Below are 143,015 nucleotides of genomic sequence, written 5' to 3'. Positions count from 1 at the left end.
TGCTCCGGCTGCCAGAGGGGATTTACGACGACAGAGAAAGAGAAAGAAAGGCTAACACTGTTTCTTCTGCGTTTTGTCACCGAGAGGAGTTGGCTGTCATCCCCTTGTCCTCGCGCAGACTCAGAAACTGAACAGAGGCTAGTTATCTCGATAAAGTAGTGGATTCAAAGCTTTTTACCCCCTTTTTTTTTTTGTACGACTGGATCTGTGTCTTTATAACAGCTGAGGCCATCTGCAACAAGTAAACCTTAAGATTTTTGCTTGGAGTATCGATTGCGTACTCAGGTTTAAGAAATCAGTCCTTGTTTTGTTGAAGTTTCCGTCGTAGTTTCCGTTGGAAGAATCCATGGCACTTATTTTAATTGTAATTTCATCTGCTGATTATTAATTTGTGCATTAAAACCTGCTGAAGACAAAGAGCAGCAGTAATCACATGTCTAAATCTCAAAGCAGGAGAAAGGACGTCTTTGAATAGATTCAGAGTAGTTGCTGATCATTTCTTCTGATGCTCGACTAATGAATACTTTATTAATTAATCATTTCAGATCCATTTATCTCAGCTCATCCATAACATTTGTAAAAGGAAGCTGTTTCTGCTGGGTTTCTTTGCGGCCAGTTTGACAGATTATCGGTCTGTCCTCTCAAAAACTGCTTCCTCTCTTCTCCAGATAACTGCAGCTCTCCTGCGGCCGCGGCTCCCGACGAAGGCCAGGATTCGGCAGCGGAGTCAGCAGCAGCAGCAGCGGCAGCAGCGACAGCAACAGCAGCGTCGGTCTTCTCCTCCGGGCGCAGGATCACCCGCAGCCAGCAGGGGGCGACAAACGCCACGGCCAAAAAGTACCCCCTCCGCCAGAGCAGGTCGTCCGGCTCGGACACCGAGGCTAACGGTACGAGTGCGTAGATTACACACACACACTGGGGACGGAGTGTTTGTTCGCGTCCCGCTCCTGAAGCAGATTAATTTGTCGTAAGAGGGCAGGGATGTGTTTGTGAACGAGGAGTGAGTAGAAAAGGTTGAAGCAACATCGGGGGGGGTGGTTCTGAGACGACAAAGAGGGTAAACAAACATCCTGATGAGTACGTCTGTAGGCTGTGGAGGCTGAGAGAGGAGGAGGACGTTCAGACGCTGTCATGTCTGTGATCACAACATGTTCCTGACTATAAAGAAGACTAATATGTCTCGGTGGATCTGCTGGACTCGTTTTATTACACACAGACCAGGAACTGTAGAGGATCACAATCCATGTCCGTTAAAGCAGAGAGAGGTTATTAGATGAAAAGATGTCGCTGTTAATGAAATGTTTTCAATTACTTTATTTTAATTGACAGGACGCCGTCTTAGTCTGTGTCTCCTGGTCTGGGTTTATTTGTTTACTGAGTACAAAATAGAAAAGGTAAAGGCTTCCACTTTAAGTTGTTGCCTGTTATTCCACCAAGAAATCACGTTTCAAGTGTCTCTGTCCTAAAGTACGGTTAGTTAGAGCTGTGTTAAATTAAATTAGCTCTCTGTTTAGCAGCGTTTAATCCGTTTAGATAAATATCTGAGGTTATTATTAAGGTCGGGCGGCACGGCGGCGAGGTGGTTAGCACTGATGCCTCACAGCGAGAAGGTCCCGGGTTCGAATCCATGTGTGTGGAGTTTGCATGTTCTCCCTGTGTCTGCGTGGGTTCTCTCCAGGTTCTCCAGCTTCCTCCCACCGTCCAACTGGCTGTAGGTGTGAGTGTGAATGGTCGTCTGTCTCTCTCTGTGTTAGCCCTGAGATAGACTGCCGACCTGTCCAGGGTGTACCCCGCCTTTCGTGTACCCCGCGACCCTTAATAGGAACAGGCGGTTAGAGAAGATGAGTGAAAGAAGGTTTCTTTGAGAAGCTACAATCGTCGACGTCAGATTTGTTGACGATCTAGTGAAAGGCCCACTGCAGTGTCTCCTCACGTCGTCTGTGTCTGGACCAAAAAGTCGACGACTGGACCCTTTGGCGGGCCGAAGAAACTGAACTCAAATCATTTCTCTTACCAACACGCCCCCCGCTGCTGATTAGGTTCATTCAGTCAGATTAAAAAGTCCAACCAGTGGCCGTGGTGCACGAGAAACAGAAAACAGCTGACCATTGGCGGGACGTGGGTCCAGAGTTTTATTTTAATCGCAATATTTGTAATAGCTTCTCATACTTTTACAAGCCTTCGTTTTTACTTCCTTTCTGCCCGGTTTCTTGTTAAAGTTAATCTTTGTCAACACATAAAACATTTCAGCCGTGTTTTTCAGCCGACGCCGTTTGTTGGCTTTAAACTGACATCTTGAATGTCCCAGCGTGACTGGAAAAATGGAAACGAAGCTGAGATACGTCCTGCCAGGGTCTGTGAGCCGACACGCTGCTCCTCTGCTCCAGTGACATTACTCTTTACTATTGGATTTCTCTGCTGGCAGTCGCTGCTGGAGGCTGTTAGCACACATCTATATGGGCACATACGCAGCCTGCAGAGACCCCCTTTAAAGTTGATTTGTGGCAGGAGACGGCTACGTAGATGCTTTTATCACACAAATATCGGTAGAACATTTGTTTCTCTAATTGTGTTTCTCGTCCCGTTTGACTCACCAGACATAAAGCGGGGGGCGGATCGGGACGAGACCCCTCCTCGCACCCCGACAGGAAACGCCCCGTCCTCAGAGTCCGACATCGAGGTCTCCAGCCCGAACAACGACCACGTGTCGTCGAGCAACGACATCGTAGTGTCGCAGGAGGAGGACGAGAGACTGGCCAAGGAGCTCTCGCTCAAAGAAGCCGCGGCCCACGACCTCTCCCACCGGCCCAAGCGACGCCGCTTCCACGAGAGCTACAACTTCAACATGAAGTGTCCCACGCCCGGCTGCAACTCGCTGGGTGAGGGCGCAGACATTTTAAACCGTGGACCAAGTTTTGTTTGTGTACTTCATCTTCCGCTTCCTGCTTTCTCCTCTCAGGTCATCTAACAGGCAGACATGAGAGACATTTCTCCATATCAGGATGCCCCCTCTACCACAACCTCTCTGCCGATGAATGCAAGGTACACACAGAAACATAAAAATAAGTCGACAGGGATTCCCTCTAAAGAGTGAGCGTGAAACCTTGTTGATTTAAAACAATAAAACATGTAAAATATGCCAAAACATGAAAGACAAACACACACAGGCATCCACATTCTACGGTTCTTGAACAATCACTAAAGGAATATGAATTAATTAGGCTTTAGCAGCATTTAATACATTCACATCTGTCAGATAGAAGCTATTTTTCTAGCGTCCAGTGGGTGAAGCTGAAGGAAGCCGGGCAGACAGAAATTGAAATTGTCAAGCCGCGAAGCCTCCAGGAACAGCGGGGATGGCTGCTGCGATGTTCCCGCTGCGGGCCGGGCTGTTGTTGAGTCGTTGGTGGCAGACGGTGTTGATGTTTCGTTTCAGGGCAAGGCATCGACGCGCGACAAACAGGCCGAGGAAAGGACGCTGTCGCACCGCCAGGACGAGAACAGGCACTCCACGAGAAGCCAGGTGACACGTTCGTAAAGCATACATGGTCATAGAAATCATTCACGGTAGCATCAGACACAACCTCGCACCTGAAACGGACAGATGTGTGTACGGTAGTTCTGTTTGTCAGCTGAAGTGAGTAAATCCAGGTGACGGCTGCGACCCTTGGACCGTGACTTTCCCTTGTGTATCTGTGTGTATGGGAGGGAATCCCCCTGACGTTGCTCTAAAAGCAGCAATGCCTCAGATCACGCTGGGATGTGAGAAGGGAAGTGGGGAAGGGCCGCTGTGGGTTGAGTCACAGTCGGCGTGTTATGCAACAAAGGCCGTGCTCATCAGCCGCCGGAGAAAATGTTGTGTCGTAGTAGAATAAAACTCTATAATGAATACCGAAAGATAAGCTCAGTGCATTTCTACCAATTCATAATATCAAGGTATTGGACTAGGCTGAGTATAGCAGTAGCAGGGATTCATTACTAAATTTGGAAGCAAACTAACCCCTTCATGCCTAGTGTCGTGAATTTGCGACGCACTGTTTCAAATAATTAATTTCTTTATATAATTGTAAAAAAATTAATTCAGGCGTTAAGGGGTTAAAAAACACAACTTGCTTGATTGAAGGTTTCAAAACAAGACAAAGCTGAAAGTGTTTTGTGACATTTCCCAGCTCCGGGCGTTATATTTTAAAATGTAACGGCTGTGAAGGCTGGTATTTAGGCGTGTATATTTATATAAATATATAAGTAAGATGAGAAAAACGTTGATGAATCTGCAGAGGAGGAAATTTAGTTTATTTAAGATCGGGGAGGGGGCCAAAAAAACTTGATTGGGACACACATAATTGATAACTGTCATCAGCATACAATAACATATATAAGTGGTCCAAGTATAGATCCCTGCGGGACGCCACTACAAGTGTTTAAAGCAATTGACTTGTGATTATGAGCTGTCACATGCTTTAAATTGTCCCCAAGCAGTGATCAAACATTAATATAATTTAGTACAACATTATTACTTAATATTTTTTATCTCTATCTTTGCCATTCTTTAGAATTAATGAGCTGAAAGGCTTATTACAGATCACAAACATCAGTGTTAAAGTTGTCTCCGTGCTCTCAGGCGCCTTCAGATCGTCAGCTGCGATACAAAGAGAAGGTGACGGAGCTGAGGAGGAAGAGGAACTCTGGCCTCAACAAGGAACAGAAGGACAAGTACATGGTACGTAGTAAATGTAGTAAATGTAGTGTCACATAAAAACGCGAGATGTTTTATTTTAAACGTCTCCGTCTCCCGCCAGGAGCACCGCGAAAGCCACGGGACGAGCCGGGAGCCGCTGCTGGAGAACATCACCAGCGACTACGACCTCGAGCTGTTCAGGAAAGCGCAGGCACGTGCATCGGACGACCTTGTAAGAGAGAAAACTCATCATCAACTCCCTCCCTTACTCGTTTACTTCCTCCCTTTCCTTTGTGTGCCCCCCCCCCCCCCCACGTCCCCCTTTTTCTGCCTTATTCTTGTCCTTCTCTGTTTCAGTCCGCAAAAACTCCTCTGCTGCCGCTGGAGGAGTCTGAGATATTTTTGGTAGTTTGGACACTCACTTCCTGTCATTCTGTGTTTTACGTCTGCTCTCTTACATTTGAAGACAGTTACAAAGATATTATAGGCGTAGGGTTTATATAAGTGGTCCGAGTACGGATCCCTGTGGGACGCCGTTACAAGCTTTAAAACAGTGGTAGTAGGTTTTTAGTTGTAAATATCATAAGAGCCTCACTGATAACATTTACACCCTAATATTTACGTGAAGTCTTCTCCTCGTAGTTCTTCATTCTGCATTTTCCTCCCCCATCATTTTATTGTGTGACTGGTTTCCCTCCACTGAGGTTTATTGAAGTCTGATCCTCTTCCCCGAATAATTTTAGTTTCTCCTCTCTCCCCTCTGCTTGCCTGCCCTCTCTTCTTGTCCTCTCTGCACCTCGTCTCCCTGTCCCCCCCCCCCCCCCCCCCCTCCTGTCCTTGGCCGAACAGGAGAAGCTCCGTCTGGCCGGCCAGGTGTCGGAGGGCAGCAACATGATCAAGACCATCGTGTTCGGACGCTACGAACTGGACACCTGGTACCACTCCCCGTACCCGGAGGAGTACGCCCGCCTGGGGAGGCTCTACATGTGCGAGTTCTGCCTAAAGTACATGAAGAGCCAGACCATTCTGCGCAGGCACATGGTAAGGCGTCTCCTGCGGACGCATGCTAGACTTTAATGAGAGAAAGTCAGAGTCCAGAATCTCTTTCTGAAGTGTAGTTCACAACATTTAGTGCGAAGGTTCTCCGTCGTTCAGATCCTGGTAGATCCAAACAAAAAAGCTGAAACAAGTAGGGGTTGTACAGACTAATCGTCTAGTCAGTTTGTTGATTTCACTGCGTCATATCAACTTGTCATTGATCACGTGACGTTAACAACATGGACGCCTCCTAGAAGACAGTTGAGGAGCCCAGTGGGTCGTTGCAGCAAACAAGCAGCGGTTCATCAAGTGTGTGGAAATGCTTCACTAAAGATGAAGCCCATGCTACCGTGACATGTCAGTCCTGAACAGAGGTTGCGCTAGACTTTTTCGTTGTCGGTCATTTTGACTGACAAGGTCACTTTAATTTTTTAAAATGACAATAAAGACATATTCGATAGCATTTCATTTTCATTAAAGTTTCATTAATTTTAAGTACTTTTTTCAGAACAGTATTGACTTTAAATGGTTAAAAAAAATAAAAGTTTCGGCTGCCGACACGTCTTGTCCATACTCGGAACGGGACTGCTAGCGTAAACAGCTCTTAGACGGTACCGTAGGGTTGAAGTGCTTCGGTCGGTGGTATGCAAATTCCCTTTTGGTAGCCGTTAGCTGCCTATAGTTAGCCGAGCTCTGACGTGTGCATCAGTGTAATCGGTGTACCAGGAAATCGTGCACCGACAAAAGTTCCGCGATGTTTGGAACGCAAACTGCGATGAGAGACAAGAGCCAATTAATAACGTCACTCGCCACCAAGTGGTCAGGGGTGTGAACTGCAATCTGTCAAAATGACGGATGGCCTTCAGATATTTCCGTCACATTTAAAAAAAATAAAAATAAATAACGGTCAATGACGGAAAATATTCGGTCCTGAAATACAACTAAAGTACTACTGCAATGCATCTGAAAAGGCTAACGCTAACGCTAACAGAGGAACGGTCCAGATCCTGTGGACAGCATTTAATTCACAACTTCACTAAACGTTTGTCCAACTATTTGTTGGCAAATTTCATCGTCAAAGTCATCAGACCTTTAGAGGTGATGCTAATATCTATGTCTCAGTATTTTGGTGAAGTGTTTGTTCCCTTACTCATCCAGTATCTCAGTAACTGGAAAAACAATACAGCACTAAAGAGGATTTATCGCTGCATCATATCAGTGATCTTGAAGCCTCAGAGTCAAAATGGACTGTGGCACAAAATGAGCCTCGGTTCAAACTGTGACGGTACTATCTCAACACCTAAGGCCATTCATGATTGTATTCCTAGACCATGCAGACTGCATTTAGACTGACCCTTTGCCCTTCTGGTGCAGTTTAGACTGAGAAACATCTTCTCCAGACTGGCTGCTCAGCTGAAATTCACCACTGATGTTAATTTACTCCACTCAATGTGGTTTAAAGCAGTTTTACAGAAAGAGTCAAAGACAATGATGCTGTTGGTCAGATCCAGTGTTCAGTAGCTTGGATCATCCCTGGGACTGAAAGTCAGGATGTCACTCCCTCTCCTTCTTTGGTTATGACCTTTCTTTTTGTCTGTTGTAGATTAATTCCATCTTGTCTCACGTGATACCCAAATCCTGATACTTAAAAATTGCCTGGATCTGCCCCGATACCAATCAAGACGTTGTTATTAATGTGCTGTACATACGTTTACTCCTGCTCTCCACTGATTTCCTCTCGTTTGTCTGTGCTGTCCCTTGTGAAGGCCAAGTGCGTGTGGAAGCACCCTCCAGGCGATGAGATCTACAGGAAGGGGAACATCTCTGTTTTTGAGGTCGATGGAAAGAAGAACAAGGTGAGAGATCAACGCACGTCTTTCCCTCACCTTCCCTCAGCAAGTCCAGTCAGTCGACGGACCTCGCGCAGGAACGTTTAAACGTATTATAAACCTTTTTTTATCTCAGACAGATTTGCTGTGCTCTTCCTGTCTTAGATTTACTGTCAAAACTTGTGTCTGCTGGCGAAACTCTTCCTGGACCACAAGACTCTGTATTACGACGTTGAACCGTTCCTCTTCTACGTCATGACCGAAGCCGACAACACGGGGTGCCACCTGGTCGGATACTTCTCCAAGGTAACTCCAGGGATAATTGCAGAGTGCTCTGGTGAAATCCCACGTCTGTGCAGCCGTTGTCTTCATGTGTTTATTCTCTCTTTGCAGGAGAAGAACTCCTTCCTGAACTACAACGTGTCCTGCATCCTCACCATGCCGCAGTACATGAGGCAGGGCTACGGCAAGATGCTCATAGACTTCAGTGAGTACAGACATCTCTCTGTGTGTTGTGGTCTCGTAAAGTAAACTACCAACGACGATGGCCAGGGAATAGAAAGCTCTACTTGATCTGTCCTTCCAGGTTACCTGCTGTCCAAGGTGGAGGAGAAGGTGGGTTCACCCGAGCGCCCCCTGTCTGACCTGGGACTCATCAGCTACAGAAGTTACTGGAAGGAGGTGCTGCTGCGCTACCTGAACAACTTTCAGGGCAAGGAGATCTCCATCAAAGGTCAGTGAACTCAACGGCATCCGTTACAACGTTAGAGAAAAGAGAGAGGACAAGACGTTCCCCGCTGTAACGTCAGGGAGGAATCTGAAAGCCACAAAATAGACTCTTGAAAGTGTATGTGTTTGTTTGAAGTGTGCAGTGAACGGTTCACAGAGCACTGAGGCCACACAGAGTCAGCGTTTAAAGTGATAAACGAAAGTGGACGCGCACAAGAAACCACCAGCAGTTTCTAGGAAAGTAGGTCATCCCAGAGACGTGAGGAAGCTCCTGCTGTCTGAGTGCATCGGTTTTATTTCTGCTGGTGGGATTTTATCCAGACAAAATAAATCAATGGTTATGTGATGAAAACAAACAAACAAAAAACAGTCCTTTGAGTGAAGTGCTGCAGTGTATCAGCCAGCTCACATGCTCACAGTGACAATATAAACAAGATTTTATGAGAATATCAAATTAATATTTTACCTAATAACAGTGGTAGATGTGAACGTCTGCAGTTGTTGAAACAAACCAACTAAACCACACTAAACTGGTGTCAGGGTAGCACCAAAGTCTGGAGGATCCGTCCTCTGGTGACCATGAATATGTTTGACAACTTTATTGGCAGTTCACCTTGTAGTTGTTGAGCTGCTTCGTTTAAAAGTAAAGTGGTGGATCAAACCCAGTAATGATTGATTGTCTAAACCAGAGGTCTTCAACAGGGGGTCCGCGGAGGTACTGCAGAGGGGTTGCAATTTTTTATTTTTTTTATTTTTCCATAAATTTGAATGTCTTTAAATACACATATACATAAGTAGGGGGTCCCCGCTCCATCTTTCCATCCTTGGCCAATTTCCTGATAATGTAATAAAAATTGCACTTAACTCGATCGAAAATGTAATAAAACCCAATAATGTAGTAACTTCACCAATAATGTAATAAAATATCCTGACTGATAATGTAATAACATTTTTCCCAATAATGTAATACCCTATTACATTATTGGGAATTTATTACATTATCAGGATTTTTTTTTTATTTTTTTTTTCAAAACTGATTATGTAATACTTGACAGATAATGTAATATATATGTCCATTTTCAGTCCAGAGTTCTGCATTTTGTGTTTTGAGAATCTAAGAATGTTATATACACCGGATTTGAAACAACACAAAGACTGTTGGGTTAAATTGCAGACCTTGAGTAGCATACAGCCATATGCACATGTGCAGATACGCAGGGACATGCAACTACATCCTGGTCTTACTGAGAGGGTGACGGACTTACCTCCCTGGGAGACCAGAATTCCAGCTCAGATAAGCTTCTGAGCAGCACTGGAGACCCCAGGTAACTCTTCCCTAAACGTACCTCTTCACAGATTTCCAACAAATCACTACCTCGTGAAAACAACCACAAACCAACAAAACATCTTTCAGTAACGCTTCATTTGAAGAGGGTATTCATAAGCATTCATAACACCTACATACACATTACATGACACCTGACATAAACATAGGCCTACATATCCACTCATGTCAAATTGACATCTTACTCTATGTCAAGTGACATAGTGGTCAGCTGACATACTGTCATACTTATAGTATATTATGAGATTTACTTATATTATTACATTTTCGATCGAGTTCAGTGCAATTTTTCTAAAATTTTCAGGCGTTATTACATTATCAGGAAATTATTACATTATAGTGTGCTACAACCCCTGGTCTAAAACAAAGACTAATCCCAACAGTACGTCGCCCAAAGGTTACCTGAGGAGAGCCTGAGGAGAAGCTCAGCGTGGCGGTTTCCGGCCGCCGCCATCTTGGCAGTTTACGATAACTCTTGACAAATATCCAAACAAACGTCCTGCCTCTTAACAGATATAGACTGTTGGGATTTTCAGTCATGTAAGGTTTCAGATAAGACACTGACCTGTAACTTTACAAAACCATAATATGCTGCGCACAGTTTATATTAATTGAAATAGATCTGGTTTACGTCAGTTCGTCCGTCCTTTTGTCGCTTTACGTAGTGTGACGAAAAGGATTGTTGTCGCTCTAAATAAATAAGTAATAAAAGCATCAAGGGTCACACAGCAACCATGACATTATTAACACTCTGTTCCCTCACATCAATATTTCCTTTTGAGCTTGTTTTTATTCCAAATGTCTGAATGTTATTTAGGTTTAGGAAGATGTCTTCAACGTCATCCGGTTCTTTATTCAGAATATATTCTCCCTCTGTGCGGCCGTGACTTGGCTGCTCTGTTTGTTATCTGTGACTGTAGACTTTAACAAACAAACAAACTGGGTTTTATCGTCATCCAGAAGTCTTTTCATCGGCTGTAAATAAAATGCTTTGTTAAAACACGACATGGAAAGACAGGAAAAGTCTTACTTTCTTGAGGTTTTAGCATTCTGATCCAGTAAAATCCAGTTTTTTGGAAATCACAATAACCACAACAGTGATGCGTCAACAAAATGTTCTTTTTATTATTATTATTATTTCCAAGTTTTAAAGACTAGCAGCTGGGCTCTAGGAAGAAAATGTCTGAATACATAAAAACTATTATATTTAAGCACTTTCACAGCACAGGAACTTTTTCATTGTTCCTGTAAAGGTACAGTCACAGTCTTTAAGTGATGTTGATATACCACTTGAAGGTATGGACTGTAGTTCTTAGAGGAACTTCCCTGTGGGTTCCCAGACCTGTTTGTACCCAAAGCACCGTCTGTGTTTAGTACTAGTCATCCTACGTCTGTGAAGGTTCTCCAGGTCATCTACAACCACAAACACCAAAGAAAGGCAACAGGACTTGTGGAGTTTCTTGAAGACGTTTCATTGAAGTAGCTTCTTAAAGGGGAACTACTGTTTTTTTCAACCTGGACCTTATTTCTGGCATAAAATACGATCGTTTACTCACCCATATAACCCATATTTGGTGTCATTTGGAGTCGTTTGGACGATGTTTAGATCCTCCTATATCCATATAGTGGGAGTGAATGGGGCACCGAAACGCAGCCTCTAAATAATGCATAATCTGACGCAAAACTCGTTCATTTCACCAATATTTTGTTATGGTACGCGAGTGCTATTCCCCGTTGAGTCCGGAGTTACCTGTTTACCTGAAAAATATTCAGCCATGTTGGAAAAAACTAGCAGTAGCATATTACAGGTAAACAAGCCAACCGTCGCTCAGAGATGACATCATCCAGGTCAGAGGTTAGTAGGTCAATCTACAGACCCCGGATGATGATAACAGGCAACTCTAGACTCAACGGAGAACAAAATATTGGTGAAATGAACGAGTTTAGCGCCAGATAACGCATTATTTAGAGGCTACATTTCGGTGCCCCAGTCACTCCCACTATATGGATATACCCGGCGCTCCACTGGATCTAAATATTTTCCGAACAACTCCAAATGACACCAAAGTTAAACGATCGTATTTTATGCCAGAAATAAGGTCCAGGTTGTAAAAAAAAGTCAGTTCCCCTTTAAGGACTGGAAATGAATGGTCAATAAAATACGGTTCCCTCAACACGACAGGTAAGTATCTAGTTGTTATTTGACACTAGTCATGTGAGTTTCTGAAGGTTAACACCCACAGATGTTCCTATTTAAACCACAACTCCCCATCAGTCGTTTAGAAATGAAGCTACGTGGATGAAAAGTCTTTAGGAAACTCTACAAGTCCAGTTGTCTTCCTTAAGTGTGATTCATCTTCAAACATTAGGATCCTAAGAAGACACTGCTGATGCCCTGACCCACGAGTCTAACTCTGGTTTCACTCTTCAGAGATCAGCCAAGAGACGGCTGTGAACCCGGTGGATATTGTCAGCACACTACAGTCCCTCCAGATGCTCAAATACTGGAAGGGAAAGCACCTGGTTTTAAAGCGACAGGTAGGAAGCACGGCCGTAGTTTTCTTTGTGCTGCTCTGTTCGTTTATAAGAGAATACTTTAGGTCATTACAACCCGTGTTCATTTCCTTCAGGATCTCATTGACGACTGGAAGGCCAAGGAGACCAAGCGTGGTAACGGCAAAACCATTGACCCCACAGCCTTAAAATGGACCCCGCCTAAAGGGACGTAGAGGAGCTTCCTTTTCACACACTGAACCCCAAAAAAACAAACACACCTAGACAGATCGTCCTTCGTACTCTGGCATGCTCACACACCCGGAGCCTAAACCCTCACAACTATAGCACAGTAACACTTAGAGAGTCCGCCGCTACTCTGGGTTCAAGCAGTCACTGTGTCCACCAGGCTTTTCAGAGGACAAATCTCTGTTTGGACGTTACACAAGATGACAAGAAAAAAATAGGAAAATGTGCATGAATGTGGACTTAAATCTGAAAGACTTATCAGAAATATATATATTTAAAAAGAAAACGTTATTGTATGTGGAAAAAAAAACATCTGTCGGACCAGGACGTATGAAAAGTAATGTGTGTGAATGATTAACAGATTAAAAAAGTATATGAATGCAGCTAAATATGAACTTAAATACTGTTGTGGTGAAGTGATAAGAACTCATTTGGTAAAATGAAATGCCAAAAGAACTTTTTAGGACGAAACATCTTTATCTTGCATAGTGTTTTCTTTTTTCCTCAGTGGCACTTTTAATTTAATTTTAACGTCACATGTCGTCGCTTCCATTTTGACCTTCCAGCCAATCACGTGGCCTTTTCTTAAGCTAGCAGCAGCTGCTACCATCGTTAGCCAGTTAGCGTCTCCAGAGGTACTCGATTTCATAATAACGAGTCGAGTTTGAATAGTTTGTTTGGTTATTTCATCAATGGTTGGTTCATTTATGCATTTTAAACATTTAACTTAACACGTGACGCCTTTATTTAATACTGAATCTCGCACAAAGTAGCTTAGTTAGATAACATGGGCTGCACAGAGGCCGGTGATGTCGGCCTACATGTGGTGGCTCGTTTCACCTCATTTGTTACCTAAAAAGTGAAAGTAATCGTCTGTCGTTAGCGCGCCTCCTCCCAGACACTCGCTCCCTAATCCAATCTGGGACAGCCCGAACCGAACGTCCGCTGCGTTTCATTCTGCTCTCCGGGCGGTCGACACAACGCAGGTCGGGCCTCGCGCCGACTCGCTTTAAACGGGTTTCGGCAGACACAGACCAGCTGGTTTTGATTAAACAGGACAGGGCCTTCTGGCACGCATTAAAGTTTCTAAGAAAAGGACGTGAGGTTACCGCCGGGGTCACATGACTCGTAGAGAGTTCCCTCACAAAGCTGATTGGATTATTCTCTGGGAGGTCCAATAAAACTCGGCGTAAATTACTGTCGTGTCAACGGTGTAAAGTCTGGAAGGGGTAATTTGTGGTGGCATGAGGAGTTGTCTGTTACTTTGTCTTCTTGTGTAAGAGCGAACAAATGACATCCGGACCAAACAGTGACTCTTTGAACCCAGAACCAATCAATAACCACCCAACACATCGTTTTGAGTATTTAGCAGCCGGTTAGCCAGGAAGCTATAGCTGCCACTGGCCTCGTTGTACTCTGTTACCTTTTTATCTCAGCTGTGCTACTTCACGATGTCTACAGTCTCATCTTTTAGGAGAGCGGGAGATTACAAACGTGTCGTTATTATTTAGTTCTCGATGATATTTCATACTTTTTCTACCTCTAAAGGTTTTACCACTGTATAAAAGCCACGGCCCATTTTAAGCTTTTCTTCTTTTTTTTTATGTGTGACGATATGTAATGTGTGTTTTTCCCCGGCGAGCGTTATCCTTTTTGTTTTTACTAGATTTTTTAAAAATATGCTATTTATATTCTTTTTTTAAAAAAATTTAAAAAAAATCAAACGATATATACGTTAACTGCGTAGAACGTAAAGGAACGTAGAGGAATGTCTGCTTCGTAGGACTGGCTTCCTTGTGGATATAAATATTTATCTGGATAAAACAAATTAATAATTGTATGTAGGTCTGAATGTGTGTAGAAGCTCTTTAAAGGTACAGGACGGAGAACCCACGGCATCTCCCCGCCACCGGAGACGATTACATTTTAGAAGTTTACTTCCTGTTATCAAAAGTGACACACAATCGAATCAGGACGTGTCTCTTTTGCACATTGTCACTTCTTGTTACCGCCGTCACTACTGCTGAGAGCAGTTAGAAAAATACAATGACAAACTTTTATTTAGTAAGCCTGACTGGCAGCCTTTATTATTATTATTATTTTCTGTTCTGAATAGCTCACTGTGATTGATTGATTGAAAACAGATATTTGAATCAACTTTTTTGTTGTTTTTACTCAGTTAATAAAAAATTGTAAAGAATAGTAAGATGTTTTGGTAAATATGTTGAGAACCTGACCAAGTCTTGATATTACTCTCATGTCTGTACCATTAAATATAGATGAACCCTCCTCTACGTCACAGATAGTTTTTGAAGCTCAGTGTCGTTGCCGTCTTGGCAACGCCAAAGTCACAACTAATTCAGAAATGGTCAAAGAGGTGAAGCGTAAACGGAGCTGAGACTTGACGCCTGATTGAAGCTTCATTTTGTAGTGATGTGATGTCTGTAACGGTTTTGAAGCCCCGTGTGGTGCCTCTGGACGTCGCCATCTTGGCTCTGTGCTAATTTAAAAAAATGTGTGGATCGTGAAAGTTTGCGTTCCAAACATCATGGAACTTTTGTCAGTGCACGATTTCCTGGTACACCGATTACACTGATGGACACGTCAGAGCTCAGCTAAACATAGACATACATATACAATATATATGTATGTCTATGTCTGTGCGGCTAACGGCAACCAAAATGGAACCAGGCTGTAAACATGTTTATTTCTACTGTAAAGTTGAGCCAGCCACAAGTGGGATTTTGAGAAACTGCAGTTTTCATAAGCAAAAGGAGGTTGTCGCTTGGTTTGTAGCTAACTGTGAAGCTACAGCCTGTTGCTGCTTAGCTTAGCTTAGCTTATCTTAGCTTAGCTTAGCTTTGCTTGAAGACTGGAAGCAGCAGTATAGTCTAGTATAACTAGAACAGTCCGGTGGATTTTATTAGCTTCGAACTAAGCCAAGCCAGCAGTTTCAATCCCAGCTAAGCTAAGCTAGCTGTTGCTTCATTTGCTTGCTTAAAATGGAACTCTAGCTTAGCTTAGCTTAGCTTAGCTTAGCTTAGCACAAAGACCAGAAGCAGCATAATAGTCTTGTATAACTAGAACAGTCCGGTGGATTTTATTAGCTTCGAACTAAGCCAAGCTAGCAGTTTCCATGTCAGCTAAGCTAAGCTAGCTGTTGCTTCATTTTCTTGCTTAAACTCAGATTGCGGTCGTGGTTTCGACATTGAAAGTCACTCACACAAAATACTTGCCGTTCAAGTGGTAACGTCAGCCGTAAGTCGTGACAACACCGCTGCCAGGCAACTGTCGTCACCATAAGCCACAGAGGCTAGCTGTTAGCACGCTAGCGACTGGGTGACTTTATGTAGTGAACAACAAGGGAGGAATATCAAGATTTTCCTCAGGCATGTAATGCGACTAAATCACGTTGGCAAACTCATCACATTTCGTGAAAATGTTTTCAGTTACGTGGGTAATGAGAACCACAAGACGGCTTCTCTTGCAAACGCGATAAACACAATGACATTTGAAGGCAGCCATATTTACTGTACAGACACGAGAGTAGTATTAAACTGCGTCATCAAACAAAATGAATTTAATTCCCAAAATGTTGAAGTGTTCCTTTAAACATACATAAGCTTAGACGGCAGTTGGCTGTGAAATTGGAGGTGTGTGGCCGCCGATGTCAGATTGAATCAACCATCGCGTTTGTTTTTTTGTTTTGTTTTTTTACGATCTTTTTCTTTGTTTTGTGTCTTTTGTGTCATTCTCAACCGCATAAACTATTTCTTCTGTGGTGTCCGAAATGTTGCCTTTAAGCTTCACATGGTTGAAGATGTTTTTATTTTTTAACTGTGACTTTTTCTTTCTACCAGGAATTTTCTGTTTTTCTTTTTATTAATCCTTTTTTTCCCACTGGGTTTTTCACGAGGGAGAAAAGACGAGTGACGGCACTGAATCAAATTCAACTCGAACAGGCCGTGGCTTTCAATGACGTACATTCATCATCATTTTAGCACCTGTTCTCAATAAATCTCTATAATGTGCTGCTGACTGAAATTACTCATGACTGTTTTATTTTTATTTTAATAACTCTGACGTGCACTGACAGGAGAGTGACTTTGAAAAGGTATAATTAAAAAAAAAAAAATCTCCATCCTTAAAAACACTCCTGACGATGAGCAGTTTTTGTTCTGAGTAACTTTAAATGATCAGTTTTGGTTTTAACGCCTCAGAATTAAAGATTATATAACCGTTATACATAAGCAGAGAACATTTTCTTAGCAGGAATTGAACCTGAATGCAACGTTTTTCCCTTCACCTGAAAACAAAAGCATCAGTTTTTGGCAAAAACTTTGAAATTAGAGAGTTATTATTAAATTAGAGCAACTGAACGAATCCAGAAGTCCTTAACAGTTTTTTTTTTTTTTTCACGTGGTTTAATTTCTTCCCGTTGTCTTGTTGTTTTTCTCTCTGTGCCAATGGCAGCTATAGACGGGCAACTTCAGAGCAACCTTTGTTAGTTACCAACACATCTGAATAGGATCACAGCTACTTGGGACAACACGTTCCCTCGTCCTCCATAAGTCGCTAGAGAGGTCGTCGTTGCGCCTCCGCCTCCGCCTCCGCCTTCATTTAACCACTCACACAAAGCAGCAACTCACAGAAGTAGCGTGGCATTCGTGGTGTAGCTCAGTTGTGCTTGTGTTGTAGTTGTTTCTGCCTCCAACTTCCCCTTCAATAAATGAAACAAATGGCCAGCGTCGTCTGATTGTGTTGTTTGTATGTCGTCTGTTTCCCCTGGCAACGACTGTTTGGACATAGCTAGTAAGGAACGTATGGACAAATGGCGAACAAGGGAGGTTGCTAGTTGAATATAATGCATCTAGTCATGTCAGACTATAAATAAATAGCAGACCAACAGTGTTACCATGAATTTTAGTTTAATTTAAAGTGGCTTGAACAGTAATTTTATAACATTATGCTATGTGACATTTTAAAGGGTCACTCCAACCGCTTCATTCATTTTATGATTTGTATCTTGGAGATGTGATGGCGAGAGGTCTCAGCGTTCGTTTTGAGATATTTACGAAAGAAAAAATTCTTTGCTACATTTTTCCCGAAGAGCGGTTTTGGCACCTTTGGACGTCGCCATCTTGGCAGTGCCTGACTCCGCCTATAGGTGGAGCCCGAGTGTGACGACACCCAACCGTCACTCAAAAGCGACCACACCCTCAATTATGCGTAAACTTAAACCATGATATAATTTATATGGAGTCGTTTAATGTACAATTATGAGGAAAACTGTTTTTGTACCAGGCTCTGAACTTAAAGTTGTGCATTTTAACATTGAAGTCTATGGGGATTGACTCACTTTTGGAGCCAGCCTCTAGTGGACATTAGTGGAACTGCGGTTTTTGGAACATTTGCCTTATATTCACTTTTCAACTAAAGGAGGTTGTCGTTTTGTTTGTACGTCAACTAAGAAGCTACAACCTGTAGCTTTTTTTTATCTTTTTATCTTAGCACAAAGACTGGAAAATGGTGAATTGGTGGTTGATTGTATTAGCTTCAAACGAAGCCAAGCTAGCAGTTTCAGTCTCAGCTAAGCTAACCGTTTGCGAGCTGTTGCTTCATTTGCACCAAAAGGAGCTTGTGATCATGTACACAAAATTCAAGTTGTAACATCAGTCGTAAGTCGTGACGACACCTCCGCTGGGCAACTGCTGACTCACTTTTGGAGCCAGCCTCTAGTGGCCGTTCTTGGAACTGCGGATTTTTTCATTTAGGTTGTACCCTGAAGAAATCTTTACCCCTGCCGCTTCTGCTGTGAAGAAAGAAATGACTTGGGCTGCTTGTAGAAGTGAAAAGAGGAACTTGAAGAGTAAATTATTTGTGATGCTGATGCAACTTTTCCGTCCGCAGAAAAGCAACAACACACGCTCGGCTAATGTCATGATCTTTAATAGATTTGGCATGAAATAAGCAAACTCTTTTAAAAGACATACAGTACGTGTACATCGATTTAAATGAGATTAAACATTACAGTTTCAACATTGAACGGAATAAATCAGTGATTTGCAGCAGCTTGCATTCGTTTCAGGTGATTGCAACAGGTGTTCGAGACCGCGTTTCTCGGCCGAGGCGCGGTCCCGCTCGGCGTCACGTTGGTCAACAACGAAGGACCGAGCGAGGGCTTGATAATTTTGAGGGGAGCTTCGATTATGTTCAGGTTTGTTTCAGGTTTCATCTTCAGTAAGAGTCAGACTTCCACTCGTCGTCTTCTACGTCTGGAAAACAAAAGGGGGAAAAATCGGATTAGTCGCCAGTTTAGTCTCTTTAGTCTTTATATTCTTTCCAAATAACTCAATAACAGCTGAAAAGAAACGCTCTTAAAAGATATCTAGTTCTTCCGGCTAAAAATTTAAATTTCCTCTGAGGACACTTGAGTTTGAATTACCTCCTCTTAAACTCCTTCTGCCCATGAGTCCGACAAACATCTCGCCTTTATTCCCTGGTAGGAATAAAACAGAGGCAGCTCTTTGTTACCGTTATCGCCCAGCCTGCTGCTTTTAATGTCTTTCCCTACGATGTGATTATACTCACTTTTCCTGCCCAGTCTCACAGGTTGAGACGCACCTGGAACGAAGACAGAAAGCTCAAATTAAAGCCATGCAACAAGGAGGAGGAGGTGTGACTGGAGGTGGGGAGGCGGGAATAAACAACAAAACCATAAAACAATAATGATCACAATAATGAAAACATCCATTTAAACCTTTTACACTACTATTATGCTTATTTGCTTGTGTACCCGAGCTTCTTCCCATCAGGCCGTGGAACTGCTGAGCTTTGGAGCGTTTGATGAGATCTGCGAGTCGGATGGTTATTCCTCTCTCTGGCGGGTAACCCTGCGCACACACAAACACAAACAGAGTAAGCTACACACATTCAACAACTGAATTTATTGGCTGATTCTGACGAGGAGCTGGAATATGGTCATTAAACATATCTTGTCTTTATTTTTGTTTTAAAACTGCTGTTGATCACTTAAATGTTACATTTTGTCTCAGGATCAGTAGAGTCTGTTGTGTTGCCCTGAACTTCTCCTACGAGGGATCAATAAAGTACTTGTCTTTTCTTTTCATTTCTTTTAATCAACCTTTTCTTTTCTTTTCATACATTTTTATTCATATTTTGTTCTTATCTTGTCTTATTAAACCTTTTCTTTTCTTACTTTTTCTTCTCTTTTTGATCTTATTTTACTTTATAGTTTTCTTTTCTTCTCTATTTTTTCATTAAACCATCTTTTATTTTTTCTCGCCTCAATGTTCTTTCACCTTATCTTCATTACGTTTCTTTTCTTACTTTTTCTTATCTTTTATATATACGTATATATCTTTTTTTTTTACCTTTTCTCATCACATTATCTCTCCTCCTCTTGTCTTCCCTTTTCTTTTTTTTCATTAAACCACATATTGTCTTTTCTTTTCTCATCTTATTTTATCTTAAACAGCTCTAATACGGTTTGACATATCAGTCTGAGATTGCCAAGACGAGACCTTTATTCTACATAAGAAATACTTGGATTTGAAATTGACACTATGATTTATTTATTTATTTATTAGCAACATTGCCAATCCCAAAACCTGCCATTCCCTACGCAAATTCTGGCGTCGAGTCGTTTTCCTGCGGTTAACCGCTTGCTCGTCGATTGTCCGACTAAAAAAAAACAGACCGATCATCGGAGCCTCTTTTAGCATCAAAAACGCACCACGGCTTTGACACCAAGCTTCTTTGTCTGCGAATAAATCACTGGACAACGAAACAAAACATTTCTTATTGACATATATCAAACTCGTGAAGGTGCCCACTCAGGTGGAAAGCAAAGAGATGCCACTTGACAGTTTTAGTGGGAGATAAGCGACGTTTTATAACCGATAAGGAACCGGTGGGGCTGTGGTTGTAATAATCTTTAATTTATCATGAAGTTTTAATTTTACTGATCGATGTTTTCGACGCGTCGTCGCTGTCCGCGGTGCTGGAATGAAACCGCTTCTCACAAGATTCAGATTAATTAAAAGCAAAAGTTGGAGGTTTTGTTGTCTCTGTATGAGTCAAACTAGATTTAAATTCAGACCAGATGGTGGAAAAGTGTCTCAGAGGAACGTTTTAGTCTATTTAGCCAAACGCTTTTTCATTAATACAAGAAAATTAAAGTCTATATGCGCCCCCTTTTTCTCTCGTGGCAGTAAACGCAGTCTGAAACACATCTCCAGTTTTACCTGCCAGTTCTCCACCGTCCACACCTCCTCGTCTGCGTCCTCGCCGGACAGCGGAGTCCCCAGCGCGTCGAAGACCTGGACGAACATCACCACCAACAACACAACTACAAACTTCAGAGCCTCCATGCTTGCTTCAACCTAAAAGTGCCAAGAACAAAAAACAAAACAAAAAACAAAACAAACAATAGTAGTCAAGAAGAACTCCTCTGATCTGGACGCATACAGGAGCCAACGAACTTCAACCTGCTCCAGAAAGAAAAGGCGTTCTGTTTTTTTTTTCTGTGCGTAAATCCCGAGTGGAGTGGAGGTCTCCGCTTTTGCGCTTATAAACCCCCGCTGCTCGCTCCTCCCCCTCCCTCCTCAGCCTCATATGTAAAAAAAATAAATAAATTTAAAAAAAATGTCTTTGTCTGACTCATATGCGCAGACAATGAGTAAACTTCACCTTATCTAAATACAACTCACCACCAACGTGTTTCTTTTTTTTTCTCTCTTTTTGCCTCACCGTGATTCATGAGAGTTTGAATTATCTGATGAATGAACCTCACAGGGGGAAAGAGGAAGAAGACGTGTTGCTTTATCTGTGCTTTATTTTACAGCTTGGAGACAATACGGTTATATTTTCAATCCCAGGCCTTCCCTCAAACCTGAAACCAGATCATTTTTTTTTAATCTGTCTTTATGGTTTCCGTCTCCTTCTAGAGGTGAAATTTGATTTGTGTGACTCTGGAGGGGGACGGCGATGAATGGTGAAGAATGTATGCTTCACCTCAGCAGCAACAGCTGACAAGAATCTTAGTTTAAAAGAAAAAAAAGGATATTCTAGGATTAAACTCCAGTTAGTTGAGCTGTGTAGGTAAATCGAGACAGCTGTTGTGACTCAAGACAAAATAAAAAGTCCTCAGAAATTAATTGGAGCTGTTCAGTTTTACCTCCTGTACCTCTGTCACCTCTGGGTGGGGAGTTGTCGATAGCGGTGATGTCGGTAATTTTTGTTTCTCTGTCTCTGCTTGTTACTGAAATACAAAGTCAATCTACAGTTTTGCTAATAAGCTTCACTATCAGTCAAGGCAGGAGTGTCAAACATACGGCCCGCAGTCCAAAACTGGCCTGCCAGAGGGTCCAATCTGGCCCATCTTCTCAATAACAGTAACTGCTGTTCTTAATTTGTCCACTAGGGGTCACACTGGTATAGAAAGAGTTGTTGTTTGGACGTAACGCAACAGCAGATGGCAACAATGTGCCGAAACTGCACAATTCTTCCTATAAATATTTCAGGTTGTTCATGAAATGTTTTGTAAAAGGATATTTAAGGTGAATATTTTCATCATGTGATTCTTTACGTCTTTGAAACAAAGGAAAAATTTGGAGTTGTCGTTATTTATAGGTTGTTCTGCTATTATGTTACTGGTTCGGCCCGATTGGCCCAGTATGAACGGAACAGCTCCCCCTGGTGGCCGGCTGCAGTATAAGTCATAAGCTCCGCCCCCTCCATGTTAGCGGATGGGACTTGGGCGTCACAATTAAACACTAAAATACACGTCAAATATTTTTTTTTTTTCAAGGATGGTTTCTGTTATTTTGGGTAGTTAATATAATGTTGATGAATGTTTGAGTGTCAAATTTTGGCATACGTTTTAGTTATTCGACGCTATAGAAACGAGGATGTGACATAACGGCGACTACCGGTAGCCATGCCAACCGCTCCGTAAAGCATCCCATGGGATCGTGAGAGTTGTAAAACCATTTTTGTATAATCCAACATTTCCTTGTAACTGGTGGAGGTAGAGCAGAGCGTAGTATTAATTAAACAAAAGCGAGAATGAGTCCGGAGGAAGGAAGTGTGGTCGGGTCACACTGATCACTCCAAAGTCTGGCTTCAAAGTCGCAAGATGGTACCGACCATATCCCTGTGGAAATTAGCGTCAGGTTGGCCAGGAGAGGAAGTAGGGATGCATAGTCCATATTTATATACAGTCTATGTTTTTAAAAATGTTCATGTCCTGGAAAATGTTTTTAAAAGTTCTTGATGACTCATCCTGCACTCAGGGGCGATTACCTATTTATTTTTTTTTTCTGCATCCAGTGAAACACTTTCTCGACAGGCGAAACTCCCGGCTTCCGGCTTCTTCAGCTCTCGGTTCAAACACATACAACCTCTTTCGGTAAAGAACAGCGTTGTGGTCGTCTCCTTTCTCAGTTTCAGCCTTGTCCGACTCATCTGTGGAGTCTGTTAGCGTGGGCGATGGCAGTGGAGAGAGTCTGTAACACGCAACACGCTCGGTCGAAACCTGAGAGCTAGCCAATCGGAGCAAAACTATGCTGTTTTTACAGGAAATAAGTTCTCGCTCTATTAGCTTTTATATAGGAACTTTAGTACTTTCACTTTCTTAAAATCGTGTAGTATCTTGTGTACCTGCGTTATTCAGGGTGATATTTTCACAAAAACTAAAAGCCTCTTCTCTGTCTCAGTGGCACAGTGCTCGTGTGGTTTTATTCTATTAATATGTTGCTCATCCTCACTGTTACTATTAAACCAGGAAGGGAGTGATTTTTGCCGCCACTACAAACTACAGCTTCTCGCCTCCACTCCGCCTCCGGTTTATCTTTCCGCGCAAACAGCCGTCCAGGGGATCGGCATCAACGCCTCTTAACCTTTATGAACACGAGGGAGATTTTCTCCAAAAACACTCGATTCCTCACTTTATATCCAAGATTGTGTACAAAGAGACTTGAACCTCACCACACGACCAAAAAACACTCTGCGCGCATGTGTTGGACGGATAATGACGGGCATCAAGTGTCCGTCGAGACAAGACATCTGCTGCATTTCTCCGAATAAGATTGTTCTCGATGCTTCACCGGTTGTTTGACTCCGTGTCATGAAACATGTCATACAGCGTTACGAGACAGCGGCGTGTGTCGGATACAGTACGTCCACTGTGAGAACTGTTAATTGCTGTGATTGTAAATCATCACTAAATATCTTCTAATGTCAAATTACAGACCTGAGGAGCAGCAAACACCCAGAACCTCATTATAATGTTTTATTCACGCATGCTCCAGTCCAGAGGGGGGTCACCAGATGACCCTCAATCAGTCGTCTTTGAACTCTTTCACAGATGACCCGCTGTAAATTTACAATAAATCACCGTATTGTAATGATAGTGGTTGAAGTTTTTCTCTCTGCTCTCTGTTTCTGGACGATTACAATCAGTCTCTTTTCAATCAGGACCTATTGAGGATAAAAGAGGGAGCATCAGTCCTCGTTTCTTACGCAAAGTGCAAGAAATGTACAAAAACTGTTCTATTGAAGCACATTAGGGCTCAACGGGAGTCCATAGCAGCTCATTAACCAGCTAACTGCTAACGTCAGCATGCTAACGTGCAGGAAGGAGGCTTTTCCTGTTTGTCTTGTCAGGTTAGCATGCTAGCATTTGCGAATTAGCAATAAACAGACATTGGTGCAATTAAAAATCACCTTCCTAGTATTGTGTAGGTCTCCCTTGTTGCCTCCAAAACAGTTGTGACTCATCAGAGAATGGACACAGGCCTTCTGAGGGTGTCCTGTTGTTAGTGGGGGGTCTTTGAGGGGAGGGGCCTCTGTGGATCATCCCACAGATACTTGATCAGTTTGGGATCTAGTGAAGTTGGAGGCCAGGTCAACACCTTGTAATGTTCTTCATGTTTTTTTGAGATGTTCCTAAACTGTTTTTGTGGCTGCATCCTGCTGGGGTTGGCTGCTGCCATCAAGGAGTGTCATTGCTATGGGGTTGGGGTGTCCAGTCTGGTCTAGGTGGGTGCTTCTGTCTGTACCCGGCTGGCCTTAGGCAGATGGGTCACTCCAAATGAGCTGGGTTCTGCTCAACTTTTCTTTCTGTTAAAAGGGAGTTTTTCCTTGCCACCGATGCCTTCAGGCTTGCTCTGGGGGTTTCAGGGCGGGTTTTTGTAAAGCATCTTGAGACGATTTGTATTGTTATTGACGCTATATAAATTGAATTGAATTGAATTGAATTAAGTAACATCCACACCAATGAATGCATGAAAGGTCCAAATGTTTCCCAGCAGAACACTGTGTTGTCACAAGATGGTCAATGTTATTCACTTCTCCTGTCAGTGGTCATAATGTTGTGGCTGTATATTTATAAGGTAGTCAATTTGTTCCATGGTCCGAGTGCAATCAGGCTGAGACTAACCCTTTGGTCCTGTTTTATTTTGCAATCATTTCTCTACTTCCTGTCTTTGTCTTTTCCCGCCCCTGTCATTACTCTCACCTTTTGTCTTTTCTCTTTGTGCTCATCCTCTCTTCAATTTCACCCGTGTCTCGTTAACCCGTCTCTGTTTTCTCCTTGGATCGGAATTGACCCTTTTTTTTTTTTGGTCGGATTCGTGTGTTTGGACATGTCCCTCGCTTACCTCCGCAGCACCTTTGTGTTATTAAGTCGTTAAATCTAGCCCCTACCTCCTCCTCGCTTCACATTGTGACACTCACCTATAAACGCTCCTGGTTCCACAACGATGACGCAGGTGTGAAGGCACCTTTAGCGTCCATATATAAGTGCATCAACTGATACCCACAGCTGTGTCTTTTCTTTTCTCTTTCGACATATTTCTGGCAGTGAAAGCTAAAATCTTTGGTTGTGATGTCAGGTCATGAGAATCACTTACTGCCTGTGAATGAGCAGGTGGTCGACAATCAGGGGGCTCCTGGGCTGCATATGCTTCTGACATTGTTCCGGTTAGCCAGACCGGAAAAAAAATGAACCGAGAGGCCGAGAGTGTCCCTGATTCCAGATTTCATCCGCTATATTGCTTCATCTTAAAGGAATGCAATTACTCACCTGAAGACTTGGACTTAGGTGGACTTTATTGATCCACAAGGACGGGAAAAACAACAGGACTGAAAAGAAATATAGGTGTAAGATAGTTACTGCTGTGGTTAGCCTAGCTTAGCTTAGGTTAGCTTAGCTTAGAAACAGAGGAAAGCCGCTATATCTTGTCTAAGTCCATATAAATCAACATTACCAGCAAATTTAAAGCTAATTAATTAATTAACTCTCTGATTTTTGGGATAAAACCAACGTGCATTGATGTTCTTTTTTTTTTTCGTGACACCTTTGCCCTCCTCGAACATGAAGGACCACATGTGCCGGTGTGACACCGGTTCCCTGAACCACATCACCAGGTCATTACCTCAGTTATGTTTAACCACTGTAGCATGATGGTGGGGAATCACATAACGGTTGAGATGATTGTTCATAATAAAAAAAGAAAGGAAAAAAAGTGACGTCAAGCAGCACCAGAGCTTGGTCTCATGTCTTTAAAGCTGTTTCACAGCATGGGGATGGGTTTTATTGTATTATCGCATGAAATTAAACTCATCAGAAAGCAGAGAAAGGTGATGAGAGGATTAGGATTTGAATTTTCCTTGTTGTTCGTTCTTTTATTCAGTCTGAGTTCTAAAGATCCTTGTCTCTGTGTCTTGTATAGTTTCATACATATTGTCATTAATACACTGCCTGGCCCCAAAATGAAAGTCACCACCTGGATTTAACTAAGCAAATAGGTAGGAGCCTCCTATTGGGTAATTACTGCATGGGTGATTATCTTTAAGATGACAACAAGTTATTTAACCCCAACTGATGCGATGAGTAGCTTCTCATTTAACAAACAACCATGTCTAAAGACACATCCTGTGGTCAAATCATTGGCATGTATCAAGCAGAGAAAACATCTAAGGGAGATTGGAGATTGGAGAACTGTCCAACACATTATTAAAAACTGGAAGGATAGTGGAGGTCTTCAAGAAGGATAGTTGATGGTAGTCAGCGATCACTTGGTGAACGTTTGGTGGAATCAACTCAAGGGATTGGGACTGAACAGCTGTGTAGCCTTAAGAAAACCACTAATCAGTGAGGCTAACTGGAAAAAAGGCTTCAATTTGCTAGGGAGCATAAAGATTGGACTCTGGAGCAATGGAAGAAGGTCATGTGGTCTGATGAGTCCAGATTTACCCTGTTCCAGAGTGATGGGGGCATCAGGGTAAGAAGAGAGGCAGATGAAGGGATGCACCCATCATGCCTAGTGTCTACTGTACAAGCCTGTGGGGGCAGTGCTATGATCTGGGGTTGCTGCAGTTGCTCAGGTCTAGGTTCAGCAACATTATGTGTCCAAGGAATGAGGTCAGCTGACTACCTGAATATACTGAATGACCAGGTTATTCCATCAATGGATCATATTCCAAGGTGACAATGTCAGGATTCATGGGGCTCAGATTGTGAAAGAGTGGTTCAGGGAGCATGAGACATTATTTTCACACATTGATTGGCCACCACAGAGTCCAGACCTTAACCCCATTGAGAATCTTTGGGATGTGTTGGAGAAGGCTTTGTGCAGTGGTCTGCTTAGGGAAGCTTCAGGAACTTTGTGGGTGTGGCTTACCAATCTCCCTTTAAGGGTGAGATCCTCACTTCCCAGACTGGAAAGTTCCTGTGGCAAAAAAAACACAGGAAGTCTGAAGTGCTCAAACGGCCAGTCTGTGGGTTGATCCAGAAGAAGACGAAGAATCATTGGCATCAGGAAGATCTACCGTAAAATCCTTTCTGAAGCTTTGAACTAGTTTAATCTTGGAAGTGGAAACTTTCTCTTCATCTTCATGTAAACACCAAAGTCAACCTTGTGTTTCTCTTTAACCAGCTCTCTTAGGAACCATTCCAATGATACTTAGTGGGCGTCAATATCTGCCAGAAAACCTGGCTCCTACTTTGAGCTTCAGTTCAGTTTAAGCAGCTGCTTGACAATAAGGACCTCAAAGGAGAACGTTGGGTTAAAGATGAGACCTTTACTGCTAGAGTCCATGTTTTAGTAATTTAAACACTGCTGCATTGAGTCCCAGCTAAGACACATGACTACTGCATGTATTGGCACGGCCTGGGGTGGGATAGGCTGCCTCCTCGATGATATGAGAGTCTTCACATCATCGAGCGCCCTCTGGGAGAGATTAATCTGGTCGGGATGAGCTGTGGATTTAGATTCATGGCGGGTTTTTTAATGTCTCGGGCTCAAGGTTTCACCGGCGGCATGCATGTATTAGCGTCCGACATTACCTGGGTTTGGATCAGCGGGGGTGACAGTCAAAGAGGCCTCCAGGGTCAATCCCGATAAGATGTTTGTCTTCAACTAGAAAGCATTTCGTACTTTCTTGTCGCTCTGTTTGACTTTTAAGGCGTCAGGTGGAGACGTCTCAGCTCTCAGCGCGTCCTTTTGTGTCCCTTTGCTTTTTACAGTTTGTGGGCAGAGATGAGGCTGAACTCGAGTCCAAGGGAGCGAAATAGGAGGCATCACTCTGGCTGCCACCAGTTTCTCCAGGGAGGTGTAGACGATCAACATGTTTTCTCTCTAATCCATTTAGGGTTAATTGCAAACTACTTCAACTGCTAAAGCTGTGTGGCTCTGGAGAAAACATTCTGCAAATACTAAAGAAAAAGAGTAATGTTAATTCCAAGTTTGACTGGAGGTGCTGGAATACAGGATTGTTTAAGCCGTTCATGTTGTTTTATTTGCAGCTCATGCCTTCTCCTTTGTTTTTTCTTTGTGCCCATCCCCCGCCTTATCTCAAATAACACCAAGCGACGTTGGCATAACAAAAGGAAAGGTAATTTTTGCACCTCGTAAATGAGCCGTGGCATGAGCTGTGTCAAAATTGGAAAGATCACCATGGTCCAGATTTATTTTTTTTAGGGCCGCTCGTCGTCACTGCAGAGCCAATCAGCTTTTATTTGCCTGATCCGTGAACCCAAACGAACAAGAGGTGAATGAGTCCGAACCGCCAAGACGTCAGCGCAGGCAATAACCGAGAACGAGAAGATGGAAGTGATGGAAGTGGCGCCGGTGATTTAGGATCGCTTCACACCGTGGGCCTACTTTGTGAATCAGGCTACGCTAAATGTGTGGGGGGAACACTTTGTTCTGTTGCACACCTCGTACTCCCTGGGTGTCTGAATATCTGAAGGAGATTAATGTCAAAATTAGTATTTGTACCTAAAATTGGGAAGACCCGAGTCTGAATACGAATGTATGATATATGTGTGTGGCCTCAACTTGTTCTATAACCTGAATACTGATTGATATTAGAGTGCTGAAGCAGCAGTAGCCTACGCTGGTGTCTTAGTACGAGGGTATACCGTGGCTTCCCTGCTTTTACCTTTGCAAATAACTTGATCTAAGTCCTCAACCTCTGAATTATAGACCAATGTCTTATGGGTGGTTTAGGCTTCTGCATCAATTAGACTCCGTAGCTGTGGCGACAGACCAGACCTTAACGCCATGGCCTGAAATGTAACTATGCACCACGGCGACACAGACCGCAAGAGCTGTGATTGGTCCGCTTGGTAGTAGCGTGTTTCAGCTTTAGTATTTCCGGCTGCATCTCCGTCTCCGCAATTTTCGATAAATAAAGATGGAACACTTCGAGGAAAGGTTAACTGAGGAGGTTTGGAGATACAAGCATTCGTACGACTCGTCTCTGGCGAAATTTCGGCTAAAGTTTCAGTCGCCATTGTTGAAAGTGAAGCAGGAAGTGGAAACAGAAATTAAAAAGAAACAGCGCCGACTAGCGTTTTGGTGGTGTTATTACAGACCGAGTCACACTGACGAGCGCACAAGTATAAATGGCTCGCACCAACGTAGGCTACGTAGAAGGCTATGGTGTCTAGTTATGCAGTACTTTAAATGAGCCTTTAGGCTGTGTTTTAAGTAACAGCAATTCTTTATGGGTTTATACATTGCCTTATGGATTGGGAAGTCCGGTAGTTTGGAGGAGTTTATTTAGGATTCAACCAACGCAGACAAGAAAAATGCCTCTACAACCAATTAGATAGTCCTCCAACCAATCAGAGCTACTTTGTTGTAAACAAATTCAACTCCACGATGCTCAGATGATGACTTTGTCTTTGGTACACTTCTGTCCATCTCTGCATGAATGATCTGACTGGCCCGGCAGAACTTTGTCGAGCATAATCAGTTCTCAACGCAGAGACTCCAGAAAAACTTTCTGCCACAAAAAAAACTGCAAGCAGGGGAAGCTGATACTGGCTTTTCGGGATTTGACAAAATTGGACCATTGTAGACAAGAAAATGGAGCATGGATGGAAAAACCACTAGATTTGGTACTAGTGTTTGTTTTTCTTTCCTGTCCTTTCTGGTCAGAAATACATACATATATATTAACGGGATGAACTGCAAAGCTGTTGGAGGCTTTAAAGGAGTACTACCGTTTTTTTCAACCTGGACCTTATTTCTGGCATAAAATACGATTGTTTACTCACCCATATAACTTTGGTGTGTGACTGGGAGTGACTGGGGCACCGAAACGCAGCCTCTAAATAACGTATTATCTGCCGCGAAACTCGTTCATTTCACCAATATTTTGTTATGATACGCTAGTGCTATTCCCCGTTAAGTCCAGAGTTACCTGTTATCTATTCGTGGACGTGCAGTGGTTTGTTGTTCTTTGGCCAGCTGTTCCTCTCTCTGCCTCCCCATCCTCCTTTCAACGAGCTCCTCATCCGTATACTCTGGCTGCACATCCGCGAATAGATAACAGGTAACTCCGGACGCAACGGGGAATAGCACTAGTGTATCATAACAAAATATTGGTGAAATGAACGAGTTTCGCGGCAGATGAGGCGTTATTTAGAGGCTGCGTTTCGGTGCCCCAGTCACTTCCGCTATATGGATATACGTGGATCTAAATATCTCCCAAACGACTCCAAATGACACTAAAGTTATATGGGTGAGTAAATGATCATATTTTATGCCAGAAATAAGATCCAGGTGGTAAAAAACGGCAGTAATTCCCCTTAAGGCAGCAAAAACAACTTCTTTTTTTTTTCTTAAAGCCCAGAAGCTCTTTCATACGGCATTAATTTGCTCCATATGTTACAGGTCTCCCGAGCAGCACCACCAAAGGTAATGAACACCAGTCGTAAACACAACTGGATGTTTCCCTCCCATGTTATAATGAGATTGCTCAATCATTCGCTGCAGAGATGTTGGCCTTGCTGGGGGCTCAGACAGACAAAGTTACGTCTGCGTGCACTGTGGACTCGTGTTGTTGTGGCCGTGTGTGCAAGTCTGCGTGTAAATTAGTGATGCATGTGTGCAGGATTTACACCCATGTGAGTCTGCACCAAAACAAGCATCAATCCTGACGAGACGCCGGCTTGGGAAATGCAGCCACTGCAGCTTAAGTCCACTAAAAAAATAAATAAATAAAAAAAATACGTTAAGATGTGGACCTGGATTCGTGTCAGAAGAGAAGATACATGTTGCTAATTTCCCCGTTATATCATGACTTGGAATCACTTCCACCAAACAAATGTTGCTTTGTTTTTGCTAATTGCCCTCAGTTCGATTTAGAGCGTCGTTTCTGAAGAAGGCAGGCAGAGGGAAAATTAACCTCTAATTACAGACATTTTTCTTTACAACTTCATGGAGCTTTACGCTTTAAATGATCTGCACGATGATTAACTTCTACGCTGCCAAACATTAAATAAATATTTGGACGTTTTATAGAGTTTTTAGGTACAGATGGACCAAACTGATATCTATTAGCTTGGGGAAGCTACTATTAGCCACTATTAGCTTGGGGAATAGGAAGCTAGAAAAACTTACAAAACCACCCTACCTCCCCTGAGTTATGCTGATTGAAAATATTTCTGTATTTTAGTGTTCGGGTTACCCCCTTGACTTCAGCCAATCAGAGATTAAGAGAGACACGAAAACAGACACACACCAAGGGCGTGACACCAGCAAACAGCGAACATTTGACATTTGTCTTGGCATGTCCGTTTGAGATCACGTTTGTTTGTGTGTACATTGAGAATTTGGCTGGTTTGTCGGATTCTTGCGACATTTCTTTCAAATTTATTTGCAATTTTTTTAGTAAATGCTTCAGATCGAGTCGAAGGACATGCTGTTAAAAGCAGCTTTGTGTTGGCGTTTGTGGCGTTGAAGAGTTCGAGGGCCATCGTTGAAAGGAATGTGTCATTCATGTCACTGATAAAAGCTTTGGTTGACGAGTCGTGTGCTCTGGGGTCATCGTCTTAATGCATGAATGGATGTGTCTGCACACTTCTGCATTTCAACATCCGTTGTGTTGTTAACAAAGCCACACATCCCCAGGCCGTGACATGTCTCACTGAGTAACTTCCCTTTGGCTTTCCATCACTTTCCAAACTTTTCTCCAGAAGCTTTCTGGTTTGTCTTTGTTGTTCTTTTTGTGTGTGTGTGTGCAACGTACTGGCCGAGCAGACAAACAGAAACAAACAGAAAGGTTGGGAAAGGAAAGGAAAGGAGGGGAGGAAACCAGAAGCATGAAGATAATTTCATATATACAGCACGTAGACATGATGCAAACATAATTACACGTGATAGATAAGATGGGCTGTTTTCTGGTCTTCAGCTAATAAAGTTTTAAGTAATAAATGTCAACTAATAAAAAACAAATGACGGCTGGATAGGCACTGCTCTTTCATGTGTGAATAAACATAACACAACCATGTGTGGTAAAACGGAAATGAAGCCATAAAGTTTCACATAAAGGTAGTGTAAAAATAAATCTGGTTCATGGAGATTATTGCAGATTTAATGCAGTTGTTTGTAGTTAAATTGTAGGAACACTGCTGCTAAGCAACTGTTGGCATCCAAAAGCCGTCAGCGCTAACGGTTAACGGGCTAGCTTGCCGCCACCTTGTGGAAGCGGGTTAGCTAACTTTAAAGTAAGGATGGAAACAGTAGCCCAGAGTACATCCGACATTTTTTAATATTTTTTTTTAAATTATATCCACAGCAATTTTTGTGTGATTAATCTATACCAAAAGAATGTCAAGAAAATGTCAACATTCAGGCTGCCCTACCTCGTTTTCAGTGCTTCGGCTAAGCTAGCGTCAGCTAAGCTAACTTCAGCAAAGCTAATTTCAGCAAAGCAAAATTAATACTGATAAATGGATACACTGCAGGGTTTTCAGTTCAACGTGTGCATACTGTTGACTGTTTGGTTAACATCACTCTCCACGCTGTCATTATAACTGATGTATTTGAAAATGGACTTAAGCTAAGCTACCTTAAACAAAGCTAACTCTGTACAAATGGCGACTGGTTCCAGCTACATCAGGGGTGTCAAACTGATCCGTGAAAGGGCTGCGGCTGCAGGTTTTCATTCCAACCATTCCAACCATGCAGTGGGTGTGGCTGGCAAGTTTTTGTTCGAATCAAGCAAGAGGACACCTGAAATGACTGCGTGAAGGCAGTTCAGTTGATTGATTGAACCAAGTCAGGTGTGCTGCTGCATGGTTGGAATGAAAACCTGCAGCCACAGCGGCCCTTTCATGGATCAGTTTGACACCTGTGAGCTACATATTTACCATGTTCGGTTTTCGGTTCAACACAAGCTTTGGTGAACATCGCTCTAGACACCGTCATTATTACTAGCACTGATACATTTGAAAATGAACTTAAGCTAAGCTAACAAGCTAAGCTAACTTAAGCTAAGCTAACTTAATACAAATGGTGACTTGTACAAGCTATCTATTTACACTGTAGTGTTTTCAGGTCAGCAAGCGCTTACTGACTGTTTAAGATCACTCTGTCATTTCTGCTACTACTGATAAATTTGGAAATGGACTTAAGCTAAGCTAACTTAAACCAAGCTAACAAATGGCGACTGGTTCCAGCTACACATTTACCAGCTTACTGACTGTTTGGTGAACATCGCTCTAGACACTATCATTATTACTACTACTGAGAGTTTTGAAAATGGACTTTAGCTAAGCTAGCTTAAACTAAGCTTACTCTATACAAATGGCAACTGGTTCCAACTACATATTGACTATTTGGCAAACAGCGCTCTGGACACCGTCATTATTACTAGCACTGATACATTTGAAAACGAACTTAAGCTAAGCTAACAAGCTAAGCTAACTTAAGCTAAGCTAACTTAATACAAATGGTGACTTGTACAAGCTATCTATTTACACTGTAGTGTTTTCAGGTCAGCAAGCGCTTACTGACTGTTTAAGATCACTCTGTCATTTCTGCTACTACTGATAAATTTGGAAATGGACTTAAACTAAGCTAACTTAAGGTAAGCTAACATAAGGTAAGCTAACATAAGGTAAGCTAACATAATATAAATGGTGGCTGGTTCTAGATACATATCAACCATGTGCACGTTGTCATTTTTACTACTATTCATACGTTTAAAAATGACCTCAACATTATCTGATTGATTTTATTTACCAGGTCACATTCATTCAACGACTTCTGGAGTGGGACGGAAGTGAAATCTATTTGAGAATTATCGGCCAAATTTAAAATGTACACAGCTGAATCAACACTGAAGAGAGGAGAGGTGAGTAAGTGATGAGGAGGTGATGGGAAGTACAACGTGAATACAATGTGTTGTGCAAACATCACGCGTTGCACAGACGCACACGTCCCCACACGCATGTCAGCAGCGTTAAAAACAAAAACAAAGTGGCCTTTAAATGATTTAAATGTTCCGGTGGAAGGAAGCAGAAGCTATGGACTTTTTATTGCTCATTTAAAAACTCATCGCATGTTAGTAATCTCTAGTACCAGAGCTAATGGGAGCAGTGGGTGGTGGATGTGTGAACAAATATTGTCGGTTACAGCAGAATTTACTGGCGTGTTGTAGGAGCATTAGTGGAGCGCCTCGGGTTTCATTTAGGCTTCTGGACACCTGACAAGTTCTATATTACGTCTTGGTTTGGCTCCGGCTTGTGTGTTTCCCTCTAAGTATATTATTCCTTAGATGATAATTGCTCAGAAGCTGAAGTGCTTTCGCTGTTGTGGCTGGAGCGGAGTGTAGATTCCAAAAACTAAGCAAAAACAAAAGCGCTAAAAGAGGATGAAAAGCTTTGTGGAGTTGGAACAATTCCATTATTACGTTGCTGCAGCTTTAATTTCTTAAATGTAGACGCAAGATCAAGATGTGATCTCAACTCTGTACGTATAAACAGAACACAGAGCACACCTATACTGTTTGTACTATTTGCTGTACATGTAGCATGCAGCAAGCTGACGGGCCATTAGCGTTTATTTTCTCATTTGTCTGCGTTTCGCTTTTGCATATACGAAGTTGATATTTGCTCAGCTGCATGAGAACAGTTGTTGACCTAATGACCAAGTGAGTCACTTACTGTTTATACACTATATGACGATGGACAGCGTGTGTGCGTGTTATTATATAACTTAAATATCTTTCATATCTTCAACTGTTTCTATGTGACAAAGCTACTAGATATTAAATTTCCCACGGGATAAATAAAGTATCTATCTATCTATCTATCTATCTATCTATCTATCCAAAGAAGACTTCATGTATTATTATTTAACACAGAAATGGACTAAGACTACACAGAATATGTAAAACATGAACGAAAACTGAGACTAATGATGTGTCCACACTCAGGTATACTTGATTGAAAAACGATGCACTCCAATATAATATAACAGTCTTGAACTAAATCCTATCTTCATGAAGGTTGCGATAATCAGCATGTCTTTAAAATAACTGAGAGAGCTGCTGATTCAACTGTGTTTTCATTTTGAAGGCCGTGGTTTGTAGAACTGTTGAACTACACGTTTCTATTGTTCCGACAACCACGTTTTAGTCTAAATAACAGATACGCCTTTTTTAATGTTTAGTAGATAGATAGATAGGACCAGAGTCCAGTTGTTTCCTCACAGGGAAGCGTTGTATAGTCGTATGTCCTGAGGGACAAATGACCTCCTCAGCTTGTCCGTGGAGCAGGAATATGGTGTTGTGTAGAGGGTGTTGGACATTGTTCATGATGGACCGGAGTTTGTTCAGTTTGTCCAGGCACGAGGTAGACTTGTAGTTCTCGAGACTGGTCTTGGTCTCGAGACCACTTTTTCGTGGTCTTGGTCTTGTCACGGCCTCGGCAGTCTTTGGTCTCGGTCTCGCAATGTCTCGGACTGGCCGAGCGGTCTCGAAGGGATTTGTAACCTATAATATCCAGGCAGGCACAGTTTTTTTTAATTTTTGTTTTATTATCATTATACGCCCCCTTCAAGGACCAATCACATGCATTTTGTGACACAGAAGGCGTTGGCGCTCGTCCTCTCACGCAAAATGTCGGCGAATTCGTCAGTCGTCAGGTTTGGTGTGTGTGTCTGTGTATTTAATTACAGTATTCTGCTTATAATGGCCTTGTTTGAATAAATATATGGCATCATTGGCCTTTGAATAATATTTGCATATCGTTGTGATTGATTAAGCATTAGGCCTATGCCATTTCAGTCATGCTGATATTATACAGTGTAATTTGGCTACTATAATAATAATTTCAAGTTGATAATTGTGTGTCTTTAATATTTAGAATTAACGTTTCATGTACAAATTTAAATCAGTAACATATTTCCAATTCATTAGACTTTTTTTGAGGTGCAGCGTGGTGTTGGAGGCTTGTTATTTTGTTAGATGACTTTAGGACTATAGTCATGTCAGTCCTTAACAGCACTCAAGAGTCAATCCTCAAATAGTGTAGAAATAGCAATTGCATATATCATGCAATTGCTACACATATTTGATTTTTAGCCAATTGATGAAAACATTTATAGTGAGTTCACACACAAGACATGCACTGTCTCTGTATTATTGTCCCTGTAGTTGAGATAATACAATCTCATATTTATACTAAGCAGCTGAACCCAGCATGGTGCTTAGGTTCTACAACTCATGCAAAATAGTTTTTTTTTTGGTCTCGGTCTCGAGCTGAACTAGTCTTGGTCTTGACTTGGTCTGTCTTGGTCTTGGTCTTGATACTCTCTGGTCTTGGTAGTGTCTTGGTCTCGGTTTAGGCGGTCTTGACTACAAGTCTAGCACGAGGTGTCCTTCTTCTTCTTAGTGCTGCCTCCACAGCATACCACAGCGTAGAAGAAGTCGCTGGCAACGATAGTCTGGTAGAACATGTCCAGCAGACATTAAACAACTTTAGCCTCTTGAGGAAATAGAGACGGCTCTGACCTATTTTGTTCACAGAGTCTATGTTAGCCGACCAGTCCAGTTTGTGATCCAGCCGTAGACCCAGGTACTTATAGGTGTGAACCCCCTCTACACACTCCCTGTTGATGGTTACGAGCTGCAGCACCGCAAACTACATCCTCCAAAATGATCACAGAGGTGAATTAGCACCTCAAATGGTATAAACCGAACATTATAACAGTCATGAAGGAGGATTCAGAGCAGGACTGTCACGTTAGAGTGCATTGAAATTCAGAGACATTATAACACTGGGTGGCTTCTTAAAGTCCTTGGAAGTGTCGGAATTAGTGTGGAGGCTGAATAACGTTGGAGAGAGGAAGAAGCCTTGACTTTCACCTTCACGTAAATCCACAGAGATGTAAAGTCAGTATTTTTGCTTTCAGACCTGCAAACTTCACTTTCATTAACCTCTTCTTGCTGCCAGGTAATCCACTGGCACCGGTGCCTTAAAATCTGTGTTTGCTGGCTGACTAGTTCACCTGCACCTTTTAGATCTTTGGACAACAGCAGCATCTGCTGGCGGAGAGCTCCTGTTACATCCTTTCTCCTTCGCAGCAGCTCTCACGCCTCACTGGGCTGTCCTCCAACCGTGGAGCAGACCGGTACGAGCGAGTCAATGTTAAGATGACACCTTCTAGCTCTAGATTAAATGCTGAACTACAGAATAAAATGCAAATGACATCCTGCATCCTCCAGTAGTAGCGCCTGACATGGTTTTAAATAAATCATTATGTCATTATATTTGATGACGGAGAAGCTCCTTTGAATTTTTAGGACAATATAACATCGGTATGTTTGTGTGCAGTTTTTAACAGAAGACACGAGCCAATGGGAAACCCTTTGTAAGCCAACATTTTATATTATTACACAGTTGATAAAGCCAATAGACAAATAAAACTAAATGAACAGGAACAGTTCAGTGTCTAGATTTATCTGCTTATTACATACGTGGCTTTTATAGAAAGGACCTGGTCTCAGAACAGAAATGGAACAAATTGAATCAATTGTTCCTCAGCCGAAGACCAGTCTGTCCACCAGACTCGAGGTGTCTCCTGCTGAGAGGATGTGGAAGAAAACACCACCTCGCTAAAGGAGATAACACCTACCGAATTGGTTGAATTAAGATAAAATAAACACCTTACCTTTATTGGTTTGCCCCTTTAACATTTCAGATAGAATTACCATAAAAACCTTGAAAGCTCCCTCGAAAGAAAGAAAAACAGAAACAATATAATAGATTGGTGATAGATGGGAATAGTAGAAACAATACTAAACAATAAAAGAAGTCCTTTGTATCAGGATCTGGCATGTCCGTACACGTAATGTAATATAAATGACATCAAAACACATCAGCCTGTATGAAACCACATCAGTCAGAATGACAGCCCTGTTCAGTTTGTGTGTGTCTGTGTGCGTCTGTTCTCAGCAGGCCGACTTTACTGTAATTAAACTGTATTTACATACACATAAAATGCCTCAAGATGTGTTGGCATGGAAGCGCTGCTAAAATATATAATATATAATATATAATATACAGAATAAAATGTTTTTGACTTTGGAAAAAAAGGAAAATAATCTGTTAACATTAATAATGGTGTCGTTCTGGTCAAGTGTCCAGCTAAGGGTTGGACAGCTCACTGCTAAAGCCTCATTACATTGCGTGTTATGACGAATATTTACATTTATTTATTAATTATACAGCTACAAAACTGATAAATCACATAACTTGACCGATCGGGTCCAAAGGTTTTCATATCACATCCCATGTGCTTTATGTGAAGCAGCTATAATTGGCATTTTAACAACAATGACGTATTAAATGAAAGCGTGAAAACAGAGTCAAGTGTTGTCTTCAGTAAAAATAAGGGCAACAACAGCAATGTTAAGTCATAACTGATAGAAGCAGTGTTAACAACTTATGTTTGCGTTGTTACTGGACTTAACCTAATAAGTTATATGGTACATATAGTGCATAATAATAATAGAAACATATAATAATGACATAAAAAGTGTTATATAAGTGTAAGTAATGCCAGTATGCAAGAGTTTTAACCTTTAGCTGTAAATAAAGAAAGAACCCTTTGTGACTTGAGCTAAAAAGTTGTTTTGAAGTTCAGTGTGATGTCTCTGGGCGCCGCCATCTTGGCTCCGCCCAACTCCCAGCTAATTTAAAACTGGCCGAATAGGTAGACGCTTGGCAACCACTCAAAGCCTTGATATGATTTAAATGGATGAATTACGTAAAAATTCAAGTCGTTAATGGAAAGATTAACCATAAAGACCAAGTACCAGGTGGTAAACGTGGTTATTTCTGCTGCAGAATCGAGGATTTTAACATGGAAGTCAATGGGGATTGACTCACATTTGGAGCCAACCTCCAGTGGCCATTAGAGGAACTGCGGTTTTTGGCACTTCGCGTTGACTTCCTTTTTCTGCCCTGCCGTTTGCTGCTTATTTCAGAATGAACAACACTAATGGCTTAATAGCTTAGCATTGTGGCCACTCAAGTGGAATACAGCCATTATTAATGCTATGGCAAATCAAAATTGCTGCTGTGCCTCAAAACCACAAATGAAGTCAATGCCACAGTAGTCAACTAATAATTCATATTGTTTTAAGATCTTTATATCAGTAATGTTGGTAACATACGCCCTTTTTTACAGTGTAATTAAAAAGACATTAAAGGGGAATTGCTGTTTTTTACAACCTGGACCTAACTTTGGTGTCATTTGGAGTCATTAGGACGATATTTAGATCCAGCATAGCGCTGCGTATATCCATATAGTGGGAGTGAATGGGGCACCGAAACACAGCCTCTAAATAACGCATTATCGGCCACGAAACTTGTTCATTTCACTAATATTTTGTTATGATATGCTAGTGCTATTCCCCGTTGAGTCCGGAGTTACCTCACTGGAGCTCCACTGGATCTAAATATCGTCTGAACGACTCCAAATGAAACCAAAGTTATATGGGTGAGTAAACAATCGTATTTTATGCCAGAAATAAGGTCCAGGTTGTAAAAAAACTGTAATTCCCCTTTAATTTTGCAGGTTTTTTTGCATGCGTCGTGTGCATCCATTTATGTGCATACACTGCTCGTCCTTACAAAGTAGTGGTGGAGTGTCGTGTCGTGAGCGTGCGCAGGCGGTAAGCCTGTGTGTGAGTGTGTTTGTGTACGAGGCTGTGCACGGCGTGTCTGTATCTGGCCGACATCAGGTTGTACATTAAAGGATTGATGGCGGCGCTGAGGTAGAAGAGGACGGAGGACACCAGGTTGAAATACTGAGACAGGTAGTATAAAAAGTACAAGTGTGTGTCAGGGTGCGAGAGTGTGTTGTTGAAGTCACCGTGTGCGTCGTCGTTGTACAGGTCGATGGGCGTTGTTTGACCAGGTGTGTCGTTTATGCTAGTCTTATTTGGCATATTGCGTGCCGTTGCGTTTGTGTCGTCGTGAGACTGGTGATTCGTGCTTTTGTTGTCTGCACCCAGATTGTGATTATTAATATTTGTGCTGTCATTATTGAGGTCAGAGAGCGTGTCCATGTCTAGGTGTGAGTAATTGTCCACATATGTTTCCTGGCTGTCAGTGCCGGTGCCCAGAGAAAGAGAGAATATCGTCCGACCAACGTGAAAAGGAAGCCAGCACAGGACAAACGCCAAGACTATCACTCCTGGAGGAGGTCGAGAGACAGAAAGAAGAGAGACATTAATACCTGAGGGTGGTTAAAGGACACGTGATTGTTGGGTGTTTTTAGAAGTGGAGACTATGAGATAATCATAGCCAACCTCCTACAGTAGATAGCAGATAGGAGTATCGGCATGGAAGTTATGAACTACTGTGGATGCTGGAGCAAACAACTAAATATATTTTAGCCACCAAAAACAAATCACCTTGCAGAGTAGGGAGCTATCAATCAAAAACGCTAAAGAAAGGCTTGTAAGGTTACTTGAAGACGTTTCATCCAAGTGGATTCTTCAATTGCTTCCAAGAAGCTACGTGGATGAGTGCCGAAGCGTCTTCAAGAAGCTGTACGAGTCTAGTTGCCTTTCTTTGGCGTTTTTCGATAATTCTTTTAATGTTTGGGAAGCTTAAATTTGCAAAAATTAAAATAAATTCAGCCGTACAAACAACAGCGAGGACGCCAACATCCGAGCAGCGAGTCTGATTTCGCAGCCATACTTCCAAACATGAATGCACAAACTGTGGCTCCAAATGGCGTCAAAATGGAGCCCAGTATACCCTCAGATCTTTGGCTTCACTTTGGCTATTAGGAGAAAATGGGGATGCATCATCCATATTTATATACAGTCTGGTATGGTATTTTATCATCAATAGACCATTGTGACATTGTTATATTTTGGAATTAGGTTTTTCAGGCGACATTTGTTGCCACATGGAACCAGAGTGTCTGTCTAGGAAGCTTCTGAGGTAAGGACCTAAGAGTGTGTTGATGCGCGTTTTTCCTCACCGAGCATTTTAACAGTGTGTCGGTGACTCTGGTCTCTGCGGCTGTTTTTCGGGCGGAGCCACAGCGTCCGTCCAATCAGGCTGTACACCAGTCCCAGGACGCAGAGGGGCACCAGAAAGTACAAGTTGGAGAGGATCATCATGGCCGACAACAGGCCGGACGTGACGGCGTAGTGCGTACACCGGCACTCTCTCCCGTCGATGTCACTTCCTCGTCCCTCATCTTCCTTCTTATTATTTTGCTGCTCTTCCTCAAATTCCAGATTTCCTCCTTCCACATCTGCTTGTTTTTCAATTTCACCTCCTTCTCCTTGTTTCCTTTCTTTTACATCTTCTGGTTTGCTCTCCTCTTTGTCATCGAACCATTTCAACTCCTCAACTCGTTCACCCAATCTGTTTGCCTCTTTTTCTCCCCACTGTATTCCCTCTAACTCTCCATCCATCGAGTCCACGTGTCCTCTTCCGCTTTCTCCTCCACCCATCATAAATCCACCCTGTTCTCTTTCCCCACCGGTAAACCCTCCATCCTCCCTCCATTGACTGAGCTCCTCTCCCCCAACCTCCTCCACTCCGACCATGGCCAACACTGGAGCGGCGCTGATGGCCGCACCCAGCCAGAGGCAGCCAATGACAGTCCGGGTTCTGCGCCGTGTGACCAGTGTCTTGGCTGTGATTGGCCAGCAGACAGCCACGTACCTCTCCAAGGAGAGGAAGGTAATGTGCAGGATGGTGCAGAAGGTGCAGCACTCCGAGAGGAACATGGTCAGCTTACAGGCTAGGTCCCCCAAAGGCCAGGGTCTGGGCCTCCAGAGCTGGGAGAAACAGAACAATCACATCTGATGACATTTTCAGTATTTATTTAAGTGAAGACATGGTCAAAGTGGAACAGGTGCAGAACTAATGTCTTTTCACTATTTTTGTTGATATGACAACCTTTGGATTTTGTCAAATAAATAAACCCTTCGGATAATTTGTTATGTGTTTCTCATCTGTGGAGATGTCTGTTTCTTGTATGTGGAGCTGCATGCCTTTGATTTGCGGAGTTGCATTTTTCTGATCTGTGGAATTATGTGTTTCTCATCTATGGAGATGCATACTTCTCATCTATGAAATCGCATGTCTTTCATCTTGGAGTTGATGTTTCTCATTTGTGGAGATGCCTGTTTCTCATCTGCAGAGTTGCCTGTTTCTCGTATATGAAGCTGCATGTCTCTAATCTTTGAAACTGCGTGTTTCTCATCTGTGGATCTGTGTGCTTATCACCTGCAGAGTTGCATGTTTCTGGTCTGGGGAGTTACATGTTTCTCATCTGTGGAGTTGCATGTTTCTCATCTGTGGAGATGCATACTTCTCATTTATAAAATTGCATGTCATCTGCAGAGTTGCCTGTTTCTCATATGTAGAGCTGCATGTCTCTGATCTTTGGAGTTGCGAGTTTCTCATCTGCAGAGTTGCATGTTTCTGGTCTGTGGAGATGCTTGTTTCTCGTATGTAGAGCTGCATGTCCCTGATCTTTGGAGTTGCGTGTTTCTCATCTGTGGAGTTGCATGTTTCTCATTTGCAGAGCTGCATGTTTCTCATCTGCAGAGTTGCCTGTTTTTCGTATGTGGAGCTGCATGCCTCTGATCTTTGGAATTGCGTGTTTCTTATCTGCTGAGTTGTATGTTTCTCATCTGTGGAGTTGCATGTTTCTGATCTTTGGTCCTGACCCAACCAATGTGCTTAGTCTTCAATTATTAGTTTCAATTAAGCTGCTATGCAGGACTTTGTCTGCTTATGACCCTTCATGCTAACCTACTCGATATGAAGAACTATCATCACTGACACAGTTTTTTCTTGTTTATTCTTACAACACTAAACCCACTAATACCTAAAATGCTGGCTCAATCTATTCTCAATCTATTCTCTAAGATCAGTCTCCCGGGTACGTCTGAAGACGATGTTGATGGGATTAACATGTGAGTCACACTGAATAACACCTGAGAAATAAAGAATAACAGATTTCAAACTAAGTCTTAACCATGAAATATTGTTTTTTATTTACCCACACTTACAGATATTGCCATTGTGCAATGATAGGATGATTTAAGATCGCTCTGGGTGGAACACAACCTTGAATTCAACAAAACTTAATCTAGAGGCAGGGATTCCACCCGAGGGGAAGGCAACAATAACTTGTTTAAACCACTACTAAGCGAACGCCGCTATTCGCAACAGGAAGCATCGCCGTTATTCCTGCTTCCTCGTTTGAATTAGTGATCTGCAATATCTGTGACTGTACCTTGAGCTAAACATTAGTATCATGATCTCATTGCCACACCATGCATGTACCTTGTACAGATCCAGAGGCAGCAGCAGGAGTATGAGCAGATCACTAACAGCCATGCTGCTCAGGTACAGGTAGGTAGAGCTTCTCATGTGTGGACGCAGCCAGACCACCAGGATCGTTAGTATATTTCCCAGGAGGCCAAACAGCATCAGTGGAATGTAAATCACCGTCACGCACACTAGAGAAAAAAAAAAAAAAAAACAGTTACGCATTTTTATCAGAACCTGTTTTTATTTATTTCAAAGGTGTACACTGAAAGAATCAGCCAGACAGGGGTCCGGCTAGCGGCAACACCAAAACCATAGCAGCTTTCCGACAGACGACCAGCGGCTTGGTCGTAATAAGTTAGATAGTTGAATAGTTTCCAGTGATAAATTAGAAGCATCCACACATGAAGCGTGGCAGACGCCATCTTGACTAAAGTTTTGCATCATTAACTCACTTCATTCATGACGTGAATGCAACATATGCGTGTTCAGATATTAAAGTTGCATCAATTTTGCTATCTAACTCTCTGCAAGAAGAATAAGCACATTACTCATTGCTGATTGAATGTCTCCATCAGTCAAAAGTTTTTTAATCCATGGAGTTTCCATTTTTCACAAAACTTGAGCAGCTTCAAATTTCCATTTCTGTGAATTATTATTATCTACCCACCTAATTCATTCAGTCCAAATATGGGTTCGTCCCAGCTGCAGTCCGGGTCAGAGCAGCCCTCCATGAAGCCTGACGCGAGGCCGCAGTTTGTCTCGTCGCAGCCACTGCCCATGTCTCCCAGCTCCACCGGATCCATGAAGACTCGGGATGGGGTCCGGCAGCAGAGGAGAGCAGCGCGTCCCCCCTTGTTACGGGGCGCAGAGGTGACGCACACTGATGGATTTCCTATGGCGCTCAATCGCGGCTGACACTGAAGGGAATGACCAGCTCAGACAAGAGCTGCCCGGTCAAGAAAAAAACAATAGCTCATGCAAAAATTACACAGTGTCCACTTCACATTGCACAGTTGTGACTACATGTATTCAGCATCAACATGTCTGTTTATTTAAGATTAAACTTAATTTATATCGAGTCCTTCTGCTTTAAGTCATTGCAAACCTTAATATAAATAGAAGAAACTAATCAATTATACATTTTGCAACATTAAATTAAGAGCTTATACTGTTTACTGTTACTGTGTTTAAAGCTAAAACAATTACACACACAAAATACATGTTACTTTACCTTAAAGTAATAATAGTCGCTGTCTTCGAAGCGCCTCGGTTTCTGTTGTATCTCTGCTGCAGGTTCTTGATCTTTAGCTGTGACTTGCTCCCCCCTTCGTCTCGCTCTCTCTCTCTCTCTCTCTTCTTACTCACCTCTCTCTCACACATCTCTTACCGTTCTATCTGTTTTTACTTCATGCTTCTTTAAATTCACCAATACACCAATGACTTTTTCCGCTTGCTTACAGGTGTACAAAAATGAAACAGATTCTTATATCCTGTTTTCAAATTTGGTTTCAAATAAAAAGTAAAGAGATGATTAATTGTGGAGACCTGGTTGTTAGCTTGCTAAACTGCTAGCCTCTGTAGTTTCTAGATGCCTACAGTTGCCTAGCAGCAGTGTTCTCACAACTTATGGTTGATGTTACGAAGAATTTTGTATAACTTCTCATGTCGCAACCACCATCCACCGGGTTTTATTCAAATGGAGTTTAAAGCCACCGAGGCTAATATTTCTGAATTTCCGAACTTGTAACTTTCTGAAAATTTCCATTGAGGGACTCAACAACCCCTATTTGAAGGCATATTTACATGGCTGCTGTAGCTAGCGAGCTAAACTAGCCTGGCATGTGCTAGCCTGTCACCATAGCTCCTTCTGATTGGTTTATTCCTCGCTGGCACCTCCTAGACCATTTTACTGAAAAGGTTACATTATGCCAGCTTGTACATCAAAAGCGTACCTACATCATTTCAAGTTTCGAAAGTTCTCCGAGTAAAAATAAACAACAACTTGCTAACAATGAAACTCTTAATTAGCGTAGCTTGCTCTGTTGCTAAAAGTGGTGTAGCTAGCAACAGGTAATATGAAAGATGCACTTAATTATTTATAAAAGACAACTGACAAAAGTCAATGTTCTTTTCATGTACCATATTAGGATGAGCATTGATTAATTCACCTACGTATAAACTGAATTTATATGTTATTCACTCACCTATAGCTTAAACAACTGCTTTACTTCAGTACATGTTTTTTATTTACCGTCTGCCATGTATGTATCGTGCATCACCTATAAGTATCATGATGGTGTCATTTGCTGCATGTACTGTACGAGCTACAGTAGGCCTACATTATGTGATTTTGTACGCCAGCAATTTTTATTATTTCAAGTTTTGAAAGATATCTTAGTGAAAAAAAAAAAAACTTGCTAATGATAAAACTCTTAATTAGCTTATTATGTTAGCTATGTTGCTAAAAGGACAATGAAATCACACTCATAAGTTTTTATCAATGGAGTCTGGTTCCTTTGAGGAGAGCACATCAATAAAACAACTCCAGTTGACCATATTAAAAGGCTCACAACAAGATAAAGCAATTATAAAATCCAAAATATAGTATACACTTGAACTGATATTGATTTATTATTAACTGTGCCCAGGGGTGTAGATCCGATGTCAGGATTGGGGGGGACACAAAAGTGATTTTTGTTTTTTGTCGGTATGCAACTCATACCATGGCACCATACCAATCATTTCTTTTTAGATGTGAATCTAAAATGTGAAGAATGTGAAGTCTGAAAATACATTTGTTCAATTTTGAATAATTTTTATTGGGGGGGACAATTCATGTTTTTCACAAATTGGGGGGGACATGTCCCCCCCATCCCCCCCGGGATCTGCACCCATGACTGTGCCCTTGTTTTAGTGGCAAATATACGCGGGAAACTTGTTTATATGGCCACATCTCTTTAAAGCTAATCGCCAACCGCACACAAGATGGCGCCGATGCGGACAAACTCGATAAAATCCAGCGAAGAAGAACCAGACCCGAATAAAACAAAACAAACGAAGAAGAAGAAGAAGAGCTTGCAGCTTCTCCGAGCGTTTGAAAATGGCTTTGAGAGCTGCATTGAGGAGCAAGTCCGCCTTTTCAGGTTTGACTTTGTCACTTTATGAGATATTGTGGAGACAGTTGTAATTGTTTGCATCGTTGTTGTTGCCTTGATTTCTTAAAAATAACACTTGCTCTCCGGCTGTTAGCTGTGTTAGCTGTGAGCTACAGAAACTGGAGCAAAGGTCGCAGGACACTGACGCACAAAATATACTTTTTTATTGGTTTTCTTATCGATAAATATTTAGTATATATGCCTACCTATCGTTTAAGTTTGTGTCAGCCTATGCAGTTATAATTGTACACATTAACACAACTTAATATGTTAATTTAGAGATAATTAATTTCATATAATAAAGCTTTAAACGCTTCTGTCAAACTGGAAAAATCACGTTTATCCATATTTTGGTGGACACGGTTTTCTGTTTCATAAGATTTTATGAAATCTGCAAACCTGCACATTAATTCTGAATTTTAATTTGAGGCATTACTAATATATGCCACAGTATGGCAGGAGTAGTTGTTCTTTTTCCTGCACCATCAACACACACAATTATATTACCTGGTGCTGTGGGTGTCATGACGTTGGGAAATGATGCCTATTTTGGAACAAGCTGTAAAGTTTCTTTAGCTCCCTAAAAGCAACCCGCAAGTTATTCATTCTTATTTTTTTATTATTATATCTTCCCCCAATTTTAGAAACCCGCTCAAAGGTCAGATTATGAATGAACCTTGAAATCTTTCATAACCACAGTAATGTCACTGCTGCGCTGTTTGCAGTAGATAAAGAAAAATATATGCTAGTAAAGGTAGATAAAGACACAAATCATTATTAAGGAAACACTAATTAAACTCCGCATGCTGTTTCGCACACAAACAGTAACATGAAGACAACTTTACCTAAACATGACGATGTGGTTTTTTATGTTGCCTCATCTTGGTAATTCTTAATTCCTGGAGAAGGACAAACCATTTTTAAAAGGCTGCTAATGAACAGGCATCACTTTCTCTGCTTTTTTCCCTTTTTAGATAAAGGTAAAGTGCTTTATTTGTCATTATACAATGAAATTACATGGTCGGATGGAGGGTTAGTCCTGAGCCGCTGTAACCAAGCGCACCACCACTGTGGGCCAACCTGACCCGGTGCCTAGCTGGAACCTTGAGATCGGATTATTCAAGATTGATATTAACACAGTGTCTAAATAAGCCCGCATTCTTCTAGCCTCATGAACACGAGCTGCCTACACAGCCGATGTCCTGTCCGAATGAGCATATGTGTCGTCCTTATCCACGCGTGTCCTCACGTTGTCTTTCAGGCCTTCTTTCCCAGCTGTCGTCCTGCAGCAGTCATGGCAGAGTGTGCATGTCTCCCGTCCTGGTTGCGCAGCGGAGGAACAACTCCACCTCGTCTAAGATCAAAGTGGATTTTGACCAAAGTACAGGTGAGTGTTGTCCCACAATCACCATCCTCACGACGGCTTTTCAGTTATAACAAGACATGATGGCTAAGAGGATATAAATGGGCCAATACTCATTAAATCTCTGAGTTCCATTACTTAGAATTTCAGGATTCAGACATTATTTGTGTTGAAACCATGACAATAATATGTATACGTCTAGGCAGACAGCTACCGATCGATCTGTGTCTCTTTAAAAATGAGCAGATGTTCAATTATGCAAAGGTTTAAGCCTTGATATAAGTTAGAGACCAAACCCATTTTTTTGTACCAGGCTGTAAATGTATTTTTTTCTGCTGGTTTTTGGTTTTTACTACTGTGTTCAGCTTAGAGATTGCCTTTTCTGTCTTTCTGTAGGCGTAGCAGTGATGCGCATGCAGAATCCTCCTGTCAACAGCCTCAGTTTAGATTTCCTCACCGACGTCTGCATCAGCTTGGAGAAGCTGGAGATGGATAAGAGCTGCCGAGGCCTGATCATCACCTCGGTACGGTGTAACCTTGTTGTATTAAAACCCTCATAGGTCTGTTCAGATTTCCACTCGAGTGATAATTTACTCTTGAATGCGTTTCTTCAATCCAGAGCCAGCCCAAAGTGTTCTCAGCCGGGCTGGACATCTTGGAAATGTACGGAAAGAGTCCTGAGAGCTGCGGGGAGTTCTGGAAAGCCGTACAGGAGATGTGGCTGAAGCTGTACAGCTCCAACATGGTCACTATCGCTGCGATCAATGTACGTATGTATGCCTCCGCTCTGTCCCCACGTCACACAGAAGGGCAGTACAGAGAACATCAATAAGCACTTGAAACCAAAGACGACGAGCTTCCGTCACCTTTACCTCTGCAGGGCTCCAGTCCTGCAGGCGGATGTCTCTTGTCCATGACGTGTGACTACAGGATAATGGCGGATAACCCTCGTTACAGCATCGGCCTTAATGAGACGCTGCTCGGCATTGTTGCACCTTTCTGGTAAGAAACGAGTTTTACAAAACCTGTGACAGTGGTCCTGTTTGGGTGCATTTTATTTGGACAATATTTCTTCAACCCTCATCATTCAGATTACAGATTCTAACTTCTCAATTTACATCTGATAAGGTATGTGTGTTTTACATACCACCAAAGCATGACAAAGATGAAGTCATGTTTTCAGCGTTGGTGTCCAAAGACATATTTTAATATCTGTGTTTAGCTAGTTTTCTTAATTTACTTTAGTAACACTGTTGCTGCCTTTAAATAGAACTTGGGAGCTCGTCCTTACAACGTGAAATGCGCAGCGTTCGATAGGCATCATCAGCCGTAGGTCACAAGAACACCACTGCTAGGGCAACCCTTGATGTTCAGAATCCACCGAGGCTAACAGCTAGCAAGCTTATGAAAGGATGAGGCTGTTATCTCCCTTTTCTTCAGACATATTTTAAAGTAATGAAGAAAACTTTATACGATCAAGTCATATAATGTCACCATTTACTTCCACCATTTCTGAAAACGTCGGCAAACACGCGATAACTTGAACAACTTGACGACGAAGGCGCAGTTCATATGCATTTGAACTCACCATATAAGGTATTTAACAGAAAAAAAATGTTTTCAAGCAATTTCCCTTGTGGATGATTAGTATGTCTAAGTTATACCAACCAGAAAGAATCAATCAGATCAAGTTTCTACTGGAAACTTGATAATTCGGAGCTACTATTTGGGGAACACTAGGGTCCAATGTTGTCTTTGCAGTAAACGATCGCTGCCGCCATCTGCAGGTTTAAGGACACTATGTTGAACACCGTGGGCCACCGGACCACAGAGATGGCCCTGCAGCTGGGACTCCTCTACAACCCTTCAGAGGCCCTGAAGATCGGACTGGTGGACCAGTTGGTCCCTGAAGACCAGGTCCTCACCACGGCCACACAGACCATGACCAAGTGGTTGGCTATTCCAGGTACGCGGAACATCATATAGTAGCTGAAAGTTTTCTCTTCCGCCTTTGGTGTCCTGCCTTGATCTTGACCCGGACATTGTCAGTCTTTAAGCCAATTCATGGTTCAGATGGTTCTACTTATGCTATAATTTATTGATTTGTATGTGTTGGTCGTAATACAGAAATATCTAGCCATAAAGATAAAGATAACCAGAGGAACAAGTAGCCCCTGGAAAACAACCTCTCCAGTCTAAACCTCTCTCTTCACTTTGCAGAACACGCCAGACAGATCACCAAGTCCATGATGAGGAAGCCAACCATCGACAAGCTAACGTCCAACAGGGAGGCCGACATCCAAAACTTTGTCAAATTCATCACCAAGGACTCCATTCAGAAGTCGCTGCGCATGTATCTGGAGATGCTTAAAAAGAGAAAGGCTTAGAGGAGAGACTGAAACGCGGACCAATCCAAACGTTGAATCTAGTCACGGTTGCTTAGCTATGGGTTAGACCATTTCTCTTTGGGGGGGAAAGGGAAATTGTTGTTGCAGAAAGGTCTTTCAAGTGCCTGCTTTTACTGTACTGTCAGGACTAATGTCTAACTAATGGAAGCCTTTTACCTTGAGCAGATTTATTAGATTTTTCTGTCTTTTCAGTTTGAAATTTCTGAATAAATGGTGTGATTTAAGTCTCATGGTTCTCCTTTGTTGTCACTTGTCATTTGCAGTGCTGTATCTCAGAGAGTTTAAAAACATCCTTACACTTCAGTACATTACAATAATGCACTGTGTGCTGTATAAACATGGAGGAACCTTCTATACGTCACTCTTAGGGTTCCTGAAGATCTTTGAAGCAGACACAGCTTCTGGGTTTCAGACCGGATGTTGTAAAGCGTCAAAGACAATTTGTATTGCTATTGACGCTATATAAATGAAATGAAAATTATATTGGATTGCGGTGGCTCTCGTCATCGCTATCTTGGCAGCGTCTGACTCCACCGAACTTCAAGCTGATCAACAATTGGATAAGGTTCAGAGAGATTTATTTCTGCTGTAAAGTTGGACCCTCCAGAGGGCAAGCGGTTACAGAAAATGAGTGGAAGTCAATGGGGTTTAAGTAGCTTTTACAGCCAGCTGGTGGCCTCTGGTGGCCATTTGAGGAACTGCAGTTTTTAGCACTTGATGCGTTGGCCTCATTTTTCAGCCCTGGAGATTAACACCTGACTAAAACATAATAGTGAGACTCTACTACTACCATCAGTGTCAAGTAGATCAAGAAAAGTTGAGTAGGGATGTCCTGATCGTTATCGAAGCTGATCCAATGCATTTTTAAAATGGCATCGGGTTTTGGGCAAGCTCAATTTTTGGCAGTTATTTATTTTAGGTCTGCTCTAAACGTCTTGTTCTTCTGTTTTACTGGCGGTTGGCTAGCATCAAACTTGCCAAAACCCTTGAAGGTTGTAGTAGGAGATCATCATTTAGTACTACCAACTTGATTCACCACAAAAAATAAATACATATTACGTGGAAAAACCCAATACGCTGCGCTTGCAGAGCAAAAAAACTTGACTGGCATGTCTCCAGTTTTGACATTATTGAAATACTTTGTTTTGTGATGAACAGAATGTGGAAACCCGACAACAGCACTGCGTCCTTTCAGAACCATTACCCCAGATAATCGTCACCATTGTGTGATTCTTCAACACAATTGCATGTTGGCTTGTTTGTTTTGTGCATCTCAACTTTCGTTTACTCCAAAAACAGACTCGACTCTCGCTTTTTTGCGATGATTTTGCAGATTTGTTTATTTTTAGTCTGCTGTTTTACATTTCCATGGTTGGAAAGGGTTCCTGGAGGTCCCGGAGGCTTGTGGGAGTCACGGTTCAGGCCACGAGCTTCACTTCCACAGGGAAATGGTCACTGACGTCCAATGCCTGGGAGAGACGGAGGAAACGTATGGAACAATGTGCTGATGTAGATTTCTACACAGATTTTTGGCGAATTCAGTAATGGTCAAAGGAAGACAGGTGTTAAAAGGTTTGTAACAAACGTTTGTTTTTACCTCACTGCTGCTCAGTTTCATTTCCGTCATGAAGTTGTAAACCTTAGCGCTGCCTTGCACCACGCCCTTCATCATGTCGGCCGTGACGACAATCCTGCACATTTTTACATGAGGTGAGTGGAACTGAGAGTCTGTGTATATATGGGTGTGTGTGTGTGTGTGTGTGTGTGTGTTTCCTCCAGTACCTGTCGTAAGGACAGAAGGTGGTGGACACGGTGGTGTCGACCGTGTCGGGGATCAGCCAGTAGAAGCTCTTGTCGGTGAAGAGGGGGATCTGCTGCCAGTCAGAGCCCTGAACGTAGTTACAGCCTGCGTTGAAGTCGCCCAGTAGCATGATGTTCTGCACAGAGACGAGGGTGATGGTTCGACCACTTTGTTACCTCATTCGATGTTCTAAACATTTTTCTTTAAATAGATTTCCTTCAACTAAATACCAGCTTTTGTATGAGCATATGTGTGTTTGGATTTTTAAAGACCAGAACCAGGAAAAAAGGATCACGTCGCTCTGGTTTTAGCTCCCGGTATGTTTTCGAATCAATCTTAAGATCTGTCCGTACCCCCTGCACATGCCTTCAGATACACCGATCAGCCACAACATTATGACCACTGACGGGTTAAGTAAATAACATTGACCATCTTGTGCCAATACAATGTTCCGCTGGGAAACCTTTGGACCTAGCATTCATTGGTGTGGATGTTACTTGGATGTTACTTACATGAAGAACAGCACAAGGTGTTGATCTGGCCTCCAAATTCACTAGATCTCAAAGTATCTGTGGGATGATCCCCAGAGGCCCCTCCCCTCAAAGGTCCCCCACTAACAACATTCTGTTTCCAGACACCACAGGACACCCTTAGAAGGCCCATGTCCATTCTCTGATGAGTCACAACTGTTTTGGAGGCACAAGGGAGACCTACACAATAGTAGTATAATAATGTCATAATGTTATGCCTGATCGGTGTATTTAATATTTACTGTGGTCTTACTATGTCTGTGACGATAAAGACTTTTCTATTCTGTTTCTGTCCTCGGGCAGAGGTCTACTCTCAGTTACAGGTCAGCTGTGGTCTCTTTTAAAACTCTACTTAAAACATTCGCACTTCACAGTGTTGGTTTGGTTGGATTATTAATATTACTACTATAATTATAATCATTATTCACGTTGGTGTTCCAGCGAGCGCGGACGTCAGCCACCACGTCAGAGAGAGCCCCCAGCTCCTCCACAGCGACGCTCGGAGAGGTGTGCTGGGGGATCAGAGTGAAGGTGCTCAAGGCTGGAAAACACACAGGAGAGAGGAGTGACTTCGCTATTCATCACGTAAGTTTAAAAATCTGAGTGACCCCTATAGTGGACACTGGTGACCCTACTACACCACGTGACCTTCACAGGTATTCTGAACAGGAACATCTACATCACCAGGACGTCCTGTGGCTCTTTCCTAACCCTTACCGGTGTATTTGGAGGAGAACATGACGACAAACGGTTCTCTGTTGAAGGTGTCGGTCCCGCACGACTCACAGCCGTCATCGTAGGTGTAGCTCTTAACCACAGACGCCATTTCCAGCCTGGAAAGGAAAACATAGTGAAGAACTTAAAGAGGAGCAGAGTTGGAAACTAAAAGAAAAGCTTCTTCATTTAGATTTATTGTCGTGAGGTTTTATATTAACAGGTGAGCTTTGTCTCTTACTGCTGCGCTATTGATAGATTTACTGGAGTATCATTATACCATTTATATGTGAGTGCCTGATTGTGGACATGGGCCTTCTGAGGGTGTCCTGTGGTGGCATTTGGATCCTATGAGTTGAGGGGAGGAGGCCAGGTCAACACCTTGTGCTGTTCTTCATGTTTTTTTGAGTTGTTCCTAAACTGGTTTTGTGGCTGCATCCTGCTGGGGATGGTTGCTACCATCAAGGAGTGTCATTGCAATGGGGTGGGGGTGCCTGGTCTGGTCTAGGTGGGTGCTACATGTCTAAGTAACATCCACATGAATGAATGTCAGGTCTAAAAGTTTCCCAGCAGAACAATGAATTGTCACAAAGACGGTCAATGTTATTCCTGTCTCCTGGATCATTGGACATTGATCCATATTATTGCCCCCTCGGCGTACGTACTTGTAGAGGAAGAGGTATTGCTCCTTGTAGGTGCTGCGACCAAGAGGCTCACTGACGATGTACCCGTACTGAGTAGGACCTCTGGAAAAAATACAAATGAAAAACAGAGTGTTTGTTTCCACATAAAAAAAAAAAAAAGGAAAAAATTCGCCACAGTTTTAGTTTTGAATTAAACTTTTGAGTCGGTCTAACTTGTTGACAAGGTCCACGAGTTTTTTGGTGGCGGACAGATCGGTGTCTCGGACTTCCTGGATCAGAATGATGTCGTAGCGTTGGATGATCTGCAAAACACACGCAGACATCGACAGTTAACAAAGGTTTACTGATCATACGAACAAAACACTTAAGGCCTAGTTGTGGATAAGAGGAAGAATGGATTAGTTGGTTGAGATAACAGAAGCTGAAAAGACACTGGCTCCTACAATGACGGTTCAAAGAGGGCCTCAAAATCCACAATCCGAAGTTGTGGTGCACTCATCACAATTATCACGTGCATAAAATATAAGAATGACTCATCTGTACACCCGTTTGTTACGTTTATTTTTAAACGAACAAAATATGTGAGAAAATACTTGATCCTAGAGGCTCGAACCGTGCTGATGATGTTCATCACAGTGGCGTCGGAGGCTTTCGTGTCCCCAAACGTCTTGATGTTGAACGCTCCCAGCAGCAGAGAGGATGACAGTTGCAGCAGGGTCAAAGTGAGACCCAGAGTACAAATCAGACGCATCCTGCACCGAAGGAGGTCACATGTTAAAGAGAGGCATCACGCAGACGTTGCAACAGTTTATCACAACTCGACCTTGGCTTTAGGAACTACAAACTCACCAGGTTGTTTCTTTGCTCCGTCATGTCGTCTCTGGCTAATTTAGAGGTTAACAAGGCCAAATTAAAGTATAACACAAATGAAGTCTGTGCCGATCGGTTTAATTAGTTACTGTATCCCAGGGGCCAGTACTGACCTTATACACAGTTATTATGTTAAACTGTATTATAACTAATATACAATAGTGTTTATACATGGATATGACATTAAATGTTGTAGATTATTGTAATTAGTTACGAATGTTTAAATAAGAAGGAGGAGAAGAAAAAGAAGAAGCCTGAAAGAGGAAACCAACAAGTTTTTACAACTCTATCGCCATCTCCATCTCTATCTATATCTCTATATTTGTCTCTGTCTCTATTCCTAGCTCTATCTATCTCTGTCTCTATCTATCTCTATCTTTGTCTCTTTCTCTGTCTCTGTCTCTATCTCTAGCTCTATGCCTAGCTCTATCTATCTTTCTCTTTAACCTTATCTTTATCTCTCTCTAGCTCTATCTCTGTCTCTGTCTCTGTCTCTATCTCTATCTCTATCTCTATGCCTAGCTCTATCTATCTTTCTCTTTAACCTTATCTTTATCTCTCTCTAGCTCTACCTCTGTCTCTATCTCTATCTCTATATCTATCTCTATACCTAGCTCTATCTATCTGTCTCTTTAACCTTATCTTTATCTCTCTCTAGCTCTATCTCTGTCTATTGCTATCTCTATCTCTAGCTCTATCTCTAGCTCTATCCCGAGCTCTATCTCTATCTCTAGCTTTATCTCTATCTCTATCTCTGTCTCTATCTCTATCTCTATCTATCGCTATCTCTTGCTCTATCGCTATCGCTATCGCTATCTCTTGCTCTCTCTCTATCTATCTATCTATCTATCTATCTATCTATCTATCTATCTCTATCTCTATCTCTATCTCTTTCTCTATATTTGTCTCTATCTCTTGCTCTCCCTATATCTATCTATCTCTATCTCTATTTCTTAAACTAAATTATTTCAGTTAGAAAAGTCAGTTCTGTGTTGTTGTCATGTGACCCTGATAGTCTCTCCTTACCTTAGATATACTGTGGGAGTGAGAACACCTGCCCCACTCCATGCTTGATAACACCATCCCTGTTCTTGGCTTCTCTTTTTCTTTCTTTTTCCCTTCTAACTTCACATCAAGAACATCCCATTTAAGTAATCTGGTGCTTTTTTTTTGCAGAGGCCTGACTCATATTGGATATCTGGGTAAAATATTCCTCCAGCAGGACTGTATTTATTACGCTGTTACCCTGGTTACATGGTCCTGTCGGCCGGCGCTGGTTCTCGGGGCAAAGGTAGGGGTAAAGGGAGGTGGCGTCCACCATGGATTACCGTTTTAGCCGTTACTATTCCCATGTAATCTTAAACAACAAACAGTTTTATTATCTTGTACTCAAAAGTTCATCTATATTAAAGTAACTCCGACAAAAAATCTAAGCTTCATTCTGCTCAGTTCAGTTGTTTCATACTAAAGAAGAAGTCAGAGGTGCATATCTACCTGCTTCTGTGTATCGGCGACGGGAAGACGAAGAAGAAGATCTGTTGAAAACCGAGCACAGAGGCTTCCTTGTATAAACCCCCAGAGGCTCCACTACAGCTCCTGGACAGAACCACTACTAGTGTCTCCTCTGAGGTTTATATTTACCTGGTGGTACATGTGACTCCATCAGGCTGGGGAGGAGTGAAGAGCGGAAGTGTGTTGTAGATAGATGAGGGGGGTGAACCAAGGTTTTTGGGGTCAATGATTAGTGGTTATGATGATTTCATTTAGAACCGGGGTGTCAAACATACGGGCTCGGGGGCCATAACCCCGGCCCAGCAGATGGTCCAGGGCGAAAATGACATAGAAGACTTTAACTGCAATTTTTCTAATAAAAGTAACTGCTGTTCCTAATTTGTCCATTAGTGGTCGCACTGTTTTAGTAAAGGCTCGTTTAAGGTACCGCGGGACGTCGTAACCTACCGTTGGAAAAATACAAGGTTAAACTGTAGCACGAGATATTCTCTCTTATCTTTAATTAAATAATATGGGAACGGTCCCACGGATAAGGCGCAGATGCACCCAGTCAAGAGCTCCTTTGTTTTTCCATTTGTTCTTTTGATTCAAGCCCCTCTTTAATCTGACTCATTTAAATACTCTAAGGTTCACATAAATATATACAGTTTTTGATGTAACATAAGAAAGGTGTTAATTATATTTATTAACTCAAAATAAATGAGTTTAGGCGTATTTTGGGACTGGCATGTGCGCATGCGCCTGAAAACCTGCGCAATCCCTACGCATTTTGCGCCCATCCCCCATCATTTTCCGCTGGTACTGATGTCAGCAACTTATCTAATCCCTACCAAAGTCACCTTTTTGGTAAGTATTATCCCTTTGTCAAATAACTTCTATCGCCAAAATACGTAAATCCAGCCGCGATAAGGTGAAGTGTGACGAATTTTGCCAAGGCTTGCACGCTAGCTAGGTACTCTCTTCCCTTCCGCTAACCACATGATTCAGGGTGGAGTGAGTTACGGTGGGTATTCTGACCTTGGCTACAGCAATAGGTCTTTTTTGTTCAGTTTTTCAATGTTTATGCAATGACTTTAATGACAAATGTAGACTATATGTCTGCAGGGAACCTTGATTTAGTGACTTTTCCGACCCTCTCAGCGACTTCATGTCTACAACAAAGTGAGGAGCTGCCCTCCAACTGTATTGAATTCTTCATCTTCCCTTCTCTACGTACTTTTTCCATCGTTTAACACTTGTTACACTCCATCATCCAGCTATGAGCGAGACATCACATCAACCTGATTCTCAAACTACTCTAAGACGCCGTGACAGTTGCTAAAGCATTAGCAAAAGAGTTTATCCAGACTGTAGACTGTAAAGACGGCTACATGACCTCAGTGTTGACTCGCACCTCATGGTGGAAAACAAAGATGTATTGCCTACTATTCTACAAAGCTGTAGCAAGGGCCGTGCCTGCATGCGTGCAAGCAGTAGTGGCTGAATCGATGGCTGTGCAGGCCTCGGCATCAGTTGTGCTCTTGGTGGGAAGGCTCATTCCGAGTCCTTCCCAGCTGCTGTAAAGATCGCTCAAAGGGCTACATGGATTGACCTGTCGCACTGTATGTGGGTACTTGGGTTGTCTGAGGGGACAGACTGAACTGATAACTCTTAGACACTGATTCGCCAGTGGCTGGGGGAAGTCTCGGCTACGAAGGGGGTTCACTTATGTAAAGTTGGAGAACCGTGTCAAACCCAGTGAAGAGTTAAAGATCCCAGTCACTTAGAGGAGAAAGTGGTCACAACAGAGTATTTCAGCAGAGGTACTTACCTGAGGAACTCCCCAACAAACAGGCACAGACCCATACAGGTCACTAGAACCAATAGCACCTCAACTACAGGAGCGAAAACTCAACCAATGACACTATATACAGCACAAGAAGCTGGTAAAACCAACTGCGTATCATGTTCCACTGCCAGACCACAATTAGGAACAATTCCATTTCGGCTAAACTCCTCCTCTGACGCTTCAGGATTGCAATGTGTCCTAAGCCTGTTTAGTAAAAGCACAACTCCTACAACTAATCAATGTGAATCTCTGAGTTTGTTGTTTCCCCCAGTCGAGGACTCCCTCCCACCAATGGCAACTGCCCTACCAGCTAATTACACCTGTTTTGTTCGATCAGGAAATGGCATGGACCCTCAAGTGGTGCTCCAATACTATCGATATTACCGCTGACAACGGCAGCTATTCCACCTCATGGTTTGTAAATCAAACTTCAAGCCTCTGGTGGCTGTGCGGAGACCGAAAGCTGAGATCTAAGCTGACTCTGGGGTGGTATGGTAGCTGTGCGATGGTACAGTTACTAGCTATACTCCATGACAGAAAACCACACAGGGCATACCACCGTTCGAAGAATGTACATTGATGCTACTGGTGTACCAAGAGGTGTTCCTGATGAGTTTAAGACACGTAATCAATTGACAGCAGGCTTTGAGTCGCTCCTTTTCTGGTGGTCTACAATAAACAAAACTGTTGATTGGATTAACTACTTGTATTATAACCAATAGAGATTTATAAATCACACAAGAGATGGTGTGAGAGGCATTGCTGAACAATTAGCTCCAACTTGTCAAAATAGATTGGTTTTGGACATGTTGCTCGCTGAAAGAGGAGGTTTACGTCGTATGTTCGGAATGTTCTGTTGTGCTTTTATTCCTAACAACACAGCTCCGGATGGATGGCTGACGGCTCTGTCTGAAGAATTGGCTTTGAATGCAACCCTAACCCTAACCCTAACCTTAACCCTAACCTTAACCATGTACCAGCAGATGGAGATGGATGATTACGACGTTGCTGAAGAAATCCAAGCCTAAGGACCCTGTACCTTAACGACACCGAAGTGAACTACGTAACAACAAAATTGTACGTGATGTTTTATCTGATATGTGTTTTTCTTTTCAGTGTTAACAGTTTAAACAAGAGTGAAATGTTGGAAAAATACAAGGTTAAACTGTAGCACATGATATTCTCTCTTATCTTTAATTAAATAGTAAGCGACAGGTCCAACAACCAGTGTACAGTTCCTTTGTTGTGAATTGTTGATTTCCCACAAGGCTGTAACCGTGTCTAGGGCAGGACCTAGGTTAAAGTCAATGTAATGACCCCTTGCTGCAAGTAAAACGTTTGAACGAGGTTCCGGCGACTATGACGTTCTTGATAAAGGAATTTCCGTAACACCTACGCATGTAACCTACGCCGGTGCAAGCCATTTATACTTGTGCATTCGTCAGACTTGCTCGCTCTGTAACGACGCCACCCAAACGCTAGTCGGCGCTGTGTCTTTTTTGTCAGTCGGGTTAATTTTTGTTTCTACTTCCTGCTTCACTTTCAACAATGCCGACTGAAACTTTCGCTGAAATTTCACCAAAATTTCGCAGAAGACGAGTCGTACAAATGTTCCTGTCTCCTCAGTTAACCTTTCCTCGATGTGTTCCATCTTTATTGATCCAAAACAATCAATTTAAAAATCATGGAGATGGAGAAGCAGCCGGGAATACTAAAGAGGAAACACGCTACTACCAAGCGGACCAATCACAGCTCTTGCACTCTGCATCGCCGCGGCTAGTAGTTACATTTCTGGGGAGGTGGCACTAGGGTCTGCGCCGTTGCCATAGCTACGGCGTCAAATTAACGCAGTAGTCTAAACCGCCCATAAGAGTTATGGACATAACACAACACTGAGACCCCAAACTAAGCAACAGACGGCACCAATGGGTCAAAATGTTACTTTTTTTCTTAAGAAATTTCAGGTTATTCATAAAATATTTTGTGAAACAATAGTTTATTAAATGTAAACATTGTCATAATGAACTCCTAAAACAAAGGGAAACATCTGGAGCTGTTGTTATTTTATAGATTATTATACTAGAATGCATTTGTTTTCACTAGCTAGTGTTTTGGTAAGTGTGTCAAATACGACACGTGCAATTTTGTGCAAAATAAAACTAATTTAAGTTCAGCGTTCATGCATTTGTTCTATACAGAAATGTCGTGTTTTAGAGTAGCTGGCGCCATCACGCAAATTGTGAGACACTTGCATTTTGATTTTTGCAACCACAACAACAACAACAATAGGCTGAACACCAGAACCTTCATGAAGATAAGATTTAGTGCAGGGCTGTTCTATCAGAATGCATTCATTTTCACTAGTGTACCTAATGAATTGACAATGTGTGCATATAAAAAAATACACAACCTGCATAATGTTTTACAGTGTATCACACTGATGTTGGATTTTTTTAATATATATAAATACTGTAATGATTTATGAAAAGCAATAATAAGAATTCAAACATTGATTCATTTAGCTGCTTATATCAAACGAGTCTCTTGATCTTGTGTGTCGATGACCAATAGAAGCTATTTGTAGTTCACCAGTGGCAATGGGAAGTCAACAGATGGAATAAATACACGATAAAGAGAGTTTATATAAGGACGTGTGTGATGGAAACTTTCTGCGCTCTGACATCTTTTTTTGTCTGTTTAATCAGTCAATTATCTTAAAAATTAAAAATAGAAAAATAATTTGCTAATTTTCTGGCATGCAAGAAATTTATTTCAGTGACTTGTGCCATAAATATAAACATTAAGTCTAAGAAACAAATGAAGAACAATATAATAATAATATATATATCAGAGTATGTCGAGATTTTTTTAAATGGAAATTGCATAACTTCTTGTAATATTCTAGTAGTAATATTAGTAAAATCTTGACTTTTTTGTCAGATGACCTTCAGTAGCAATTCACCTACACCGACAACATGTTCTGAACATTCATTGTATATAAAATATATATATATCTATATATGTAAAATAATTTTGGCAGAAGCTGGACATTACAATTACATTTAATTTAAACACTAAAAATGCAAATATTTTTACCATTTTTTTTCCATTATCTTTGCATTGCTAGAAGCTGTAGAGATATTTTTTAGTTATAGTGTTTACAAATATCTAGTACATTGAGCCACATTATTACTTTGAGCTAACTACTTAAATAATTTAACAGTCTCTTTCATCAGTTTTAGCTAATCCCAACATTTATAGTTTCCTTTTATTTATTTATGTAATAATTCTATTAAGATTTTAAGTTATTTTCCATTAAAACCCATTATAACCTAGTTGTAATTACCTGCTATGCCCGACTCGTCCTGTAGGTGGCGCCAAAGCCCACGTCGTGTTCGACAACCAAACCGCCGCGAAGAAAAAAAAAAAAAAAAAAAACGGCTCTGGCGTGTGACGTCATCCGTGTAGCCGCCACAAACAGGAAGAAAACATCCATCCAGCTGTTAGCAAAGCATTCAGCGCTCCGGCTAGCAACCTGTGTAGCGTTGACCCAGTAATGAAACGGCGCTGAGGGGTCGGGAAATTATCCGGTGCGTTGCCATGCTGTGTCCGGAGTAGTGACCGTATCGACTGATACCCGCGGAGCCGAATTCTGATCGACTTTCTTCCGGTCCGAGTGTTGATACAAGGTACGTTAGCTTAGCAACGCAGGGTTAGCTAAGGTTAGCTGAGGGCTAGCTGGCGTGTTTGTGAGCAGGCAGGTGCCGCTAAGCTATATAAGTGAGTTATAAGAGCGCGCTTCGGCGGTTTAATAAGTTTTAATCAGTTTTCTTTATTCATGTCTTAATATTTTTGATTATGTAAAACCGAAACGCGGTTAAATGTGAACATAGAAGAGCGGTGTTGGTGACATAAGTAGTAGCATGGTCCTGTCTGCTGTGTGTGTGACATGAGATGGATAGTTTAGTGAACTGTATTAGTATGTAATGCAAGTTATAGATTGAAGCCTTTGTCTTGTGTGATTATATATTTTCTAACTTGAAGATGAGACGATTAATCGAGGAAATATTCAACAGTTTATTGAGAAATGAAAGTGATTGCTAGTTTCAGACTTAATGGTTCATTCTGTTTCATTTCCACAACCTTCACATGTGTGACCTGGTGTATATGAGATATATGACTTATTATGTCCACGTTTGACCAGTTAATCGACTTTTTTTAAACTGAGTTGAGTTCAGTTTTTGCTTCAGACGTTAAGTTTTTATTTTAAAATTGTCATATTTTGAAAAAGTACATAGAGTACAGAGTCAGACGTGCCTCGGTGGTATTGATTGAACTGGATACACACACAGACATGCTGCGCTTACATGGACACCAGCATCATACTAATAATCAGAGTAGAAATGGCTCATTTGGCTCAATCAGACGGTGGAGAGGTGGTGTCAACCTTTGATAATCTGTTCAGTAGGAAAAATATCAGCTCCTTATAACCGTGTGCAAACACTTGATCTGATAATTTCTCGTAAACATCAGGTGACGAGTTTCCAGGAGGGACGGAGGCATGGATCGTAGCAAAACGACGAGTTGATTAAACTTTTAAAAAAAGATTAATAACGCAGGAATTGATTTGGAAAGCAAGAAGGTTCTGGGTGTGTGTGGTTTGCATGTTTTGCCCAATGACAGCTGGGGATAGGCTCCGGCCCCCGCGACCCCCCAGAGGACAAGAGGTTACAGAAAATTAATGAATGAATGAATGAATGAATGTTTAAAACGTGGCTCCGTCTTTCCTAAGAGGAACTTCTCCGACTCGTGTTAGATTTATTGCAGACTTGACGCTCCACGGTGACCAGAGCTGCTTCTCACATGTCAAAAAAAATAAAAATAAAATATGGTCCGTGTAAACAAATAAGATAAAACTTTATTGATCCCCAAGGAGAAAGTTTAGTTGTTGCAGCCGCAGCTATGGTACAAACAATATTTGCGATCGCTGTACCAAGCTTAACCTTCCTGTTGTTCCTATTGTCAAATTTGACAATTATTTCTGTGACAATAACTCCGTATCTCATAGTTTGATGTAAATGTGGTTCTACTGCCCATGGGTTAAGAAAAGAAGAGGATAATATATAGTAATTAGTTAAAAAGAAGCCGACTAAAAATGTGTAAAATTATCTTTTAAGCTTCGTAAATACTCAAACAGGGCGGCGCAGTGGTGTGGTGGTTAGCACCGATGCCTCACAGCAAGAAGGTTCTTGGTTCGAAGGTTCTTGGTTCTTGGTTCGAATCCTGTGTGGAGTTTGCTTGTTCTAAAGCAGTGCTTCTCAAACTTTTTCAGACCAAACGCCACCTAACCTGTAACACAAACACTCATGGACTAGGGCTGAACGATATATCGTTATCGTATCTATATCTGGATATGAACATTCAAGATACTAGTATCGAAAAAGCAACGATATAAACGATACAGACCAATGACAAACATATGAGGGCGGGAGTGAGGGCGACGGAGACTGAGACGCACACACACACTACACACACAGCGGGGAAATTAAAAAGAAAGAAAGTAAAGTGAGCGTGGAAGATAATGCGGCCGGTGGCGGTGCAGAATAGAGGGTGACAACTTTTCGGTATTCCCGCCGGAATCCCGCAGTACGGGAGTCAGTTTCACTGTTGGTAATGTGATAGGGACGGGATAGAGCAAATAATCAACGGGAGCGGGACGGAGCCGGAGGTTTAATTAAAAAGTGACGCTGCAATGCGGTGAGTGCGCCCAACTTTAGACAACAACATAGGGAGCGGGACGGGATTTGGGAGTCTTTCTGTCGGGATTTTGCGGGACAGGATTTTTTTGGGGGGCAGTCACGTGATCGGGATATGACGGGAGTATTTTTGTGGGCTTGGGATGGGAGCGACAATTGATTCCCGTGTTACTAGTGCAGAATCTGATTTGGTGCCAAAACATAAAGCATCTTCCGTTATTTGGAGGTATTTTGGATTTAAAAAGGATGATGTAAACCAGAGCGAGGTGTCGTGCTGGTTGTGCTTGGCGAAAATTGCGACGAAGCAAGACAGCACAAGAAACATGTTTCACCACATGAAACAACACCATCACGTGCTGCACGAAGAGTGTATTGCAATGAGAGAAACACCGGGGACTTCTCAGTAATCCCAAAAGAAGCCCAATCAAAGTTTGATTGCTGATGCGTTCAGTGGCGTTACACCGTATGAGTCGACGTCCACCAGACATAAACACATTACAGACGCTATAACACACCACATTGCAAAAGACATGGTACCCGTGTACACAGTCTCGAAAGAGGGCTTTTAAAAAAAATAAATGGTATCGATATCGAGATATGAAATTTTGTCCATATCGTTCAGCCGTATATCATAGTCTTTTTTTTTTTTTGCCATCTTAATGGGAAGAATGGGCCAAGAGTGAAGCAATGTCTGACTCCAACCTGGAGAGTTTCAGTCTCATGTCGTAGTCCGCGCTGATTCGGTTGCGCTGCTTTGTTTGCGAACAAGTGTGGAAAATCCAACTTCAACCGTTGTAGGTGGTTGGAAACGACAGGCATCAACGGTTTCAGAGCAGAGTCATCCAGATCAGGATGCTCAGGTTGGTATGTGTGGAGCCAAAAGTCAGTCAGACCTTTCTCCCTGAAAGTTGTCTTCAGTGTCCCATCTGATGCAGTGTCCACAAGGCTGTCAACCTCTCTTGGTGAAAGCTTGGAAGTGAATTGCTCGGTTTGTTTTGTCCCCAAATGGATTTCTGATCCAATCAAAGCTTGCTTCTAATTCTGGGAAATAAGAGCAAGTGTAGGTCTTGAAGATGTTGCTTGAAGGATGCAACTGTGCTCCCGTCCACGTCCTCTAAAGCAGCGATGAGAAAATCAGCAAGTGTTCCGGGAAACTGTCGAATTCTCTGCGATCGAGACGGCCACGCCACAGTTCAATCTTGAGGCTCGTGGCTTTAATTTGGTCCTGGACGCTGAAGACGGTGACGGTCTTCCCTTGCAGTCGCCACATTAAAAGTAATGAAAGCGCTGAAAAAGTCACGTATGCCAACTTTGCAAGCCAACGGGAGTCATGCGTTCTGCCGTACGGTCCATCACAATGGTGCAGAAACGACATTACCTCATCTCGCAGTTCAAATAGACGGGTGGGGACTTTTTCACGCGTCAACCAGCACAAGTTTTTGTGTGTTCACTTCCCATTTCTTCACACACAGCTTTAAAAAGACGTGTGTTGAGTGGTTTTCTCATCATTCTCATCCGGTACTAATTTAGGTACTGTACCATTTTTTTTTTTTTGGTGCCACTGTGTGAACACTCGCTAAGAGGCCTTTCTGTTTACCAGTCGTTGCAGCTGCACTGTCGGAGCAAATCCCGACACATATTGACCGGTCCAGGTTATTCTTTCACAATGAAGTCATTGAGTGAGCGAACAGTTGCTTCTCTTGTGGTGTTGGTCGGCAAAGAACGACAAAAGAGAAAGTCATCGTGCAACACACCGGCATAAATGTATCTCACAGCAGATTCGCCTCATTCCTCACGTCGATAGACTCATCCAACGGTAGTGGATGGCGTAAACGTGTCACCAACGGACCTTCGACGCTCCTAGGGCTGCGAGAACAAGAAAAAAAGGTTTGTTCTGGCCGGGACGTTTATACTTCACGAGAAACTCAAGTTCCGAACTCCGAGGAAGTCCTCATAGGCCCCTCCCCCTGCAGCATACGTCACACGTGCTAAGCATTGTGGGCATTTTTGTTATTATTATTTTTGGACGTCGGCTACCGTTTTGACTATCGCGTCCGTCGGATCATTAGCGGTGACACTGCGAATATTAGCATCTGGGAGCTCACCTTTCCGCCTTAACCACGCCCACTTCCAATTTCTGACCAATCACAGAATAGTTGTCGGACACTACGCAAGAAAAAAAAGCTCTGCCAGGTTGAAGTGTCAAGAACAAGCTGGAACTCCCAAACTAGGGCTGCAAGAACAAAATATACATAATTTTGTTCTTGCAGGCCGAGGAGCGAGAAGTTTGTTCTCGCTCCTCGGCCTGCAAGAACACAATTGTTCTTGCAGGCTGAGGAGCGAGAACAAACTTCTTGCAGCCTTTTTAGCACCCTTCATCCAACAAGATTTGAGCGACTGTATAATGTGTTTTTCCATCTGAATGATTCACACAAACGCACACTATTGTCATGTGTTTCCTTATTTCACTTCTCTGTTGGTCGTTGCAGGTGTGAATGAGTGACGTGGTGCCTCCCACAGCTCTCAGTGAAGTCCAGCTCCGCTTCCTCTGCCACGATGACATAGAGAATGTCAAGCTGCTCTGCGGCGATTGGTTCCCAATCGAGTAAGACGTCGTTTCAGTGTGTTTGCCGTTGGTTGGGACTGATTTTTCTGACTCTGACTCGTGAACTCTGACCCGTCTGACTGACTCCAGGTACCCAGACTCATGGTATCAAGACATCACCTCCAACAAGAAGTTCTTCTCCCTCGCGGCCACCTTCAGGGGAGGCATCGTGGGAATGATTGTGGCCGAGATCAAAGGCCGGACCAAAGTACACAAAGAGGTACGACTCTCTGATGTCGCACCCGGCGGAGATGCTGTCACCGGGCGCGTTGGAGGCAGCTGCCACTTGGAAATGTCATAAGTGGATCACTGACTGATGGTGGAGTCTGTTTTTAGTGTGCTAATTAGACAAACCAGATGCCCCTTGATGCTTGAGTCATTAGCCTGAAATGAGAAGTGAGGGATGACGGGGTGGTGAGAAAAAAAAAAACTGGTGGAAAGAAGAGCTGCTCTTTCATTTTGACGAGGAAAAATTAATGTTTAAATTAATTTAGAAGACAAGTTCTGAGTTTGGAAATGGTCTGAATGCATATATATCTAATTTTTCTTGTGTGAGAAAGAAATGTGCACTTAAAAAGATACTTGACCTCTCACTGTTGGTTATATGGAAAGTACTTTAACACAAGATTTGCATTTCAGGGCTGCATGTGCTTTGACTTCATTATGACGAGGCAAATCAGAGCGAGAGAAATCACTCCTGAGCCCTCAGAGAGTTTTTATTGCAGGATCTAAACCTGTGTTTCTTTTAGGATGGAGACATCCTGGCCTCCAGTTTTCCTGTGGACACACAGGTAGCATACATCCTGAGCCTGGGAGTGGTCAAGGAGTTCAGGAAACATGGCATAGGTAATTCCTGCCTTCTCCCCTCGTCTTTATCACACACGCACACAATCAGCAGCAGTTACGGCAAATCTTATCTGACTCATATCTCACAAATCGGCCTCCGTAAATCCACTTAGGAGCCGTGGAAAGAGATGCCCGTGATAACTGAGGGACTTGCCGAGCAACAAGTACATCAGTGCGTACGCTGGGCTCAATGTTAGAAGCTAATTAAGTGTCCTTTTAAAGTGGAAATATCCATCAGTGAGTCAGGTTGTGGCGGCAACACACTAAGCACGGTATTCCAGACGGCGTCGCTTTCCCTAGAAACGCTTTCCAGTTTTTCCCGTAGCATCCTGAGGATAAACGATCCCTCCAGCAGCTTCTGGGTCTGTTCTTTTGTCTGGTAAACCTTCACGTCTCATCCTCAGCTGACCTCCACATGCCTGGACAACCTTCTCACCCTGTCCTACTCCCTAAAGTCCTATTTTACCTGGGGACCTCTAGTAATTTGTAATAACTGTGGATGTCGTCTTATCAGCCATATCTGGAGTTTCATTTCCAATTTAATACCACAAAGTGACAATAGAGGCCCATTTATTTTGCTTTAACTGACCGTTATGAATTAAATATTGACAACGCAATGCAACAGCTACAGGACAGAGTCTTTCTGTCTGCTTTCTTGTCTACATTTAAGGCGAAAGGGATGAGTTCCTCTCCTCCACAACACCAACTCTCCGTTATTAATCCATTGTTGTTAATCGTTCTCGTCTCAAAGCATTCCTCCATTGTTTTCTGTCCCGTGTTGTTGCTAAGCTCAAGAGGAAAACCCGCTTGTTGTCGCCACTTAAAATACTGTCAGTGTGCCAAAAAATGTCCCGTCAACAACAGGAAGTACTCGCCGTCTAAGAATGACAACGGACAGGACTCCGTTATGGTTTCAGAAAGATGCATCCATGTAGATGAGCCTGGGACGTTTAGGTTAAATTTTTAATAGGTCAATATGCAAAGTCAGTTTAGTTTTTATATATAATTTTAGTCTTTGTAGTTCACAAATGGTAAAAAAAAATAAACCATACAGCTTTACTTTTCTTTCCAAACTAAAGGGAGTGCCATAAGGCGCCCTGAGCCCGTATCGAACCATGTCGTGTCCTCCTGTATCGTGTCGTATCCTCCTGTATCGTGTCGTGTCGCATCGCATCGTATCGTGTCGTATCGTATCGTATCGTATCGTATCGTATCGTATTGTATCGTATCGTATCGTATCGTATCGTATCGTATCAAACCATGTGGTATCCTCCTGTATCGTGTCGTATCCTCCTGTATCGCGTTGTATCGTATCGTATCGTATCGAATCGAACCATGTGGTATCCTCCTGTATCGTGTCGTATCCTCCTGTATCCGTCGTATCGTATCGTATCGTATCGAATCGAATCGAACCATGTGGTATCCTCCTGTATCATGTCGTATCGTATCGTATCGTATCGTATCGAATTGAACCATGTGGTATCCTCCTGTATCATGTCGTATCGTATCGTATCGTATCGTATCGTATCGTATCGAACCATGTGGTATCCTCCTGTATCGTGTCGTATCCTCCGGTATCGCATCGTGTCGTATCGTATCGTATCGTATCGAATCGATGTCGTATCCTCCTGTATCATGTCGTATCCTCCTGTATCGTATCGTATCGTATCGTATCGTATCAAACCATGTGGTATCCTCCTGTGTTGTATCGTATCGTGACGTGACGTGACGTATCGTGTCATGTCGTACCATGTCATATCAAAAACATCTGTAGTGATACCAAAAGGCTTTATTGCATATAACAAAACCGTCTTTCAAACTCGCTAAACTCAAGAGGAAAACCCGTTTGTTGTTGTCACTTCAAATACTGTCAGTGTGCCAAAAAATGTCCCGTCAACAACAGGATGTGACAACGGACAGAACTCAGTTGTGGTTTCAGAAAGATGCATCCATGCAGAAGAGCCTGGGACGTTTAAGTTCAATTTTAATAGGTTAATATGCAAAATCAATTTGGGATCACCCTTTTTAGTTCACAGATGGTAAAAATATAAACCATTTGGCTTTATTTGTCTTGCCAAACTAAAGGGAGTGCAGTGTTCATAACCTCATGGACACCAACGAGGAAACGCGACTCTTAAGTGTGTCCCTTTCGTCTCGTCCCTTCAGGCTCCCTACTGCTGGACAGTTTGAAGGAGCACATCTCCACGACGGCCCAGGACCACTGCAAGGCCATCTACCTGCACGTCCTCACCACTAACAACACTGCCATCCACTTCTACGAGAACAGGGACTTCAGGCAGCACCACTACCTGCCCTACTACTACTCCATACGGGGCGTCCTCAAAGACGGATTCACGTACGTGCTCTACATCAACGGGGGTCACCCGCCCTGGACGATATTATATCCTTTTGTGGAGGCAGGAAAAACATGTCGGTGTTTGTTTAGGAAACGCTCTCAGGCTGAAGAAATACACTGCCTGGCCAGAAAAAAAAAAAAAAAAGTCACCACCTGGATTTAACTAAGCAAATAGGTAGGAGCGTCCTATTACATACTTACTGCATGGGTGATTATGTTTCAGCTGACAACGAGTTATTTAACCCCAACTGATGCAATGAGTAGCTTCTCATTTCTTAAACAACCATGTCTAAAGACACATCCTGTGGTCATTGGCATGCATCAAGCAGAGAAAACATCTAAGGAGATTGAAGAAACTACTAAAACTGGGTTAAGAACTGTCCAACGCATTATTAAAAACTGGAAGGATAGTGGGGAACCATCAGGGTAAGAACATTTCTACACGTACAATGTGAAGGGAACTCAATGGATTGGGACTTAACAGCTGTGTAGCCTTAAGAAAACCACTAATCAGTGAGGATAACCGGGAAAAAAAAGGCTTCAATTTGCTAGGGAGCATAAAGATTGGACTCTGGAGCAATGGAAGAAGGTCATGTGGTCTGATGAGTCCAGATTTACCCTGTTCCAGAGTGATGGGGGCATCAGGGTAAGAAGAGAGGCAGATGAAGTGATGCACCCATCATGACTAGTGTCTACTGTACAAGCCTGTGGGGGCAGTGCTATGATCTGGGGTTGCTGCAGTTGCTCAGGTCTAGGTTCAGCAACATTATGTGTCCAAAGAATGAGGTCAGCTGACTACCTGAATATACTGAATGACCAGGTTATTCCATCAATGGATCATATTCCAAGATGACAATGTCAGGATTCATGGGGCTCAGATTGTGAAAGAGTGGTTCAGGGAGCATGAGACATCATTTTCACACATGGATTGGCCACCACAGAGTCCAGACCTTAACCCTCTTTTTTGGCCAGGCAGTGTGCATAATTAACCTTTCAACACCTGAGCCTCAAAATGCCCATCTGGAGTTTTCTTTTGCTAATTTCGACTATAAAAAAGGTCAGAAAGTTGTAATAACCTGCTCTAACTCACTCAGATGTGTCGGATCGATAACTGTTTTCCTTAACGTCCCGCCGCACTGACTACATCCAGCACATCGGTTCAACCCTGGCCAGCCTGAGCCCCTGCTCCATCCCTCAGAGGCTCTACCGTCAGGCCCAGTCGCTGCTGCGCTCTCTGCTCCCTTGGTCCAACATCGCCTCCAAGACCGGCATACAGTACAGCAGAACGATGTGACACAACACGGTGGGTGGAAGCTGTCGCGATAGAGACGTATTATTCTTCTTATTATAACATTCTCTTCCTTAATCTGTGTCTGACTGTTCTTTTGCTTTCCAGGCGTGCACCTGTACCGCCTCCCGTCAGTCTTCCCTCCCCTCGTACACACCGGGATGTACACGCACATCGCCGACCTCGTGCGGCTTTTCCGCGGCTCGTGTCTGAGACAGGACCCGGGTTCAAGCTGCGCCTGGACGTCACCCTCACTTAAAACGTTAACGCGCGCTCGGCACTGTTCACACACGATTTCGGGTTTTCAGGGTTGTTGCATTTCAACGTCAGTGGTTAGACTGAAAGAAGACGGTTTGACCTGGTTTAGTTTGTTTTTTTAAATCACCCAGTTCCTATAGTATCCCATAAATAAATAAATAAATATATATATATATCACACTACGTAATAGCTACTCTACGTGTTACCTGTGTTTTCCCAGTCATACCAAATCCGAACAGTGTTCAGATACGTTAACAGAGACACACAAACGGGAAGGTGGTAGTTTTGGTGTGAAAGGGGATTTAACAAACTGGGAACCGAGACTAAAGGTTGCCTCTCTTTCTTTCTTTCTTTCTCTCTCTCCCTTCATCCCGTCAACTACTGTCAGAGACTATGTACACTGTTTGTATATTATATATACTAAACTAATATATAAATTTCTCTCAATATGTATGTCTATTCTATGCTGTTTGTGGGCCTAGTTGGAACATCACCCCCCTTTTTTTTTTTTTTGAGCACGGGCTGAATCCGGGGTTTTGTAAAATAGACGCGAGAAGAACAGTTTTATTGGCATGTGAATGTAGCTAAGAGTTAGGAAGGTAGAGTAAAGCTGATTATACACAGGGAACCTATGTAGGTTTGTTAGCTTACTCGGCAGCAACCTTTGTTTGCGCGGCGTAACGCTACGAGCGACAGGGATTTTAAATAAATGCGTGGCCGTTTTTTTGGCTAGCTACCTCGCGTTAACATCCGTCCCGTGCGATCAGATTGCAAGTGACCAGCCTATCTCCAGATTTGAAATAAACACCGGCATCAGCCGCCGTCTCTAATGGATCTCTACCTACTGCTGTTTCAGAACCAAGAACAGCGCTGTTTTTGTTTTTGTGTGTGTGCTTCATGACCTTTACCTCCACAAAAATCAGATTGTAACTCCAACCCTGGAAGCTTCTGTATGCTACGTAATCTCCGGGATTGGGAGATTATTGGTCTTTATCCCTTATTTTCCGATACCCGTCAACATGATCATGATCACACCAGTAACTAACCGCTTGCTGATGTATTGTTTAATCACAGAATCACACTCGATGTACTCGTATTACATCATTTGTTAATGCTTGCTTAGATTTATTTACTACTTCGTTAGATAACAGGTACAAGGACAGAATATTTTACGATGGTTTTTATGTTTTAAGTGATCATTAATTGGGTTTTTTTCCTGAATGAGTGAGGCAAAACTCCGTAGACACAAGAGCACCCCTGTTGAGTTGGAGGTCTTTAATCCGGGACTCATTGTGCGTTCACGCTACCAAAGAAATGCCGACAATGCGACCCAGACCACGCACGTCCACATGTGGTCAGAGATCGGATCTCTCAAATGTGATCCCACCGGTCGTAGGTGTGTTCACACCTGTGCTTTAACCTGGTCACTTGTGATCGGATTCCCCAGGATGGATCGTAATACGAGGTCTGAACTGTCGCCGTGGAGGGGTTTCCGACGTGCTAGTTTAAGTCGTCATTCATCATCGTTGATAAAAAAGTAGAAGCTACCTGAACGACGAGTGTCGGCAGTCCGTTTATGGCTTCATATCACCAGCTTCCATTGAAGATCTGTTACTTGTTTTTGCTGCTCGTTTGAAGGCAGCATTATATTTTTAAAGAACAGTAAGCGGTGGGTAAACTTTTTGGTTCAAGGGCCACACGGGACAGTAGTAGAAAATATAAATTACAAGCAAGTTGAGACGATTGACTCGTCTCCTGAAATCATCTGCAGCACACGGTATTGCAGGAAAAAGGAAATTACTATAAACGCTCGACAGGCCAGATTAAACATCCCAATGGGCTGTATGTGGCCCGCGCACCGTAGTTTGCCCACCACCGGTTTGAAAGTCTAAAGGTCTTAACAAATGTTGCCTGTGTATAATTAGTTGAAGAGAGTTGCTTGGTTCCTTATTGTAGAGGTTTTAAATGGGTAACTGTCTGCGGCCCTGTTCGTCTGCTCTATGGCTGTAATATTGCTGCTAATGTAGAGACATGTCCATTTGTTTGTTCACACAAAAAAACAAAACAAAATGCAACAAAAAAAAAAATGCCCAGATTAGATTTTTTTTTTTTTTTTTACTTTGCCTGTAGAAGAGATAAGAAGATAGAAGAAGTTCCTGAACATCATCCACCATGTGTGCCTGCACCCAAGCAGGTGTGTGTGTGTCTGTGTTAGTGTTTATATATTCGGCCCCTGTGTGATTATATATGTACATATATAATCACACAGGGTCCGAAATTAGCACCTAGAAAGTGCCAAACGTTGGTGAGATCTGTCTGTGGTGGAAGACGAAGCGATGTTGATGGTAAAATTTTGTTCTGAGAGCAGCAATGTCATTTATGGGTTTTATTGGATTCTGTTGCACTTCAGAATGACTTTTCTTATCCGGTGTATTTTATAACACGGAGAAACGTTGACAAGAATGTGATGTGAAATGTTTCTCAATGTAAATTCACACTTTATCAACCCCGCCCCCCCCCCCCCCCCCTTTCCGGAAAGAAAATTACAGATATTGTATATGCAATAAATTGTTTCATTTGAGAGATTGTAAAGACTGAGACTGACTGCCCCCTGCTGTACGACTCTTTACGTTGTGTTAACATTTTCATTGTGATTGTCATAAACCTGAGCCTTGTTTTCATTCCCAATAAGCCATGGTCTCAACAGTTTGTGACTCAGTGTTTCACTTCTGTACATTTGTCAAGAATTGAGAGAGACATTAAAAAAAAAAAAACTGTCAAAATCGAAGTGGGTATTTTAGTCTTTTGAGTCGAGTGACAAAAATAAAAAATAAAAATACACATCCTACACACTCACAATGCAGGTAAATAATTATTTCACCTTTAGCACAAGCAACACTTTGGATTATCTGTGACCAAATGTCAGGAGACAAGTGGAACTATTTCATGCACTCCGTGTGACAAAAATATTGGATGAATTTAAACCACCTATAAAACTCAAAAAGCAGGAAGGCTCCAGTTCTGTATTTAGAGAACCAGGGACAAAGGCTACAGTCATGCTAGCGGCTCTGATGCTGGATGGAGCTTTGAGATTGATGCTAACGTCAGCATGCTAACATGGTAACAATGAATCTGCTGACGTGCTGATTTTTTTTTTTTTTTTTTTTTTTTTTTATAGCAACTCTTAGTGTGTTTTTGCAGAATAGTAATATTTGTTAATTAGCAAACAAACACAGCTGAGGACACGCAGGACTTATTCTTGGGCAAGTTAGAAACTTGACCAATTGGTTGCTCTCAGTGGGAAGTAAAGGGGACACAATTTCACGGCAGTTTGTTCTTACTATGAAAGACAAACATTCAGATAGAGAAGTCGTCTTATTATGATTCATCATCTGGGAACCATGAATCTCAATTTCATCATCTATCTGATCTTTTATTAATGGACCAGTTGACCTAGCATAATTAGATAGATAGATAGTTTCTTTATTAATCCCAAACTGGGAAATTTCTCTGTTGCAGCAGCAATGTACAGGCATTCAACCATACATAAATATAACAAAAGCTAAAATCAACAATAAAAATAAAATAAGTATACACAATATTAACAAGATTATAAGATAAGTGAATAAGTGAATATTAAAGGTGAATATTAAAAATTAGTACCTGCTAATGTGTTTAAAATCTACAAAATCTAAGTCTTTAACGTGATCGACAGCAAAATAGTAATATTATGCTTTTTTCCCGTGTTTAATCTGCTCAACCAATGCAGTGTTCATTTTCTTGCAAGTTAACAGAGATTACGGGGGATAAGGGGAACTACTGTTTTTTACAAACTGGACCTTATTTCTGACATAAAATACAATCGTTTATTCACCCATATAACTTTTGTGTAATTTGTAGTTGTTCGGGAGATATTTAGATCTGTGTATATCCATATAGTGGGAGTGAATGGGGCACCAAAAAGCAGCCTCTAAATAACACATTATCTGCCACGAAACTCGTTTATTTCAACAATATTTTGTTATCGTACGCTAGTGCTATTCCCCGTTGAGTCCGGAGTTACCTGTTATCATCATTTGCTACTGCTACGGTTCTTCCACAACCTCAGAATCGGACAAAATATTCAGCCATTTTATGCCAGAAATAAGGTCCAGGTTACAAAAAACAGTAGCTCCCATTTAAATCGATCAACTGCAATAACAGGAATGTTGTTAGCTTCATGCTAATGGAGCCTTTTTGTGTTCTGTGTTTGGTAACTTGCATATATTTAAAATTCTTATAGCTTTCTTTTATACATTCAACACATTAAAATGCATTAAAACGATTTAAAGCTGTGAATCCATCCTATTATTATTCTCCGTCATGGCAGCACTGCAGTGATGAATAAGTCTCCTCTCTTTTTTTATATATGAGGTGTATTTCTTGTCGTCTGAAGGCCAAACGAGAGGCAGTCACGTCTCAGGCTTGTGGAATTTAAACATAGTGTTCTCCCACTGTCTCATTCCTAAGGCAACGTCAGTATGCAAGCTCCTCTATTCCCTTTCATTATAACAATAGAGAACGATTAAAATAGAACATTAACCAGTAATTAACTGTAATAATACAGCAAAACATCACATTAGACACATTTAATTCATTCCGCGTTAAGCCAAAAACAGCTGCGGGATTCAGAAACAGCTGACAGAAAAGAAGTAGTTTAATAACAAGTGATGTTCCAACAGTTGAGGCAGTCTCCTGGTCAAAGTTGCTTCTTTTTTAAAGGCTGTAATATTCCAGTTAAACCCGTTCAACAGGTCATTTGAGTTTCACTTTTTTTTTTTAATGTTGATAATGTGTAGTTACAAGTCCAACACACATCACACACCAGTCAGGAGGAAAAACTCACACATTTTTGTTCAGTAAGCCTAAGTGCATCATATGAGTGTAGTGTTATTTTCTTATTCAGTCTGTTCTAAATACGCAAAAACTTTTAAAACACTATGTAAGCTTTTAAAATTTTGCTTTTGTACTTGTGATTCAGATTTAAATCATATATATATATATATTTTCTACTGTTTTTAATGTTTACTCTCCTTTCACTGTACATCTTGTGTTCGGCTGTTCTATAATATAAGACTGTTCTATTCTCATTCTTATAAAATTTTGCTTTTGTACTTCTGATTCAGATTTAAATGATATATATATATATATATTCTACTGTTTTTAATGTTTACTCTCACTGTACATCTTGTGTTCGGCAATGTCAATAAAGGCTATTCTATAATATTCTATTCTCATTCTTATAAAATTTTGCTTTTGTACTTCTGATTCAGATTTAAATGATATATATATATATATATATATATATATATATATATATATATATACTGTTTTTTAATGTTTACTCTCCTTTCACTGTACATCTTGTGTTCAGCAATGTCAATAAAGACTATTCTATAATATTCTATTCTCATTCTTATAAAATTTTGCTTTTGTACTTCTGATTCAGATTTAAATGATATATATATATTCATATTCTACTGTTTTTAATGTTTACTCTCCTTTCAATGTACATCTTGTGTTCGGCAATGTCAATAAAGACTATTCTATAATATTCTATTCTCATTCTTATAAAATTTTGCTGGTGCGCGTTGTGCCAAGAAAACACGGTACGCTGCGTGTTTGTTATCGCCACTACGGTAGCAGGCGACGTCACCGGACATACAGTCACGCCCACTTTAAGGGAAAAAAAAAAAAAAAAAAAGAGAGAGTGAAAGAAGAGTGAAGTATTTACGCTGCTGCTTGTTTTCCTGGAGACTCGACCCTTATCCCCGTTAATGCACGGCGGCGCTGGCAGACACGGCGAAATTAATTCAACTCCACTAAGGGTTTAATTTACTCCCCTTTTTTCGTTTTTAAAGGAGAGTCGTGAAGTTGGAGGAAAGAAGGTGAGTGATGCGCTCAAAACCGCCCAACAGGCGTTTGACTCCGTGAACGTCGCACGTCGCAATTTCCAGAAAAAAATATCAAAAAAATCAAAAAAACGTCAGTTCGCTTAAAAGTTGGTTTTAAGCGAACTGTGAAGTTTTTGTTGTTTAACATTAAATATGTGTAGTATTAATAAATATGTGTCGCGGTCGAAGTTGGTGACATAACAGCTGCTACTTTTAGTTTTTTTAAATAAATATACGTTGAATTGTTTAAAGTTTTTCGTTGCGTGGCGTGTTTTCCTGCCGTTTATTTCGTTTTTTTTTGTTTTTGTGGCGTAGGAAAACACAAACCCAGAGACACTGAGCTTTTCATTCAGAAAAGAGACATGAGCACTCTTTTCTTTCCTCCACACCCCTTCCTCTCCAGTAAAGTGCTGGAAGGTGATTTTCATGTGGGCGATTAAGAGCTTCTAGTTGTTGTCGGTTATCCACAACAACAACAGCAGCTCATTATGAGTGAATGATGAGTGCATTAACCTCCACAGGAGAAGCAGAGGCTTGTTTTTCCCCCCCATATCCAAGCTTGTTGTTGGGTGAAACAGGGAATGAGCGTGCTTGTTTTGCGTCCCACATTTTCTCATGAAGGTACCATCGACCTAAACAGTTTCAGTCAGGATGTGGCTAGTTTCTGCGCCACTTTCTACAGATCTGACAAAGCCACACGTACGGCCTTGCACGTTTGGGCTCGTTCAGAGGCGATTGTGCACAAACCCTCTTAGTGTTTTCACAGGGGGCTTTTGTTTCAGCAGGCCTAAATGGGTTTTTAATTGCTGGTTGCACTGTTTGCACTGGCTTGAACGAGGCATTGCATGCATTAAAGTGGACTTTGGTAACAGAAATCAAGTTTTTAATGCTCTTATCAACATGGACAAATAAAAAGCAAGTTTTTCCAAGTCCAGAATGTACTGTGTCTATGTTGCCAGCTATCCAGTGCAGGTATCCACTGTCAGCTGCGTGCTTGGCCATGCAACCACCCCCCTTTACAACAGCATTTCATCTTCATTGTATAATTTGTGTCTTAACATTTACCGCTTTACGATTCTTTATGGTCCTCCTGTGTAGTGTCTGCACTTCATCTCGACATCAAGGCATTTCCTCCTCTTCGTGCATCAGATTTATCACATTTCAGCCCGTTCGTGCAACATTACGCGGACTGGCATTACGTAACGACGCGCTCAAGGCCAAACCGTGAACTCTTGCTCTCCTAACGCCCGGTGTGTGCAGTTAACTGCGCCGGGGCAAATTTTACGACTGTGCGTCTTGTAAAGCCGGGAGACGGAGCTTGTTGTGAAGGCCTTGCATGTTGTTGTGCAATATGATACGCTGTAATAGTCCCCTGTGAGTGCTGGCTGCAGGCAATAAAGCAATGACAATGAGAGAGAAGGGGAGGGAGGAAGGGAGGGTAGATAAGTGATGAAGAGCTGCTGCGCTGAAAGGGAGTTTGAGCTTAAATGAGCAGCTAGACCAAATTGTTTAATTGCATGAAGGTAAATGAATACAGATGGAAAGCAAAGCAGCTTTACCGTAAGCGATTATTCAACGTCTCATTGCAAACCACCGCCATTCATCTTAAATCAGCTGGTGTGAAAGCCCTCCATCCTCTGGTTTTCATCAGTTTTTTAGACAGTGGCCGTGGGGATTTGCTCTCATTCAGCACCCACAGCGTTGGCGTTGATGCTGTCGCCATCCCAGCAAATTCCAAAGGCACTGAATGCAGTTGAGGTCAGGGCTTTGTGCGAGCCCATCCAAGTGCAAGTAGTTCCACACCAAATTTCATGCTGAAATAGGAACGGGTAAAGGACAAACTATTGCTTCAAAGTTTTATGGATGGATATTTGATGTATCTGACCCTAAAACAGGGTGGAGGTAGTCAGGGTGGGGTTAAGAAGTGTTCTTAGGAAGATTTTGTTACTGTGGTTGTTTCCACCTGATTCTGGGTAGCTAACTGCAGCTTTATATCCACAACCATCTACAGATCAGAAACATGTGGCTCCACAGTTCAGAAATGTGTAGCTTCATAGATCAGAAACATGCAGCTCTAAAGTTCAGAAACATGTCGCTCCACAGTTCAGTAATGTGTAGCTTCATAGATCAGAAACATGCAGCTCTAAAGTTCAGAAACATGTAGCTCCACAGTTCAGTAATGTGTAGCTTCATAGATCAGAAACATGCAGCTCTAAAGTTCAGAAATATGCAGCTCTGAGGTTCAGAAACATGTAGCTCCACAGTTCAGAAATGTGTAGCTTCATAGATCAGAAACATGCAGCTCTAAAGTTCAGAAACATGTAGCTCCACAGTTCAGTAATGCGTAGCTTCATAGATCAGAAACATGCAGCTCTAAAGTTCAGAAATATGCAGCTCTGAGGTTCAGAAACATGCAGCTCCACAGTTCAGAAATGTGTAACTTCATAGATCAGAAACATGCAGCTCTAAAGTTCAGAAACATGCAGCTCTTGAGGTTCAGAAACATGCAGCTCCACAGTTCAGAAATATGCAGCTCCACAGTTCAGAAATGTGTAACTTCATAGATCAGAAACATGCAGCTCTGAGGTTCAGAAACACGCTACTGCAACCACAAAATGTTCCATTTACATCAACGTACAACAGACGAAACATACGAAAATACTCTCTTTGGAGAAGCTGTGGCTGTAGTTATTGTTCAGTATTTGTTAAAATTACATAACCATAATCAGAAGAATATGTTGTTGTTGTTTTTTTACCAATATCTGCTTGATTCTGTAAATTATCCTTTGACTAAATATATCTCAGCTGTATTCATTACTGTGTATTAGTTCATTACTCCAACAATAGTTTGCAAAGACGATAAAATGAAAATGGCAGATTTTGTACGAACATATGGAGGTGAAGCAGAAATATACGGCAGTATTTATTTAAGTAAACTGTGTGCATGTGTGCATAAGCTAAATGCAGGTTTTTGTTCTCAGATATTTTTATCCCGCTGTTTGTCTTAAGGGCAAATTCCACGCAGCAAAGAAACGTGAGTGGAAAGGCTTCTGGAGACATACCTGCATTTATCACCACATCAGTGTAGGTTACACTTGGGAAAATACATGTGTGAAGACATAACAGCAACCAAGTTAGCACTTTGTTTAACTGGTATAATTATTCAGAATGTGCGTGTAAATTTAGACTCACTTTGCTTTGTAAATAGGCCTGAGCTACAACTGAAAGCATCAGTGGCTTTCATTGATGCTGTTTTTACCACGACTGTCTCGGTTAGCAGAGGTAGCCATCGTCACTGTGCATGCTCTGACCTTGGAAACATTCGAGACTAGTTCATATGGAGAAATTGGGTTTTAAAAAAAGGTCTGATTTCTCGCTTCTGTTTCAACCGAACCAGTGTATTACTCACATACAGTATGACAGCTCTGAAGAGTTGTTCTTTCTTTTCGTCCCAGCATTTGGGCTGATTATGCAGCGAGAAAACAGCCTCTGTGGTGACACAGCTCTTCTGGAGACGAGCTTTAGTTGGACTGCATGTAATTAATCTCTGATTATGGGACACGCAGCTTTAATTAATGACCTTTCCTTTGCATTTATGCTTTTATGAAACCATATTAGAAACCTTTTGGCTAAAGAATACAGTTTACAGTTTAACACACTTTACAAATTTTAAGAGTTTAGGGAACCAAGAAGCCAGAAATATGTATTTAAAGCATCAACAGAAGCTCAACACCAAGCAGTGACCAGCAGTGCCAGAGATTGCAATTTTTCTAATGGCCACTTGAGGCAGGCTCCAAAATCGAGTCTGTCCCCGTTAAAATAAATGTGTTTACAGTACTGCAAAAAAAACAACAACAATGTTTAAATTATATCAAGGCTTAAATTTATGGGTTATTATGCACTTTGAGTGACAGGTTGCTAGCTCTCTGCCTAGGTGTCAGTCACTAACACTACACCCAGTTATTAAGTTAACCAAGAGTTCAAAGGAGTCAAGAACTGTGAAGACGGTGACAGCCAAGAGTAAAACATTAATTAAATTGTCAAATAAGAAACAGAATTGTCAATTGAGATATTTGAAAATTAGCTGTTCCAAAAACATTTTTATAAAATTTTTATAAAATGTCCAACTGAATATTTTTGTGTTATCTGCACCGAACATCTCGAGATATCACAAAATTTGTTAAGAAATTGTCTTTATTCACACCTTGAGCCATGTAGCAGATTTTACAGGCTTTAACTAAAATAATGTTTCGCACTCATATGTATTAGAACAAGAATTTAAGTTAACGGAGGCGTCTTTAGGTTTGATTTATGTCCGGGGTAACCTCTCATTTTAAAGCAAAATTCCCCACTTGAAGCCCTGAGGTGTTTTTCTTTGTTTTTTTTGTTTTTTTTTCACCTCTAGCAGTGTCGTATTACACGATGGGAAAGTCTGACTGCTCTATAAACACAGCTAGGTGATGACAATGTACGCCCAAGACAGGACACACAAGATCAAACTGCACCGTTTGTATTATGGTATTTAGACCATACAACCTGCTCAAAGTGACAATCCCTTCATGAATTCTCGATCTGTTTGTGGAGGACAATCCATATAAACGGCGCCATGCATGTGAAGGCAATATCTTGTAAACTAAAGTCAAACAAATACACATAAAAGCATCTATCTGGACGAACTGAGATGTCGTACAGGTCCCAGTCCCATGGGAAGTGACCAATTAAAACATGGCTGAAGTCCAAACTGTCAACAGCAATTGATGTATGCTCCATTCAGAGAAAGCCGCATTGTTTGGCGGACCCTACAGTGTACGGCCTACAAAATCCCTTTTGTTTTCCATGGCCTGCTTTTTGTCTTACCCTGCCCGCTTTCCTTGTTCAAAGGGGTTTCAGTTACCCTCTCTGGCCGTATGGTCTCGGAACAGATAGAAGAATAAATATAAGAAATGCTAAACCATGCATTGGACCAACTGTGGACCCTTTGGCACCTCTTTGTCCTAGGAAGCTTCTTGAGGTCAAAGCTGTTGAGGTAACTAAGTGAGATTCCTTGATCAGTCCTCTAGGATCAGCTAGTTGGATTTATTTTGTTGCTCGCCGTGTACATCTTAATTTGCAAAAAAATACTGTTCTAAACTTAACCGTTAACCTAAAATAGTTTGAGGAATGCTGTGGGAGTTGAGTGGTTTATTTGGGAAATAAAATTTAACCACACACAGGTTTACCCAGGACAAAGCTGGGCTGCTCCCCTTTTTTTCCTGTCGTATCCAGGAAGTGGTGTTCATCAGGTTTTGACACCTTCAGGAAAAGACAGAATTTCCTGAACGTGGAAAGAAGAGAAGGAAGCTAAAGAATTGGAGGAGAGACCAGTGAGAACCCAACCCTGTGATATCCTGTGATGTTTTCCTGTTAACAAAAGTGAAAAAGATGTATTCATACGTTTGTCCTCGTTCATGGAGGCAGAGCACTCCCTGTGGCCAAAAGCTCTAGGGATTCATCCATCATCTTGTCGACCACAGAAAAACAGAAATGTCTGCGTAGCCACTATCAACTAATGGAGGCGCCGCCTGAAAAGGCGATCAACGCACGGAGGCACATCAACAATTTGTCTCCATATTCACAAAACAAAACCGTACAAAGACACAGAGACTAGATAAAAGGGTGCATTAGGACAGGAAGTGGTTGAAGCCTGTACAGATGCACACAAGTGTGCTGAGCTCCTTGTTTCTTTATCAAATTATTAATTATTTGTGCCTTGTTTCAAGCTAAGGAGTTTAATTTACATGGACACAAAGGTTAATAACAAAAGATATGGTAAAAGTAGTTTAATCAAAGGCAGCGCTTTGACTCCTTACCCACTCTTGGCTAGAAGATCCACTTTGAATAAATCATGAGTTCAAATGAATTATCTCTTTTGATTTTTATGAAGATTGAAATTAATTATTCTCAACAAGACATGTTGCCCCTAAGAACATTTTTAGAAAAAAAAAAAAAACATTATTTGGCGCTAGAGTGTGGAACTTCAGTCTTCCCCTTCTGGCAGCGATTGTCAAACACTGTCCCTTTTGCTGTGTGGAAAAACCACATCATTGCTGACGATCGCTATCTTTTTAGTCTGTAATGTTTCCTCTGAAGAGCAATTTTTATATTTCTTAGGAGCATCAAAACTCTTGAATGCAACTTGGGTTCGTCACGGGTTTTTCCGCTGTACGTTGGTGCAAAAACTAGACCCACAGATGCTCACTGACAACCCAACACCAGCAAACAGCCAGCTGTCGGCTTGGTGTCGTAGCCTTAAGACTATTGGCACTAACCCGTAAGAATAACAGTCATGGTAGGTTGAGACAAACAGTGGATATACATCATATATATTTAATGTGGAAAGATCTGGATCCAATTTCTCTGGAATTGTTGCGACACAAATGGACACGACACACCCTTTCGTCCAAGGCACGAAGCTGTTGATGCAAATCACAGTGTACATTCAACCCTCATGAATCTGTGCCTGTTTAAATTATGGGAGAAACTGCATTGACGCACATCAGGGGGTGAGTCATCAGACGCTAGGATCGGGACCATTTTTCTCTGTCACACTTCTCACGTTTGGCCTTGCATAAACACCCACACCGGCTGACATCCAAGCTGCACGGAGAGCCTAATTCAATATGGCTGTTTGTGTGTTTAAGGTTAATGCTTTCTGCATTCGCTCCCGTTGAAAGCAGATTCTGTCCTCCTTTGTGTCGGCGCATGCACGTCCTCAATAACCTGCCTGGAGCTGTTTACATCACTCCATTCATGTCAGTGGTTTAATAATGGAGACGCCACAGTGACTTGGCCGGCGTCAGCTGCAAAGGCTCTCGCCCTCTTGGTCCGAACAGGTTCATGTCAGCTTTGGGTGATTTTAACGATGTGGGACAGGTGCAAGGCTCGTGGAATACGTTCTTTGGCACTATTGTTATATGATGAAGAGTCCAGTGTTGCCTGATTGAGAAGCTGTTTAAATGGGCACTTACGCTGATTGGGCATAACATTATGACCACCTTCCTAATATTGTGTAGGTCTCCCTTGTTGCCTCCAGAACAGTTGTGACTCAACAGAGAATGGGCCTTCTGAGGGTTTCCTGTGGAAACAGAAATGTTGTTAGGGGAAAGGCCTCTGTGGATCATCCCACAGATACTTGATCAGTTTGGGATCTAGTGAATTTGGAGGCCAGGTCAACACCTTGAGCTGTTCTTCATGTTTTTTTTTTAGTTGTTCCTAAAGCTTTTTTGTGGTTGCATCCTGCTGGGGATGGCTGCTGCCGTCAAGGAGTGTCATTGCTATGGGGTGGGGGTGCCTGGTCTGGTCTAGGTGGGTGCTACATGTCTAAGTAACAACCACACCAATGAATGCCAGGTCCAAAAGTTTCCCAGCAGAACATTGAATTGTCACAAGATGGTCAATGTTGTTTACTTCTCCTGTGAGTGGTTTTAATGTTGTGGCTGATCGGTGTATGTGTTGTCGAAATGTACCTCCTCAAAGTTGGGAGGTTTGCAAGACTACTGTCAGAGTTAACTGTTTGTCCTTAAAAGTCATTCTGCCGTCAACGTCTTTTGCAACAGCCGCGACAGTGGAATCCAAACATCTCAACACATCTCGTTAACATTTTTTTTGATGACGAAATTTCATGCTGGCTTCAAGGCTAAACAAACAGATGAAAAAAGTCAGAGGCATGAGTTTTGATTTTGCAACTCGGTAGCATTTGAATATTCTCTGATATGTTAGGCAAAGAGACGTAGCGGTTTAATTGTCTAAGTGCAGCTTTTCAGCAGACCTAATGGTAATATCATTTAATTTGGAGCTGAGTAGCAATGATGGGTATATTTTGTGTCGTGTACAGTTCCTGCTAAATCTGTGTCGGGTCATGTTCAGCTTTCTTTCGTAACGTTGCCTTTGTGTCATTTCATCCTGGTTGACATTTCCTCTCCTTTCTTCCTTTCTCTTTCACCCTCCCGGAGTAAACGAGGGACTGAGTGAACCTGCGAGAGAGCTGCTGAGAGACAAATGATAGAAAGTAAAAAAAAAAAAGATGAGGGTAAAAAGAGACATGGGAGCATAGTAGACTCTGATTAACAGTGTCTCACGCAGTCGTTAGTCTTTTGCCACCTCTTCTTTTTTCTCACCCCTTTGCAGCAGACTTGGATCCGTCCTTTTACCACGTCTCGTCTTCTGGTTTTTGAGTCGGGGTTGGTGTGACCTGATATGGGTGGCTTGTTAAGCCTTAGCTACCATTACCGTCAGGTGATGGACATGCCTTGAACATTGTCTTTCCTTCTTCCCCGTGTACATTCCTGACATGCAGACCGACTAAAAGCCAAACTGATTACATTCAATGGCCACTTGAAGAGTTAAATTCAAAATCTGTCAATCTCTGAATTTTTATCTCGTGTTATGATCTGTGACTTTTCCTTCCTCGTCCAGCGGTAAGACTTAAGCCGGATGGGAGGTGACGGGACTTCCTTTTCACAGCTTGACCGGGACAGTTCTGCAGCAAAACTGTTGTTCTAGTGCGTCCTACACAATTTCTGTGATATTTAATCAAGTCAGTTTCTCGAAACAGGAATGATCTCTTACGAAATACGCTCAAAAATTTGCTTGAATAAACATAAACCTGATTATATTGCTGTATTTGAGCCTAATGAAATTCTATTTGTAGCGTACTTAGGTTGGCTCAGTAATTTAAGTGAATTCAACATAACTACTACAGGTTTTGTGCTACTAATTTACCACATTTGGGTCCAGCTAATTTTACAGCAGTACAATTACCCAGATGAATTGTTCTGACCGCCCATCCCTGACACCACTGTGTGAATGAGAGGGGTATTAGTGCGCTTTGTTTGCGCTGATGGGTGGATTTTGTCACGCTTTCAATCTATTCTTTTTAAGGCAGGCCCTAGGTAGAGCATAAACACTTTGTCTTTGTTCACTCTACCCAGTTCTTCTACTTTGAACCTAATTAAAACCTCAACAACAAATCCCTTGCAGCGGAAAGTCTCTCTGCAGATGCATTGCACAGGCGCTCGAGTGATTGGGACAGGAAATCAATAAGAGTAGCTGTATAGTAGCTATATATACTAGTTCATACGGAAATGTCTCTAAAATTGAGATCAATGATTGAGGTTGCCACACTGATACTCCAGTGAATTGCAGGTTATCCTGTCTGTGTAGAGGTTGTGGTCGTCCGGCGTAATGGCATGTGCACATGGTGTGTTTTTGTGTGTGGGTTTTGACCCACCGGACTGGTATTTGCTGTATCAGCAGGGTCTCCGGGTGTCATGGTGTCCAGGGAGCTATTATGGAAAATTCCAACGGACAGGGGTTTTATCCAGTGCTCTGTGTGTGAGAGAGAGATAATAACAAAGAGCATGGCTATTGTTTGTGCTTGGACGAGAGGTAAAGAGAAAGTCATTTATACAGAAAGACTCGAAATGAAAACATTGATTTGGTATTTGCCAGAGCCGCTTGAAATGACGTTTGCTGGGTTGCAAACTCGTCAAAGGTTGGTCGCAATCACTATTTTGAATTTTCAGTCGACCCTTTGTGCTTTTCAGTTTTGGATTAGGCATCTGGTTTTGCAATGAGTCCCAGGGAGCTTGAGGTATTGAGTTTTTTTGATCCGTGAAATCTAACATTAGCTAGCTTAACGCGCTACTCCACATCCCTCTTATGTAACTTTGCTAAACTCAGGGGCTCTAGGTGTTGTGAAGGCGTGAAGGTTCTCAGGCATTCAGGTTGTTGTGTATCCAAAACAAATTAATACAAAAAAATCTATGTAAAGCAAAAGCAACTGAACTTGTTTGGTTTTTAGCCCAAAAAAAAGCTAAAACAAGGGCAACTGGACTTGTAGAGTCTCTTGAAGACGTCTTGGCACTCGTCTAAGTAGCTTCTTCGGGTCTTCACGAAGTCCAGCTGCCTTTGTTTCAGACATGTTCTTCATTTTAGATTTTTTATTTTATTTTTTGGTTTTGCACACAACACTCAAGCTTGACTAGGCTGTGTTAACTCACCTGGAATTAGTTCCCCCACTAAATGGTGACCAGAAGGTCAGGGCTCTAGGACTTATTGGTTTACTGTTACTAAGGTTGTTGTTCAGTCATATTCCCACTGTAATATCTTTGCAACATGATCATACTGGCAAAGCTAATACTGTCATAACCACGACATATTTAAACAGTTGACCTTTGAGTTGGTTTTGAAATGTGAGGCTGAAGTCTTGTTGGCATACCCACCCTTAACGAGTTTGTATTCTTTACACAGCGTTATACAAGTGGTAAAACAACCCAAGCCTGACTTTATCCCACCCTTGTAAAGCTATTTGTCAGGTATCCAGCGTATCTTAAGAGCAGTTTCATAAAGGAAGTTAGTTGCTGTGAGGCTTTCTTGTCTCGTATGTGTGTTTGAACTGCGCTGAAATTCTGTGGAACTTCTCGAGTATCTCGCCAAAACCTAATACCGCTTAATCACACATTAGCCTATAAACGCAAACACAGTAATTACTTTTTGTGACACTGATCCTCTTTGAAAGCGGTACCTATTTATAAAGGCTGTCGTCAAGCCAAGACCTAAAGAGCTCTCTTGGGCATCCACTGCAAGGAAAAATCATACACAAGTGGCTTTGATTTTTAAACAAACCCCCTGAATTGGTTCAGGACAGGCCGCCCTGACCAATTAAGCCTGAGAGCAGAGCGTTTCAGTGCAAAAACAAATCTGCACGAACCCCACAAAATCATCTAGGACGTTGCACAACTTTAACCTGCAATGGAAGGCATGCCAGGAAAAAGCTGGCATTGTTTGCCGTCCAAGAAAAACTAATAGGAAAGAGGAGGCTTTTTGGAAACACTGGTCTGGACAAAGACGCACAGTAGTTGTTTGGCTACACTGAGAAAAGACAATTTTGTTTATTTTATTTTGTTATTTAGCAGCGTACAACCATTGATCCAACTATGAACGCCACATAATACCAAAGAGTGCTTGAACACAGTGTAACGCAGTCTGTGCCAAAGTTGAAAATTAACCAGAATTTGAGTGAACTAGAAAAGGGAAGTGATTTAGCATGAAAGACCAGTGTTTAAGACTACTAAGTCTACTAAGTTACTTCTACAGTACTAGCCTCTGATGCCAGTGGTGTACTTACTGGAGACTGAAGACTGGTGATTGAAAAATCAAAAATTTTAAGAGAAGATAAAATTGTTGTTCAGATATGTCAGGAAGAGCCAAAAAAAAAAATGTGGATGATTCCAGATGTTTTCTGTGAAGGTTCTCAGTCATCCAGGTCAAGGTTTATCCAAAAACACTAGAGAAAGGCAACTTGACCTGTAGAGTTTCTTGGTGACTGGTGGGGAATCGGGGGTTTAAATGGGGGCCTGTCGTTGGAGGACTTGTCCCCCAAAGGCAAAACCCAGGCAAAAACAGAGCAACACTCCCTGTCTTAAGCGTTTTTGGATAATCCATGTGCGTGGTCCAGACAAGAAACATCAAAGTTTCATTGCCAAAAGCCTTGTGGGGATGACTGAGTTTCCTTCTTATGTTTTTCCCTAGAAGGGAGTTACGCACCAGCTCTCACGTCAACAGAGCAATTGTGGTTTCAAGTCAGAGTTTGTTGGAAAATTGCGCCTACGTGTTCACTGTGTTTGTGGAAGCACGTAGTAGGTTTTTTTTGCTCTTTACAAACGTTATCGTGTCTGACCTTATTACAGTCCTCGTCTTATCTGTAACCCCTCATATATGTGCCACTTTATCTTTGTGTTTTGCTCATTTAATGACTCGCCGTTGACTCAAGCCGCCTTACTTAATATTGGCCCTTTTTTCTTACGTATTTAAAAGGATGGTATGGATTACTAGTTGTCTGTTCACCTAGATTAATCTGAAGCACATGAACTTGCAGATAGTGCTTTGCTCAATGGCACTTAACGGAGATGAAGGATCTGTCCTTTAACTTCTAAAAACTATGTATGGTTGTGTTATGCTGCATTGTTTCTGCAACCAGTTTAAGTACTTCCACAGATTTATGCAGTGAAAATTATTACTTTAATCGCATTGTTTATTACCAATCTTAATCTAAACTAGACTTTACCTACTTTATCTTCAGTTGCTGTTACTTACTTACTAATGTTGTTGCTACAGAAGCATTGTCTTGTCCAAAACACTGTGATCTTGACCGACCAGTATGTCCAGATCCAATCCATACTTCCCTTTATCTGTACTGTGTTTCCTGTGTCACAAAACCCCAAAGTAGAATATTTCCATTTACATCCTTTAGGTTAAGGGGGGGGGGTTCTTCATGGTATTGCATTGGTGTAAAGACAGATTGATAGTTGGGCATCGCTCCTACGCCATAGCACATGCTAAAATATAAGTGTGTCAGTGAGTAAAGGCTCGTAGAAACCCCTCAAACAAACAATTGTCCACGCAGCTGACCATTCGCTGAGTTTTAGTGGCGTAATTACAGATTACTGTGCGTATGGACGTCTTCGGGGATTGATTTCCGTGCTTGTCTTTAAAAACAACTCGGAGATACGAAGCCTAAATAATAACTAAACTCGATACTTGAGTGAGAAAGACTTCACGGCTTGGTCCAGAAGACGAATCACTTCCTTGTGACGTTGCGACAGCTGTTTGTGGTTCTGAAACAGCGGTAGCAATCCATTAAGAGACAGCAGCTGTTGATATATATATATTCCACTGCGCCTCAAATGATTTCGGCGTTTATTTGCATACAGTGTGAGAAACCGAGATTGGATCGACTTGGGGACGCATGTAGGGACGCATTTTAATAGCAGGTAGTTGGCGCGTGTGGTCATAAAACACGGTTCAGGAAGGATTGAATAGCCGTGTGCAGATTTTCTCGCCGGAGAGCAAAACATCCAACGCCACAGTGGTGGTTTAAAGCAGCGTGGAGTGAAAGAGTAAGACTTCACGGGCTAAATCTGTACTCTCCTTATCACGGTTTCAGAACACCTCTCGGGCATTATCTCTTGTTTATCTGCCGCTTTTCCGTCTGGTTGTAGAGGCCCTCTCTCCTTCCCTGCTGCTCTTCTCAACCTGCTATTTCATCCCCTCGCCTGTTAATGATTTGTTTGTTTTTACGCCGAGCTCTTCAGCTGTTTTAGCCGCATCACGAAATGACGGTTAATTTGCTGATTTTACATCTGCATTGTCTGGGAGGATTGCTGTTGCCTCTGTATATAAAAAAATACTGAAATATAAATATATGTGTGTTCGTGTGTGTGTGTTGTTGTTGGGTTATTAAGGGATGCTTGCTGTCCAGAGGGGCTGTTATTACATTACTCGATATATATTAAGTTAAGACGGATCAGACGCTCCCTCTGCTTTGTGCAGCAAAACTGTAAAGTGTATTCAGACCCCCTGCCGCCGTGGTCGTGACGCCGTTTGCAGATGGAGACCTGGGTATCTCCACGGTTCATGGTGCGAAAGGATTGGCGTTTCTCCATCGTTTGTAGTATTTCTGGTTCGTCTGCCAAACGCTCGTTCCGGCGAGAGATAGCAGTGGTTGCCTCTCCGCCCTTGAGAGGCGATTATTCGTCTTTTTTTTCCCCTTTTGTGAAAACCAGATTCCACAGAGCTGGATAATCCGCCAAAACAACCCCACAGCCCTGATCTGCCTTTACTCCAGTCTGTTCTCTTATCAGTTCATGACGCGGGAAGTTATGTAAGCGATTTTCCTATAGCTGCATCGCAAACTCGCTTCAGTTAGTTTCAACTTTAGCCTAAAATATTACCAGTCGCCATTGAAGCGCTTGTTGGCGCTGTTGTGTCGTCGTCCGTTTATGGTAGTGTGAACTCACCTTTAAACCTGGCGCTCTGATGATTTAACATACAAAGAGTATGTGTTGAGAGAAAGCTGTGAAGACTGGTGTATAATACGTGTTGACCTGAACTTTAAAGCAGCAGAAACTTTTACTGAAATATGAAAGTCTGCGTCGGCTTGTTAGCATGCTAACACTTGCCTCAAACTGCAGCTGAAGGCGATGGGACTGTTGCTCATTTTTAAGCGTTTAGTCATAGACCAAGGTGTGTGTTCACACGACAAGCAGCAAATGCCCAGTCATGATCGGTGATCTGGGGCCAAATCCAGGAATTGGTGCTGATGGATAAGTTCAAGTTTTGCCTAAAGCTACATTAACCCCTTAAAACCCCTTCTTTGCGCTGCCTGTTTTTGCACAAACCACTACCTCACCAACTCAAAATGTCTTTCTCAAAGGTTAAGCGATTATTTATTTGTGAAGTTTATCCCACCGTTCTCCACACTGTACATACAGAACGTCTTATACTTTCTAGCTATTTCTCCTCCCTATATTTTCTCAGAGTATGGTCATTCTTTTGTATATTTTTAAAATTTTTGTATTTGTGTTTTTTTTTGATAACCTTTTCCCTGTTCAAAGTCGTCGCTGTCTTTCTGTATATTTATATATATTTTTTTGCCAAATTCTGTGCTACTGGAACAAGGAAATTTCCCACACGTGGGATTAAATAAACGTCTTATGTCTTAAAACCAAATGTGTCGCCGGCAGCGCTAGGCTACTCTGGATTACCATAATTACGCTTGTGCCTCTCCTGGGACGTTGTTACACTCTTCAAACATGCAGTGAAATGTAAATAATAACTGCCAGATATTTAAAGTTATACAAGAAAGGGGCAAAAGGACGTTTTCTGACCTTTTCATTGTCAAAATAAGTAAAAAAAAGTCCAGGTGAAGGGGGTTAATTGATATTTTTGCATCCACGTGTGTCTCAAGAGTTGTTTGCGAACCGTCACCATCTTTGTTTGCCGTTTGTTAATGTATGTAAAGAGATTTCATTGGAAACTTTTCCGTTAACGTCCGTTGAGACGCTGAGAGTCCAATGATCTCGCCAACCAGCCTCCTGTTCCTTTTCATTAAATTTCTTTAACAGCTCCCCTCGCTCGCCGTAATAATTTTCTTTTCAACAAGTCGTCCGTAATGGAAACGAAGGCGAGAGAGCTCACTGGAGGGTTTTCTGTTCTCTGCCGCTCCCTAATTGGTCGACGGTGCCGGTGATGTAAGTCCCGGGCCGAGGTGAATGAGAGGGACTGTTCTCCGTCTCCGGGGGCTCCTGTCATGTCTCCGCGGCAATCGGCCTGTCCTCAAATTGTTGTTGCCATGGCAGCGAGGGCTCTGCCACCACCGCCAGCAGCAGCAGCCAGCCAACCACTGACTCGGTTCATTTGGTTTTTTTTTTTAAGTGTGTGTGCTTGTGCATTCGGCGATGACCGCTCTAAATAAATCCCTTTTTTTCTTTTCTCTCCAGGTGTTTAATAACGTCTACCTGTTCTCCCTTTTGAGTGACAACCCGCCTCCTCCTCCTCCTCCTCCTTCTTCTTCCTCCCCACCCTTTTGGCCCCGCCTCTTCCGACATGTCCTCTCAGGCCACGCCCATCCAGGGGTCTCGACCTGTGACCCCTCCACTTCCCTCCGCGGGATCCCCACATTCTCCAGGTAAGGACGATCAGCCATAACATTACGACCACTGACAGCTAAAGTGAGCAACGCTGATTATCCTGTTCCCGTGGGAGCGGGTGGGACGCATCAGGCGGCCGGAGGACTTTTTGTCGTCGAGGTCGATGTGTTATCAGATGGTTACATGATGAGGAAGGCCACAAACCGAAATGCATTAGGCTAATAAAGTCGTTCTGTATCAGGGATGTCCCAAAGAAGGTTCTCTGTGGTGGCGTTTCCCGTGTTCCCAGGATACTGGTGTCAGTGTGCCCAGCAGAAGGAAATGGAGACGGGGCGTCCATTTTTTTTCTGAAGTCAATTGACGAGCTGCCAACTAAAGTCTTTTTCCATAGGAAACTGTGACCATCAGGACGTCCCACTACTACAGACTCGCACTATAGTTAAAAGGGTTTAATTCCAGCTTGTGCCCTCCCTCTTACGCCTACACTTCCTGTCCCTCTTCAGTGCTACCTACCAAAATAAAAGCATAAACAGACCCCAATGATAATAAATGTCCATGTGGAAGTTACTTTATTATCCTACTTGTTAACGTTGAAGACAGAACATCGTATCTTAAAGACCTCATTGTACCGCATCATCCCAACAGATCACTTCGGTCTGAAAGTGCAGGCCTACTTGTGGTTCCTAGAGTTTCAAAAAGTAGAATGGGAGGTAGAGCTTTCAGCTATCAGGCTCCTCTCCTGTGGAACCAGCTCCCAGTTTGGGTTCGGGAGGCAGACACTCTCTCTATTTTTAAGGTCAGGATTAAGACTTTTCCTTTTTGATCAAGCTTATAGTTAGGGCTGGACTGAACCGTCCCTTAGTTATGCTGCTATAGACCTAGGCTGCTGGGGGACGATGCACCAAACACATGTCCTCCTTCTTTCTTCTCCCTCCTCTCTCGCATCCTCCACTTTCTTTTCTAGAATGTTTACTGCTGTGTGTCCCTCCCCTCCTCCTCCTCCTCCTCCTTGTGAGTATCTCTGGCCTGGAGTTGTGCGTTTCCTGTGGAGCTCTATTCCGCATCTGCGTCTACTGCCCAGTCTTCATGGAATCCTGCAGTTATCCACTCCGGCTGGCCTTAGGCAGATGGGTCCCTCCATATGAGCTGCCCAAGGTTTCTTCCTGTTAAGAGGGAGTTTTTCTTTGCCACCGTCGCCTTCAGGCTTGCTCTCGGGGGTTTCAGGCCGGGCTTTTGTAAAGCGTCTTGAGACGATTTGTATTGTTTTTGACGCTGCATAAATAAAATCGAATTGAACTGAACTGAACATGAGTCAGCATTGTCTCGTTCTATTGACGTATAAATGTCATTTTTTCTTTTCAGAGTCCCTGAAGCCTCCATCCTGCAGACACAGAGACCGCTCGCCCTCCCCCATGAGAGGCTACCTCGTCCCCAGCCCCCTGCCCACGCGGAGAAACAGGACCTGCTCAGCGTGAGGACACACACACACACACACACACACGCTGTAAAACATAAACTGAACACATTAGCTGCTGTGTTTCCTCTACTAAAAGTGAAGCTTGTTGAAAAACAGGCCAGTGGTCCCGTTTGGTTTTTACATTACAAGCTGAATGAATGAATCTTTTAGCCAATCAAATACTTTGGTCTTTATGCAGTTAGTAACATTGCATTTGGTGTAAATCCCCCCAGCGTGATCACAGGCCAGCAAAGATTAAACTATTACACCTTTACTTTCTTGAGAATTTAAAGCTGCGTAGCTAATTAATCTCTCATCTCTGTGGAGATAGAGGACACGTCTGGATCTTGGTCAATGACAACGCAGCGATAAGACGTGTTTTAAGTGACTTTCTCTCCTCTTTTCTCTCTCGTCTCTTCTTCCCGCGCAGGACGGCCCGTGCAGCCGAGGGTCCCTCATTTACCGGCGTGTGTAAATATTTTTCCCGCTCCAAAGGCCACGGCTTCATCACGCCATCGGACGGGGGCAACGACATCTTTGTCCACATCTCAGAGTAAGTGTGTTAACGTCAGGATTAGATTTAATTTATTTTGTTTTAGGTTTTAATCATTGACATCAAGCTGCAGCAGCACGGCAGAGCCGGGGCGGCGGCGGCGGCGGCGGTGGTGGCAGCAACAGTGTGTAGGAGGAAAACTGAATATCTGATGACCTTCACTGCTTTGCTTTTGTTATCACCCACAGGCTTAAAAGGCAGAGACGTCAGCAGTGAACACAAGCGTTTAAAACACCTACGCACACACACAAAACCCTTGATCCTCTACAATTAGTCAAAAGGAAGACTTTCCACGTAGCACTGAAGGTGGTTTGATACAGCAGCTCATCGTGAAGGGTCACAGGTGTGAAAACATCCCTAGGTCGTCGTGTTTATCATTGGCGTAGTGCTCCAATGACTGTTGAGTGTTTTCAGGTTATTTTTGTTTAGAAATCGCTTCAATGCTTCACGTTTTATTGGAGCAATCGCTCACCGGGATGAAACGACGGAAAATTTGCACGTTCATTTGCAGCTCTGCTTGGGTTTACGGGGATTTGTGTTGAATTTCAGCTCGTCGTTTAGCTGCCCAGCACACAACTTTACACTTTCGTGGTTCTTTTTAGCCAAATCAAGCAATTATTCAATGAAAAAGATATAAAAACTGTAGACATCCATAGTTACAGACTATCTATTGGGGGAATTTAGCATTTAAGAGCCATACATCTTTATTGGCCAAGCATTTTCCAGAATTTTCTACATTTTTGCAAAAAAACGACTCAAAACAACCTGAAAGTAGACAAAGAGAACCCGATCAAACAAATGAAACAGAAATATTAAACTTATGAATTTGTTTATTCGGGAAAATGAGCCAATATTAGTATTAGTATATGAATAACAGCAACTAAACATTTCCGGTAACTGCTGATCCGTCGTCTACATCAACTTTGGAGGAATTTTAGCCCATTCCTCAGAACAGAACCACTTCAGTTCTGAGATGTTTCCTCACATGAACTGCTTGCTTCAGGTCCTTCCACAACATTTCTCTTGGATTAAGGTCAGGACTTTGACTTGGCCGTTCCTAAACATCCATCTTGTTCTTCTTTAACCGTTCATCCGTTGGACCACTTGTGTTCTTGGGCTCGTTGTCTCGCTGCATGACCCAGTTTCTCTTCAGGTTCAGCTCATGGTCAACATGTCCTGACATTTCCTTTTAGAGAGAATTCAGAATTCATTGGTCTATCACTTATGACAAGCCGTCCTGGAACCATATGCAGCAAAAGAGACCCAAACTAGGACATAATCACCAACCCCGGGTTTCACAGACGTCATGAAGTTCATGTTTAGTCTCCAAACACGAGCCTCTGATTTAAACTTCTACTTTGGTCTCATCTGTCAATAAAACATTTTTTTCCAATAGTCTTCTTCAAACTATAGCTTTGTCCATGCCACTCTTGGACCTGGCATTCATTGGTGTCGATGTTACTTAGACATGTAGCACCCACCTAGACCAGACCAGGCACCCCCACCCCATAGCAATGACACTCCTTGATGGCAGCAGCCATCCCCAGCAGGATGCAGCCACTAAAACACTTTAGGAACAACTAAAAAAAAACATGAAGAACAGCTCAAGGTGTTGACCTGGCCTCCAAATTCACTAGATCCCAAACTGGTCAAGTATCTGTGGGATGATCCACAGAGGCCCCTCTCCTCAACCCATAGGACCCAAAGGTCCCTCCACAATGATTTTGTTCTCCAAATATCCACTGTCTGTCCCCTGATATGAAGCTATGAGCTCAGTCCGCGGTAACAGGCCAGAATAACGTTTAAACGTTTTTTTCCGTGTCCCTCTCCTCCAGCATCGAGGGGGAGTACGTGCCGATGGAAGGCGACGAGATGAGCTACAAGATCTGCTCCATCCCTCCCAAACACGAGAAGATCCAGGCGGTGGAGGCCACCATAACCCACCTCAACCCGGGGACCAAGCACGAGACCTGGGCGGGACACGTCGTCAGCAGCTGAACGCTGAGTGGAAGGGACGGAAAAGCTAAGGAGGGAGTTTAGGATGGGATGGGTGGCAGGGGACAAAGGGAACAGAGGACAGTGGGATAAAACTGAATTTTAAGCTCTGAGTTGTTGTTTAAGACTCTGGGATACGTCAGAGGGGACACCATGATGAGGAAAGATTTGAGCTATTTCGTAACTGACCTGTGTTGAAATGTGGGAGGCTTCCTCAAATCTTTTCTTGGGAAAACACACAGTTGAGTTTGTGACTATAGTGGAAGAGATTAATTAATCATAGAAAGACTAAACATTAGTTTCATTTAGAGCCCATGTGTTGCAGTTTACTAGTACAGTGTTTAAAACTGGATTTCATTTGATGGGGGAACTCATTAATTTCCTGGAAATATCACCCGAGATCCGTTTTGAAAGAGTTTTGAATCATGTAAGACAACTTATTCAGCATTTGGAGGAAAAAACTCGGCTGAGTCCAAAACCATGGGTTATGTTTCCAGGTGTACTACGTGTGCCTACTTCTATCCAGAGAACTTAACTGCTCTACTTGTGCCTACTTATATCAGAATATAATCTGTGTTTGGTCGTGTTTGGGTGGCTATACAAGTGAATTAAAGCATTTTCAAACTGTTATGGTTTGCTCTTCATTTTAGTTATTTCTCTTTGTGCTAAGATAGAGGGAACCAACATGGATTTTCTGTTTTTTTGGTTTAGTAACGACATTTATTGCTGAACAAATCAACAAATGAGTTATTCTCATCTACGATATGTTTAAAACGACGAAATTAATCTATAGAAATAAGAGATAAAGATTAGTTTTCCTTAGGAATAATAATCTTTTCCTCGGAAAAACACAACTTTATCCTGAATTTTTAAAAAAAAAAAATCATTATGTCTCAGATAAACTGATGTTTTCATCGTATAAAAACAGAATAAATTGGTTTTGGCTCAGACATATGGGCCAGCGATTTTGGAAACTAAACTTAATGTTGTGGAAAATTCTTGAAACGACATGAAAAACAATTAACGGGTCAGATGTAATGTAGTTAAAAGAAAAACAGAAAGTTAACTACATTATAAGCAAACTAGATACTAATACTACCACAAATACTAAAAAACTAATTAAAAATGTAAAATTAATTGGTGTTATTTACTTATGTGAGACTTTCTATAAATCATAAACACATCTGTGTGAAAGAAGAACAAATTAGAAAACTAAGAGTGAGTGGAAATGATTCAACACATGACGTTTGTGCATGATTTGATTTGACTTACATAAACCCCTTTAAAATGGAGTTAAAAAAAAAAAAATCCCCAGAGGGAAAATATTCTTTTATAGGAACGTCTTCACTTTGAAAAAGAAAATATTTCTGTCATCTTGTCCACAGAAATACCTCTTCACTACTGTCGCCACTATTTGGGGGGAAAAAAAACCCTGCCATCTGCTGCCCCCATGTGGCGACTTATATCTACTACAGCTATCTAATGCGTCCATCGTTTCCTCTTTTAGCAGAATAATTTTAACCAGAATTAAAAACGTCTAATATATTTTAGTCGAAAAAACAATAAGAAACTGAAATTTAAAGTTTTCATGAGGAAAATAGAGGAAGTGACGTGCGTCTTGTGCTACAGATACAGTTAGCTAAAATCATTTGACACAGTGAAGCTTGAGCCTTTGATGCATTTTTAAACAATCACATGAAAGTCATAAACAGTAACTGAAGAAAATCCAATATCCAATAAATACAAAAAGGAGGTTGGAAAAAGCTCTCAAAAGATAAATCAAAAGATAAATTTCAGTTGTAGAATTCACTTGTTTAGCTCATGGCCCCTCAGATGCATCTCGTGACCCCTTTGAGGGGACACGACCCCTAAGTTGGAAACCCCTTGAATGAAACAACTACATTTATATTAAGGAGAACAGCTGTGTAATGGTCCCACTAAGGTCAAATCAGATGTGTTGCAGCAGTGTGATTGTTACCACCCTGGTTAAAGTGTGTTTGTTGTTATTAACAGATTCTTCCAGCAGGTGGCGCCTGAACACTACTTTTACCTTTAGCCCATGGTTGCACTGATCTGTCATTTCTAACTGATGTGCCTGTCAACATGATTCTTGGTGCATTCAGTCAGCTGTTGCTTGTGTGTGGACACCTCTGAGCTAATACTGAAGCATCCTTTGATTTTGTTAAAGTCTGTTCAGATAAGAGTAGAGAATCAGCCCGGCACATTTTGACTCTGAATAATTTCCCACTCTTCTCTCACTCTACACAGTCTGTTAGTGTATTAATCTGTTAAAAATGATGCTGCTGATCTAAACCATCCTTCACTTCATCAGGTGTGATGAAGTGAAGGATGATTGGGAGGAGATACTTTCTATAAAACTGTGACCAAAGAGCTCGAAAACAACAAGTTAGACTTAAGAAAAAATGAAAATTGACATCAAAATTATGACTTGCCACATTGGTAAAAAAATAGTCTGTATCTCCAAATGTTCACGTATCTCAAACGTATGACATAGTATGTTCAATAAGGAAAAATAAGAGCTTAGTATCTTGAAACCATGATTTAGTACCTCAAAGTAAGTTTGAAAATTAACATTTTGCAAAATACTGACTTAGTACCTTGAAATAAAGAGGAAATATCTGAAAATATTGGCTCTTTATCTCAAAATAGTGAGGACCTGTCTCCAAATGACAATTTCATATCTCGAAATAATGAGGTAGTATGTCAAAATAAAACATTTTTTAAAAATAATCAAAACAATGAGAAGCTTTTTTTCCCTCTAAACAAGAACTATGTATCTCAAAATAAAGAGGTAGTATCACAAAATACTGACTTAGTATCTAGAAACAAGTGGAAACAATTTTAAAAATAATCTAAAAAAAATTCAAAATATTTTTGAAAATCTTAAGTATGTCTAAAGGTCTCTCACATTTTCAATTTTTTTTTTTTTTTTTTTAGAAAATAACTAAACAACTTTGTTTCACAGCATCATAAGATAGTATTTAAAAATAATGACTTAATATCTGGAAATAATCGGAAAACCTTTCAAAAATAATCAAAATATTGAAAAAAAATTGGAAATTTATAGGGATCTTTTAATAACGACTTTGTATTTTACAGTAATGACTTAATATCTTCAAGCAATTAGAAAACTTCACAAATAATCAAAAATAATAAGGTAGTACCTTGTTTTTCAGACCCCTTTGATACTTTTAGATGTTTATTAATTATTTTTGAGAAAATTTTTGATTTGAATTTCATAAAAAAGCAGGCTGAAGAGAATGAAGGTGGAGATCAGGGAGGTATAAAGGTGGAAAGAAAGAAAGGACGCAGAGGAGTAGGGAGGAGGAGGAGGAGGAGAGAGGGATGGAGGAAAACAGATGATGTGAGGGGGGAGTAGGAGGAGGAGGAGCAGAGAGGAGGCAGGGACTCAGTCTGTTCGCTGGCAGGAGAAATCAGCAGCAGGACAATGGACACTATCCACCACCCCGGATCATAACAGGCTGCGTCTACAAACTGGAAAACAAGGTAAGCAGCTGCTCACAGACTTCGCACGGCCTCAGCTGTTGTTTTAGCCGCGGTTAAATCCACCGTTTAGTCCGTGGAAGAGGAGAGGGCTGCAGGAAGGAAGCGACGCAGCGCAGCAGACAGACACCCAGCGGGGCCTGCCCACCCTCCGCCTCCAGGTCCCCGAACTGACCGCCGGTACCACAGCCGCGACCCGCCGTGCCATCCCCGGTAAAACATCTATACCATGCACCGGTTAGATAACGGGATAGATCTGAACAGGAAAGGCAAACCCGGAACACCCGATCCCCGCTTACTTTTTTTTTTTTTTTCTGTACGAAAAACGTCACGCCGAACTCCCTTACAAAAACCTGCTGTTTTACATCCGCGTACTTCCCAGCGAGTAAACCAAATGCTAGGATGCCGACTAAGATTTACATTGATATATTGACGTCGTTTATCGTATTCGGCTTATGAGTAATGCATGAAATCTCGTTTAATTTGAGTTATAATTAGAAAATAAAGTGCCAAGAGCGGGCACGTCACCTTCGGCTGCGGTATATTTTTTGGACGGAAGCGGACTATTGGGAAAGCGGATAATAGCTCAGGTTTTCCCTCTAACAAATGCTGCCCCGCTAGTTATTTTAAAGCCGAATTAACGAGTGGCACGTAATTAGTTAGTGTTAAGTGTTAAATTTCTCTTAGCGGTGAATACATGCGTGGTAGGAAAGAATAATCTCAAAAATGAGAGTTTTCGGATGGGAGTTCGGAACGCGCAGCGTATGTCGGCGGTATATGCCAACAAAGCCAAGTCTGTAGCTAGCCGCAGAATGAACCTTTTGCACCAGGCCAGTCCCGGGAGTCTCCTCTACAGATGCGGGGATTGTCGTGTGGATAGACGGAGCCATTGTGTTTTTACCATAATGTGCCTTCTGTTGGGGCATGCGCACGCAGACACGCAGATTGACGGAGATGCTGTGCAGGCATGGAGGACTTTATTATTACTCATGTCTGAAAGGGCAGCGCATTAACATAGCAGCTTCAAAACATGCTCACCAGTCTCTGCAGTCTGCTACTTGGCAACACAAAAAAAGAGAAAGGAAAAAAAAAACTCTGGATGTGTTGGTGTGTTTGTGGTGTAGCCTGTATTTAGTGATGGGAGGAGGCGTTCAGGGACCTCCCATAAATAGATTGGAAGTCAATAGTCATTTGCGTCCTTATGCTAAAGGATGATTGGTGCAGACAGACAGACAGACAGGCTGTCTGTGCTGTGCTGTGCTGCATTGTTGTTATTTTAGATTATATTGACGCGGCTGAGACGACATCTGCACGCAACATCTGTCTCTAAGCTCCGTCTTGAAGCTTCGCTGGAATCTAGTTTTAGAGATTAGATAAGTCGACAGAGACATGGAGACGAGCCGAGGACAGTCAGTCGCTTTGAGTGTTGGTTCTACTAGTAGTCACAATAAAAAGGCCTCGTGTAAACACCTTAATCAGAACAGACTGATCAGACAGTAACACACCTCTTTCTGTTGATTGACGAAGTCTGTCTGTAGAGTAAATGATGGGAAGGGGGCATCAATGGCAGACCACCTTCTTAATATTGCTTAGGTCTCCCTTGTGCCTCCAAAACGGACTCATCAGAGAATGGACATGGGCCTTCTGAGGGTGTCCTGTGGTGTCTGGCGACAGGATGTTGTTAGTGGGGGGTCCTGTTGAGGGGAGGGGCCTCTGTGGATCATCCAGTTTGGGATCTAGTGAATTTGGAGACCAGGTCAACACCTTGTTCTTGTTGCTAAACCGTTTTTGTGGCTGCATCCTGCTGGGGTTGGCTGCTGCCATCAAGGAGTGTCATTGCTATGGGGTTGGGGTTCCTGGTCTGGTCTAGGTGGGTGCTACATGTCTAAATAACATCCACACCAATGAATGCCAGGTCCAAAAGTTTCCCAGCAGAAAATTGAATTGTCACAAGATGGTTTAATGTTGTTTACTTCACCCGTCAGTGGTCATAATGTTGTGGCTGACCGGTGACCGAGAGCACTGACTGGAGCGTTAGTCCTTTACTTTGCTGGGTCAGGTTGACAGCAGCATAAAAACAAATATCTGAAACGGTAAGAGAAACCAAATCGCTGTTAGGAGCGAGAATCCAGACTGAATGGCAGGAAGCAACCCCCAAACCGCAAGGGATTAGGGGTAGGCGGATGAAGTTGTTCTTAGAAAGCAGATTCTTAACCGGTAGCTACCCCAGAAGAAGATTTAGTTTTTAGTTTGTGTTGACTGGAGTCAGGTTTATTTATTCGGACGTGTGTGTTTGTGTGTGTCAGGTTGTGTTTATCAGTGAAACCAGGAGCCACCGTCGGCTTCATCTTAACAATAACAGGAAAGAGGCCGAGGGGCTGCAATGGTAATAACCATGTGTTGTTTTTATCGAGGCGTCTGTGTACGGATTGTCCTTTATATTTGATTTGCTCACTGGACTTCACATGATCCGTGTGTGAGAATCTACTATTTGGCAAGACGGTGTCACAAGACCGCGGCTGCTGTGTGAGCGTTTGTGTATGGCAACGTTAAAAGTGTTGTAGAGGTTGCTTCCTGGTCCTCACGACGCCTGTCTTCATATTGATCTTATTTTTGATTAATTGTTTCTCGCAAGTAGACAAGAGTTGTTCAGAGGCCGGACCAGCTCCCTGAAATCTATCTGTCCGTTTGTGATTATTCCGTAGAACACGACGCCCCTACCAGCATCCAGTTTGTTAGCTTTGCCGTGGAAGTTACAGAGAACATGAACCGACGTGTCTTGTAGTTTGTTTTTTTATGTCAGGTGCATCTGGCTGCTGAAGTTTTATTGTGCCAACTCAAATCTGTGAAAGTGACGTCATGAATTTGGGCAGGAAGGAATAGTCGAGCGTTAATTATCACGGTGATTCCAAGCTACGTCGAAGGTTCGTCCTAAACGTGCCCGTGCTCGTTCCACTTCCACGTCTTGCCCAAACACAAATGCAGATCCCAGGAAGAATTGGGCGGTGGTGGATTCACTGGAGGGCACATATGTGGTGAATGGGGGGGATCAACCAAACACGCCCTGAATTACTTTACATCCTCATTTCCGTGTCGTTTTTGGTCTGGTAAAACAACAAAACAAAAAAAAAGTTACTGTCAGATTGTTTCGGATCTTAGTTGATTGGCATCGAGCGACGTTGGATTATAGGAGTCGTTCGCCATGTCCTCGTGTCAATCTAACTTTTGATGGCGGTTTGGATCTTCACACCTCAAGCTGTGAATTTTCTCACAAATCCCACTGAGTCCGCGGGAAAAATGTGATGCCTCTGGCTCAGTCTGCACATGACTAAATTATCATACGAGTTGCTAAGCCGTTTACTTTTCATTTCATCTTTTAGCCATTTTTTTTTTTTTGCTGGAGTTCTTCCTCCCCTTTAGGTTTACCGGGTAATTGAATGTTTAGCTGAAGAACTTTCTGTTTGTTGGGTTAGATAAGTTAGATTGAAATCGTTGTCCTTATCTTAGCTTAGCACTAAGACTAGAAACAGGGGAAGTCGTTACTCTGGCTGTATCTAAAGGTGAGAAAAGGCACTTTTACACCAAATAGTTCTGGGAACTCTGGTGAGTTCCTCTGAGACCTCTGTAAGTCGACGCCCATTAAATGCTGAAGTTATTTTATTAAAGTGGAGCTACCGTTTTTTAAAACCTGGACCTTATTTCTGGCATAAAATACGATAGTTTACTCACCCATATAACTTTGGTGTCATTTAGAGTCGTTCAGACAATATTTAGATCCAGTGGAGCGCTGCGTATATCCATATAGTGGGAGTGAATGGGGCACCAAAATGCAGCCTCTAAATAACGCATTATCTGTTCATTTCACTCGTTCATTTCACCAATATTTTGTTATTGTACGCTAGTGCCAATATTTTGTTATTGTACGCTAGTGCTATTCCCCGTTGAGTCCGGAGTTACCTGTTATCATCATACGGCGTCTGTAGATTGACCTAGAGACCCCAGATGATGTCTTCTGACCTGGATGATGTCATCTCTGAGCGCCGCACGCAACTGCTAGTTTTTTGCAACTTGGCTGAATATTTTTCTGATTCTGAGGTTGTGGACGAACCATAGCAGTAGTAAACTTTAACAGTTGAGCTATTTCTCCTGTTTCCAGTCTTTATGCTAAGCTAATATAACCAGCTAATGGCTGTAGTTTCATGCTTAGCGTACAGGCACTGCAGCATTATTGATTATCAGCAAAAAAGTTGAATGAGTATGTTTCTCAAATGTCTGGTTTGTTAAGTTTGCTTCTTTTTTTTAACTATTGTATGCTAATTGCAAAACTGCTAGCTTGACCTCAGATCATAAGAAAGCAGGCAGCTAGCAAAACAACAATGACCACAAAGATAAAAGATATTAGTATTCACAGCTGCTGTTGTTTTTCTAGGTTGGTTTCATTTAATTATTTACAACTATACGCACAAGAAACATTATCTTGAATAATCTATAGAAATTTGCACTTAAAATGAAACAAGGATTCGGTCCAACTCTGGTTTTATTTGCTGTTACAAGATGCAGAAATAAAAATCAGTCGTGATGAAAACATCAACCATCCCCCGCGCAGAGATCTTGAGCGCAAATGCATTCAGCCGGTAAATTAGACGGTGATTGTGGGAAAACAGTTGGATACCTGGGGACCGCGGGCATTCAGCGCACAAGACGCGTGAGGTCACCGTGCGTCATCGTTTTAATTGGATTATTTTGACGGCTCCACGTGGAGCACCATGTGGGTGTTATGTGAAGCCACTGGGATGTGGTTTGATATTTGTGTCGACCAATAGGTGTGCTCTTTTTCTAGATTTTTGACCAAAAGTGCCAAAAAAAAAGGTATTAAATCTAAACTGGCAAATATGTTTATCAGTGAAGTTCTGCCTAAATGAGAGAAACCGAAGGTCTACCGATTTAAAGCGTTCGAATATCTCTAGTTTGAATCTATATATGTATATATATGTAGTTTCCAGTTATACAAAAGTTAAGATTTAGTTTTTATTTTCTTGGAATCAATAAAAACTTTCTTTCTCTGATTCAGGAGGTGAATGTCAAACAGCCCCAGGATGCTGCCGCCCTCGTCCCTGCCTAGCTGCTGTTCACTAAGGGGCATTTGACTCACCAAACATGATGAAGACTGAACCCCCATCGGCCACGGGGGGCAACGGGACCTCCGGTGGCAGCGGCGGGAGCGCCAACCTGCGCAGCCCATCCCCCCACCGCAACGCCTACGAGGCGGGACTGGCGGCGCTGAAGAAGGCCACCGACCACCTCAACAATGCCGCCAACGGAGGCGCTGACCCCGCCTCCAAGCCTGCTCCCCTGCCCCGCCCGACCGGGAGGGGCCGGAGATACGGGTCAAACGTGCACCGCATCAAGAACATGTTCATGCAGATGCAGTCTCCTGGTGATGAGGAGGAAGGAGCCAAGATGATCGGTAAGGAGCCTCGCTAGTCAGATTTTTGTCAACCTCGGCGAACGGTGATTGTCCAGTCGTTATTATTTCTGGCATTAAAAACGTTAGTTTACTCACACATGTGACTTTAGTGTCATTTAGAGTCGTTCAGAAGATATTTAGATCCGCGTATATCCATATAGTGGGAGTGAATGGGGCACCGAAACGCAGCCTCTAAATAACGCATTATATGCCTCGAAACTTGTTCATTTCAACAATATAACACTGTTGTGTTATGAAAGTCGACACCGACTAGTCACTGATGACGTCTCTAATAAAAACACAGCAGAAAGTAAAGCTTTGAGCTGAATACATATGCTGGGAATGTGCTACATACTGTGCGCTGCAGATATGTATAGCCTGTATAAAAACAGACAGCAACTCAGCACCATCAATAGAAGACGGGATAGTGTGGCCGGGTTAAAATCCAGGTTCTGCAGCTAAAAGTCTAATAACTGGGTTCTTCACCTTTCTTCTTGGAGGCGTCCATGTTGTTATTGTCACGTGATTGGTGACTAGACGAAAAACCGACTACCCAACTAGTCTGTACAACCCCTAATTTGCTGTTGCTGAAGCTGCATGGCTGCAAGTGAAATGTGTGAAAGCTTCCAATTAACTTTCCGGTCGTGTTCAGGTAAGGATCAGGCGGTGAAACTGTCCCTGCCGAGGGCCTCCAGCCTCAACGAGAACGTCGACCACAGCGCCCTGCTGAAACTTGGGGGCACCGTCTCGGAGAGGGTCAACCGTTTCGACGGCAAAGCAGGCGGCGAGGGCGGCGGTTTCTCCAAGCTCCAGGAGACCAGGAGGATCTTTGAACAGCGCACTCTACAGGTCAGAATGCTCTCTGCTGTGCTTACACGCACGTTTGGTTTGCTAGATTTCTAGACTGGCTGTTTACGTCTTCTGCAGGAGAAGCAAGCCGCCACGAACCGCATTTTGCTAAAGAAGGAGCGGGCGTCGGGCTTCCAGGACAGCCGCCTCGATGTTGTGGCTCGTTTCAATGGTTCCACCGAAGCTTTGGACCGGTTGGACGACCCCCCGGCTCCCGTTTCTGCCCCTGCTACCATTCCCGCCCCCGCTACCATTTCCGCCCCCGCTACCATTCCCGCCCCCGCTACCATTCCTGCCCCCGCTACCATTCCAGTCGCTGCAGCGTCTGTCGGGCCCGGTGAGGCCGTAAGCCCGACCGTGAGTCAGCTCAGTGCCGCGTTTGAGAAGGGCGACCTGCAAAACAACCTCTACCTCCCCCCACGTCGGTCAGCTCCTGCCTTGGCGCCAAAGCCCAAACCTCCAGCCAGAGTGGAGGCTGCCGAGAAAAAGGTTGAGAAAGAAAATGCAAGAAAGCCCACAAACCAAGACCTGTGAGTTGTTTTTAACGGCTACATGATCTCTCTTTGTCTTTTTCTTCCAGACAAAGGTGTTGCCTCAAGGTAAGGAGCACAAGGAAGAGCTAACGAGCGCCCAGACGGCCGAGCTACCAGAGGCGACGGGTTCTCTACAGAGGAGCATAGAGGGAATGGTGGCAAATGAAGAGAAGGATGGGTTGGGACAGTCAGGAGACCAGCTTTCCACCTCCTCTTACTCCTCATCATCCTCAGTGACAGTCACTTCCTCGTCTTCCTCATCGGATGCCAAACCCGAGTCGGAGGCCAAGCCGGCGCCGACCGAAGCCGCCCCAGTACCGGAACCCGAGGTTGGGGCTGGGGGATCTGAGGCTGGGGGCCGGCGGGTCCAGGCTGAGGTTCACGCCTCACTGGAAAACGGAGAGAAAGAGCCTCCATCTTCCTCTCCGTCCTCAGAGGAGAAAGGAGAAGACTCTGAGGAGAGGGGCAAAGAAATGGAGGATGAGGACGACGGCTCGAGGAAGGAGGATTACTCGGAGGGGGATCTGGTGGATATTAGTGCGTACAGCGGGCTTGGCGAGGAAGACTCTGGGGGAAGCCAGCTGGAGGACGATGAGGAGGAGGATGAAGAAGACGAGGAGGCGTATCAACTGGAGAGCAGTTGCTCTGAAATGCCAGGATTGCCGGCTGAAGAGGAGCCTCCGCCGCCCAGTAGGAAGATTTGTTTCAGCATTGAGCCAATCAAGGTGAGTTTTTGTTGGATTACTATTTTCTTTCCTCCAACTATCCCTGACAGAGCAATGATTACTACAAATTTCACCTTAAACACAATAGAACTGGTTTTAAGAAATAAACATTCCAACAGTTTCCCATTTCATGTCAGTACTTTTAGTTTTGCTTGAACCAGTGACTCAGAAGAAGACACTTCCTCTTTCTCTCTGTCACAGCGATTATTGTTTGAGTGGCACTTCATTTAGAGGAGGTTATTGGTCCAGATGTGCCCTGATTCCTTAAATTTGATTTCCTTTATTAGATCTTTCTGTGAACATGTAGTCATTTTGGGCTGACGATGAAAGAGGAGTTACCAAAACATTAGCGTTTATTATCCAGGGTGGACCAGACGTTAACTTGATGGTAGACAAAAGGTCAGGGTGTCATCAGAAAAAAAACGGTTTCCCTTCTGCAAAACTAGTTGAAGGACACTTTATCCGTCTATTACCAAAAGATCGTTTAATCACTCGGTGGTCATTCGCCCTCTCCTTTCTGACGGACTAAATCCCACTCCAAAAAAAGCAGCATATACGCCAAATTCAAGGCAGTAGATGATACCATTTCTGCTGGCATTGGAGAGCACTTTGAACAAATCCACCACCAGTCACTATCTGAGTCTCTGGATTGGCTCCCCATGGCTGTATTCCTATCCAAGGCTAATGCAGCTGCAGCCTCGACCTCTCTCTGTCAATCAGCTAATGCAGGAACAATACGTATCCTAGTCCCTGGCGTCATCTGCATATTAAAAGGGAAATTACCGTTTTTTTTACAACCTGGACCTTATTTCTGGCATAAAATACGATCGTTTACTCACCCATATAACTTTGGTGTCATTTGGAGTCGTTCGGACGATATATAGATCTGTGTATGTCCATATAGTGGGAGTGAATGGGGCACCGAAGCGCAGCCTCTAAATAACGGATTATCTGCCGCGAAACTCGTTAATTTCACCAATATTTTGTTATGATACGCTAGTGCTATTCCCCGTTGAGTCTGGAGTTACCTGTTATCATCATCCGGGTTCTGTAGATTGACCTACTAACCTCTGACCCGGATGATGTCATCTCTCAGCGCCGCGCGCACCCTGACAGTCGGCTTGTTAAGCCATGTGTAATTTGCTACTGCTAGTTTTTTGCAACATGGCCGAATGTATTTCCGATTCTGAGGTTGTGGACGACGACTTTGTTTATGACGGACATCCTTAACCTTTTGAGCCAGAGTATACGGATGAAGGGCTCGTTGAAAGGAGGATGCGGAGGCAGAGAGAGGAACAGCTGGACAAAGAACAACAAACTACTGCACGTCCGCGAGCAAATAGTAACTGGTGGTGCCCTTGTGGACAATGTGAATCTACAAACCAATAGGCTCTACGACACCATAGACTACAGAATATTGGTGAAATTAACAAGTTTCGCGGCAGATAATGCGTTATTTAGAGGCTACGTTTCGGTGCCCCATTTACTCCCACTATATGGATATACGTGGCACTCCACTGGATCTAAATATCGTCCGAAGACTCCAAATGACACCAAAGTTATATGGGTGAGTATACAGTCGTATTTTATGCCAGAAATAAGGTCCAGGTTGTAAAAAAACAGTAGTTCCCCTTTTAAAAGATGCCATTTTTATTTCGGGAAATGTGGCACTTTTAATTTTTAATATTTTGTTTGCGTGAGTGGCATCTACAACCACAAGAACCTGTGATAAAAGTTGAGGTTGAAAATTGGCTTGTCACTTGTAAGCACATCGTAGAGCGTGAATGATTTTAATCAGAACGTATGTAATGTAACCACGGTTAATGACTTCCTCCTTCTCCGACACGACAAACACGCTGAGGGTACAAGAGGGGAATTTCGCTCTTTGATTTCGCCACCCCGTTTCCTGCTGACTGAAGCTCAAGCTGTGAGTGTGTGATCTTGAGTTAACAGAAGCTCTTTTCTCTAGCCGAGAGCCGGGCGGGCTCCCTTGCGGCCGTCAGTCAGCTGGTTGAAACTCGGGGGCATTGTGAAACGTGCCCTGACATGAGCTGCCACTTTAACAGCATAACTTCCTCAGCGAGAGGAAAAAAAAAAAAAAGGCGATGCAGCGGCGGAGACGTAAAAGGAAATAAGAGAGTGATACTGGTTTTCAAACGGCGTTCGTTTAATGTCATTAGGGAGGAAAAAGAAGACATAATGGACACTTACACTGAGGATCGTGTTTCATGCTCAGTCATGTCCACTTATGTCTGCGGTAGGGGTGGAGAAAAGTGTTGTGTTTCAGGCCAGGCGTCAGGAATTCTTTTCATTTTCCTGGACCTTGAAACATTTAACTACTGAACCTCTTTAGCCACAGCACAGCTAAAAGTAGAGCCGTGGCCTGGGGCTTCGTTGTTTACTACAGTCATGTCAAAATCTGTTTGTTCTCATTTTGTTGATTTTCACAAATCGGACACATTTTGGATTTAAAAAAAAAATCCCCCCAAACATGTGCTGGAGATGATTTAGTGTGTTTGCAGGCTGCTTCTTGTGAAACCAGCTCAAGTAGACACTTCCCCTCGTGGCCTCCCTCATCTCTTCATCTCAGTTTCGTCTCTAGAGAGTGTGACTTCGCTGTGAACACGGTGCAGCAACCTGTAACGCCTCAAATCTAAGCTTCTGAAGGGTTTAAACAAACGGGATGGAGCTCAGTTTGCCAGCGCGCACTAGCGTTCATTTCCGCTGCAGCTTTTTGACATTTTGAAAGCGTCGCTCGTAGCAGAACAGAAGTTGGGGGCGGTTGCTCCTACGTAGAGCAACCTGAAGTGAAACTGCTGCGAAGAGCTAACTCATGTGAAGTTATTGTTGTGGTTGCGCTTTCTTCCTCTTCTGGGTTTGGTTCAAGAAAGCGATGAAATGCCGGCTTACTGCCACCGTCTGGTGAGATATGAACTCTGCTTTATGGGCAGCAGGTAGCATACTTGGTCTGGAGTCAGTCCATTGGGAACTGAGCATGCTCCAACAAAGATCTGCCAGGCCAATCAAATCGTTTGGCCGTTTTTACGTGATGATAGCAGAGATATAGTCATAAACATCATCCGTGCGTCAGGGAGTTGAATTTATTTGCAACCATATGGCTCTACATGTGATCCAAATAGATAGATGCATATACACCAATCAGCCACAACATTAAAACCACTGATAGGAGAAGTAAAATAACATCTCGTGACAATTCAGTGTCCTGCTGGGAAACTTTTGGACCTGGCATTCATTCATGTGGATGTTACTTAGACATGTAGCACCCACCTAGACCAGACCAGGCACCCCCACCCCATAGCAATGACACTCCTTGATGGCAGCAGCCATCCCCAGCAGGATGCAGCCACAAAAACGCTTTAGGAACAACTAAAAAAACATGAAGAACAGCACAAGATGTTGACCTGGCCTCCAAATTCACTAGATCCCAAACTGGTCAAGTATCTGTAGGATGATCCACAGAGGTCCCTCTCCCCACTAACAACATCCTGTTGCCAGACACCACAGGACACCCTCAGATGTCCATTCTCTGATGAGCCTGATTTGGAGGCACAAGGAAGACCTACACAATGTTAAGAATGTGGTCATAATGTTATGCCTGATTTGTGTGTATACAATCCTAATAGTGTCATAAATTTAGCAGACTTGGACGGCGTACTTCCACTGTGCTCATGAGGCCTTACCAGACACGGTAGCACCGACTCCCAGCCAGGAGGCTCAGTGTTCAGACATGTTGGGTGTCATTATCCGGCCTCAAAACTGATCCCCAGTTCTTGTTCTGACATAATACGTTAATTCAACCAGGCAGAGCTCAGACCTCCTCAAGCGCTTTTGTAAGTCCCTGCAAGACATCATTTTGAACGCCGTGTGACCACAGCCCTGTTTAGGAAGCTTGCCTGAAGGTCTGCCGAGCTCAGACTTAAAGAGTAACTGGTGGTTCATCACAAGATGTAGAAAAAACCTGTTGGAAGTAGTGAATGTAGGTTGTCCGGCGTCTCACTTTAGACACACACACACACACACTGGATGTGTCTGTGCAGGGCTGTAAACAAGGCCACCTCTGTGAGCCTGTCAGAAGCATTTGCAGGAATGCGGTTGGGTGTGTTTGTTTTCCTTGAAAAAAGAAAAAAAGAAAGGCACACACACACTCGTAACCAAGGAAAACCGATTGATAAGAATCACAGAATGGAGCTTTGTTTGGATGAAAACCCACCAGGTGTGTGTGTGTTTGTGTTTGTGCGTCAGCTGGAAAATCAAAGTGATTTGTTTTACAGTTGTACGATGCTCTCGGCTTTGACTAGAACAACTTCTGTGGAATTTGTCTAATTACGCGCATCAGGTTTCGTTCGCTGAATATCCAAGAGCAAATAAAAAGATGACATGTCTGGTTCTGCTGCAGGTAAAGATGCAACGCTAAATCAGTGCAGTGTGAACCTGAGAGGGGAGTTATTCAAAATAAAACATTGAGGGTTGGCCAATCCGATCCGAAATGGACAAAATTTCCTCCCCTGTAGATTCATAAAGGCTTCTCTCGTCTTTGTCTTCTCCTAGATGCGACTGGATTCAGTCCAATAAATATTTCTGTCAGAGTTAATGTAGTGTGGAGACGGTAGTTCCAGAAAACCTATGTTCTCTAGTCCAGAAACGTTTTGGTCAACCAACGTCCTAAGCTTGTTACGTATTCCGCGAGAAGCGAGAAATTGGTTCTTGCTCCTAGGCCTGCGAGAACAAGAAAAAAGTTTGTTCTGGCCAGGTAATTCACACTTTACGAGAAACTCAAGTGAGTTCGTTCGTCGTTTTGACGATCCGCGTCTGTCGGATCACGCTGTTCATTTGTGCCGACCTCTACCCAGGAGAGATTAGCGGTCACGCTGCGAATATTAGCATCCGGGAGGTCACAGAGTGGCCGCTAGCATTTCCGCATTGACCACGCCCACACTTCCAATTTCCGACCGTTCGCAGAATAGTAACCGGACACCACACGGGGAAAAAGTTCTGCCTGGTTGATGTGTCGAGAACAAGCTGCGAGAACAAAATGACGACATTTTGTTCTCAGAGGAGAGAGAATAAACTTCTTGCTTCTTGTGGAGTACGTAGCAGCCTTTAAACTCCCTAACCCTCTCTGGAATATTTCACTATTTCACTCATTTTTGGTGCATCCATTGCACCCCGAGTCACCTAACGAAGACTAATCCGATATTTTTCCCATTAAAAATCTTTCGACCGCAATCTAACTCCCATTTGAAATTGCGGAGGAGGAAATACACCAAAGGCAAATTTCCCAGGCTCCATCCCAGTCAAATTATAACCCAGACGATTGCCACCGCCTAAAGACAAGCCTGGCAAACTTTCATTTAGACCTGTGCTTGCGTCTACTTCATTCACATTAAAAGCTTTTTCCAAATATTCAAGACAAAACAGATTATCACATGAGGTGTGAACTCGACTGGATCCAAGATGGCGCCTGTGTGTCCCAGTGGGTCCCTCTGGCAACACCTCGATAGCGACCGTGACACTCTCTTCATCTGGTGAGACTTGTCGACGCACGGAGGACAATTAGATCACGACTTACGCTTCACGTAGCTGTGGAATTACCGGAAAAATTAAAACATTTTATGGCAGACGAGTGGGAAGAATGGAAATATTTGGTCGTAAAGAGACACGATGAGCAAAGGCGTTACAAAACAAACGTAAAACCAAACCATTAACTTGTGACTCAGAACTGTGTTTTATTGTAATAGAACCAAGAACAACCTTTTTTTTATATGTCAATTTCAACAGAAGTCTTCTGGTACTTCCCAGAAAGACAATCTTCCCATAGTAGAGTCAAACTTTTACATAAATTATCTTATGAATGGGTCCTTTTGAGACCTTTTCATCATAATAGTATGTAATTATTAAGAAATATATGATTATAAGAGTTGTAAATGAAATGTAAGTGTGGCATAATACGTTGAAGAGAGACCTTTGCGTTGTGTACCCTTTAAAATGCAAATCTCGTTGACGAGGTCGGCATCTTTTAAAAAATGAACTGGGTAAACAAACGGCACTGACCGGTCAACGCTTCACGAGTCGCTGGAGTGGTTGGAAAAAAGTTGATGCCAGCTCACCTTTGGTTTTGTCAGAGTGACGTTTTTAGGTTCATGTTGTTTGGATCCATTGAGAACGACTCATTTTCATCCTCTTCTCTTTCTCCCAGTTTTATTTGGAATCTGGTTCCAGCTACTTAATCACCAGATTTATCTAATCTAACTTTATTAAATAAATCCATTTCTGTCATTTACGTAACTCATTGTGTCGCTCAAACATAACGTAGGGCTTCAAACCAATATAAACTGACTCTGCGCTCGAGTCGTGATCCATTTACCAGCATCACATCCACCTGAGTGCTATGACTCAGACTAACTCACTGCCACACCGGGATCAGCAGTATTTTCAAAAGCGAGTACTTCATGTAGATTTTTTTCATTTCTTCTTTCTAGTGTCTAGTTTATATTTAAACTGAAGGAGTTATAGTAGATGCTAAACTCTACCTACTGTACCTGAAGGGCGCACCGAGAGCCCCCAATGCTTTCGTCCTTGTTCTTTTCAAACGTGGCCTTGAGGACCGAGTCCACAGCAGCAAACTAAAAGCCACATGTGCACAGAGACAGCGCAGTCAAGTGTTGAGCGTCCATTCTTTGCGGCTTGGCTTGGCTGATTCCCGTCGTTGTAGTAGTACGCTTGTGGCTTGGGGTCGGCCACGCTCTGCGGCGGCCGTTATTTAAGACTCAACGTCGTCAGTCAAAAGTGAGACGTTTATTGCGTTTGGACTGTTTGGATCTCGCCCGGACGAGGCTGAGCCGTCCCGGGTTGATTTGTTCCTGTTCTTTATGACTGGACGTTAATTCTCCTTTCTGGCGTATTTGAAATCAATAGTTGTTTTAGAGGTTGTAAAGTGCACCGGCCTTTTTAAAAGCAGAATTGATTTGTTGAGAGACTGACAACCATTTACACTATGATCAGTTCCAGTTTTTCAAGTGTGAGATGATTTCCCCTAAATACCTTGGGATTTATGTTGATTTAAAGATCTTACTGTTTGGTCCAAGTACACCATTTGTTGTTTAGGCCTTACCGAGCCAATGTTGACAGCATCTGAGGTATTAAACTAATGATTTACTACTGTTTGTCAAATTCTTTTGTCACCCCTTTGTGTGGGTAGATTGAATGAAGAAAAGAAAAAGGACTGTGCTGCCTTTAACCTGATGAGCCAGATGGTTTGTTGCACACCATCTGGGAAGTTGTCCTTGGAAAACCGTTTGGAATCGGGGCAGGCCTTTTCAACATAATAAAAAAAAAAATATTTGGCAGGTGATTGTATGAACCATCTGTATGTGATCGTCTGTCACTTCAGTGAATCAGCTCAACAAGCATGTGATGTAGTGGGCAAGTTTAGAAAAGGAAACGAGCTGCAGAGGTCGGTGTAGATGCTGAGTGATTAACACGTCAGTAGGCAACACGTTGCCATAGACGGTATAAAGATAGACGTGGAAAAGCTCCTCTAAAGTGAAGCCAAAGCAAGTAGAGCTCCCCCTGGTGGCTGGCTGCAGTGTAGGTCATAAGCTCCACCCCCTCCATGTTAGTGGGCGGGACTTGGGCCAAACTAAAACACTAAAATACACTTAAAATAATTATTTCTCAAGGTTGGTTTCTGTCATTTTAGGTAGTGAATACTGATCCATACTCAAATGACCATTTTTCTGATACGTTTCGTTTTAGTTCGTTATTTGACGCTACAGAAACAGGATGTGACATCATGGTCACTGCAAATTGCCATGCCAACCGCTCTGATGGGACTGTGAGAGTTGGAAAAAATAAATTAATAAACAAGTACATAGGGTGTATAATCCAACATTTTCTTGTAGCAGGTGGAGGTAGAGCAGAGCGTAGCATTAATTGAACGAAAACGTGAGCGAGTCTGGAGGAAATGTGGGCGGGGTCATCGCTATCACGACCCCACGTAGCTCCACCCTCGGACCGTACCGATCAGACTCTAGCTTAAAAAGTCGCAAGACTGCGCCGCCCGTATCCCCGGGAAAATAGCATCAGTTTGGGCAATGACAGGAAGTCGGGACGCAGTGTCCATATTTATATACAGTCTATGTTTACACCTAAAACATATCCACCAGTAGTTCCTCATGCGATGGACGTGGATCAGCCACTGTTGCAAAGCTTGAGGCTTTGTCAGCGTGGATTGAACCTTGGGCTTTTAATTTCCTTTGTCAGCTAATTACCATGGGCTGTACTTATTTTATCACATATGTACCTGATTATGTATTTTAATCATGTTTTTGGACCATAAATAATACCTGAGAACACAGTCAAAGCACATAATACCTTTTTGCCAGTGTGCCTGACACAGTGTTGGGGGTTATTCATAACCTTAATTTATCGTTTTCTTGTAGAAACCAAAGCTTTCCCCCAATTTGCAACTCAATTAATGCTAGCACGGATGCTAACGTTAGCTGCCTTGCCTCTGGTTACCTCTATTGTTTGTCTGACCTAGCAACGGTAACACAGGAAACGGGACTAGACAAAAGCCAACTTAAAACGCACACCTTCGCCTACATTCGGCCCGAGGGCGTTAATCTGTGAGATTAACCAAACAGCATGCAGCCGCTTAGTTTTAAAGTTTCCATTTTGCCAGATTATAGATTACACCGTGCGTTGTGTCGCGCTTCCACCTGTTATCTCTTTGTCTGTGGATGGAGGTTGTGTGCTATGAAGTCTCATGCGGCGCGCACACACACACACAGACACACACAGCTTTACTCAAGAGGAAGGAAACAATGACAACAGGAAGCAGTTTACCGGTCCCGCCCTCTGACCCTGTTGTGTCAGCGTTTGTGTGTTTTGCCTCAAACTTGTGCACAGTGAAGAATATAAATAGCACTATTACAAACATAAAGGCTTTTAGCGTTGCCTCTCATATATAAATATTAACATAATCAACCACCAGACAGAGACTAGAGAGAGAGAGAGAGAGAGAGGGAAAGAGAGGGGACACGTCAGTACCAGTGCCAGACTCATGCTGGGCAAGCCCGTGGTTGCCCCGGTAACGGGAGCCACGTGATCCCGGCAACAGTCGCCGGGGAAACAGATGCTGCTGACCTTTCCTAGCTGGGGAGGAGGGGCGTGACGATAGGGAGTGGGAGAATGGGGGGGTGGGGGGTGGAAAGGAAAATATATAGGTTGAGGGTCCAGAGCTTTTATTTTTATCTGAAGCTTCAGTGAAAAATAAAAATGTTGACGGATTTTGAGCCGTTAATATGTTTCCTCGAAACTGGAGCACCACTCTGGCGGACAGGAGAAATGTCTGTGTTAATTATATACAATGAAGAACTAAATTAAAGTGAAATAGGGAAGCGCTGTGTGTGTGTGTGTGTGTGTGTGTGTAAATGTGTGTGTAACTGCGTCGTTAGCTGGAAATTTACATTAAAACGGAAAGAATGCACACAGGCTCATTGTCAAACCTAGAAACCCACAAATACAGGAAGGTTTTAACGAGACCCACTGTCCATGTTTTCTATTATAAGATGCACTCATTTGCCAAATCATTAGGTACGCTAGAGATAAACGAAGCCAGTCTAATGTAGCAGTCCTCCACTGAATCTTATAGACGGTTTAGACTTCTGCGTTAAGTTGACGCAGTAGCTACGGCGACAACGGAGATCTCTACGTAGACCCTAGCGCCACGGTGGCATAGACCGCAAGAGCTGTGATTGGTCCGCTTGGTAGTAGCGTGTTTCCGCTTTAGTATTTCCGTCTGATTCCCCGTCTCCGCAATTTTTCCAAATTGATTGTTTTGGATCAATAAAGGTGGAACACATCGAGGAAAAGTTAACTGAGGAGGTCTGAATGTACAAACATCTGTACGACTCGTCTTTTAGCTAGATTTCGGCAAAAGTTTCAGTCGCCATTGTTGAAAGTGAAGCAGGAAGTAGAAGCAAAAATTAACCCGACTTGCAAAAAAGCTGAAGAACAATTTTATTGAAAAAAATAAGAGTTTATTTGATTCTCTGTGTACAGTTGTTGGCTCCTGTTCAAGAATAAATGTTTTTAAAATCAATATGTGTCATGGATCAAAATGTTAGTACACAAACCAGATGTAGCCTAATGTTTATAGGTGTTTGAGCACAAGTAGGCCAAATGCATCAATTCAGGTGTTGAATTAAAGAACCAGTCATCGATATAATCTGACCTGATTTTAGCTTTAAACCCTATTTTTATATTTATAAATAAATGCCCCCAATTTTTATTTTTTATTTTTTTTTGCTTGCGCGCTTCGTGCACTGGCATGGATAGGGGCCCACTGACATTAAGAGTGTACAGGGCCCAGAATTTGGTGCTTACGCCCCTGCCGACTAGCTACTACACGATCGACCTACACGATATCTGGCAGAGCTCACAGTTGACATGTGAGGGGATGTTTTTCAGGACTAAAAGAAAATAAATACCGGACTTGTCTTCACTGAACTACATCTAAATATTTCGAACGTGGAAACAAAGAGTTTCTATGATGAAATATGCAAATTATAACACATTTCTAATATTATAATCATATACGTAGGATTAACTGTTTTGCAAAGGTGTCAGATCTTTATGGAGGTTGTAGTTGTGACGTAGATTCATTGTTTTGCAGCTGAGAGGTGTTTCTAATATTTTGTCCACCGTGTTCATAGCCTACCAGTGATTAAGAGCCCTAGATAATTGCATTATGTAGATGGAATAATAGATGTTTGGGGGATATTACACAAGGAAGAAAATTAGTTTTTTGTCCAAATGCAGCTACAGTGAGGAGCATATCTGACCTCTGACCTTTACCCCGTGTGCAGGTGTTCACCACCTACTCTAACGAGGACTACGACAGGCGCAACGACGACGTCGACCCCATGGCGGCGTCGGCCGAGTACGAGCTGGAGAAGAGAGTGGAGAAGCTGGACCTGTTCCCCGTGGAGCTGGAGAAAGGTTTGCACACACTGAGAGTCACTCAGTCAAGCCTCTTATCATGTAGCTACACAAGCACACAACACAGGCGCACGCACACTGTCTGTCTGCTAACAACGCCTCTATCCCATTATAGGATTGCATTTAGCGCGGATTAGCCTAATTAGCCTAGCCTAGTAATTCTGGAGGTGCTGGATTTGAACCAGCAACCGTGCATGACGGCTGCTCTCGGCACAGCACAATAGCTTTAGCACAGACTATGTTTTATTAATTTCATTGCAATAAAAAGTGTGATTATTTTTTTCTGTGTGTTTCAGACAGCGACGGTCTGGGCATCAGTATCATTGGTATGGGAGCGGGCGCCGATATGGGCCTGGAGAAACTGGGGATCTTCGTTAAGACGGTCACTGAGGGCGGAGCCGCGCAGAGAGACGGCAGGTATCTCCCCCACCTGTCTGTACCTGTCCTCATTTACTTGTTTAGTCTAGCTTAGCATAAACCAACAGACTGGAGGCGAGGGAGGTTCTGGCCTGACAAACATGTGGTCAGACGGACGGACGCAGACAAAGACGTTGCGTAGTCGACATGAAAACATGAGTTTTTTGGTCATTTGGGAGCAGTTCCAAAATGTTAACACAACACAATCCTCCTTTTAGTTGGACTTGGGCAACTTGTTAGCACGTTTAATATGCTAACAGAGTTAACAGGAGTCAGTTTGCGTGTTTCAAACCTCTTCCCACGCGAATCGATTCCTGCTAGCACAAAATTAGCGTCTACTTGGAGGTTTTACCCAAAAAAATGAGCTTCTGTTAGCTTTGTTTTTTTGCTTTTCTGGTTATTCTTTAAAAAAATAAGGCTTTTCAGTCCGGTATGTTGATGGACAAGTTGCTAACTGAACTGTTTTTAGAGCTTCTCCTGAAAAATAACCGACAACCTAAGGCAACAAATATCAGTGATAGCAGATTACATCATTAGCACCAGTGCTAGCTACTTCAGTTGTGTCAGAAACACTCATCTAAGAGTCCAGCTGAAGTCTAATTTTACTGGTACACATATGCAAACGTGTTCTAGGGGTGTAGAGCGCACAAAATTAAAGGTTTGGTGCAAATTGCCAATTTTGGGTTCACGATCTTGTAGGTTTATTGGTACGTTACAGAAAAACAATAAGGTACTAATGTAGAGACTGACTGTTTACGCTTAAATACAGTAGTCACAAAATAAATAAAAGCAAAATTAGAGCAACATATTGACTATATACTTTAAATATCTGAGTAATATAGCTTTGCGTCCTTCAAATTTAAAAAAAATTGAATACCACTGTATTTACCCCTTTTTGTCAACAGCCTTCTTATCTTGTTTGAATAAACTTTATTCAGATTGACACTGAACAAATACCACTGGGGTATTTACGCTCATTGTGGCCCGTCTGTTAACCTGTCGACAGTGCTGAGAGGCTGATAAAAGCTTAAAGTAAATGTATAGTGTGAGTTTAAACACGCTTTTCTAATCCTGTTAGCATAATATAGCTAGCGGGGTTAGCAAAGGTATAACTAGAGCTAAGGGACTGCCTAATGTTTTGGACAGAGCTCAGATCCTGGAGTTTTCTTTCAAGTATGCAGACATGAATAAGCCTCTGACGGTAAATGTTTGGCTCACGGGGTGGACGGAACAAATTAGCATGCACACGATTAGCATAAAAACTGAAACTTTTAGAGGTGCCTCCAGTTTGTTGTAATATTCCTCAGTCAAAGTGGATGAGTTGTTGCAATGTAAAATGAAAATGTCTTTGTCAAACATCCCTCTGCATACGGCGTTGTCTTTTATTTCCGTTGCTGCGTAGGATCCTGGTGAATGATCTGATCGTGGAGGTTGATGGGACCAGCCTGGTCGGCGTCACTCAGACCTTTGCTGCTTCTGTCCTCCGCAATACCACCGGCACAGTCAGGTATGACACACATTGGTTTGCATACATCCAGTTGTTAATAAAACAGGTTTTGAGTTCAGTTGTGTGATAATTTTTTTTATGTTTTCTAAGGTTTGTGATCGGCCGGGAGAAGCCGGGGGAGCAGAGTGAAGTGGCTCAGCTGATCCAACAGACTCTGGAGCAGGAGAGGTGGCAGAGGGAGATGATGGAGCAGAGATATAAACAGTACATGGACGAGGATGAAGAGGTTCGTGCAGACAACAAACGACCCACTGCTGCAGCTTTATCCTTTGAAATCTCCCAAATTATGCAAAAGTGTCCGTTTGCGGTCAGTAAACGCCGACGCGCTGAGGCTGTTCCGGTCTTTCGTCTGTATTTATGACGCCTTATCTGACAAAATGTCCGTTTGTGTGCCCACCACCGTTGGCTTTGATCTCAAACTCAGTCCAGCTTCTCCACCTTGTGGTCAGAGACTGTAACACCACCACAAGACTGAGCATTTAGCTTAATAGTGTGTTGTTTAAATAAAAGAAAATTACAATTAATCACTGAAAATTACATTAATTATTCCAGTGGACTGAAATTGGACCAATAATTACAGCATTAAGAGCTGTAGCTACCGGAGGACACCAATGCGTTGTATGGAAATACATAAAATAAAGATATAATGAAATAAATAAGAGTATTCTATGTTTACACTTTTTTTATTATTATTTTGCACAATTTCTAATTATTTTAAGGCTATTTATTCAAAAAAATCTAACAAATTTTGACTGTTTTTATGCCAAAACCTGATATATTGAATATAAAATATATATTTACATCAGAATTAAATAACCGGTACAAGACTATAATGTGGTGTGATAGAAATAACAGAAAATATAACTGAATGATTGAATTGATATACATGTTTAAAACGCTCAGAAAATACCATAGACTTTGGTTGAATTTGGACCAACTTTAAAAACTGAATGATCTCCAGTCAAAAAAAAAAGACATTAATAAGTCATATCCCAACTTTTATTGGTTTTGTTGGTTAAATATAATACTAGAAGAGCCATCGTGTGCTGTGGTTTGCCTAATAATAAACGAAGCCGTAGTAGGAAGCAGTATTGTGTTAAGTGAGGTGCCTCGCTTTATTTAATGCATATTTGTCGGCGATAAAACGTTTCTGTCAGGCCGGAAAGATATGATGGACGTGAGCTAATGTGAAGCTTATTTACTTGTGGAAGAGAAAAAGGCAAATGATCGGCAGGTTGTTATGTGAAAATCCTTTTAGTGGACGACAGAAGGCAGTGGCTGCATTAAGTTACAGAGCATCGAGTCTGAACTTTCAGACCGAGGTTTAATTTGTAACTCCATACCTAAGCTAGCAGCTATTTATATCATTTTATATGACACATACTCCCCCAAATGAAATTATGCAGTAGCTTATGAAGACAGAAATGACCGGAACATTACTTGGTACCACTTATTTGCTTCCTCTATGCCAGTCTGGGCTGTAAATGCAAAGCTAACCCCAGTAGCAGCTGGTTAGCTCACTTTAGCTTAGCTTAGATCAAAAATAGAAAATGGGGAAATAAATAGCTTAGCCAAATATTCAATGAGAGGCTAAGCTATGTGTCATTTTAACATTTTTCTGAGCAATTTATCTTATTTTTCTGGCCTTAGCTGATGATACTCTTCTTGTCTAAACTACACTCACTCCCACAATATTTGTAAAATATTGCAACGGCTGCAAAATGTCACTGACACTTTCACCTGATTTGTAACTTCACCAGCAGCTTGTTAGCTTAGCCTAGCTTAGCCTAGGTTAGTGCAACGATAGATACTGGAAACAGAAACAAACAATTGCTAAGAGGCTACAACCAGCCCGTAAAACCATTCGAATAGAGCTAGGCTAGCTTAACTTAGCTTAATGCAAAAACAGGAAAAAGGATCATAATTAACTCTGTCTAAACGAAGGGAGTCAAAAACAGCAAACAGAAGACAATAACATGTTTCTGTACTGTTTAACTAAAACAAAATATTACATAAAATAGTTAGCTTCAGCGATAACTCCATTGGACAGAGCCAAGCTAGCTTTTGTCCCCCATTTCGTCACTTTTGCTAAGCTAACCACCTACTGGCCCTTGGCTTCATATTGAAGATGCAGACACGAGAACCTCCTTGTCTAATGTTCTTATCTCCAACAACAACACACTGCATATCTAACTAGATTTTATTTCTGTTTACCTGCAGACAGGTGAATATGCAACAGACGAGGAGGAGGAGATGAGTCCGATGTTCCCCAACTCCATCGAGGTTTTTGACCTGGCGGAGAACCAGGAGATGTTGTCTCCTGTGGAGCTGGACCCCGAGAAGCTGGCCCACAAATTCAAGGAGGTTCGCGTGATCTGATTGAACATAATTCTTTTTTATGTATTTATTAATTCAGTCAGTCGTAGTCCGGCAGCCCCGTTAGCTTCCAGATGTTTTCAACCGTAATCTCTCCACAGCTCCAGATTAAACATGCAGTAACCCAGGCCGAGATCCAGCTGCTGAAGAGGAAGGTGAGCACATTTGATATTCGGTTCTTCTCAACATGCAGATACTTTAAAAAAAAAAAAAACATCAGTAACATTGGTACTTTTGCTGGGCTTCCTCCCACATACCACCTCCTCCTCCCTTCCACGCTGACCCCCTCGCCTCCAGCTGGCTCATGCGGAGCAGGATAAGTTGCGTTGGCGGATGGAGCGTGCTCAGTTGGAGCAAAACATTCGGGACAGCAAAGAACGGATGGAGAAACTGGAGGGCTACTGGATGGAGGCTCAGTCCCTGTGTAAGGTAATGTCTTAGAGTATTAAAATCAAGGAGGCCGCTGTTGAATGAATAAGTATTTTTTTTCTCATCATTTAAAAGCTTGGGTGTTAAATGGAGCTTTTAAATTAGGATTTAATCGCAGGGTGTGTGTGTGTGTTTTCAGGCCGTTGATGAACACCTGAAAGAAACCCAGGCTCAGTACCAAACTCTGGAGAGGAAGTACAGCAAAGCCAAGAGGCTGATTAAAGAATACCAGCAGAAGTAAGGAGAAGGAGGACCCAAATAAAGGTCTGAGAGGAATAAAAGACACCAAAGAACTTTAATATGTATGTCTGTCTGTGTGTTTGTGTTAATTTTAGGGAGATAGAGTACCTGAAGAAGGAGACGGCCCAGCGTCGAGCGCAAGAAGAGAGCGAGGCAACACACAAAGAGGAGACGGACAACCTGCAGGAAAAGGTAAGAAATAACGATCACCTGGTGTCAAGAGATAGTTGTGTCAGTTTTCTTTTATCTGACTCGCATTCGAGAATACAGATTATCATGTTTCATCCTCTACGTTCAAATCTGTAAAACTAGATTCAGCATTTTCAGATTATTTTACCTTTGACGTCCAGGATCAGTTCTCTTTACCAGCTGAAGTGTGGTGTTTCGTCATGGCAACGCTGGAAGAGGCCTTGAGGAAAACAAGCAGTGAACGCTTATTAGTCTAAAGGGGATTTGAACCGTCCTTTTATTCATCTTTTATTCAGAGGAATCAAAGATTGAAACATGATGGTGGAAATGTTATGGTTTGGGGATACTGGGTCATCTCGCAGCCACCGATTGAACGATGAATGCTGCATCGTATGAAAGAACGCTTGAAAATAATGTTAGGCCATCGTAAGCACTCTTAAGATCTTGCATTCAGATCCGATTTGGGTGATCCGATCACATAAAAGAGATCGTATTACCCCTCATTACGGTGCGTATGGAAACTTCCGGGGTTGGAGTTATAGTCTGAGTTTTGTGCAGGTTTAACTAACGTCAGGGCGGAGATTAATAAATAATAACTAAATGTGTGAAGCCAAAGTCATGACCATAGACTGTATTTAAATATGCACAACACGTCTCCACTTCCTTGCATTGGCCAGACTGGCGCTGTTTTACCGAGGATACGGGCGGCGCCATCTTGCGATTTTGGAGCCGGAGTCTGCGGCGTGCGGTCCGAGAGTGGAGCTACGCTGAGCCACGATATCGACGACCCGAACACACTGGGTGCGTGGGCGGGTCGTCGATATCGTGGCTCACTCGCGTTTTTCATTTAATTAATACTGCGCTCTGTTCTACCGCCGCCAGTTACAAGGAAATGTTGGACTACACACTGTTTACAACTCTCACGAACCGCTTTATGTAGTGGTTGGCATGGCAACTGGTAGTACCGCCATTATGTCACATCCTGTTTCTAATTAAAACGAAACTTGAATTGACACTTGAACACTCATGAACATTATATTAACTACCTAAAATGACAGAAACCGTCCTTGAAAAAAGATTATTTGACGTGTATTTTAGTGTTTTAGTTTGGCCCAAGTCCCGCCCACTATCATGGAGGGGGTGGAGTTTATGACCTATACTGCCGCCAGCCACCAGGGGGAGCCCTACTTGCTTTGGCTTCAGTTATGAGGAGCTGTTCCATTGTCTAGCTTTGTACAGTCCATTGGAGACAGCAGATGTTCAAATATTCTATATGTCCCGGATTCATTTATGTTAGGTTATGTTATATTTCAGTATAAATGTATTTAATTGAACCTGTTCTTATGTTGTTTCCACAGATTACAGACTTGGAGACCAAAGTGGATGCCTTGAAGTCCCCCACACCGTCCTAGACTGCTGCTACTTCCTACCTCCTGTCTGTGACTGGAAGAGGAGGAGCTCTGCCTTCATCCTGACCGGAGCTGTATTTTATTCCAACCAACCATTCACTGCACGGTAGAGGTAGAGGAGGGGGAAAAAAAATAACAACAACAACGATGACGGTTGTAAAAAGAGGCGAGTGGCATACAAAGACGAAAGACCTCTCATCTGAACATTGGCTTAGTGATCCGTCGGTAGATAACCAATCCCAGAATGCACCTTCTGTAATACCCAGAATCCTCCTCTTGTGTCTTCCTGGCAACCGACTCGGCAATCAACATGGAAACCACATTCAACAGCTCAATTTATGGGTGATCTATTTCCTCCTCTCCTCATTACCAGGTTCTAATAACGATTCAGATTTCTTTTAAAGACGCGCTTTTAATAACCAGGCTCGTCACAAAGTGCTTTATAGAGTGACAGACGGGATAAAACAGAAAAAAAGGACAAACGATTGTCGGTCTACAACTTTTAAAATCGGGTGGTTGCTTGACCATCTGTTTTATTTTATTTTTTATGGGGAGAGACTTGACGGGATTCCTTTGAAGAGGATGTTCTCTCTTCGGCAACAAGGAGAAGTGGCCGCCACTTCACGAGACTCGAATTAAGTAGTGGGACCTGGGGAGTAACACACAACACAGCCGAAAAGCAAGACAACGGCCGCACCGACGATATCTAAGTAATAAAAAAAAAACTGTGAAACAAGATGTCCGACAAATTTCTGATCAACAACTGTGAAGTTACAGGATGCCCCAGTAAGGAAACCCCCTCCCGCAGCCTTTGGTTTCTCTTTTCCAGCCTAACTCTCTGAAAAAAGCGTGCATTTCAGGTCTGAAGCGTCGTGGCGTAATGTTTGTATATATTCTATACATTTATTTAAGAATGGCTTAAGCAATTGAGTGGATCCGTCGTGAGAGAGTAAGGCGGTGCAGCAAGTGAACGATCCACTAGTCCTCGGTCTGTGTCATCTCTTTTTTTTGTGTCGGCATAAAATTATGGCAAACAGGGTGTCAATAGTCTAATATGTGCTTATAGAGCTTCTAATGGTGTATATTGGTTGGTGTTTACTACAGTATCTTTGGGTTTACATGCACACCAACCTCCTGTTATTCAGGTTAGTCGCTATGATCATAAATTGGTGTCGGTGAAGAGTGCTTTCTGGTTCTAGAAGTGTTCTCTCGTCGCAAAAACGGGATGTGTTGCCTCAAATATGCTCGTATTATGAGTGTGTTTCGTGTGCAGCTCAGGCTATATGAGAGTAATCAGTTACTTCCGATAAGATAAGGAGTTAATAATCAGCGGGTGGTACTGTAGTGCCAAAAATTCCCAATCAAATTTTAAAGAATCTACATTTAAAAGCCCAATATTAATAAATATTTTTGATGAATAAATTAATTATATAAATTAATTACTTGCGCAGATGCATCATGAAAGGGAGAAGGAAAAATCTAGGTATTGGAGAATTGTATTGTATTATATTATCGAACAAAGTATTCTACAGGACAAAAATAAAACTGCTAGTCGTCTGCAAACTATTGAATGGCAAGGACCGCAAACATATGTTGAGTTTTTCGGCGCCAGCGTTGCTTATCAGATAATATCCACCAGTAGAAGTGACCAAAGGAAGCGAAGAGAGCCCATGTTAATTCAGTTTTTTTTACTAAATAGGTAGAGTAGCTATTAGGGCCTGGTTTAATAAATTGGTATTTGGCAGGAGTTGATGATTAAGAAATCTCGTCAGGCTGAACTATCAAAGTGTATTTTAGGATTGCAGGTTGTGTATTGAGTGGTGACTGGGCCTGCCAATTTATTAGCCATGCTGCGTAGCTATAGGTTAGCTAGTTAGCCTGGTAGATCCAACAGGACATGCTTGCTAGTACAGTAGCTGTCAATATATTCTAATATAGCCTTCTGGCTTTCCAGAACCATTTCCTTCAATTGTCATGAATGAAAGAGTCATTGAAGTATTAATACAAAGCCAAACTGTCAATCAGTATTTGTCGTTTCTCGTTAGCTAGTGGAACCTTTTTTTATGCTACCATACCAGTTTAGCCCCTGACTAATGTGGGCAAAGAGATAAAGAGCTGCAGTGTTATTCAGAAGACTGTGTGCATCTAAACACGCATTAGGAGGAAAAGGTCCCAGTGCCAGTATTACGCCTACAGAAGATGAACTCAAGTTAGTGATACGTGCCAGATATAGTCCAAATATCGGTTTGAATACAAAAGTGTTACTGTGGTCGTTTTATGTCTTATAATTTTTAGGAATCCCGGAACCACTTGGGGTTTTATGATGTATTCCAACTCTTGAGCTTGTGGTTGACGTAGGGGAAGTAATGTACAGAAATGCTTGGGGCTAGAAGACCGTGGACGACTAGAAGGCACAGAGGCTAGCAAGCTAATGAGTGGGTAACCTAACGTATTACAGTGTTTGAACTCACCATTCACCTGTGCCATTTCTTAAAGCAAATACGTCCGAACTCATGAACTGGAGAATTTTATCTGAAATTGCCTGTACATATGGACTGTCCTCAACGCAACCCATTTGAAGGCAGCATTAATATCTAAATCATCCACATAGATGTTTTTTAATTCAAAACTAAATATTTTCTTTGGTTTGCTAAGTATAGACTAAACGGAAAAGTGTTGAACCTGTCACACTATGGTCACAGTACAGTCTAAATGTAACGAGTCTCATGTGAAGATTTTCCCGTGGACAATGAGGATTGTTTGGTTTCCCAGATATGAGATTTGTATTTATGTGGAGAGCAAAATGGTGCTTCAGAAAACAGTGTTCAAAATTATCAACAAGATTATGTATTTTTCTGTTGTCAGTCATTGCAGCAGTTATTATTACAAGGTCATATTATGTGTTTACGGAGACAGTACAGCTTGCTGGCAAGCTTTGATCAAGTCACATTACTTGAAAATCCTGTGTGTACAGTACAAGCCAAAAATCTAATTAGGCTACTTACCTTACAATAAATAATTAATGCAACAATTTTAATTTAGACTTTACTCGCCTCCAACTGTGTTTTAATAGTAGATAAAGTGCAGGTTTGTTCTCAAATTCTCCCCCCAAAAAATCTGTTTAAAATCTGTTAATACAATTCATGCTATTTGGTAGCCAAGCTAGCACCCTGGTCTCCAAAGGATGAGTCGCTGACCTTCCCTCTAGCACCACCAGCAGGAAAATCCAAATTTTCTGAATTGTTCAATGCCTTGTTTCCCTAATGAGCTAATGTTAGCATGCTAACTTGTTAAATTAACATGGTTAACCTGAAATCAGCAAACATCAGCAAATTAGTATCAGGGTTTTGAGAATGTTAGCATGCTAACATGTTAAACCTATATGACGAATATGATAATCTTTAAAACCTGCAAACATTAGCAAGTTGATATTATGACTGTGAGCATGATAGCATGCTAACATGTTAAATTAACATGACAGACGTGGAGAAAATTCAGAGAAGCGGCAAGTCGGCTTTAGTATTGGAGAAGTGTTTGCATGCTAACATCTTAGAAGCCGGCATACATCAGCAATTTAGTATTAGGATTGTTAGCATGCTAACATTTCAAATTCACGTGGAGAACTTAAAAACCTGCAAACATCAGCAAGTTAATATTAGGATTGTGGGCATGATAGCATGCTAACATTAGCTTTTAACACAAAGCACTACTGTGCCTAAATAGCTTTTCATTTACCTTAACAAATTTAAACTTTTTTTTTCTGTTGAATGTCTTTCAGACTCCAAATCATTGTCTCAAATGACGGTTATGTGGTTGAAGCAGTTCTGCTTGTCTCAAAGATTAAATGTTGCACTTATTTAAGGTATTGCTAGGTGAAATCATGTTTGCGTAGACTATTCTGGCCCTTCCATCAATCTCAGTCTGGCTGTATACTTCACAATCACTCTAATGACAAGTATTGCTACAGTGTGTTTGAACTGAGGCTGATCTGAATGTGTTCTCCTCCTATGACCTACAGGAGATAATCTGTAGTATTTGTGAATCCACAGAGGTTTTCAGTGACGTGTGAGAGCAGTGTTTGTGTACATCTCAATCCAACGACACCATTATCTGACTCTTATTATCTAACTTTCAGTATACGGTTTTTCCACCTAAGATTTCTTCTTCTTTTTTTTTTTTTTAGTATTTGTTCAAACCTTGCAGTATGTATGTAATTTTACTGGATGTAAACAAAGGTCTTTGAGAGCATTTTTACAGGAATGAAAATCAGCCATAAGAGACTCACTTGAGTATTTTTATTTCTTAAGTATTTTTTATTACAGTTTCATCTCGACGTCAAAACAATGTGAGCTGCACGTTAGCTGTCGAATCACCAAATCAAATCCTGGTCACTTGGGATTTAATGTCTAAAACAAGTGATCACTTTGCCTTTTTATGACTTATGAGTTAACATGCTGCTTTTTGCCTCGACAAAGCCTTCAGATGTTTGCTAAATGTAGTAGCTAACTGTCAGGTGTTACCCATCATGTCCGCCCATCGCTCATGTCTGCATTAAAAAACAAAAACAAAAAAAAAAAAAAAAAACAGAAAAAGGTGTCATTAGTGTTTAAAGATTGTTTGCCAGTGATTACAGACAGACTGCCATGTTTGGTTGTAGACGTTCATATTTCATATGCTTCATTTCTCCCTTTTTGCACTAGAGAGAGAGACTTCGCTAGTCCAGGTGAAAGGGTTTAGTGCCTTGCTTAAGGGTTAAGGATAATTAGTGTAGATGCGGACATCACTTATAAATTTATTTTACAGTTTAATTCAAAAACTCACAAAATATGTAATTCAGGACCCCTGCTGTGTTAGCGCTATACTGTCAATGGTTAGCAAACATGAAGACGTTTTTTTTAGTGGGCGGGGCTTAGCGGGAGGCAAAACAATCCACAGGAATACGGTAGCTAACTCTGACTACAAGTTTATGTAGGCTTGTTTTTGACAATGATGGAAAAAAATGCGAGTTATATTTTTAGATGAATATGTATGGTCACTCACTTGAGAAAGTCAGCATTACAGAGGACCTGATTGGCCCACTCATACGCAGAAAACAGAACCAACGGCTACGTCTTGACAGCTAACTGCACTAGCATGGCTGGGTAAGTAACCTACATATTGCATTTGTCAGCCATAAAGTTAACTACCTACGTGTGGATATGCTAATTGCGGCTATTATACAGGCTAATGGCCAAGAGGCTAATGTAAAGCAAAATGTTATTAGATGTTTAGCAACATATGAAGTAAATTAACGTTAGCTAACTTTCTAGTGGGAGCTAGCAAATGCTATTTTGTGAATGCACAAGCGGTTTTGATGATCATCTTTGTCCAGTCGTGAGTTTAATCACAGGGTGTGGCAGTTGGTGTACAGTAAAATTTCAGTTTGGAGCTTTAAACCGTATTACTCCGATTCTGGCACCCAACAAGATGACAGTTTGATAACAGTGGCCTCTGTGGTTTTTGCCTCCAGCTAACCGCTGTAAAAGTCTAACCTAGCAACAGTAACACAGGAAGTAGGGACCTGACAGTAGCCCTCTGGTTGGTGGTCAGCTCGGTCTGTGGTTGTTGTGGGCTTTTAACAAGCTTTTAACAAGGAAGTAATTTACTGCAAATCAATAAGTTCAGCACCAGCAGTGACATCCACTGCTGAACGCTACTGAATAACAATAGTGGGTCAGGATGGTTACCTCTCTTTCAAACAGATTGCTTCAGGACAGTGAAATCTCCCAAAAGTGCATTGGGGTTGTGTGGGAGGCTGCTTCCAAGTCAAGTTCCAGTTTCCAAACTTGGACCAAAATTGACATTTTTAACTCTCAGTGGAAAACTTAACTGTCAAATTCTGTCCTGCAACCACTGGCAACCAATCTTTAAACACACAGATAGATCTAGCAGGCGTCACTGTATGTGCGTGTGGAGCAAATAAAAGCGTGTGCTTTAAGAAAGGAGAAACAAACGAAAGCACTACTATGAAATGTGGGACATTTGATATAATACTCTTTTTTTTTTTTGCTGGTATTTTGCGTTGTCGTGTTACGCTGCGGTGATCCAAAATGTATTTCAGACCATTTCCTTCCCTTTTTTAATTTAGATTTTTTTTATAATATGATAGTCACGCTCTTGGCTTCTTCAAATGACGACATTAGAAATGTGGTTTGCTTGATGAATGGCCCCCGGATGGAGCCACGCTAAAAAAACGATGTGAGACATGTGGGACAATCTGACAAGTGTGTCTCGGGTCTGATATTTCCTTCTCTTCTGCCTGGTTCTGTCCTCCGGTCAATTCCACCATGTTCGTCGGAACCGATTCCTGTCTGTCACCATTAATAAATAAACATAAAACATGTTCAAGAAGAATCAAAGGTGTATGATTGATTTAACAATGGGAGCTCATTAACCTTCAAGGGACATCTCAAACGCAATCTGGCAAGTGTGTCGACATGTTGGCAAGAAAATTTAAGTCCAATTATGAAACGACAAACATCACATCCCAGTTCTTTCCTTCCATAGGTCATATTTATTCATATTAAGTGCTGAAAATAAATACAAAACATTTTTTTTTGGACCATCTGGCAAAGTGACAAAGACCTGCTTCAGTCAAGTTTTGCTCATCAGGAAAGTTTAAATTCACTTTTCCTGTTTTAGCCGCAGTTTGGGAGGTCTGAGTTTTATATATATGTATAATATGTAGAAGCAGAATTCGTTGGTCTCTTTCACCGGGATCCAAGCATCAAGGATTCGTTTACATATTTCCAAATTATTAAGAACAACCTTCAACTACCACACAACTTTTTTTTTTTTTTTTATACACCTTTAGATATGTAACTGGATGTATTTGTGGTGTTAACTAATATTAAACATGAGGAATTATTAAAACGATGGCACGTCATGTTATATGAATGAAATCGCCAGAGTGCTCTAAAATGAAACATAACTTCCAATTGACCAGACTTTCCAGTTCAGATTTAGCCGTTAGTAGATTTGACACCAGATTAGCTGCTATGGCAACAACACAGACATATGGCTAAATGGTAGACGACTACGCTAACTGCGTTAGTCGCACGTTCAGACGCCACATAAATAAACATAGAACATTTTTTTTGGATTAAACATGCACTCTTGTACTCAACACAATTAATTAGAAGGGAACCTGCATTAACAACAAAGCCATTATGAGTTAGCTAGTAAGCCGAGAAAAAAAAAAAAAAAAAAAAGTGTCCGAGCGGTGAAGGCCTGTGTGTTGCACGTCCTGTAGAAGGCACCGACACCATCAGTACAATCTATCTCCTCTACTAATACTATCAGAAACAGACATTCAGCGGTAACAGTTATGTATACAAACAGATTTAACATGAAACCGAGTCGTCAAGTCGGAGTTGTAACTAAAAAATAAAATGTACTGATGAGTTTTAACAAGACAGGATCAGAGAGAGAGAGAGAAAGGGAGGCAGTTGTAGTTTAGGAGTGTGGTCAGACGTCTAAGTGTGTGTTCAGTCACGTTCAGCTGCACCCAAAGAAAAAAACAGTTATGATACAAGTAGGATATCTGTGTCAGCTTGTACACTGTGGTTGTCATTCATGTTTCTGGAGAGGTCTGAGAAGGCAAACGGTATTATTCACGTCTGTATAGGTGAGTGAGTGTAAGAGAGAGAGAGACAGAGAGAGAGACGGGTTGTTCAGTCGTCCACTCCTATGTTGCGGAACAGATAGGACATGGACTCTCCGTTGTGGATGCGGCGGATGGCCTCCGACAGGATCATGCTGATGTCGACCGTTTTAATCTTTGGACACTGGAGCTTCTGGAGCTCGTGGGGGATCGTGTTGGTCACCACCACCTGAGGAGGAGGAGGAGGAGGACGAGGAGGAGGAGGAGGAGGAGGAGGAGGAGGAGGTGGTGAGAGAAATGTCAGACAGATGTGAGAAGAAAGCCTGAAGCGCTTTTAGAGTACTGCGGGACCTAAACGCAAAGACCTACGTACGTAGCCTACGCTGGTGCGAGTCATTTATACTTGTGCGCTCGTCGGTCTGGCTCGCTCTGTAACAACGCCACACAAACGCTAGTCGGTTCTGTCTTTTTTGCCAGTCGGGTTAATATTTGTTTCCACTTCCTGTTTCACTTTCAACAATGGCGACTGAAACTTTCACCGAACATGGGTCATACAAATGTTTGTATTTCCAAACCACCTCGGTTCACCTTACCGATTCTTTACTGATCCAAAATGAACAATTGGAAAATTGCGGCGATGGAGAAGCAGCCGGAAACACGCTACTATAGAGCAAACTAATCACAGCTCTTGTGGTGCGTAGTTACATTTCTGGGGAGGTGCACATCAGCTACGACCAGAGGTTGCGCTAAACTTTTTCGTTGTCGGTCATTTTGACTGACAGGGTCATAAAAAATCCCGTCATAATCTATTTTTACCCGTCACTTCAATTTTTTAAAATGATAATAAAAGACATATTCAGTAGCATTTAATTTTCATTAACTTTAAGTATTTTTTTCGGAACAGTATTTACTTTAAATGGTAACCAAAAAAAAAAAAAAAAAAAAGTTTCGGCTGCCGACACGTCTTGTCCGTACTCGGAACGGGACTGCTAGCGTAAACAGCTCTTAGACGGTACCGTAGGGTTGAAGTGCTTCGGTGGTATGCAAATTCCATTTTGGTAGCCGTTAGCTGCATAAACATAAATATATATACATATATATTGTATATATGTCTATGGTTAGCCGAGCTCTGACGTGTGCATCAGTGTAAATGGTGTACCAGGAAATCGTGCACCGTCAAAAGTTCTGCGATGTTTGGAACGCAAACTGCGATGAGAGACAAGGGCCAATTAATTAGGTCACTCGCCACCAAGTGGTCAGGGGTGTGAATTGCAATCTGTCAAAATGACGGATGGCCTTCAGATTTTTCCGTCACATTTAAAAAAAAAAAAAAAAAAAAAAAACAATGACGGAAAATATTCGGTTAACGCAACCCCTGGCTACGACTCTATGTTTTGCGTAGGTGTCTGCGTCAACAATCTAAACTGCCTATAAAGCGCTGTTCAGATACAAAAAGGAGTTTATTTGTAGCTAGGGATGCCCCCCGATCAGATCCTGATCTTTTAATATTGAACATCGGCCGATCAGAGAGTCGATTCAGTCTTACGTTAACTAAATTTCCTAAAAGCTATTCTTACTTTCCTTTTATCCTCACAGATGCAACTGCACTAAGTAAATTTAAACAATATCACTGGTGATGTACAAGATGTTTCTCTCTCACCTCATCAATAGCCGACTCCTCTATGAACCTCGGAGCGTCGGAGGAGAGGATGCCGTGCGTTGCCATGACGAAAATCTTGTAGGCTCCCCTCTCCTTCAGCGTCTCTGCCGCTGCAACAAAACTGTCGACGTCATCGATGATGTCATCCTGTGGGACAAACACAAATGTTGCTTTAAAACGACGCTTTGAACTGTCGAATAACGTCTGTACGCTCGGTCAACTCACCACTATGATGGCGATGCGTCCTCCTACGTCTCCAACCACCGTGATAGGAGGCTTCTCTTTAGGGATCAACACTGGAAACACAAATTAAAAAAAAGGGGCAGAGTGAGATGAGATCTGCTGTATTGTTTAAAAAAATAAATTAAAAAAAAATCTGCATGTAGGGCTTTTTTTTTTTGCCTTACGCGGTATCTCCATGCTGGGGTGAATGGCTCCCGTGGTCTTGACGGTGGGTGGCGAGTGTCGGCCGTCCACCTGGTCTGACTCGGCGTCCTGAGCTTCACCGTGGATGACAGCGATGCCCAGACGTAGCCGCTCGGCAAAAGACTGGGCTCTGTGCGCCCGGGCAGACAGACGGGAAAAGAAGTCAGTTTATAGAGCAACAAACTGTCCTCCTGTATCTGATCAACTGTCCACTGTCAAGAGACGGTAGACCAACAATAAAAGCGTTAAAGTTCGACATAATTAAAATGAGAAGAGAGCGTACCTTTTAGCGGAAGCTGGGGATTTGGCAACAATCACGGCGTTTCTGTAGTCGGGGATCTAGAGGTTAATTGAGATATTTAAATTAGACGGCAGTGGTCAAATCATAGCTTGACCAAAACTAAGCATGGCATGGCAGAAGGTTTAAGGGAATAAAGAATACAAATACGAATAAAAATACAAACAAAAAGTATTTTGTGACGTAAGACCACAGTATGCTAGGTGGTGCTTCAGGCTAACGTTAGCAGACCTGTTCCCGGTCTCTCAGATTTGGTTCATACTGTTTCGTTTGAATACTTAGTCACATAGTTGAATCTGTACAACAGTGTAGTAAGATATGGATATATGCCAGGTTAAAGTACCTGAATCTTCCTTTAAACAAGTAGTTTAGTTGTAGCAGAGAAGAAAAACATCTTTAAAGGAACAGTATGTAAGAAATGTATTTCAATTAATCATAAAATGGCCCTGATATGTCACTAGACATGAAGAAATCATGTTCATTTCAAATACTTATATCACTGACAACAGTGGTCCGGCCAGGATATTGTCATTTAAAAGTGAGAGTTGCAGCCCTCAACTGATGTTGATGTTGTCATGTTGTGTTTTGGTCTGAGGCGCCACCCTCAAACTATCGACCAATCACCAAGTCAGTAGAGTTTCGTCATCCGGGTTGCCAGCTCTGCTCTAGTTACCGCAGCTGCAGCTACGAACGTGTCGGATAAAACATGTAAAACGTTACGAAACCTAAAAGACCTCGTTATGAATCCGAACGACGTCGTGACAAAGTCCGAAATAAAACAAGGATTTGTATAGGAGATGCCTTTGGAAGATGGAGACGGCTGAAAACGGAGAAGAATTTGAAGACAGACGCCAACGTTGCTAATTTTCTCCTGACTAACTTACTTGTACATAATGTAAATGGACATTTCAAATATTCACGACAGTCGAACAAAGTTATGCATGTTCGTGCAAAGTAACGTTACGTTACGCAATTTTCATCGAATTGAAAAGGTAAGGAATTGTTTGGGAAATAAAAACGGCGAGTCGTCATTGCTAACATTAGCAATGCATTATGAGCCCGTTTCTCTGTCATTATGCTGAAACGCCGAGGAAAACAACATTAGCACGTCGATTATGGCAATGTGAAACGTAATTGAGACGTGTTGAGTAGCCTAACGTTACCTCGGTAACCTGGCAACCTCGAGTCAGGGGGGAGGTTGGAGGGGATACACCGTTCTACAGTATTTTGCAGTACCAGTTTTGGCCAGTTTTGGCCACAATCTTACATACTGTTCCTTTAAGCTTCATGTAAGTGTATGTGTACGTGTTTGCATGCCTTCTGGCTTTTTGAACTCAACATATTTTGCATGTCACGGTAGAATGGGCTTCATCTTTAGTGAAGTATCTCCACACACACTTGATGATGTTGGGACCTGAACGTGCTGGTGGTGAGCTATGGAAGCTCACCATGCATAACCAAGTTAACCACATGTTTGAAACAAAGGGAAGCACTGGAAACCTCAAGTCCCACAATGAACCGCTGCCAGTTCGCTGCAACGACCCGCTGGGCTCCTCAGCTGTCTTCTTGGAGACGTCCAAGTTGTTATTGTCGACATGCACAACAGTGACTAGTCTGTACAACCTCTAGTGGAAATCACGTCTTCATGTTGCATGGACTTATTTTTCTTACCTCCTCTTGAATGTACTGCAGCAGGAACGGAGACGCTCTCAGATTGTCCACTGGGATGTTGAAGAACCCTTGAATCTCCTTCTGATGGAGGTCCATGGTGATCAGGTGGGTGAGACCTACACACGGTATTGATATACTGATTATCTTGCGTCTATATGAGACGTTCTGCTACTAAAACATTACAATCCTCTCCATCTTACCAGCTTTACACATCATGGAGGCGATGAGCTTGGAGACGATGGAGCCCCTCTTCCTCATCTTGCACTGCTTGCTGTAGGGAAAGTAGGGGAGGACCCCGGTGATGCTTTTGGCGCAGGACGTCCTGCACGCGTACACCATGATCAGCATCTCCATTATGGTGGTGTTGACATCCCTGACGTAGCCGAATGAACGTACAGGGAGAGCAGAGGTGAGCGGCGCTAGCGGGGAAACACGCGGTGCCGAGCGAGATGTGTCGGGGAGAAACTTTTAATTGGTCGTTTCCTTCCTCTACTTACTTGGACACCGTCTGGATGATGAAGACATCTTTGCCTCGCACCGACTCTTGGATCTGTACCCGCGTTTCTATGGAAACAGCAGCAGATGTAAGAAGTACGCACATAAACACACATTCGGCCACGAAAGTACACACACTCCTGTCTCATAACAAAGCCGCTGTAAACGCCGCCACCCCCCCATCCCTCTGCAACACTGTAGATACTAGGATTCCAAAAATGTGCCTCCCACAGAACCAGAGAGAACTGATCAGCAAATACACAAGAGAGAAGACGAACAGGGACACAAACAATAACTCCGACACACTCTGATTGTCCACATCCAGCACTAAAGATTATCCCAAGCACACTCTGTCTCTCAGTATCATTAAATTCTCGCCTTACGTGAACTTTGCTTGCGATTTTCAGTCCGCCACGCTGATTACGGTCCCTCTGTTGTGTCTGACTTGCAGCAGCGATGTGTGATAAAGCATTAAGTGTGCTTGAGAATCAGTAATGTGTTGCGCAGACCAGCTGTGATGCAGGAAAATCAAATCCACGCAGGAGAAAGTGCTCTTCTCCCCCACATTTAACAAAAACAGTAATATCACAAAAACCATTTAGGAAAATAAAACGTAAACTAAACCTCTCTTGACGAGTTATCATTACTATTTTTCTATACTGACCAGTTATACTCAACAGCGTATTAATAAAGAAGTAGCATGAATAAAACCCATTAACTGAGGTTAATGCTGCTTTGCTATTGAGAAGTTGTGCACATTTCCGTAACACAAACAAACAAAAACACAATGCTAGCCTGGCGTAGCACGTCTGGTAACATACCATTTGGATGTCATTACAGGGCGCGTTTGAAATACCACAACTGGATAGACCTGCAACCAGTCAGAGCTGCAAATTATGTGACGTGTGCTTCTCAACTAATGCCTAAGAATGTTGCTAGTTTCAGTTCGACTAAATGTAATAATTAAAAGTTGACAAGACTTCAGTGACTGTCTTCGTCTCAAACTGCGGAAGATAAAAATGACCTGGCTGACCTTCACCGGGGCGTAATGAATTCACAACAGACTCCAGAGGAAAATTCCCCCAATAATATTTTGTTGGCTAGGGGACTTCAGACTGGTTTCCAGGCTACCTTGATGCAGTAAATAAATCCAAACCAAACGCAACGTCTCCGTTTAAACATTAAACCGGTCAATCCGCTACCAGATATTATGCATTATGTAACAGACATACAAAGACCTTGCCGCTTTCAACACAATATTTACCTTTTAACAATTAACCTGACGACCTACACACTGAGACTGCGCTGTCAATCATTTATCTTTATCTTGGGCTGGATGCTCGGAACTGCAGCATTTTCCTGACATAAAACAACATCTATGGATTGTTTTAAATGTATTTCCCTTCTGTTAACCAAAGGAGCTCCACAAGGCTCCGTCCTGGATCCTACATTATTTTACTGTTGCGATCAGCAGCTGTTAAAAATAACATATAAATAAAAATAATCTTGAATTTATATTCTCAATTAACCGTCTAATTGAACCCTTTGTTGTATTTCCCTTCTTTTAACCAAAGGAGCACCTCAAGGCTCCGTCCTGGATCCTATATTATTTTATTGTTGCGATTAACAGCTTTTCAAAATAAATAAAAATAATCTTGAATTCATATTCTCAATTAACCGTCTAATTGAACCCTTTGTTGTATTTCCCTTCTTTTAACCAAAGGAGCACCTCAAGGCTCCGTCCTGGATCCTATATTACTTTATTGTTGCGATTAACAGCTTTTCAAAATAAATCAAAAATAATCTCAAATTTATCTTCTCAATTAACCGTCTAATTGTTGGCCTTCTGATTGGTCCACTCACCACCAACCAAAGGGCTGCTAGCCTTCGTCAAGTCTGTGGTAATGGTACTGTTGCTAGTCTAGACAAACAACGGCAATGTGGGGACCATTTGAGTTGTCTGGGTTATGTGCCTCCACCAACCAGTCAAGTTTCAGTTTAGATCCACTTCTGTCCGTGCTTGTATAACACATGTAGTCATTTTTGTTATACAACTTATGACTATGTTGATGAATAAGATCCAGAAAATAACTTCCGGTTAGAAACACGTTCCATTTCCTCTGCTGTACTCGGGTGTCTCTTGCAAAAGAAAGGTTTAACTCAATGAGACTTTTATGATTAATTCCAGAAATCACCTTACCTCTGTTAGCTTCCTGGTACACCGACACTTTACCAAGCTCCACCCCTAACCGCCTGAAAAAGAGGAAGACGTGTGAAGGTGAGGTTTGTTTAAATTCATACAGAAAGGAAAACAAAAATGCAACATTTGAGTCAATTTAACGTGGTGTTAAAATATGCTAGACGTGTAATTAAACGCGTTTTATTATCTTCCTCTCAAACAGTACTTTAATACAATACAATACTTTAATAATACTCTATTTGTTCTGTAAACAGACGGATTCCATTGTCCTGATGTAGTCCACGGTGCATGGCATGAATGTTTTGTTTACACACAACAGGATGAAATGTGGACAATGCTAAAGATTAGTTAAAAGGAGGCTGCAGACAGTACGGTTCACTTTTCTCAGGTACTGCATTACGTCTAAGAGGCACAAGAAGATCGGGATTTACAGCAACAGCAACTTAAGCGTTTCAGTGGTCCATTAAATTTCACAGGCTGATTGAATCTGCATGCCAAAGTAGTAGACAGTAGACAAACGTACGGCAATGAGGAAGAAAATGCGTATTTAGGAGACCGTGTAATTAAGAATATTAATAACTAACAATTAAGAAAAGAAAAATGTCCACACCTTTGTGCAAATTGCATATGCATAGCTTTAGTACGTATACTATTAGGACTAGCGTTAGGGGAAATTATGCATTCTATTGTCAAACTGCAGGGAATCAACAATGAGACTGATTATTTTTGCAAAGTGATCATTTTTGCTGCATGTCATGAGGATTAGCCACACTTTTCAGAGTCCTGATGGGGCTAGCCGTACTGTAAACAGCAACTTGTTCCAGATGGAAACGCTGCACACCCATATTTAGATTTTAAGGAAGCAAGAGTGAAAAACATTTTCCTAACAAAGGTATGCTTTCCAGAGTTTAAACTACCATCTAAGAGACAATAGTTTGCGGTTTGTTTACGCTCCAAACCGGTTTGCCTCGATTGCTGTGCTCCATGTGTTGCATGTCAGAAGCCTCTCTAGTACTCACTCTGCAATCCTCTTTCCCAACTCGCGGCTCGAGGGGTGCGAGTTGGCAGTGAAGATGACCAGGCCGCCCTTGGTGTGGTTCATGTCTCTGGGGTCTCGACTGCTGCTGCCGCTGCCGCTCTCCCCACACTCAGGCAGTGGATCCCTGGGCACCCACGCTGCACTGAGCCCTTCCTGAAGTGCAGAGAGGGAGGAGCGTTTTACTTGCTTTAAAACTCAACACCGTCAACTCTCACAGCTCAAATAGAAGAGGAACAGAAAGTCCTCGCAGAGGCTTGTAGTCGAGAAGAAGGAAGTTTTAGAGTCCATGATATCCCCATCACAAGACACATTATGGCAACTATAATTCCTTATATTTGATGAATAACTGCGGTGTTCTCTATGTCCATAGATACTACAGTAAGTGCATCTCGTAAGTGAGTGGAAAACATGTTGATAAGAATATTAAAAATATTCTTAAAATAGGAACAATTTGAACAGATTAAGAAATTTGCAATTAAATATTTTAATCGACTGCCAGGGCCGAAATTAAATCATACATTCATTCATTGGGAAATTAAATGACAGAACTGTTGATCAACAAAAAAGCTGTTAATTTCAACTCTGATTATGAGTGTGTAACGGTTTATGTAAATTATAAATAATACGGGACCCAGTACGGAGCCTTGTGGTACACCCGTTAGCCTAATTCAAACAAATTATGCAAAAATAAGATTTTACTGTGCTTTTTTTTTTAATTTTATATATTTTTATATAAGATCTAAACTTAATTGCCAATATTTGACAATTATTTCCTGTCATCTGTATATATTTACCAATATCCCAACTACTTTATTGCTTAAATCTTCACCAGATCCTATAATTTTAGGTTATTTTAAGTCTGTTGTGTATTACGAGACTTTATCTGTGTGCATTTTAGAGATTTTAAAGCTAGGAGTATCTACTACACGAGGTCCGGAACACATTTTAATAAACCACCTTGCACATGCACATGTACAACAATAACACAGCCAACAAAAAAAAGGCTGGGCTACAGTGAGGTGCCCTGTGAAACCAGAATATGTGCGACTTAAAGTATAAATTCAGACTTTTATAATAACAAACACGTGTCTTAGCGTTAAATGTATTTTGGAGGGGGACGTTAATAAGCGACATATGGCGTTCAACATGAGGTGGAAATCGTTGCCTGCAACTATCAACACAGTCACGACGTTAGCTTCCTCATGTTGCTAAGCTAGCTGGACGGCACGGGATTTGCCCCTTTGCGATGCCGTTTATTATTCTGGAAGATTTATATTAAAAAGTGAGATCAAGTCTTTGATTTGTTGTCGATGTGGGTGTTGTATGAACGCATTTAGGCCGGTAAGGTTGAATTAAACTGATGTAGCGTTACGAGACTGCGTTAGCCTAGCCAACGGTAACGCACAAGTACTAACGCGATAACTCGACAGAAATAATCTTGGCAGGGCAAAGCTCCTGAACGCGCGACTTGATTTTTAATGCAGAAAGCAGCGTATTTGTTTTGGTTTTTTTGTTTGTTTTTGTTTTTATACGGCAAGCAGGAAGTACAATAAATAATAATAATAAATGACACAAATACAACTCCTCACCAGCTTGCGTGTTAGGTCCGGTTACAATCTGCAACCCCACAGTATTTGATTGAACAAGCCTCCTGCTCCTTTTTTTTTAACCTGTTTCCCTTCACTGTACCACTGCCTAGCGACGTTCGGGTTTGATTGACGTGCGGCTCGACCAATCACAAGCCCAGAACACGTGGGAGGGGGCGGCGGCCTAAAGATGCATTCGAGTGCTCTTGCGAAAAAAAACGCGACCGCAAATTTCAACAGAAAGAAATAGAGATGAATATTAAATCACGGCCGATATTACAATTGATTTAAATTAAAATGAAATGTTTAAAATGCACAAATGTATGTATTGTTTTACTAATATCCTGATCTGCGGTTGATTTAAATTTAAAATCGCCAAACTACTGCAAATTAAGGTTTGGTACTTTCTAGAATTTCTTTCTGGAAGATCTTGAACTCAACATTTTGATGCTTCAAC

General features: G+C 42.2%; 8 protein-coding genes and 1 long non-coding RNA gene across 13 annotated transcripts in view; 5 read left to right on the top strand and 4 right to left on the bottom strand.

The window, feature by feature from the left end:
• LOC311506280 (histone acetyltransferase KAT7-like) overlaps nt 1–17,104 on the top strand; it is a 20,144-nt gene extending 3,040 nt beyond the window's left edge. For 2 of the 4 annotated variants that reach the window (XM_084570176.1, XM_084570175.1), the window contains exons 3-16: nt 669–887; nt 2,598–2,879; nt 2,960–3,042; nt 3,437–3,523; nt 4,622–4,720; nt 4,800–4,910; nt 5,036–5,083; nt 5,528–5,719; nt 7,483–7,572; nt 7,711–7,851; nt 7,939–8,032; nt 8,132–8,278; nt 12,051–12,157; nt 12,250–17,104. In XM_084570176.1, coding sequence (XP_084426302.1) covers nt 669–887; nt 2,598–2,879; nt 2,960–3,042; nt 3,437–3,523; nt 4,622–4,720; nt 4,800–4,910; nt 5,036–5,083; nt 5,528–5,719; nt 7,483–7,572; nt 7,711–7,851; nt 7,939–8,032; nt 8,132–8,278; nt 12,051–12,157; nt 12,250–12,348 — 1,799 coding nt within the window. In that variant the 3' untranslated portion in view covers nt 12,349–17,104. The remainder of the gene's footprint in view (nt 1–668; nt 888–2,597; nt 2,880–2,959; nt 3,043–3,436; nt 3,524–4,621; nt 4,721–4,799; nt 4,911–5,035; nt 5,084–5,527; nt 5,720–7,482; nt 7,573–7,710; nt 7,852–7,938; nt 8,033–8,131; nt 8,279–12,050; nt 12,158–12,249) is intronic. The other 2 variants (XM_084570178.1, XM_084570177.1) reach the window with 1 other exon arrangement.
• A 22,719-nt stretch (nt 17,105–39,823) lies between these two features.
• On the bottom strand, nt 39,824–44,311 carry LOC311506727 (growth hormone secretagogue receptor type 1-like; the record flags this gene model as incomplete). Its single annotated transcript, XM_084570804.1, has 5 exons — nt 39,824–40,015; nt 40,289–40,392; nt 41,191–42,001; nt 43,521–43,696; nt 44,176–44,311. The coding sequence occupies 5 exons, from the start codon at nt 44,309–44,311 to the stop codon at nt 39,824–39,826; spliced, it is 1,419 nt and encodes a 472-aa protein (XP_084426930.1).
• Nucleotides 44,312–46,530: 2,219 nt separating this feature from the next.
• Nucleotides 46,531–50,669, top strand: eci1 (enoyl-CoA delta isomerase 1). Its single transcript, XM_084570359.1, has 7 exons — nt 46,531–46,651; nt 47,925–48,050; nt 48,423–48,550; nt 48,646–48,792; nt 48,907–49,028; nt 49,814–49,992; nt 50,247–50,669. The coding sequence occupies exons 1-7, from the start codon at nt 46,609–46,611 to the stop codon at nt 50,411–50,413; spliced, it is 912 nt and encodes a 303-aa protein (XP_084426485.1). The 5' UTR covers nt 46,531–46,608; the 3' UTR covers nt 50,414–50,669.
• Nucleotides 50,670–51,852: 1,183 nt separating this feature from the next.
• Nucleotides 51,853–54,874, bottom strand: dnase1 (deoxyribonuclease I; the record flags this gene model as incomplete). The annotated part of the gene is made up of 8 exons (XM_084570803.1): nt 51,853–51,903; nt 52,032–52,125; nt 52,217–52,371; nt 53,194–53,306; nt 53,483–53,598; nt 54,145–54,225; nt 54,337–54,425; nt 54,737–54,874. 8 exons carry the CDS (start codon nt 54,872–54,874, stop codon nt 51,853–51,855), a joined length of 837 nt encoding a protein of 278 aa, XP_084426929.1.
• Nucleotides 54,875–61,793: 6,919 nt separating this feature from the next.
• Nucleotides 61,794–74,225, top strand: naa60 (N-alpha-acetyltransferase 60, NatF catalytic subunit). The gene is made up of 7 exons (XM_084571309.1): nt 61,794–62,022; nt 66,579–66,694; nt 66,785–66,914; nt 67,444–67,540; nt 69,707–69,941; nt 71,034–71,199; nt 71,293–74,225. The coding sequence occupies exons 2-6, from the start codon at nt 66,585–66,587 to the stop codon at nt 71,188–71,190; spliced, it is 729 nt and encodes a 242-aa protein (XP_084427435.1). The 5' UTR covers nt 61,794–62,022; nt 66,579–66,584; the 3' UTR covers nt 71,191–71,199; nt 71,293–74,225.
• A 2,967-nt stretch (nt 74,226–77,192) lies between these two features.
• Nucleotides 77,193–97,480, top strand: carhsp1 (calcium regulated heat stable protein 1). The gene is made up of 5 exons (XM_084571552.1): nt 77,193–77,370; nt 92,697–92,884; nt 94,209–94,317; nt 94,733–94,855; nt 96,691–97,480. Exons 2-5 carry the CDS (start codon nt 92,803–92,805, stop codon nt 96,851–96,853), a joined length of 477 nt encoding a protein of 158 aa, XP_084427678.1. The 5' UTR covers nt 77,193–77,370; nt 92,697–92,802; the 3' UTR covers nt 96,854–97,480.
• LOC311506103 lies at nt 82,513–89,067 on the bottom strand. Of its 2 annotated transcripts, none has more exons than XR_014699678.1 (3): nt 88,544–89,067; nt 85,533–86,742; nt 82,513–85,402 (listed from the first exon to the last, which is right to left on the bottom strand). It is a non-coding gene; the product is annotated as an uncharacterized lncRNA (long non-coding RNA). The 2 variants fall into 2 exon arrangements; XR_014699679.1 differs by having other exon boundaries at nt 82,513–85,399.
• Nucleotides 97,481–99,965: 2,485 nt separating the features above from the next.
• LOC311507052 (neurabin-2-like) lies at nt 99,966–131,976 on the top strand. The gene is made up of 15 exons (XM_084571254.1): nt 99,966–100,378; nt 105,447–105,842; nt 106,495–106,691; nt 106,770–107,180; nt 107,272–107,949; nt 118,842–118,974; nt 119,271–119,391; nt 120,794–120,898; nt 120,989–121,124; nt 123,119–123,262; nt 123,376–123,429; nt 123,572–123,703; nt 123,843–123,940; nt 124,039–124,135; nt 125,491–131,976. Exons 2-15 carry the CDS (start codon nt 105,533–105,535, stop codon nt 125,542–125,544), a joined length of 2,670 nt encoding a protein of 889 aa, XP_084427380.1. The 5' UTR covers nt 99,966–100,378; nt 105,447–105,532; the 3' UTR covers nt 125,545–131,976.
• Nucleotides 131,977–132,075: 99 nt separating this feature from the next.
• Nucleotides 132,076–142,748, bottom strand: LOC311507053 (phosphoribosyl pyrophosphate synthase-associated protein 2). The gene is made up of 11 exons (XM_084571255.1): nt 142,562–142,748; nt 140,953–141,125; nt 139,934–139,986; nt 137,736–137,802; nt 137,439–137,611; nt 137,239–137,354; nt 135,553–135,608; nt 135,251–135,399; nt 135,069–135,139; nt 134,844–134,990; nt 132,076–133,412 (listed from the first exon to the last, which is right to left on the bottom strand). The coding sequence occupies exons 2-11, from the start codon at nt 141,033–141,035 to the stop codon at nt 133,254–133,256; spliced, it is 1,074 nt and encodes a 357-aa protein (XP_084427381.1). The 5' UTR covers nt 141,036–141,125; nt 142,562–142,748; the 3' UTR covers nt 132,076–133,253.
• Between the last annotated feature and the right edge of the window lie 267 nt (nt 142,749–143,015).

This window comes from Chelon labrosus, assembly GCF_963514085.1.
Source record: "Chelon labrosus genome assembly, chromosome: 21".
Taxonomy (NCBI): Eukaryota; Metazoa; Chordata; class Actinopteri; order Mugiliformes; family Mugilidae; genus Chelon; species Chelon labrosus.
The sequence above is the reverse complement of the archived record's forward strand: the minus strand, read 5'-3'. Positions and strand labels throughout refer to the sequence as shown.

Coding starts and splice junctions, on each gene's coding strand:
- LOC311507053 (XM_084571255.1), bottom strand. CDS start 141,035: ATGAACCACACCAAGGGCGGCCTGGTCATCTTCACTGCCAACTCGCAC. Junction 137,612..137,735: donor ATCATCCAGACGGTGTCCAA/GTAAGTAGAGGA, acceptor CGGCTACGTCAG/GGATGTCAACACCACCATAA. Junction 135,609..137,238: donor TGCAGTACATTCAAGAGGAG/GTAAGAAAAATA, acceptor ATTAACCTCTAG/ATCCCCGACTACAGAAACGC.
- LOC311507052 (XM_084571254.1), top strand. CDS start 105,533: ATGATGAAGACTGAACCCCCATCGGCCACGGGGGGCAACGGGACCTCC. Junction 107,950..118,841: donor TCAGCATTGAGCCAATCAAG/GTGAGTTTTTGT, acceptor CCCCGTGTGCAG/GTGTTCACCACCTACTCTAA. Junction 120,899..120,988: donor AATACCACCGGCACAGTCAG/GTATGACACACA, acceptor ATGTTTTCTAAG/GTTTGTGATCGGCCGGGAGA.
- carhsp1 (XM_084571552.1), top strand. CDS start 92,803: ATGTCCTCTCAGGCCACGCCCATCCAGGGGTCTCGACCTGTGACCCCT. Junction 92,885..94,208: donor GGGATCCCCACATTCTCCAG/GTAAGGACGATC, acceptor TTTTCTTTTCAG/AGTCCCTGAAGCCTCCATCC. Junction 94,318..94,732: donor AGAAACAGGACCTGCTCAGC/GTGAGGACACAC, acceptor CTTCCCGCGCAG/GACGGCCCGTGCAGCCGAGG.
- naa60 (XM_084571309.1), top strand. CDS start 66,585: ATGAGTGACGTGGTGCCTCCCACAGCTCTCAGTGAAGTCCAGCTCCGC. Junction 66,695..66,784: donor GGCGATTGGTTCCCAATCGA/GTAAGACGTCGT, acceptor GACTGACTCCAG/GTACCCAGACTCATGGTATC. Junction 67,541..69,706: donor GTTCAGGAAACATGGCATAG/GTAATTCCTGCC, acceptor TCGTCCCTTCAG/GCTCCCTACTGCTGGACAGT.
- eci1 (XM_084570359.1), top strand. CDS start 46,609: ATGGCTTTGAGAGCTGCATTGAGGAGCAAGTCCGCCTTTTCAG. Junction 46,652..47,924: donor GAGCAAGTCCGCCTTTTCAG/GTTTGACTTTGT, acceptor GTTGTCTTTCAG/GCCTTCTTTCCCAGCTGTCG. Junction 48,793..48,906: donor TCACTATCGCTGCGATCAAT/GTACGTATGTAT, acceptor TTACCTCTGCAG/GGCTCCAGTCCTGCAGGCGG.